General features: G+C 42.4%; 3 protein-coding genes across 4 annotated transcripts; 2 read left to right on the top strand and 1 right to left on the bottom strand.

Annotated features, from left to right (window-relative positions):
- Positions 1–7,777: 7,777 nt before the first annotated feature.
- XK (X-linked Kx blood group antigen, Kell and VPS13A binding protein) lies at positions 7,778–24,314 on the top strand (the record flags this gene model as incomplete). Its single annotated transcript, XM_082482629.1, has 3 exons — positions 7,778–8,022; positions 16,565–16,827; positions 23,488–24,314. 3 exons carry the CDS (start codon positions 7,778–7,780, stop codon positions 24,312–24,314), a joined length of 1,335 nt encoding a protein of 444 aa, XP_082338755.1.
- A 14,924-nt stretch (positions 24,315–39,238) lies between these two features.
- CYBB (cytochrome b-245 beta chain) lies at positions 39,239–61,131 on the top strand. Its single transcript, XM_082498203.1, has 13 exons — positions 39,239–39,381; positions 42,220–42,315; positions 43,752–43,862; positions 47,629–47,713; positions 48,989–49,134; positions 49,940–50,130; positions 53,381–53,510; positions 54,664–54,756; positions 56,208–56,461; positions 56,754–56,916; positions 57,757–57,903; positions 59,169–59,293; positions 60,005–61,131. Exons 1-13 carry the CDS (start codon positions 39,337–39,339, stop codon positions 60,129–60,131), a joined length of 1,713 nt encoding a protein of 570 aa, XP_082354329.1. The 5' UTR covers positions 39,239–39,336; the 3' UTR covers positions 60,132–61,131.
- Positions 61,132–75,229: 14,098 nt separating this feature from the next.
- DYNLT3 (dynein light chain Tctex-type 3) lies at positions 75,230–85,096 on the bottom strand. Of its 2 annotated transcripts, XR_014270092.1 has the most exons (6): positions 84,993–85,096; positions 83,637–83,678; positions 81,643–81,766; positions 78,539–78,616; positions 76,957–77,451; positions 75,230–75,369 (listed from the first exon to the last, which is right to left on the bottom strand). XR_014270092.1 is itself a non-coding variant. In XM_082496132.1 (5 exons), exons 1-5 carry the CDS (start codon positions 85,020–85,022, stop codon positions 77,375–77,377), a joined length of 351 nt encoding a protein of 116 aa, XP_082352258.1. In that variant the 5' UTR covers positions 85,023–85,096; the 3' UTR covers positions 75,230–77,374. The 2 variants fall into 2 exon arrangements, 1 of the variants encoding a protein (XP_082352258.1); XM_082496132.1 differs by having other exon boundaries at positions 75,230–77,451.
- Between the last annotated feature and the right edge of the window lie 35,542 nt (positions 85,097–120,638).

Raw genomic sequence — 120,638 nt, 5'->3', positions numbered from 1 at the left:
ATAGAGAAGACTTGGATCAAAAAGTTCTAGAGCAAAGATACGGCAGGCAGATGCTTTCTTCACGGTACAGCATTACTAGATAAGTATTGTTCAGTGTAACAAAAGCTTCCTTTAAAAATTAATTACTTATAGCAGCATTTCTGAACAACAACATAACATATTTCTGAGAATGGAAAATCCATTTCCTTGATGAATTGTTCACTACAAACCCTGCAAACTGAATGCAAACCTCAGATGGCATACTGATCTTAAAAAAAAACTGATAACAAAACTCAAAATTGCTTCTTTTCCGGGTTAACAAAATAATGTATATGCCCAAATGATTTGTAGCTATAGAAATAAATGGGTTGCTCAACACTAGTTGCACTAGCACTTAAGGTTGCTCTTTTATACGTATTATATATATGACATGGTACTTGAAAGCTAAAGAAAATGCTAACGTAGATTTGTACTTAAAAAACTATAAAATCAGTATCTGTATTTAAAATATATTTACTATTTATTTATTTTTATTTATATGTGAATAATGTAATGCAATTACCTTTAAAGACAGATTGGGAAGACCAGTATGTCAAAAATTGAAGTTAGGGTGAAAAAGCTGATGTACATTCACTGCCAAACAATGCAGTCTCTCTTCCTGCATTCTCAGCTGGAGGAGATTACAATTTCTTTATTTTTAAAGCCTAATGGATTGAAGTTCCCATTTAATTTCAGTGGGCCTTGATCAGGCTGTAAGTTGGAGCCAGGTCTTGCAATCCTTCCGCATTTTAATACAGTAATCCCATTCCTGCTCTTGCCACAGTTATTTTAATGAGATGGCTTGCATTATTATGAGCTGCAGATTAGGATTTCTGCTATTTTGTCTTGCACTGTGCAGCTCTAATTAATTACTTAATCATAGAAGCAACCATATTTCATTAGTGAGTAAAACAATGTAGTTCTGTATCAGTTTGTTAAGAATTTAGGGATTTTTTTGCTGAACGGAAATGTTAAAATTCAATATACAGTCGTTATGTGTTTATTATTTGTGGGACAAAAGGTTTTTTAAGAAAGCCATTAATGCCACTTATTTTGTTACTCTGAGCAGTGAGGTGTGTACACATAGCAGGACGTATTTCAGAGGGAGGCTAAATCAAAAAGTTAATGGAGATGTGCACGTGCTCTGCCCAGCCATGCTGAAATGCTCCTGTTAGATCAGAGCAAAGTCAATTGTCAGCAGTGAAGATCCTAAGCCCATGAGGGTTCGTATCTAGCTGCTTCCTGTAATGCAGGTGGCTCGTATATTTCATAACTGGAACCTTTTTAAACAAATGTTTAAGGAAGGTAAAACTTGGCCTATCCACTTTTTCCCTGTGGTCAATAGCTTTTCAGTCTTAGTTTTATTGTAGGGTAATATCACCCAGCTACAACATGTAAGTAACAACATGTGTGCCATAGCATTTAGATAGCCACTGTAACTGTATTCTATCTTACTGTAAGTCAGAGAGATAGGTTCTGCCATGATCTAGACTCAAGCTGTTGCAATCCTACGTTTATTGCCAATCCTTTTATTTAGAGAAGCAAACATAAAACAAAAATGCATAGTGTTTTGATACCCACACTGTCAAAAACCCCATACAACTCCAAACTTAAGCCTTAACAGAATCTACACATACCCGAGTAGTAATCATGACCTTTTAATTTTGTCCCCAGTGCCTACTTTTTAATTATCCATGGGCCACAACATTTAATTGTTTCCAGTTAGTTATTTCTCAGGAGTTGCTCGAAGAAGAAAATCTTTGCCAAAACCTCAATAAATCTAGAGCACAATAAATCACTACAGTGACTTAGAACCTGACCAAGTCATGAATGCTGATATTGTAACATATACCACGTATATGTTAAAATTTACCATAATAGCAGTAGATAAAATCACTCCAACAGTCATGTTTGCATTTCTCTTTTAATGTAATTCTTCATAAATGGCAGGAAGTATACATTAAGAACTTGGTGTCAGTTTTCTAGTGGTTTTCCCTCTGTGTCTCTTTGTAGAATTAACTCCTGATTTACAGTCAGAGGAGACTCTGATCTGCTCTGTGTTGTGTTCAACAGCACCTGCAAAACAAATCTGTCTCTGCAACCCTCCTCCATATATGAAGCCACGTGTTTGGTTTCATTTGATGCTAATCCTGCAAGAAATAAAATAGTTATTTGAGGAAGAGTTAGTCCATTCAACAATGAGAAAACCCATGCAACCGTGCAGTTTTCAGAATCTAGGTACCAAAAACCTCCCTGTAAGTTATGCGAGTTCGGCACCGACTTCAGCAAGTCTGTTTACTGATGCTTAAGATCAGTAATAGGAACTTAAACATCCAGTCTCATTGGATACATCTTGTAAAATCTTAAGAGCTTCCTGGCTTTTCTTACCTGACCTAGCTGGGTTAAGGTGGCTACTGGACGTGCTGTAGTCACAGCTTGCAAACACAGCGTAAATATACCCCGGGGCTCTTCTGAAAATGCCAGTCATTAAATGAGCAGGGTTTTTTCATCTTTTTCCTCACTCTTAATTGTCTGTCTGCTTTTTTTTCCCTTTGTACTATATATGCTGTTACATACATGCTGTTGCAACCTTTATTTATTGCTTTTAAGACATTGACAGGAAAGCAACCTGAGCAGAGCCGTCAGCACTTTCCACTGTAATAAAAAAATAAGGCCCTTTGTGTTCCCTCCTTACTGCTTCGAGAAATCGATCATGTAACCTTTGCTAGACATTGTCAGCGGGATGCTGTCTCCTCCTGCTCCCAAATTGGACCCAGAGAGACTGAAAAAGTATACTCCTGAACAGATTCTGCCATGGTGCTGGGACAAAAGACTGTTACCAGAACCTTGAGAAGCCTCTTTCAAAGTGTAAAACACAAGTTACTACGTCACGTTTGCACATTAGTTTGTTGACTGTGTTTAGTTTCTAAAGTGTAGGCAATAGGAATTTAAGTGATATAATAGTATTTCTGATTATGCTGTTAAAGCAAAGAAGATGCACTGTGTCGGTATTGGTGCTTATTTGTGATGTACTTGTGTTTGTGTGGTGCTGTTTGTGAGTAAAGCTGTAGATTACATACCAGTTTAAGGAGCTATATATACTATTCATGACTTTTGGTAGGTCATCCATAGATTACAGTCATGGAATAATTTTGAAGGAAACTAGATCTGTAATGTCCAGGTTTAGTGATTTCAGGATTCATAGAGCCAGATGCAATAAGTTTCATCAACAGTGCAGTTCTAACAAATACTTCTTATTTTTTTCCTGCTACTCAAAACTTCTCAGCATGTTAATGTATTTGTTTTGTGCCACTGCTTTTTTTTTTTCCCTGCCTATGAATAACTTCAGAAGGCTGAAGAACCCGGGTCTTTTGTTCTTGAAAATAAGATTGATTAATTTTGCTTAAGAGGGGTGTTCTGCTTATTTGCAATACATCACTTTATTCTCCCAGATGGTCTCTTCTTACTGGCTCTGCCATTTTCCAGCTGCTAAGGAAAAATCATTATACTGTATAACAACTGTCACTGATGTTTTACATCATTAAATAAAACAAAAGAGAGACTTTGTAGGGAGCATGTTAACTTCTCTAGTATCTCAATTCTAGTAAGACAATCAAAAACAAGTGAACTGGCTAAACATCCCAAAATACGCATTTAAATTGTTTTGGGAAATATGCACAAACAAATGCAAGTAAAGCGGTCACCCTTTTTGCTACTCTGTGAAATTAAGTAGTGCCACATTGATGTTCTAATAATAATTATATGGACATAGAGAATATGATAAGAATACGGATTATTTTTGAAAATACTGTGGAAAAAACAATAGGTATCAGATGTATTCAGAAACATACAGGTGCAATATGTGCAAATGGAAACTTTCATAAGCAATCAAATTTTTGTACTTACCATCATTATCTGCATATACAGTTACAGCATCTGCCAACATACTGCATGCTTTATGCAAACAGTGACCTATTTTAGTGTATGCATGCACTACGTGCATATCCTTGTTACTTGGACCTGTAAGATCCATGGACAGAGTATATCTCTGAGGTCTGCCAAGTAAATCTCAGGTGTGGTAATCTACATACCTTGAATATTCACTGGCATGAGTGCACATTCTAATCTGTAGGAAGATTGGTATATCAGGAATAAGAATTGCCCTGTAGATTTTAAAGAGTAATCTTCCTGTGAGGAACTACACCAATGAGCAATTGCTGGCTAACAACACAGTCTAGATTGCTCTGAGAAGACATTTCAGTTTCTATAAATATGTCCTGGACTAAGTAGTAAGCAGCAGAAAGCTAAACTGAAAAGAAATAAGAAAATGACCAAAAATCACATTACTGAGGGAACAACATACTTCAAAGCCATAAGCCAAAAATGCTCAGGGCCCACAAAACAATACAGCAATTTAGGGATGTGAATAGGCATTTTCCAAGAGAACAGCACAGTTTGCTTTATTACACAGATAGTGGCACAGTGTGCACTGTACAGGTTTTAGCTGCCTTGAACAGCACTTCATTGCCATTATAGCAAAGTCATCATATGCTGAAAAAAGCCTGCCTGGGAAGGAGTTGCCTGTAGCTGAACCTACTGCCTACTCCTATCATTTAATGGAATAGAAGTGGCGTACACTATAAATGCTTAGGCAGTTTAAAAAATAGATCCAAGAAGTCAACATGCACCAACTTCTCGACCTGCCTTTGAGTTATTAAACCTCCTGACTAATTTGTACTGTCACTGACGTCACTGTTAGTCCTGTACTCTGTATATTTAAAGTTTCACATCATGCTCTGAAAAAAGTAAATTTATAAATAGCAATCTGCTTGAAAATACATAAGGCCATATTTATTTTCAATACTTACAAGGGAGTCCCTTGACTTTGTTCATTGGATGACTCAAAGAGGACGTGGAGGTATTTAGGTCAAGTACAGCATACCGACTAGAATGGCAGAAAATTAATTAAAACCTCATTTTGCCTAGTCATATAATGATATTTGAATAAAAGATACTTTATACGGCAGTGATATTCAGCAACAACACTGCACGACTATATATGCATACTCCCCCGAAAATTTTATGTAGAAGTCCTGAAGTCAATTATATCCCATAGGGAATAGAAAACAGATCCCATTCAAATATTTATTTCTACTTCATATGGAAGGGAAAGGCTGTCTGACCAGAAATTGAAGTCTGCTGCTGTCTTCATTACCATGACCACACATGAGAGAAGAAAGATTTCCTCTAACAATGGTCTGATTTTGCCACTGATTTGGCCTCCTTCACTCATTTTAAGGGCTTGATATGCCACTTGCTGATGTCAGTGGTGAATCTCCACTTGATTTCAGGCATGCAAGGTTAGGCCCTTCCACACATGTGAAACGGGCAAAACTGCACCAATCCGGACCCCAAGCCTACACACTTTCCTTTACGTGTGAGTCCCATGGAATTAGTAAGGCTTGTTCATGTAGTAAGAGGAAAGCACAGGTGTTTGCATATGCAGGGCCCTATTTGATAGCAGTTTTATACCCATTTTCCCTCAATATGTCTGCAATATACATGAATGCCAGTACCAATAAAAAGTACAGGGAACTTAAATGGCATTATTTCATGTCTACTTTGTGTTGGTGACACTTGATTATTCAATATATTGCAACATCTGGTGTTCATTTCTTGAGTATATGCTGCACCCTAGATTGGTTTCTCAGTGTAATAGCCATTTGCAGCCATAATATGGTACAGGCCCTTAGAATCAAGATTGATTTGATTCTTTAGAAATGCACCTTATCGTTTAAAAGCAGGACCCCTGCTCTTATAATGTTTTAAACACTGTGATCTTTCAGAATGTGTTTATTGTATTAGTTTTGTATTGTAGATTATGATAGAAACTAGATTTTATAGCTTTTTAAAAGCATTGATAATACTAAGCTTCATAGTGGCAGAACAAACTGTGTATATCCATATTATGAATATTAAAGCTGTGATTATATTTTGCCTTAAATAAAAGCCCAACCTTGAACAGTACGATTTTGCTTTGGACTGCTTATTTCCATACTTATCTTTCATAGTGCCAGCAACTTTTCCTTCTGGAGTAGTTGTGACTCAGGGCTCCAAAAGCTTTTCGGTGGTACTGTGTTATCAAAGGTAAAATCATCCCAGCTGCACAGAGTGATTAGGTAAAACTACCTCATGGTAGTTTCCCACGAGGTAAGAGAAGACAGGCTGGTTTTGGCCTGTAGGTTAAATTTTCGCACTTAGGTGTTTATTTTCAGCCTGCTTAAATCCAAGTACACACAGCCTCATCTCTTTCCAGAAAGACCCTTCCGTTCCCAGCAAAGGGCACTACAGCATTAAATTCACCTAGGCCTGCCCGTAACAAGGTTTCCATCGTTGCCATCATGAGCTGAGCTGAACTAGAGGTGAGCAACAGGACTCCAGATTTGCCAGTGCAGCAGTTCAAGAAATGGCCCAAACAAAGCGATATTGGCATTTTTTATATAAATCTGGTGACAACCTAAGTTGCCTTAAAAAATAATAGCAGACATGCGGAAGGAGCCATTAGTGTAATCCCATTAATAGGTTAATAGCACCTCAAACACCGCATCTTGCCTTCCTCTTGTGCTCCTGGGAGGTCTCGGGTCTGTAGCTAACCTCCCTGTGCAGATCTGCAATTACCTGGGAACGGGTAAAGAGAAACAAGATCAATCAGGGCAGGCATCAGAGCCAGCTGAGCACAAACCAAGACCCTCCACCAAGAGAAGTGGCGGTGACTGGAGACTTCCCCCGTGCAGGATACAGGCACTGTCTGCCAACCTGCTCTGGTACCTCAGGAGCTTTGTTTCTTGCCAGGTGCTCAGATTTGGGATGTTGTGGAGAGAGACTTCAAAGGCTTCTCTTGCCCTCATGCTATGACCTTTTGTTGCTCATCCATGTGGGCATCAGTGATGCTGCCAGGGTGACCTTATGTGTATTCAGAATGACTCCAGAGCTCTGGTGGCGAGGGGGAAAGGCATGGGGTGGTCTTCTGGATCCTGCTGGTGAAGGGGAAGACCTGGGGATAGCAGGCGAATGCTGCTGGTGTCACCACAGGGCTTGGCGGTCCTCGGAACCTTTGAAGGCAAAGGCCTGAGAAGCATCAGGGTGAGATCCACCTGACAAAGCGGTAAAAGGCCACCTCCACCAGCAGGTTCATTAAGCAGGCGAGGAGCTCTTTGAACCAGGTGCATCAGGGGAGGCTCACCACAACCCATAGCTCCTTTTCTGCATTTTTTTTTTAATTTTATTTTTTAAATCAGCTGTCCCTCAGCCTTTATTGCTGCACAGGGTGATTTTTCTCCCAGGTTCTTTGCCCTCGCCTCCTCCTTTCAGGCTATTTCTCCAGCCTGCCGAGGTCCCCCTGAAGAGAACCTCTCCCCACACACACCTTCAAACACACACCTGGTTCAGTCCTGTACCTTACCGCCAAAGGAGACGTTCCCCCACCTACGGCCCAGCCCCGGCAGCTCCGAGCTCACCGGGACCGGGACCGGGACCGGGGCCGCTACCGCTACCGCCAGTGGGGCCCCGCCGACCGATACCCCCTCCCTCCCCGGCCCCTCCCGGGCGGAGGCGGCGGCGGCGGCACTGGCGGCTCCCCCTGGCGGCGGCCGCGCCTCAGCGGCGGTTGGGCGGGCCGGGCCGGGCCGGGCCGGGCCGGGCCGGGGCGTGGGGCGGCGGCGCGGCGAAAAGGCGCGCCCCCGCGGGTGGTTTAGCGGCGATGAAATTCCCGGGCTCCGTCCTGGTCTCGCTCGTCCTCTTCGTAGCCGAGACGGCGGCCGCGCTGTGCCTGAGCGGGGCGTACCGGGCGGCGGGGGACCGCATGTGGCAGTGGCTGACGCTGCTCTTCGCCCTCCTGCCCTGCGCGCTGGTGCAGCTCAGCCTGGTCTTCATCCACCGCGATGTCAGCCGCGACCGCCCGCTGGTGCTGCTGCTGCACCTCCTGCAGCTGGGGCCCCTCGTCAGGTCGGTGAGTCCCCTCCGTTGCCTCCCGCCCCGCCGCCCCTGCTCGCCTCCGGGGGCGAGCACCGATGGGGGGAAGGCACCCGGAGCAACCCCGGCCTTATCCTCTGTGCCGCTGCCGGGCGGCGGCCGGTGCCGCTCTGCGGCGGTGTTGGCCGCCCTCAGCTCCGTCCCGGTCTTGTGTGGAGGGAGGGCTGCCCCGGTGAGCGGCCCCGCAGCCCGGGGGGGCGCGGGCGTTCCTTGACCTTCACCGAGCGCTCGGCGGTGGAGGGAAATGGGGTGAAGGGCCTCCGGAGGGGCTGTGGTGGGCTCCGGCGGGGAGGCGCGGAGCCTGGCGGAGCATGTCGCCTCTCCCCGGCGGCGCTTTCTTGCGCCTCTCGTCTGCCCCTGTGGCTTTTTGCGGACGGCGGTGTCTGTCGGCGGCTGGTTTGTCCCCACCGCCTTCCCGGGAGGTCGCTTCCAAGGGAGAAAGGAAGGTTTGCTCGGGTGCTAGTCTGAAACAACGGTAGGAGCCGTCCCCACTGTGCACCCTGGAAATACTAGAGATGCTCTCCTCTGTCTCTTCCGAAAGTGAGCTTCTTGCCCCAAATTGCTTTGGAGAATTTTATTTTTATTTTTTTTCAACTTCTGGCTGAAAATGTCCTTAGGGGGGAAAAAAAAACCACCCCAACAGATAGACAAAAAGTTACAGAGGTGGTGCAACCCCATGATAAAATGTTTGCTGGGGGATTTAATTTTCAATTTACATTCGAATCTTTCCTTTGAAAAGAAAGGGAATTAAATACAGTATTTTTGTAGTAGAAGTATCCCCAACTTCTTGAAATGCCTGGACAGTGTGGAAAAGGAAGACTTGTTCATACTAATAAGGGTGAACAGTTTGGATGTTACAGAATGTCCTGCGCTTCAAAACCATTGAATTTCTCTATAACCATGGCTGGAATTTTTGTTTTGTTTTGTTACTATGTTAAAGAGATTGAAGTTATGGCTTAACAGTGAAGTTCTTGACAAGCTCTGATTTTCTAAAAGCTCAGAACAGCTCCCACATTCTTTGGAAAATCCAAGTGGAACCAAAGACAAAGCAACTACCAAAATAAAAAATATGTTCATGACTTTTTTTTCATTCTAAATCAATCTTTTGAGGTCATGTCAAGCTGCAAGATGTGAAGAAGCAAACAAAGGATGTAAGCAGCAACAACAACAAATTACAGGATTTTTCTTTCTAATTATGTGGAAGAGACATAGACTTCAACTCTGACCTTAACCACCAAGCATGATTTCACTTTCTCTTTCTTCCTCAACATCAAGTTTATCTGTTTACAACACAAGTCTCATCTTGTGCAGAACACACTTTCTGCTGTGTTGGCAAGCTCCCAGCCGCGGTCGCTGCCATAAAGCTAGTGGGTGTATGGATGTATGGATCTCCATGATGCTGCAGTGCAGGAGCATGTCACCAGCTCTGCACGTCTGCCTTTCTCAAAGATTTACGAATTTGGTGTTTACAGGAGGTTTGAAGATGTTCTGGAAGCGTTGCAGCGTGCCTGTGCCGCAGTCCCCATGGCATCGTTCAGGCAGTATGAAGTAATGCATGTTAACTTCTCTCTAGATGCAGGATAACTGGAATTATAATTACTAATAAAAAGAGGGTAGCACATTCATGCCATCTGAAAAACTTATTTCCTGCCAAAGGCTGGAAGGACTCCACTAATTAAGAGGAAAAGTTTAATAGAAAACAACCTCCCTTTAGATTCAAGGAAATGTGTCTATTTGTAGGATACAGTACAGAAGTGTGGGAAGGTAAAGTCTGAGACAGACATTAAAGGTCTTTTTCTCCCTTCCTTGCCTTTCTGTCCACTGCCACTAAGCATTGTTGTATCTGTTGGAAGAGGAAACCATTTTCTTCCCATCAGGTGTAGATCTACACTGTAAAAGTTGTGTTGTTTTCAGCACATGAAATACCTTACCTTTCCCTGCTTTGCGCAGGAGGCTTTTTGTCATGTGCCGACTGGAATACACACAAATCTGCATCCCATCCTGTTAGGCAAACCTCTGCTCCTTTGCACCAGAGAGTCCTGCTGCTGTTACCCATCTGCCTCCCCAGCATGAAGCCTCGCTCCGTCCCCTGTGTTTGGTCTCTCTTGCATCTCACTGGCACAAATTAGGTCAAGGAGGACATATAGAGAGTAGAGCTAAATGTTAAAGAGCCTTTAGGCTGTGTGAGCTGGCATGCTTCAACAGAGGGCACCCTGCTTCGGCTGGCTTCAAAAAAGCTAACACTAACTTTTTAACCATCTCTGTTGGGTTTGTGACACGATACAGGATAGTTGGCATTTCTTTGTTCAGACTCAAATACTATCAGTGCGCTATTTTACCGACAGCCCATGTATGTTGTGTGAATTTTCTTCATCATCTTAAAAGCTAGACGTTTTTTTTCCCCGTCCTTTTTCCTTTAAAAAGTTAAGTTTAAATTTTGGGGAGCGGTCTGGAAACATCTTGGCAAGGAAGGAGGGTATTTAGCTGTGCAAGCCAAATGGTCCGGCCTATTTTGAATCCTCTGTGTGACAGGGAAAAAAGTACATTCTCTTATAAAACCTTCTTGCATACCATCACCTTCCCCAGACACCCACACTCCACCTGTTCGGGAAGCACTCGCTGTCCTGCTGCTACCGCTGGAAGCACCAAAATTAGGAAGCATCCCTCTTCCTGGAGAGGAATTTTGCTGTACTGGAAGAGTAGTGTTAATGCACCCTTTTTTTTTTTGTTTGTTTGTTTGGTTTTTTTTGTTCCTTCTCCCACTCCCTAAGAGTTTCTCTGTACATTCGGAGCAATTTGTAGAGTAAAATTGCTACCTGCCTTGGTGGCCCGGCTCTGATTCCCAGTATGTAGGCATGCCAGAGACTGGTCAGAGAGTTGGCTGGAACAAAGTGACTGCAGGTTTCTGGGCACCACGGGGGATTCCTGCAGCATTTCAGGTTGGTGCCGCTCCTTGTGAGCGCACAAATTTGTGTGGAGGCTTCGAAAATATATTTGGATACTGTCTCCTTTTATGGGAAAAAAAAAAAAAAAAAAAAAAAAAGAAAAAGAGATTCTTTTACCACATAAAGTAAATTACTACACACAAAAAAATGATTTGAAATGATAGCCAGTGTCAATGAGAGATTTAATACGTTTTTTTTTTCTTTAGAAAAGACCATGATGAGCTTTTTGGCTCGTTATCGACTGCTCCTGAGCCAAGGACTGTCTCTTTGTTCCCTATTCATTTGGACAGCGCCTGTAGCACCAAAATTGCCTTGAGGTTTTAGGTGTTGCTACAATTCCGATAAATAATAACTGGATGTATTTTTGCTAGGGTGCTGCTCTGCACTTAAGGATGTGTTCAAAATGCAAATAGTTCTTCATGAAGGGTGCCAGAGAAACCCCTGTTAATTTGCTTGCCCTTTTCTATTCTGTAAGCCGTGAATAGGTCAGGAGCTGAAGTGAGGAGCGCAGATTTCCAACAAACTGACTTGAACAGTCAGGGCTTACAGTCACGAGCAGGGGGTGTTGGTGGTACTGTACTGTGTGTCTGCTGGATGCGATGGTTTCTTACTGTCTGATTTACTGAAGCGGCATATCGAGAAGGGACTGGTGTGAATTTGGCAGTGCTTCTGATACCAGCTACATGGAAAGGAAAGCCAAGTGACTGCTGGTGTCTTTGAAAGTAGCGTCCCTAGTGCTTTGTTAGCTGAATGTGGGCCTACAGGTTCTTCCTTACAAGGAGCATGCAATTAGTAGATGGCTCTGTCTGCAGGATGATGAACTTCCGTCATGGTTTTTCCAGTCGAAAGCCAGTATAAAAGGCCCCTATATAGAACACTAAAATCTGAGGAAAACAGCCATTAATGGGAAAAGGATAGAAACAATAGGTGACTTTTTTTTATCGGGATCGGGCTTTGTTTTTCAAGGCATAAGGATAAACAATTACATGTCTATGTATTGTGTATACAGCAGCAAAGCAGATGCAGTAGGAAGCTTGCATCAAACTGCCAGAGGAGCTACTGTTACAGCCAAAGTTAGAGTTTGCGAGCTGCAGGAAGTAAAAAAACAAACAAACAAAAACCCCACAGCCCCAAAAAAGCCACCAAACAACAACAACAAAAAACCAAAGTAAAACACCTATAGGCTGAAATTATCAGAGTCATTAATGTTTTGGCCACCTAATTCTGTAGTTTGAAATCTAATACACTACAATGGTGCAGAGCTTCAGCCACATTGTGTGGAAGCATTGTCTGTTGTGAGTGGTGTCTCTTCCCTAGTGACCTGCTATATAGTTCAGAATAGCATAGGTCTAAAAACCTCTCTTCCTTGTAGGGCTTCTGTTGGCAGACCTTACTGTAGGGGATTCTGCTAGGTCTAAACTTTACAACTGTCGATGCATCTCCCTCTTTTCCAGATGGGAAGAATATGCCTAGACACTCTTCAGGCTTTTCTTTTTCTTTTTATTTTTTTTCTTTATTCTTGAGCAGATGTGTTAGGTGTTCAAGATGCGATGAACAGAAAGTCAGTGCAGATGGAGGGTAGAACAATGAGTGAGGAACAAATCTTTGTCTGACACAGGTAAGTAAATATTCAGGACTGATAAGTCTTTTGCACACTTTTCTAAAGAAAAAGAATTGCTAAAAATTGAATCACTGGAGAAATCTGCTTGTACGTTTGCAGTGAGCATGTGTGGATAGGTCTCTCAAATAGACATTTGCTCTTGGAGTGCTTGTTGGTTGTGCGAAGTTCCCTGTTTTCATTGCCTGCTCCTTCCTCACACCACCATTATTTTGTCTGTATTTAAATCCCACACATCCATGATTAAAAGAGGGAATGAGGTCCTTGCTCTCAGCAGCCATATAAGGATTGGAATATTCCTCCTACTGACTGCGTAGAAGACAAATGTGTTGCTGCTGAATCACTCTGTAGGCACCATCAGGATCTTTGAAAAAGTATAGCTCTTCTCCCTGCCAAGATTTGGCAGCAGGGGAGAAAGCAACACCATCTTTTTCTTACCTTTTAACTTTTACTGTAGAGAGTAGATCTGACATTTCCTTCAAAATAATTTTAGTTCCTTCAGACCCTGCACTGCAACTCTCATTGCTATACGTGCAGTGAAACCAGCCAGCTGCATGCCTTCTGCTGTTGATGTGTGTGAGGATCGGTGGAAAGGGCCCTAAACATCACTACATTGCAGGAGATGGATTGTGCAGAAGTTGGGATCTCCCATTCCTGTTCCTCTGGAGCAGAGCAGCAATGAGCAGTGAGGAACTGGGGCTTCTGGGGAATTCCCTGTTTTGTAGTGGAGTTTGTAACTGTGGAAGAAAACTGGCTTGAAGCAATCACCTTCTTGTGCTGTCTTTTAATTGTGTTTCGTACTAAAAGAGAGCAAGTCAGTTCATTTAAAGACACCCTTTCCAAATGCACTTCATAGACAAAGTCGTAACATAGCACAGGTACGTGATCTGAATTGATTCATCATCACTGTTCTGCACCCTTCTTACCTGGTTGGTTCTTCAAGTGCCTATGACCCTCTTACACTTTATTACTTCAACATTTAGGTTGGTACTCTTTCTTTCTAGTGTATCTGCTGCCAGTCTACTCCTGTTTGAAGCTGTTGCTTGGGCAGTGGTATCAGCTAGAGTCTTGAGAACATTTGTTATGGCCCCAGAAGGCATGATCTCCAGAGACAGTCTTGCATGGGAGGGGCAGGGCTCAGAAGATGGGCATTATGACTGATGGTATGTGCAAACACTCAGATTACATTTTTATTACTCTGTTTCACTAGTAAAAGTCCCCTTTGGCCCTAAGGTTTGTTCATCAGACCATTCGCTTCACACTGTGTTTGCTTTTCTATACGGGCATAAAATTTCCCATCACAAACAATATACTGCTACTTAATACATGGCTAATAAATGCAAATCAAATGCTTGCTCCAGAATCCAACATCTTGTTGATTGTAATATTTGCTATAGTCAGTCATTTATGAATCTTGGAATCTCTTTTATGGGATTACCACGTACTTGTTAGATGGGTCCCTAGACTATATCTGCTTCTAATCACACACGGCAAGAGTTCAGAGGCTGATGCTGAGATCTCATTTTCCGTAATAGCTTCAGACTTGCCCTCAGCTCAGGATGAATAGATGGCTGTGAATGCTAAGCAAGACAAAAATGTTCTGGGATCTTTCTTTTGGAATAAAATCAATTTGTTGGTTTCAGAATCTCTGTTGACTTCATAAGCTGCTGTGCTTTATTAATTTTTCACACTTTATTTTTGGCTGTGTGGATTCTTTCACATAGAACAAGACTGGCAGGGGCTGAGAAGATTAACAAGGGGAAAATAGAAAGTCACCACTGTGAATGGAGCCTCCAGCACACCAGCCGTTTCAAATAGCTTTAGTGATAATAGTAGCCGAAGCTCAGTGAATCAAGAATGGTACTACATGATCCTAAAACTGTGCTCCATCTAGAGCAGGTGAAATTTGCTAGTGGTCCCGTTAGGGCGGAGGAAAATGAAATTGAGTTTATTAAAACAAAAATCAATATGCTTTAATTTGAATTTCCATCAGTGCTGCTTTGTAGTTTGATCTGTGAGCTTTCCCCTAAAAGGCTGTGTTAGACTCTGACTTGGCAATTGTTGAAAAAAATCAAGCTGAGAAGGAAATGGCAATTCAAAGTCTCAGACAAGCATGGTCCCGTGCTTTGTGATAGTGAGATAATTTTAAATGGATGATAAGCCTTATTTGTACATTACAAAAACTCACTGGCCAAATCTGACCTGTCAGAGACTTGGAGATGCTGCATTCCGGCAAGTATTACCTACAGGAGCAACCAGGTGGAGGAGATGAATCCCAGCAGGCACTATGGAAGGAAAGAAGACACCTCAGTCCTCATCCAGGGATGATGCCTACATGAGAAGATACCACACGTGTCAGGCCATGGGAGGAGATGTGAGCAGAGCTGGTGCCACAGGTCACCCTTGCAGGGGATGTTCCTCTCCCTCGAGCTTCCCTCTGGGCTGGACGCCAGCCCTCACCAGTCCTATTGCTCACACTACAGTTGTTTCTCTTCTTGAAGCCCATACCAGTGTTAGGCATAATGGAGAAAACAGGTTGTGTCTGCATTGGGTTTGGGCTTTTGGGGGTTTTATTTTTCAGTAGTCGATGCCATTTATCCTTTATGGTCCTGCTGTAAACGGACTCTTCCACAGCAGGCCCTGTATTTTTAGTACCCTATGCAATGTAACAGAAATAATGTTTCTTTCCTCTCCCTTCCCCCGCAGCTTGTGAATTCACCTGTACCTCAGTAGATCCTTGCGTGGTATTATTTCCAAGAAAAGGTTGACTGCTCCCTTTTGTGTTTTGGGTCGTGCTTGATGCCCAAGCCCACCCTTGACACCTTCATACCCAAGCAACTCTCTTAGAATAGTTTTTCTAAAGTTTTTGCCAAAAATAGCCATTGGAAGGAAGTTTCAGAAACTTTCCTTTCATAAATGTGTCTGAAGCTGTGTTATCTTCTGTAATACTCAAGGAGCCACCTTGTCCTCATTGCTGCCAGCCCCTTTAGCCCTTTTCCATGCCCTCCCAAGTGCACAGATTATTCTCTGTGCGTGGGTAGAGGCAGCATGTATTACAACAGTATGTAGTTTATGAATAGAAATGTATGTGCTGGCACCACTTTTTTCTTTGGAAGTTAGTCTGTGGTAAGTTAGACCTATGTAAACAAGAGGGTTTGGTTCCACCTGTGTTTAAAGTACAAAGAGCTGAAGCAACCAGAAACACTGCATCTTCTAATTTAGAATATTTTTTGCAATACTGTCTTTAATATTCTTTAAACAGTGCAATAAATGAAAGCAAACGTAAGGAGTGAAGCTCCCGTTTTTGTGTCTTTTTAAAAAATGTTAACATCCAGAGTTGTGAGGCTGTAAACTGCTTGTTCTTGTTATTGCTGCTATGGCTTGTTACTTGTTTTTGGGGACCATTGCTTGTTAAAGCAAGGACTAGAGTTCATCCATTAGAGGTGTGTGCACCTGCTCATACCCTGAGCTACTCTCCAGTGTCTTGAGATTGTTTGTTTAAGGCAAAAGTATGAGAAGTGGTTTTATTGCCACATCACAGGTGTACAGATCACACCAACAGAAAGACAAGAGAACCTGAAGAAATATTTCCAACTTGGGTTCTGAGTTGGCAGCCTATGAACATCGTAGTGGATGAGTAGTTTAAGGACTTCAGTAGGACAGCAGAGAGCAAGGGCAGCTCATAGGAAACAACTAAACTATCATCTCCTGTGTCTGAGTACTACAGGCAGCCCAAAGGGCACTGCCAGATTCTTGCCATCTAGTCACGTGTAGATCATGTATCAAAGGGTGAAATCTGTCATAGTCCAAATTTACCAAGAGGAGAAAACATACAGGCTTTGCTCTGCGAACAAACGAATTCGTATGTGATGGCTTAAAATACTAAGGATTGGGAAGAATTATGCTTTTCTTTCATTTTTTCCTGTTATTCTGTTTACTGATTTGCTTGTAGGTGTGTGGAAGTCTTTTATATTTACTTCCGTGCTGGTAGAGTTGAAGAGCCCTATGTCAGCATCACGAAGAAGAGGCAGATGCCCAAGGATGGGTACTCAGAAGAAATTGAGAAGGAAGTGGGTCAGGCTGAAGGCAAGCTGTGTACACACAGGTCTGCGTTCAGCAGGGCGTCTGTGATCCAGGCGTTCCTTGGCTCAGCACCCCAGCTCACGCTCCAGCTCTACATCTGTGTCCTGCAGCAGGAGATCACGGCTGCCAGAAGTAGGTAGAGCTGTTGTTATCACCTCCATATTTTGGTGGGAGGGAGAGGAGAAGGGTCAGCAGTCAGGTTTAGCTGCCCTGGGCAAGAACCAAACATATTGCAATTGGTTTCATCTCTCTGACAGCTTCTGATGGTGATGTTGCTTTCAAGTTTTATCTATACCACTATGTTTTAGATTGTGATGCTTCCTGTAGCATACTTGGGTTGCTATAAAAACATTAATTTGATAAGTGGCCACTATGGCATGTGAGGGAGGCAGCTGGAGGGACTAAGCTATCCTTGTGAAGATGAAAAAAAAAAAAAAATTACCTCTTCCATCCTGGGTTTTGAGCAAACTTTCTCAAGAATTCCTTGGGGTACAGTGCAAAGCATGTTTTGCCATGTTGCATTAAGGAAGGTGTACTTTTAGGAATGCAGTTTCAAATATGGACTGAGGATGTGAACTGTCTTCACTTGTGCCAGACTCTGAATTTGGAATCAAAAGGCAGGACTTAATAAGCTGGTATGCACATGTGGCCATCTCGTCTCTGGACCCAAGCTGTTAAGCCTTTGCCAGGCAGTGATGCACCACATTGACTTACCAGGACACATCTCTCTTACCATGGGACTCTGCATCTTGCTCTATGTTGTGCTCCAGCTCCTTAGAGAGAAAAAAAAAAAAAAAAAAAAAAAGTCTTGTCTTGATTTGCTGGCTGGCTGCTAAATGAAGAACCTACTCCAGCTGGTTGTAGGACAACCACCTGTTGGGTGTAAGAAAGGACTTTGGCACTTGTGTGAACTGGAGGTGTGTTTCCACTGAAATGCAAAATAGCTACTCTTGTACCTCCAAGGCCCTGAGAGGCCAGGGATCTTCACCAGCTTCACAGGTAGGGAGGCTGAGGCTAGGGTGACATTATGAATCTGAACACTTTCTTCAGTTCTGGTGCCTTGGTTGGCAGTGTACCAGGGTAAGGAATGAAGATTTTTTTGGAGGAGTCTTTATAATAATGTCAGGGTTCTCCCCTCAACTCAGGGAATGGAAAACTTTAGCATGCCAAAGGGCGAGTCAGCACATAAGGTTAAGGTCTTTATAGAGAAGTACTTGTTTAAGGTCATAGCAGTAGTTACTTGAAAGATGTTGCTCCTGACAGTTTCTGAGTACATCACATCTAAGGTGGGCTCTTCAAATAACGATGGCGTCTATGACACGGGATGCAAACAAAACAGCTGAATCCTTTGCTGAGCGGTGCAATTAGTAAAATTTCCAATTGCTTTGCTGCAGATGGCATTTGCTTGAGAAAGATCACCTTTTTATTGTATTTCTTCTATTACTGATGTTGACCTTACTGGTCATGATTGCCAAGGAGAAGCGCTGTGTTCCAGGTGATTAGCGAATTGCATATTTAATAACAACTTGTAACTCAGTATTGCTTCTGACTTTTATCAGTCACTGCTGAGATAAATTCTGAATCAGACTGATGAGTGACCTTCTGTCAGTGAAGTGAAGCTAAACAACCAGAGATAAGCTGGCTCACCAGGGAGTTCAGTGAGCCCACCAGCAAATGCAGTAGTCATCTCATGTCTCCCAGAAGCCATCTCCGTAGCAGGTGTAATTCTAAAAATAGATAAATCAAAAGGAAAAAAAAAGTGTGTGTTTGTTTGTTTGTTTTTCTTTAATCAGTGATTTAGGAACAACGAAAATGTCTATTAGAGCTCATTTATCAGAAAAACAAGAGTCCTAACCATATTCCTCTTGTGTGTGTTTATATTCTGAAATATTGAAACTTTCTGTAGTCCCTTTAGCCAGCTTATTTCTGCAGTAATACCTTTTGTCCACCAGTATTATTCAGCCTCCAGAGTAAATGGGAATGATGCAGAGCACAGTTTCAGCTTCCTTGTTATCTGTACATAGGGATTCTCATGTGTAGGGACAGGACTCCAACCTTTTGATTTTGCAGCAGCATCATCAAAGTAATTTAACAGCTAGTCCAGCTCTTCTTCACACTTCAGATGTCTTCAACTTGCCTGTTCTTTGACACTGGTCCTCCAAACTCCATGCTGTTTTCCATTTGTCTCTGTTACAATTATCACTCTCTTCTTGTATTTTGATTTCCACTATTTTTTCTTGTCTCATCAGTCGTATTTTTCTGGATTTCTACGCTACCCTGTCTGTTATTCTGTGTAAATTCTGCTTGGTCAGTGGTAATGAGGTCAGTATCACCTGTGAACATAAAGCTGTTTGCCATCATGCTACATAGCATGTTTTATCCCTTACAGATCTGTTTGAAACTCATTATTGCTTCCAGTATTGAATTGAACAGTTCTGAAAAAAGTGTGCATCCTTGCCTAGCCCTTTGTCGACCAGAGCCACACTGCATCTTTCTTGTGTATTTTATGGCATTCATTAATTTCTCTGGGTGTTTTCTTTTGGATGATCAGATTCTTGCCAGCATCTGGCATTCTCCAAAATTGTCATTTCACTGTATGCCAAGAACGTAAGATCAAAAGAGCTGAAGAGTTGCAAAAGCAGGACAAAACCTCTAGGTTAGTGATGAAAGACATAAAGCTTCAGTGACTGTTTAGCATTAAGTGCTAAATGAAATGTTGCTGGATTAAATGCAACATTGGAAACCCACATGTAATAGCCTAATCTGAGTCCCTAGTTCTAGACATTCAGCTCTCTTTTTGGTTACAGCCTAACTGGGCAGAAGTTCCGAACTTGTTACTGTATGAAATGCCCAGAACAGATACTGAGGTGTCTCTAGTGCATTTGGGCTTCAACCTGTACAAAACACTTCAGCATTCAGCCTGGAGAAGAGAAGGCCCCGGGGAGATCTTATTGCGGCCTTCCAGTACCTAAAGGGGGCCTACAGGAGAGCTGGGGAAGGACTTTTTACTAGGGCATGTAGCGATAGGAGGAGGGGGAATGGCTTTAAACTAGAAGAGGGCAGGTTCAGATTGAACATTAGGAAAAAGTTTTTCCCTTTGAGGGTGGTAAGGCACTGGAACAGGTTGCCCAGAGAGGTTGTTGAGGCCCCGTCCCTGGAGGTGTTCAAGGCCAGGCTGGACGTGGCCTTGGGTAACCTGGTCTAGTGAGAGGTGTCCCTGTCTATGGCAGGGAGTTTGGAACTCAATGATCTTCAAGGTCCTTTCCAACCTAAACCATTCTATGATCTATCAGTATCATGCATTGCCTTAGAGCTAGCTATAACCTTGCTTTGAAGAGGTGGCTGACATCAGGCTCTGGTCCCCTTACATGCTGGTGGGCAGCTATTCAGACCTCTTTGCCTAGGTGGTGCCACCTGGAGAAGCACAACACCAGGAGGTGCCAAAAAGACCTGAGTTAGCATTAATTGCAAAACCAGCTAGCTGGAGTTGGGGGTTGCATGGCTTGGCCCCTTACCTTTGAAAAAGGGCCTGTTCTCACTGTGCAGTATTGAACACAGGAGATCTGCTCCTGCCGAGAGTGATCTTTTTGCGAGTTTAAAGTTTTTGTGCTGTTAACAGCAGTTAAGTTATTTCTTTAAAGTGTTGCTTACAGTGATAAAATAATCTCAAAAGGCAGATTTCCTGCCATTTAAAAATAAAATTATTCTGCTGCAAAAGGTGGTTGTTTTGTTTTGGTTTTTTTTTAATTAAAATTTGTAGCAGGGACTGCCATCTTCTAGAATAGAAGCTTTGGTTTCATGATTTCTTTTCAACTTGCTGGTGTCACTTTCCTGATGTTCAGGAACTGCACTTTGTAGGCCGTCTTACCAAATATCTTAGGATGCTTCTGCAGTTGCTTCTCCTGAACTTATTAAGCTCTGACCACAGAATGCTTTTCTCATTATTTGAACAACATACTTGGAGTACTTCTTGAATATTAATAGTTGGTTTTAAGTGCTGAAATTATAACTTAAAGCAAAAAAAAAAAAAATTGAATCTAGGTGTCTTGTTCTAGGTAACAAAATAAGTGCTCTTATTTTTCAAGTGTTCTGATTATCAGTTCAGAAGTCTATAGTGTATGTACAATAGATAACTTATGATTCTTCAGCTGAATGTAAGATATCAGTAATAGGTATTTGTGATGTAACTCATCTGAGTTGCATCTCTCTAGAAATTGCTAAGGGAGTGAATTCTGTTCTATCTAAAGTGGGAAAGAGCAGGCCTTGAAAAGACTTAAGACAATAAAAATCCTAACGAAGTAAAACAGTGCCTCCCTGAATGGCTCTGTGAGCACGCACCTCTGATTTGTAAGGAAAGTTTAGCCTTCTGGGAGCAGGAATGAAGAAGACAAATGCCACCTTTATGACGACTGTTAGAGGATTTAGGACTGTTCCAGGGGAAGATACTTTGCCTTTTAAATTTTTACTTCTTTGCCTGCCCAGGGTAAGTAAAAGCAACAATAACGTCACCCTCCCACATTTCCCTTTGTGGTTGCTTCAAACCATCTTTCTCGCAAACCTAAAAGTGATGTTTCTGCTGAAGTTTTGGTGACAGTACTGAGCTTTTGTGAAAGGAGCAGGACTGGACTGCTGTATTAAACCAGAGTCAGTGTGACCTGGTTTCTGTCAATGGAGAAGTGCCTCTTTTGAAGGCTTGAGTTTTTAAGACAAGTTTGAGATTAATATAGAATCTCTGAAATGAAACTGGGTAATAAGATGAATGTCACAGCCTATCAAAGCAGAAAGTAAGCAGAGTTCCAGGACAGCAGCACCCTGTCCCCAGTGAGGAGGGTTTTTTGTTTCTTTAATTCTGAGAATGTTCTTTTGCTTCATTAGCTCATGGAAGTTATTTGTTCTCTCACAGCTCTAGACCCAGCTCAAAACTACAGGAAAGATTTTGAAAAGAGCTGCAGGATATCAAGCGGTATTCTTGACTGCACTCACTTGCTCTTCTGCTTTCAGCCAATATTTTTTGAGATACAGCACTGTACTCGATCTGAGACTTTTTAAACATTGTAAGAAAGATGTTAAAAACACACGTTAAAAATGTAAATGTTAAACAAGCAAATACATAACCATTTTCAGACAATATATGTACCACCAAACTGGTGTGTACAAAATTACCATATAAAATGGCAAATGTTTTTCAGCTTACTGAGTGCTATTTGAAATTTAGATATAAAGGATTAATTAATTCTTTTCTAAAGTAATTCAGAGGTGTTTGAGGATTGGGATGGGAGAGAGGTTAGCTAAAATGATAGAGAAAATCCTATTAGAAAGTTGTTAGAGATCCTAAAATATACTTGTTTCTTTCAAAATCATGCTCAGAAATTTGTAACTTTCAATAGAAAAAAAAAAAAAAACCACAAACCCCAACTTATAGTCATGGCTAAGTAGCTATAGCAAAGCAGGGAGTCCAGTTCATTTGTAGGATATTGACACATAAACTGACTGAAGCATGCAGAAAGCACTGGTTGCTAAGCATTGCAAAAGTAGTTGACATAGTCAAGAATTCCCAACTCTGGTTATTTTGTTTTATCTGATGCAATATAATGTTCTGTAGCATGACTAGTTGGCTTGGTTAGTTTCAATGAAACTCTAAAAGAAGCAACTAAATCATTTTTACTGTGCCTAACTCATGTGCATTTGAAGTGTTCCTTGCATGGACAAAATGCTAAGGTTGAAACTAAAAGTATTGATTGGGGGTGCCTAAAATTAGTCCTGTAAATCAGCTATTCGGCATGTTGGTAAAAATTGTGTAGAAAGTATGCAAATGCTAACAAAACCGTGGGCAGTTAGCACTTCTCCATGGTATGCTTCTACGGTATGCTCTAAGGTACTTCTCTATGAATGCTTATTCTATGCATCCAAGGTTCTTATACCTCTGTACCTACTTAATGTAGCAAGACAAAATTCCCACCTGCAGTGCCAGAAAGCTTTGCCCCTACTGTGTCTGGAGGGTAACAGGTAACAACTGGCCTCTGCCTTCACTTTCTGCAGAATTTAAATGCCATGAAACCTTCATTTGAGTGATTCTGTGTAGACTAGTGATACAGAAAGCTGATCTGAATTTAAAGACATTTTTTTAAAGGAGTGTTCTTAAATGCATGATAATAGATGCGTGTATAAGGACAGACGTGTAGGAAAATATGGTGTAGGCAGGTGAGCAAATCTCTGTCTGCACAGGCAGAAAAAGTGCAGATGCTTCTGGGTTTAAATTGCTTTGGCTTTCAATTTTGAGCTCTGTTGCAGAGCTCTTCTGTGAGCTTAGACAATTTGCTTCAACATAGAACTTTGCAAGCACTGAGGAATCAGCACACCTAAGTAACTCCAAAATTTCAGCTTCTGTTTCACAGCTCTTCATCTGTACAGAGGGGGAGTAGCACCCCTGTGCCATGTGGAGTACTGCGAGAGTCTGACAGCAACTTGGATACACTTATGACTGAGCTGTATAATTAAGCAAAGACAGTACATGTATGAACAGCCCTGGGTGGGGGAAGGAGGGAAAGACACCTGTGGCTGCTAAATGCCTTTTTTTTTTATTCTGGCTACTTGGAATAGTAACGAATGGAGAAAAATAGGAGGCAGGGGTAAAGTAAGAACCCAGGAGAGTATACAAGGAGTGGCTTTTCTTTGCATTACACTCTGCTGGGAATCCCCAGGAATGCCGTGAAGACAGCTACACCTGCACCACTGTGACACGTCTTTAACTTCTGCTAAGCGAAGGTCCTGATTTGTGTTTTCTCTTTGTAGGTATTTTTATGGTCCTTTCTCTCCTGTCAATTGTATATGGTGCCTTACGCTGCAACATCCTGGCTATTAAGATTAAGTATGATGATTATGATGTCAGCGTGAAACCAGCCGCCTACCTTTGCATATTCATGTGGAGAAGCTTTGAGATTGCTACGAGGGTTACAGTGTTGGTCCTTTTCAGTTCAGTCCTTCAAATCTGGACTCTCCCCGTTGTGCTCGTGAACTTCTTTGGTTTTTTCTTCTACCCATGGATTCTCTTCTGGCACAGCAAGTCCCCGTTTCCTGAGAACATAGAGAAGGCATTGAGCAGGGTCGGCACTACCATCGTCTTGTGCCTTCTCACCTTCTTGTATGCTGGCATTAACATGTTCTGCTGGTCGGCAGTGCAGGTGAAGCTCAATGATCCTGACTTAATTAACAAATCCCAAAATTGGTACCGACTAACGGTGTATTACATGCTGCGATTCATTGAGAATGCGTTCCTCCTGCTGATGTGGTACATCTATAAAACCGATATCTACCTGTATGTCTGCGCCCCTTTGTTGGTCTTGCAGCTCCTCATAGGTTACTGCATGGCTGTCCTCTTCATGCTGGTGTTCTACCAGTTCTGCCACCCATGCAAAAAGCTTTTCTCCTCCAGTATTTCCGAAGGTTTGCTGTCTTGTTTCAAGTTCCTCTGCTTTGTTTGCAAGCCTCCCAAATCCCCTATACTGACGGACAAGGCAGAGGTGAAATCACCTGAAAATGCTGATGAAGCACGGAGCAGTAGCAAGACAATAGATTCTCAAAAGGGCATTCCTCATCAAAGTGTTTCTTCCAATGCCTAGTACAACTGGAAGCAAGTAGGTGCCTTTGGAAGGTGGCAGATCACCTGCTGGGAACGTTGTGTATCTCGGACGTTGTGTCTTGTGGATGGGATTTCTTTCTTGCAGGTGCAGCACTGCATGATGACTGACAAGCATATCTTTGTGGAAAACTTAGCGTATGAGTATATGTATCTGTGTGTGTTTGTGTACAGAGAGCAATCACCGTTTGTAGACTTCTGTTTCAGAGTTTTTTGCACATAGGTTTATTATCACATGCTTATTTTGAAATCATTATAGAAGACATCCTTCAAACACTGGCCTGATGCTCATGTCACTCAGGAAATCTGAGGATTGGAGGAAACGTGTTTTATTTCAAATGGGATGTCATTATGGCATGCCACCCTAGCGTGGAAACAGAGCATAGACCTTGACTGTATATTGACTGTAGCTATGGTCTGCTTTGATCAAATTGCAGACTTTTTTTACACTCTAATCAGTGTAATAAGATAATACTTTTCTCTGTGGTCTAAGAATTGGACTTCTTCAATGCACTGTAGTCTAGGTTGCCGAGAAACAGCCAATTAGCTAATACTGAAATGTGCCTGTTACTGAAAACAGACAGAGTGCTATTGGCTTTGCACTGGTTTACCCTTCATATTTGCTGCTTGTTAGTAAGGGTATTAAGTTTAACACGTTAATTGTGATGTTCTGGAATAGCTCATTTTCCTGACATTATCATTTATCTAATACAGGGGATAGAAGACACTGAGTCCTTCTTTTTGAGGCTGTGATATGTGATGGTTAGTTTAATATCAGTAGTTCAAAACTCTCTGACTTCTTTACCTCAAAAGTACCACAGGCTTGAAAACTGAGAGAGGAAACGGAAGTCGTTGACTTTTTCTTCTATGCACTATATAATCACAAATAAAAGTGTTTCTGTATTTTCCAAGCTGCTGAGAAAGCTTTAGCAGATGAACACCCAAGAATTTAGTGGAAATACACAAAAACACTGTGTTTTCAAAAATTAAGTGAAAACTTTGTGCACTTTGTTTGCTTAGCACTTTGCATTTCTTTTGAGTATTGCACATTATGGCTGCTAGTGGAAACAAATAATTCATGACTCAAAGCATCTCCTAATGTCCTAAGGTTAGCCTCCATCCTCTCGTCATGGAGAATGTGAAATCATTCAGTAGGGATGACATATCAGCATCATTGTACTAGAAGTGTCTCAAGTTTGGGTCTGAGGTAACTTATCATGAAATATCTTGCAAGCAATGCTGCAAAGAGCTAAGCTGTTTTTTTTTTCTTTACTGCACTGTAAACAAATGTCTTCATACTTCAGTTTTATAATGGAGTGTTGTGGTTTGGGCAACAGAGTTATGGTTTTAATTTTGCTTAATATGTGTCTGTGTGTGGTATATGTATGTAGAGCCATTAAATTATTGGTGGGTGGTAACAGGAATTTTTGGCCTGAGCGTGCCATGGGAATGTACCTCATGTCTGGGGAAGACACCAAACATCTCCAGTTCTAATTTCTCTCTCTGAGGAGCGTAGAATAGTGAAGTGACTCCTTAAAGACACTACAGTATTTCTCAGTAGTTCTCTATGTAGAAGCACGGTGTAGTATTTCTCTGTACTTTTCTAGATGTAAAAGAGTATTTCAGATTTTTTTTTTTTTTTTCAGTAGTGAGTTTGAGCAAGTGAAAATGTAACCCTTGCTTCCACACATGCAGAGTTCAGCACACAGGGCAAAATTTTCGGGTGTTCTTAGCTAAAACTAAGTATCTGACTTTATAGTTAAATACCTATCAATAATCAGGGAATTATGGTTGTTGCCTATCTACAGATGTACCTAGGTCTGAGATGTTAGTCTTTGGGGGGGGGGGAAGGTGGCTTCTTACCTAGAAGTACTTTATATCTAAAGAGAGACCTATCAAGTCCTTAAAGCAGACTGTGGACACTGTAATTGATGGTGCAGTTGTGATTTTGCCATTTGGAAACAGTGGAAGCTTTACAAAGCTCAGCCACCGAAACGCTTGTGCTACAGTGAAGTCAGCAGTAGGAGAGTTACACAGCCGGGAGTCCAGTACGTGTACATAGCAAGTACCATTCAACTTCACATACCAATGATGAAGGCTACTGTATATGCATATTTTTAAAGTGTGCCATATTACTTCCTATTTTTATACCAATCTCCTAAAGTGCATGCGTAGGGAACTGAGTATTTAACTCACTGTTATGAGAGGGGAAAAAAAACAAAAAAGTAGAAAGATTTGTATGGGTTATATTACTGTCAGATGGTTTTGCCTTAGTTGTGCAGACTAACCAAATACAGCTTAACACTCCATCAACATGAGGGCCATTGATTTTGCTGTGCCTCATGTCACCACCGCAGGGAGTGCAGAATAACTAACAGTATTGCTGCTCTGCGTATGTTTTGATCTAGCTGTGCTGCCATTGCTGGTAGAAAGAACAAATGAGAGGGGGTCGTAGAGACAAAGGTACTCTCTTAAGACTGGTGTTTTAAAGGACAAGTTTCTTTTTCTAAAGCATGCTACAGTGCTAGGAGAGGCAGTTTTTATCAGGCTAATGAGTCAAGACAGTGTTGTTATCAGTACACCCAGTGGCTGCACTGAGAGGCTATTATTAGCCACAAAGGATGTGCGTGTATGAAGGACCGATCTCTTGCTGCAAGTTTACTGTAGTTTTACTCTCCTCTATGAATGTTAGAGACGTATGTGTTCAATGGAAGGGTATAGGGCTACTGTTAAAAGCTGTACTTACTAGAGTAGACCAGAGTCACGCAAAGGATGGCTCAGTAAGGATTATTCACGTGTATAAGAGTATGCAAGAACTGATACGTAAGTTTTCTTTTATACTTGTAAAACAACACAAATTAAAATGCTGAAACACTCCCTTAAGTTGTGTTGGTATTAGTTCTCAGTCCTCTGCTTTCAGAAATCCAAGGTAAAGGTTATACAGCATGCTGTCATCTGTTACCACACAGTAGAAGAAATGTTTTCAAGCAGACCTGACAAAAGAATAATCTGTGATTGATTTGGGAGTTCCTTACCTCCAACCAGTGGTGCTTCTAATGCTGTTTAGCTGGTTGGGGTCCCAGCAGAAAATTTTGTAGGAGGCTGGCAGTTTGAGACCAGTGTTATATGGAACGAGATCAGTATAGGTTATTTATTATCAGAATGAGAATATTTAGTTGGTTTACATTGGGAATCAGAAAGAAATCACTACCTTATAAAGGATCTTTTGACTTTTTTTTCTGCACCGTTGTTTCATGATTATCTGGATTTACCATGTGCTTGTCTCTGACCTTGGGAATAGCCAGCAAAATCTGTTGGGGAAGCACACGAATACATAAAAACTTTGTAACGCATTTAAATGTTTATAAATTTATAGACATATAAAATGTAGTTGCACTTTACAAATACAGGTGCAAATAGGTACACTGTAACAAGCTGTAATGTACACACATCACTTAAATGAGGAGCAGTGAGAAAGGAATTTGGAAGTCCTGGTGGTCATGGACAGGTCCTGGTGGTCATGGACACCACTATCTGCTAGCAAGAGCTGCGCTCCCTAAAAGAGAAAAAGTAATTAATCCTTTCTTACAGACTTTTTTTTTTTTTTTAGTTTCGAGAGGTGATTTTTAAATAAGTATCCAGCATCTGTTTTAATCAAATGAGGATTAAAACCTCAATGTAAAATTTCAGATTGAGGCATAATGTTGATAACTTCTGTTTTCAACCTGGTTTCTTAAAGAAAAGCGTATGTGACCACACTGTTTCTCTGGCAGCCCTGTTCTCCCCAATACACATCAAACTCATTGGACACACTAAAACTAAATTTTTCTGAGGGCAGCTATCTGAGGAAATAAAACAGGATTTTACAAGCTTTTTGAAGACTATCAATTCCAGGAGGAAAAGATGGGAATTGATAAAATGATCCTACTGATAAGAAAGGTTTTTGGCATGAGCTATCTACTTTGACCTTCTTGCTGGCCACTTAGCAAGCCAAGTAATCGGCACACTTCAGGTGTTACAAACCTGTGTATCACTCAGCGATCCACATACCTGCTACCTCTTGCCCTTAGTGTGAAAGAGGACTAGAAGTTGTGGGGGTGAAGAGATACAGAGGGAAAGAGGAGGAGGAGGAGGACATCATAAAGTGATGAGAGGTAACAGAAGTCACTTCAGGTTAAAGGATGCGGTATGGACTCTACAGGACATCATACTTTCTGTATCGTTCCACTGATTGCAGAATAACTTATTTAAAGTAAGTTTCTAACCAATCTGATAAAAGACAGGGTTTTGTTAGACATGAAAAATGCATGACAGCTAAAATGAACCCTTTTTAAAAAGATTGATTATTTGCAAGCAAATCCGGTGACATTTGCAGCCTGGCTCAGAATTGGCAAATACTTGGGGTTGGTAAACTGTGATCTAACTTCTAAAAAAATAAAAATCAGGGGATTTTTTTTTTTAATTCCCCAGTAGTTCCTATATGTTTTTCCTATAGCAGCTGATAATAACCTAGTCTACAAACAATAAACTGTTTTCTATTACTCCCTCCCTATTTGAAGGGCTTCTGTACCAAAGAAAATGGGATTTTTAATTGAGATTATTAGCAAGCCAGACATCATGGTGGATATATCTATAATCCTGTATTTCAAAATGCAGTTGAGGTGACTGCCTCTAGTCACTGAGGAATTGTCACAGAAACATGAATATATAGTAATTCAGCAGAGATGGTAAGTTTGATTCACTGGAGACAAAAAACTTGAAAAGTAAGAGGTGTTAAGGACTATGTAATTGTTACTGACCAAGGAAAATGTTTATAATAAAACTGTTAGGTCTCTTGGGTTCACCCCAAAATGAAAGGTAAGTGCTTCCAAAATGACAATGTGAAGTTTACTGAATCTATCCCTTGAATGAACAACGACTTCATATTCTGGAAAAGAAGAGCAGTTTTATCCTTTTCTGGATTTCTCAGTCGTAAGGAAAATCTCTTACCACTGAAATTAAGTTTTACAGAAATAAGTGTCTATATTCAGGTATGAAAATTTTGCCTTTCAGCTGTGGAATTCAGTTGTGAATGCTGCTGTGTGTAAAGGTTTAATCACAGACTAGAGTTAATGGGTAAACATATCTAAGCAAGGGACAGACGCTAATTAGTTGGATGTTGCTTACCAAGATTCCTCTGGAATAACATCATAGTTGTAACATTTTGGCCTTGAAGGTGAAAGCTGATTTAATGAACTAGAAACAGCCTCTTAAAAACACGTTCTGTGCCTTCACCTTTGTAATCATTTAAGTTCCTGTTTTGACAGAGCAAACAAAGTGACGGGGAATAAATGTTACAGATATTAACTTCTGAAAATTCTTTCATCGGGTATTCTTTTCATCTGATTAATGTGCCCTGTCAGTACAGAGCTTTAATCAGCCACAGATACTTAGAGGAAGATGATCAGAGGTGGATTCAGATGGAGAGCAATGCCAGAGGTAGTCAAGATGAAGATTAATTCATATCTGGCTTCTAGAGTGGGAGCTAAATACCAAACGAGCAGCACAGCACCTCAAACGCAAGGTACCGGTGTTGCATTTTATTATGTTTGTGTGGATTTGCAGTTCTTGTAAATCTGTGTTGTAGTGAGATGTGCGCTAAACACAGCAGCGAGCAGAAGAGAGAGGTGCTTGCCATTGCTTTAGTTTTGCTGTTGGTGGCCCTCGTAACACCAGTTATGTTCTTTAGAATACGTTTCCTAGCTACTCCTCCTTCCTCTCTGCTGCTTCATGGTGGTCGTATTAAACAGAAATGGAGAAACGAGGCACAGTAAAACACTCAGCTGCATTTTCCAGTAGGGCTGCTTGTTAGAGCCAAAGTTGCATGGCTGGGAGAAGGGCTGAACTCATGGAGTGTCAACTCTTCATTGCAACACTGCAAGAGGTTCCACTTAAATTTGAGAAGAAACTTCTTCTCAGTGAGGGTGACAGAGCACTGGAACAGGCTGCCCAGGGAGGTTGTGGAGTCTCCTTCTCTGGAGACATTCAAAACTCGCCTGGACGCCTTCCTGTGCAACCTCGTCTAGGTGTTCCTGCTCCGACAGGGGGATTGGACTAGATGATCTTTTGAGGTCCCTTCCAATCCCTAGCATACTGTGATACTGTGAAATTTTAATAATATTGGGCAGTTCAGTAACTCAAAAGCATGCAGGTGTCATTAAAAAAAACAAAAAACAAACAAACAGAACGCAAAGGAGATATTCAAAAAGGAGTAGCATCAACTTTGGACCTACAAGGAAAGCAAGGGAGCCTTACAACCACAGAGTAATTGCACGTTTTGTAAACTTTTTTTTCATTGTGTTTGTGGATTATGGTGGGTTTCCTCCTCCCCCTTCTTATTTTTTAAGCAACAAGGAGAAAAAAAGACCAAACACAAGAAAAAGAAATATTTTATGAAAATAATGTCTTTGCAAACTTACAGAAATATATGGGGCAACTCAGAAATGTGCACCTCAATTTATCCACTGGTGTTCTCTAAAGTGCGTGGTGCAAACCTGCCACAGCCAGGCAGCGCACCCAGCCTCGGAAACTGAGAGGGTCTCCCTGATCTAGACATAGCTTAATTTAAAAAAAAAAAAAATCTTTCTTTGTTGTTTGACATTTAATACCAGCATCATCTTAATTATATGCATTGTGCTGCAGTACATACATTAGTTTTGATTCTGCATCTCAGCACAAATTGGTAATTTCCATTCTAATGGTCAGAACACAAATATTTCCACTGACATAATGCCTGCAGTTTCCTTAGCCGATTCCACCTTTCTTATGTATGTAAAGAAAAACAATGACCTGTGCAATCTATCAGAGAGTTTGTAACACCATGTGGTAGCTGGCTGGTTCCTGCTTGGGTCATGTTTTCTTCGTGAGCTGACAAGATGTGGTTCCCTGAAAAATCAGGGTCTTTTCTTTACAGAAAGATAAAATAGAAGTGATTGGAGAAACTGAAGGCATTGCACGTGCTAAGTCTTACTCATGGTGATTTGGCTGCGTACATCAGAAATGAACAAAACTACTTTAGAGTAAGAGGAAAGTGAAAACATTGCAGGGAGACAGGTTATCAGGTGGGAACAGGCAAGGAATGTAGTAAGTTAAAAATTACCTCTGCCTCGCCGTGAAATAGGAACCTCAGTAATGATGTTGATGTTGTGCCGTAAAGATTGGTGGTGAGGCAAATTCAGGGAAGGCTAAAGAGAGCGGTACCATATCAAATGACTCAACTGCCAGTTACACCTGACTCTTCAGCATAATTCGCCATTGGTACAAAATGAAATGGAAACCCCCAAGGGCCCCAAGCAGGAATCCATTAGCAAACACCTATAAATCACTCATCCTATAGCAATCAAGGGCTTACATGTCTGAGCTGCTATCTTAATAAACCATACATCACTGTTCTTTCCAGGGTATAACAGCAAATGAGCAGTTGTCTCATCAAGCAAGAGAAAAAAAAAAAAAAAAGAAACTGGCAAGGGAAAGGGAAGATTTACTAATGGGAGATCTAAAATTAAAAAACACAAACTGTCTATGATTTTAAGCATATCACTCATTCACAATAAATTCCAGTGTACTAGAAAACTAAGTGTAATTTTAGCATGTGTAAGAGCACATTTCTCTGGAAAAAAATACTGGCAAAGGATTGGGGTATGATTTGGCAGACCCTCCCTGTCAGGTAGCAAAAGTCTCAGTGAGGTGGGGTTGTGTCGCAGAATACAAAAGAAAGTGTCATAGGTCACTGTAATTAGCAGTCAAAAGCTCTGATTTTGATCAAGATGGACACAGCTCCTTTAGCTTTGGCAGAAAACTGTGCGAGAGAATGATCTCTAAACCCAACTGAGAAAGCACCGGGGTATCTCCAGCCTATTGCTACTGCTATGAAAGCCTGAGCAATGGAAATAGCAGAATACCATTAAGCCGTCAAACCCTATATTAAAAGTTCATAAAAGCAAGAAAGAGAATGAATAAATAATATTGGGGAAATCGTATTCCTTAATCTAATCCACTCATTTTAATTTCATTTTTAATAGCGTTTTGTTCTGGAAGTGCTAAATGTATTACAGGAGGGAGGGATTAAGTGTATTAAGTGCTGTAAACAGTTTTGCAACAGGAGGCTTCAGTAGCTATTAATCCAATGGTAATTCAGCCTGGAAGAAAGTCATCCCAGTTCAAAATCCAGGTTGTGTGTTATTTGTGTCTTCATTAAGTCTTCCAAAGAGATGGATGGATGCCTCCGAGCTTCTCTGGAGTGTAACTTAGGGCAGGTGGGGCTTTGCAAACTGCTCTCCTAGAAGTGTCCAAGTTATCAGGGCAAATCCAGAAGCTTTATCATGACAAATGAGCAAAGGGAAACATACAAATCCAGCAATGGTGTGGCTGGAGCAGTGTAATTCTATAATAAGAGGCAGTTTAAGTATGATTTAGCAGCATATAGCTTCCTGCTGAGTCTTGGCACAAGGATGAACCGCATTTTAGTAATCTAGCTGAAGGATAATTTTCAAGCAGGCGTTAAGTGAAAGCCTGTTCTTTAGTGCCACAGTTCATTGTGTCACATTGTCTTACATAGACATGTGCATTAAACATGACATCATTCCTCAGTGTTCCCCCTACTGATATTACCGAAAACTAAAAATCCTCGGTACAAACGGGACTGAACCAGAGACTGTATCCATCAGGTGTCTGGCCCTGGACAGGCATCTCCTAACCGAACTGAGTCACCTTGTTACCACCATGATGAGGACTGGAAGAGAGAAAAATCAGCAAAAAGCTATCACAGCACTTATTTGGATTTTATGAGACAAACTGCAGCAACGTAAAGTAATATAGACCTGTGCAGTTAGGGTGTAGGCACTACAGCGTTCACACCTGGGTAGCTGTTCCTGTGCGTGAACGGGGACACTGGAATACTTCTGGGCTGGGTAGTTATATTGCCACGTCTTCCAGTGCTGCGTAACGCAGCCACTCAGTCAGCCAACAGATAAAGCTGTATCGGGGCACGGTGCAGGTTTAGCTTAGACCTGGGATTACAGACCCTTCCGTGAAGTGATGGCTTTTTTGTGTACGTGCATGCTGCCAGGCTGCCTCCCTGTATAATATCATAACACGCAGGCACTCAAGTCACGGATCCAACTCTAGCCACTGCAAATGCGGTAAAAAGACAGACTCGTTTTCAAAGATTGGTTTTTGAAGTCAAAGATGAGAGAGAGGTGACAGATGTAGAGCACTAGGGAAATCCTAGCTCCAGGCAGCTTGCCTCTTTTTAACACTGGGTGGCTTGTGATGAGTCAAGTCTGCTAGATTTTCAGATCCATCAGGCAGCACATAGCAGCAAAAGTCAGCAGTGGGCCATGTGAGTGGGAGCTGGGATCCTGAGGGAAACAGCAAGGAAGTGGCATCTTTAGTCAAAAGCGGGAAAAAAGCACTGTCTGGAGATTGTAGGCCATTGTGGCCAGTGAATCAACACTGCTGGTATTTTACCTGAATTTCACAACCAGTGACTTTCATTCTTCTTTCTGGCTTACTATCACCTAAAATATCTCCCTGTGGAAGTGCTGATCCCTGAATGGTAAATTAACATTTAATACAAAATGTAAACTTACATTTACTGACAGTGGACTTGTTCTCTTCCTCAGCTTTTACAGGTCTTTCAGAAAAATTTCACAGACTCGCCAGTATCTTTAGAAGTACTGTGTGTAGCCTAATGAACAAAAATATGCCCCAACAGACACCTAAGGAAAACCTGCCTTGTCCCTTACCACTGCCCACCACCCTGCATGCTACGCCAGCATCCCCTGGGGAGCAGAACAACACGGTCTCTCCCCAAAAGCATGGGAGATTCAGTGCCAGAATCAGTCCAGGGACCGCTGCGAAAGGCAGTACGTGCAGACCCACACAGATCTCACTCCCCAGTGCTTGGCCCAGTCCACTAACACTATCCGAGCAGATCTCTCCTCTCGTGCATTTTTACACGGTCTCTTCTTTGCACAGCACTCTCTTGGTCCTGAGGTACTAAAGCACAGCTCCAGCAGGCTGTGAGGCACCTCGCTTATTACTAATTGTGGAAGTGGTGATGTAAAACGTGTGTCAGGAGTGATACAGTTCTAGCGGATCCTATTTGGAAGCACAGAGGTGGGCTAATTGCTCTCTGGAGGTCCTTTCCCAGACTGTGATGGCGAGCCGCTCATTAAACGTGGGATTTGACATCCCAGCACCGAAAGAGAGATGACGGGCAGGGGGGGGAAAGTAGGAAAGAGATTTTGAACAGGGACCCGACAAAAAAGGGGACGCGAGGGCGGGTGCATACGCTGGGCAGGTCTGGGGCAGAATGGTCCCGTCTCCCCCTGCACCCTCAGCGGAGCGGTACCCCCCGAGCGGTGCCGGTGCCGGTGCCGGCGCCCGCCGCTCGCCCGGGGGCGGTGGGTGCCGCCGGCGGGTGGCACTGCCGAGCCGCGCTGCCGCAGCAGCGTCCGACCCTCCGGGCGGTCACGGGGCTGCCGAACCAGCGGCTCCCCGCTGGGCACAGCCCCTCCGGCGACATTTCGGTTAGTTAGGTGTGGGTTGAAAGGTTTCTAGGCGATGCGCGATCAGAGCATAGGAGAAAACTGCCCTCCCTCGCACATCTGTCGAGGTGTTTTCTTGAGTGGGGCATTGCGGGTCAACAGCGCTTTCTGGTGAAAGCGCCTCTCTCCAGGCGGAGACGAGTTACGCCGGGCTGTCCTGGGCATGTGGAAAGGTAGTGGATCTGAAGCCCTGGGGAGAGAAGCCTAGCTACAGGGGGAGAAGCAAAGAGATGACAGTTGTAAAGACATAGTCCCAGATAGTCCTGGGACTGGGATTGATAGTCCCAGAGCCAGGCTAGCAGATCGTAAAGCCTGGTACCTTGCTGAAAGGCTACCAGCTGGGCTCCTCTTCCTCAGTCCCACACAAAGCCAGGTTATTTTGGCCTCTTCATTTATGCATGGGAGTTTATGCTATCCTAACTTTACTCCAGCTCTACCTGGAAACTACCAGCTTAATATAATACAATTTCTATCTGTACTTAGGGCACATGGCTGCTGGTGGCTCTTCCTTCCAGTAACAGCAGTGCGTGGCCATTCTGGCCTGTTTTGTGCTAGTGCTGTTTGACTTCAAGCCAAGACTGATATGGCCAAAAGCATGTGGATCGTACATGGATATTGTTTTGCCGACAGCACGTGGGTCTCTCATGATCATTGCAAAAGGCAGCATGAGGAAGTACCGGAGCAGGGAGCTACACTGAGGGTCACAGTGTAAACCAAACACATGGGAGAATCTGCCAATCCTCACTGGAGTCTCACTGGCATTTTTTTTTCCCTGGCTCACATCTATACGCTTTTCTGCTCTCATTTCAGCATGGAATCATTTATCTATATATACAAATATATATATATATAAAACAGAAAGAGCAGGAGTGTCGTACTACTGCACTGCCTTGAGTGAAGGCAAGTGCATACAGTGGCAGCCTCAGGCTGCCCGTGAGGGCAGTCCCTTCAGCAAAGCCGGCTTGACAAGTCTCTTGTCCGCTTCTTCCTCTTTGGTGTAGAATCAGGGAAAGGTTGATAAACAAGGATTGCACAGCATTCAAAATAAAGATTTCAGCCTACAAAATAAAAGGGGCTAATCAAGGCATATCCTTGGTTTTCCTCCAGCTCCATAGGATGGAGCTCAACAACCTCAGCTGAGCAGCATCCTCAGCAATGCACCAGCTGGGTCTCTTTCGCTCTGTTCTTATCACTCTCTTTTGGGAGAGATGCGTATTTTGCATTACAGTATTTTACATTGTCCCTTTTAGGAGGCAGGTGTGAAACACCTGGGCCTATTGAAACTGTCTGGCATTAAATTTGTGCAGGAATACACAGAACGCTATTGCACAGAGCAGGAGAGGAATGAAATTAATTCCTAAGCAAGGGGGGTAAAATTACCACAAGGAAATGCAGAACCCTGACCTGCGTACTTTTGTAAAACTGTCATGCTGCAGAAGGATCACCGTTCACTGAACTTTTCAGTGCAAAGAAGGATGCAATATGCAGTGCGTAATCAACTAGCTTGAAAGAAATATTAGAAACAGAATGAGATAGTGTTTAATCTTTTCCTCCACACTCCTATATAATCAACACACAGCTGCCAACGTTGCCTTTTCTTTTACAAGACGCATTTTTAAAATTAGACCAAATTACAAAACTTGCAAGTTTTCGTAATATTATAGCAATGATGTTTCACTCATTCAGAAGGTGCAAGTACCAGAATTAAATCAGGGGTGACGTGTGGGTGGTTTCGGTACCAGTTCTACTCACACCTGTGACTTGCAGCAAACCAGGCAAAGTTTGCTGTACGTTTTCCCATCACTTCTGAAATTAATAGGAAAACTTGAGAACATCAGGGCGCACCAGAACTCACCAGCTGTGGAAGGGCCCAGCACCTCTACCTTTTCGAGTTCAGGCAGTGAGATCAGCTATGCGCATTTGACAGTTGCTAGGCTGGGAGCAGCTGAGATATATTCTGTTTCATGGCCTATATCAAGCTGTTAAGACAACGTCAGACTTTGCAACTGCTGTGACTGATCTAGGATCAGCCCCTCCTGGGTCCGTGGCCTGCCAGAAACCCCTTGAGCCAGTAAATCCATGTTTCAGTGGCTCTGGTGCCTGAAGAGCTTCCAGGCAAGGCAGGGCTGCCAAAGCTCGGAGCGTCCTGGATGCCCACGCTTGCTCAGCCCAGAGAAGCCCTAAGTAACTTATCCTGAACTAAGTGGAAAGAAAAGGCAGCGAGAGCACTGTCATTTCTGGGCAGGGAAAATGGGCTGTTTTTCACAGCAACAACAGACATCCACAAATCAGAACTGTCCCCCTCCTTTCCTTCCCCAACCACTCTAGCTGTTTAGCCCTCAAGTGCTACCTCCATAATCAAAACTATGGTGGACCAGGCCCTCTGCTGACATCCATTTGGGACGGCCAACAAGGCGACTGATACCACCTGAGAGCCTGGCCCATCACGGAGCCCGTCAGATGAAGTTGCCACAAACCCCATTTAACAGGTTCTGAAGATGTCATTTAGGTTTTCAGTTACTGAAGCTCGGGAGGCTTCTGTGGAGGAAGATGATTAAAACACAGCCAGTCCTTCGCATGTGAGGAGGTGAAGGACTCTTCTTTGTTCCTGAGCTATGTTTGAGACGTTACTTCTCTACGTTTCAAGAAGAAATAATAATGCAGAAGTGACCTGTATCATTCAGATAGCTGAGTTTGCCTATTTGTTTCAGAGAAACGTAGAAGTGTATGAGTTCATTTCTGCAATGGATCTTTGTTCAAGTCGCAGTTATGTCACCTTAGGGAGGCCATATTCCAGGAGAAATTTAATGAAGGCAGTCATATGTTGGAAGTTGAGGCAGGAAGAGAGCCGCTGGCCACAATGCAGGTATTTACCTGACTCCCCTCATCCTTATTATTTTTACATCATGACCAAATGCCTCATCACTGCCAGAACCAGGCCCTAAGAAAGCTTTTTTCTAAGTGAGCCTGGAGTAGGACAGACTGTGCTGAGTCTCTACGCTGACGGGCACGAGTCACACAGGTTTTATCCCACCTCTCCAGCTCTTGCCCTCATTCAACATCTTGCTTTCAGTTATGGATCAGATCAGCATTTACCCTGGAGAGCAAACTTCAGTCATAAAATCGCGGTAAGAAGCTTGCTCTTTACTCCAGTAGGTGCAGGATCAGGCCTGTGAAAAAGTCACTGTGCTCTAAAGCTCTTAGCACGGTGCAAGGCTACGCCGGGCTCCCTCAGGCTTGTCAGAGCCGTGAAATGCTGCAGGGTCCAACAGGGCGTCACAGCTCTCACAGAGAGACACCACCACTCAAACCTGCCCTTCTGCTACTTTCTGAAGCCTGAAAAGATCTTTAAAGAACACCATATGTACATAGACTTCACCTCTTTGGAAAGGAGACACACTTGTGTCGGTCACTTTGGGAGGAGATCTGCATTTCTGTGGAGCGGTGGGTGGAATACACAAGAGAACGAGCCAGTGGGAGGCACGTCTAGACACCTTGCTCCTCCCTAAAGCCTGGACCTTGCCGAAGGATGGTGCCTCTTCATCCCAAAGCTTCCTCCAAACTACCATTTTGCACTCTTTATTGCAGGTTTGGGAGTTGTGATACCACAGAGGGCAACATTCAGAAATCACTAAACTCCCTGAATTTTTTTTTTTTTTAACAAATACAGTTGGGATAAATATCCTCTGGTTTGTAAGCTCTAAAATACATTTGGACAATTGCCCATATTTTTTCTCTCTAATCACAAAATAAAAAGGCTTACTTTAATTTTTTTCTTATACAGTGAGATGGTTCCTGGGGCTGGGGACTCTACGAGAGTGCAAAATATGAAGAGTAGCCTATCTAGTGACACGTGTCCCCAGTTTTGGCCCAAGCAGAGAATAAGTAGCAAGGCTTGCATGTACCAGACAAGAGGAGTGTTAGATTACATTTGGAAGCTTCTGTGGACATTGAATTACTAGAGGAGAAAAAATTCTAGTGATTATTTATCAGAGGATCAGCAGGAACGGCAACTCAGACCTGAGGTGATAAAAAAAAGTCAAGGCTGGGAAGAGACAACTCTTCTGTGCATTCTGTATTACATTTCAGCATTGGATGTTATATAAAGAGGCAATACATTTTTTTAGCTGAAAACCTGACCAGTTATGTTATTTATTTTATCCTCTGTATGACAAGGAAAAAATAGTCCATTTCAACGGTTTATATAGATTTGAATTATGAAAAGTTATATGTAAAGATGGTAGAAGCATGTTTGAAATAGAATTATGGACATGATTCAATGGTTTACTTATTTCCTAAATGAATGAGAAAGGAAATAGGTTGCTGCAAGCTTCTGCTCTCACTTCCTTATGAGAGAAGACATAGACGCTGTCCCAGAAAGAACGGGGCCGTTGTGCACGCTCGTCTCAGGCAATCATGGGTAACTGGGTGGAGAATGAAGGACTGTCCATCTTCGTCGTTGTAAGTACAATTTTTATTGTGATTTCTGTCTAGTAAAAAGTTCTACAGAAAGTTGTACTAAGCAGATCTCACCGTGCCAGTGGAGGATGCATCGGGTTATTCAGGAACTAGGGCAGCAAGTGCAGTGAAATGTTTCAAGAGAATAATTTTTAAGGAGCTCTGCCTGTTATCTGGATTGCTGTAGGTTTCATTGTCAACTGAGAAATGATTGTATGTTAACTTTCATTTGCTTTGTTAGAAATATTTACGTCTCTGGGTTCTTTTGATGCAACATTGACTTAAAGAAAACAAATAACATTGTGTCTCACTTAACCATGTGTGCTTCAACAGAGAAAGCAATTACAAGTCTTGCTTGCACTTTGATAAAAAAAAAAAAAGTGGGTGTAACTGAAAGCAGAGTGTCTTGTTGGCATAAAATTTGTATTAGAGTCAGATTCCAGAATTTAGAGCAGAGATTCATGACTCCTTCATTAAGCCAACTAGTACTTGAACTGAGTTTGTAGACAACTTGCACAGAATAGCTGGGAAAGTGGGTTAAATTCATTCTGAGCAAGACTGAAAAGTACTGAAAATCCCAGTCACATTTAAAAGTGCTAAAGACTAAGGCAGGGCAGTCCTTCTTGGAGAAAACTTAGGCAGAAGTTAGTATTTCAGTGATTTCTTCTTTTTTTTGCATTTCACAGTGTGACACAAGACCTATAGGTATACAATTTTGTACAACTATATAAATAAAAACATGTACAACACCAAAATGTAATACCAGTTAAGGGATTGTTGCCAAGTGTACTTAGTATTATGTAGGTACTGAGAGGAAGAAAAAGCAGAGACAGAACTTCTGTATTTGCGGTGACTGAAATGTGAATATCTTTATTCAGAAAGGTATTCCTGCTGCTGTGAACAATCAGTAGTTACATACTACCTTTACATTGTAGATGTGTAGCTCTAGTTCAAGAACATAACCCTGGCACTTTAGTGCTTTGAAAAGGAGTAACTGCGTATGCTGTCACCTTCAGTGAATTGAGGAAGTTGAAACTGCCAAGAGGTGAATTCTGGCATATTTTTTCCACCAGTACTGAAATATTGAAAGAATTAAGTAAGAGACCAGCAAGAGGCCCCTATTTTGTTCAAATAAGGAATTTATTTTTTGAGTCTCAAAGCTATAACAAGGTCAGCTAATAGGGAAGGAAACTAAAGAAGTCACTGATAAAGAAACCAGCTAAAAGGACAGTTCAGTTCACTGGAAGCCTTACCAAAAATGTTCTGCATTGTCCTCTACAGCTTTACTGCCCGCTGACTAGGTACAGGGTTAGCCAGTGCTTGATAGAAACAGGACAGCGACAATTTCTATTGATTTACACCAACAAAATAGAAACTTGGCAGCCTTGACCCCAGCCTTCACTGCCTTCACTGGCCCTGGCTAAAGAGCAGGGATGGCTGCTAACTCTGCAACTCAATCCAAGTTGCCAGAGGGTGTCACAGTTTTTTTCAAAGGGTTCATGTTCCATATGGGTCAACACCAAGAAGAACTGTGAGACACCATCAAGAATCATGCCAAACTTCTTGGTCTCCTGGGCATGCTGTCAGGCTACCGTACACAGGAGTGGCACACTCTCACTTTAAATATGTATCATAAGCACTTAATTCTGAGATAAGCTTCATTTTTTAATGAGGTTTTGGGGATTTCCCATATGCTGCCTTACCCTAACAGAAATCTCTTCCTTCTATTGTATTTATGCCACAAGGGTAAGTTTTTTACAGTTCCAGCTGAGCCAAAGAACTAGCAAAACATACGGGTTAGGAGAGGTGAGGGACTGTAATGTCACGGATTCTGGCATCCTTAACTCATAACCAGAGACTGGGTTTTCACCCAGTTTTCAGGCTTTCCTCTGTTTTCATGCACCACCTGCTAAATCTACTTAGACTGAGAGTGCACTGATACAAATTGGTTTCACTATGGGATGTGAAATCAGCCAACCAGCTCCAGGAGGGCAAATGGCCAGATTCACTATGATCTCTGTGGCCAGACAGGCTTGTACCTGCCTTAGACAGCTTTGAGAAGGGCTAATAACTTCTCTTTCCCTAAAGAAACCTGCACAGTAGGATGTGCAAGCGTGAGAGAATACTGCAGTATAGCTACGAAGAAGCCCAGTTTTGGGTAGTCTAAACACTACCAAAGGGCCTGTTTTGAATATTTCCTGCTGACTGATTTCAGACCTTCAGAGCCGCCTACTCAATTGAAAAGATTAGGCCTTAGGTGTAATTTAGGCCATCTATATTCAGATGTCCAGCTTCTTTGTCCCTTAGCATGGCTCCGAAGTCTTCCTCTTACATAGGTTAATATGTCTGAAGAACCGCCATCTGGAAGAGGCCTTAACCTTTAATGGTGTTTGGAGATTCAACTAGACTCACAGACTTAGCTAAACGCCTGTAATATGATGCTCCTTATACAATCATAGAATCACAGAATCATTTAGGTTGGAAAAGGCCTTTCAGATCATGGAGTCCAACCATAAACCTAACACTGCCAAGTCCACCACTAAACCATGTCCCTAAGTGCCACATCTGTATGCCTAAACCCTTTGAGCGATGCAAAAGTTTCAGCTACCCACTGCTGTATTTTGGTTTACTGTCACTCCTGTACTCCTGTGTGCACACATTACAGCCCATTTCCACCGGAAAAATTTCGATTGCCCTTGCTGAACCCTTCATACCCTGCAGTATGTCTCTCTGTGCAAATAGGAGCGCAATGAGGTAATTGACCATGATCTGAACTGTGTAAATTCAGATGTATGATCTCTAACAACAAACTGTAAAGTTTCCTGTTCGTTTCTCTTTCAGCTTGTGTGGCTGGGTTTAAATGTCTTCCTCTTTTGGTGGTACTATCTTGTATATGATGTCCCACCAAAATTCTTCTACACCAGAGTACTCCTTGGCGTAAGTACAAAATATGTGTTACCTTGGCATAGACTGAGCACACGGCAGTTTTTCCCTAGTTTTATTTGACACAGGATCAAGTGGCTGGAGCAGCCGGCTCATGTCAGGGTTAGAAGTCACATGCAAAGAGATAACTGAATGCAGACAAATGGCCAGTGCTTCTGAAAAGAAAGCTTGTAAGAAAAATAGAGAGATGCCATTCTAAAGATGTTTTCAGGTAATTAATATGCTCCTGGTAATTAAAGTGAATGTCCATTGTGGCTTCTTTATTAAGCAAAAGATGAATAAAATATTGCCATTGAACTATTGTGCAATCATTTCCCCATGCAATTATTTTTCATAGCATGAATAGTTTACAAAGCTATTAGCTCTGAAAAGCAATCATCATTCGTATATTTATCAAGCATGTGAATAGTAGTCAAGTCGTGAAGTGATCCTGGGCCATCCAATACAACTCAACTAGTTAATGCAGCATTATGTGTCCTACCACAAACTTGCTTCCAAAGCTACCACAGGACATGACCGATGGACAGAGAAAATTCATTTGTTCACAAAATTTAAAAGCCTGATCACGACAGAAAAATCAGTCTAAGTTTCAAACTACAGAACACAGCACTTTGTAAAAGGTTTGCAAAGCCATAGTTTAATCCAACAAAGCATGAAATCCCATTCTGCATAGAGCTTCAGATCTATGGATCAAATTCTGTCCTTTGCAATCACGGTGCACTTGCTTTTGAAGTCAGAGAGACCTGTGCTTGGATAATTAGATCTCAGTGTAACCCTAAGTCAGTTACTGTGATTTGAAACCTGAAAGGGTTCCAAACAATGCAAGGAGAGCAAACATTATCTTTTCCTTCTCCTCAGTGTGTTTGGATTAATACGGTCATTATTCCCTCCATTCTTTGTCAAAACCTGAAATCACTCAGGAGGTGAAGAACAACGTTAAGGGAACATATTCCTAAAAGATGAGGCAACAAATTTCCCTAAATTGCCTTTACTGACAACAGAGATCATAAAACCACTTCCCTCATAAGCTGTTCTTCTGTCTACCATCACCCCCCAGCCAACTGAAACCACAGCAGTGAGACTTTCTTTATAGCCTTGGGAGAGAAAACTCTGCTAATGGCTTAGACTTGCATCTGTGCTTGGCCATTGATTGTCAGACACGACGGGGAGCTTTTCCTACAACCATATTATATCAAAACTGGAAATAGAAGGTGGCTATCTGGAGGAACGTGTTCTGTCTGGATACGTGCCTCTGACTTGGCCAGAGCATGACTATAAAATGCGAACATTGTTAATTCACTCTAGATTTCACACTCATGAGAAGCTGTGATATAATACACAAATGAAATCTGGGCCTATCGGTGTCCTGGGTAATGTCATGGGTAATGTCATAGGTAATTCGTTTAATAATGGCGTCTCTCAAATTACAGCGTGCTTTGGCTCTGGCAAGAGCCCCTGCAGCTTGCCTGAATTTCAACTGCATGCTGATTCTGCTGCCAGTATGTCGAAACTTGCTCTCCTTCCTCAGAGGATCAAGTGCGGTAAGATGAAGAAAGAATTTCAAAATTTCTGAAAGATAATAACCCAAGCAGCCTTGCAAATACACCCAGCAACTTTGTCCAAGTTCCCCAAATACACGGTACTTTGGGGATGTCCTCTTTTAAGTAGATAAGCCTGGAGTTTTGCTATGAGCAAGACTGAGGTCTATATGCCAATGGTGTATCTAGAGCTCTGTTGAGCGGTTTTGCCATGAATTACCCTCCTTTGAGTCTTCCCCTTTTTTCTTGCCTCCTGGGCATGGTGCTGCCCTGGATGCAAAGTCCCTCTTCTGTCTGGCAGCGGCCATAGGTGGTGCTTACACACTTTTGCCTTGCTTGTCACTGAGACAGCACCCATTTATAGCAGGAGATGTTAGCCCATGTCTTCTGTCTTTGCATGTTCAGTTCTTAAAGAAAACCTAGTCTTTCACAGGCTTTCAGAATGGGGCTTTTTTCAGCTGGTTCATAAACTGCATTCTTTCTTGTCCGAGTTGCATTTCTATCTCAGGGTGAAATATTCCGCAGGCCTTTTGACCGTTTCTAGCTCCCAAATGCAAATGTTACATACAGCCCCGAGGAACCACCACTTAGAAAAGGACAACTGATTCTAGGTGACAGCTGGAGAGGCTTCCTGTGATAGCACTGACTGCATCACACTGCTGAAATCTAGATCTCTGGCTGTTACAGCAGAAATAATGCAGGCAATGCGTGCCGTGGTACAGTGAAAAAGCAATATTCTCCTCAAGCTCATGAACTGTCCTTCCAAATATATAATGATTCCTCCTTTCTTTCTAGCCTCCTTAATATACACATAGTCAACAACACCAGTCCACAGAAGTTGTCATCTGTAAATCTAGTATAAATTCTTTCAGGCAAATGAGATGGCCTGTGGGGGCTGAAAGAGCAGAGCGAAAGAGGAAGCAATAAAATACATGCAGTGTTTCAAGAGTCCTTCATGGGGAAAGAGAGCAGGATACAAAGTAATAAGAAAATAATCAGAGCCAACCCAGCCTGTAAATCCATCCGGTACTAATATTCTGACAATTAGTGTGGCTGATTGTCACACGCAAATGAGATGTGTCTGCCACATTAAGCTCCTAAATTGCTTGTTTAAGGCATAAGCCTTAGAAATATAAAGTTGGAACTACACAGACCAGGCCTTCAGTCTTGTGCTGTACCCCTTCAGATTTTGGGATGCTACAAAAGCAGTCAGGGATACCCCCCATGTATGTAAGAGGGAAAAAAATAGTAAGTAAAACTGTAGGGTTCAAGTTGTTCTTCCCCTGCCCTGAGAAAGGTTAATTAGTATCTGCCAAAATTCAGAGCCAACTCGCCAGGCTGCAGAAGTCAATAACGTACATAAATTTTGTAAGAATTAATGTTGCTACTGGATGAATGCAACTGGCAAATATCAATGAGCTCTTGGTCATACAAGGCCTTCATGAGGTCTGAAATAGGTCCCACAGGGGTCAAGCTGAAAGCAGGTGGGGCAGAGGTATTCTGAGGTCAAAGCCATGAAGGAGCTGAAGACACTTTTGGAGACGTTACTGGAAGGCTAAAAACTGATTCCAAGGATTAAGGGTTGTACTCCGGCCGGGACTTCATGCTGCTTGTCTGAATTGTTCATCTCCCAACAACTAACCAGGACCCCAATGAAGCTGTCCTCTTATCTCAGTATCCAACCTACAGCCTAAGTCCTTCTGCCTTGGGCACTGTGGTAGTTACTGGGGCTACACCTGGTTTGCAAGTGAGAACCCCGCAGAGACCTACAGCTCCATTTCTGCTGCCTGCTCCAGACAGCGCTGGGCTGTGTGAGGAAGGAAAAGGCTCTGAGAACGAGCAAGGAGGGGACGGAGGGGCATCAAATAGATGTTAGATGGTTGGTGTTTAACTTCAGTTGCTTTTTGCACTAAAGCTATAGCTCAGGAAGGAGGTAATTCTATATCTTCAGCAAAAGACGCAGAGGCCAGTGTGCCAGCGGTAGTGTCAGGACTGTGGTGGCCCCAGTGCAGGCGTACTTATGCTTATGCTTGTTCTGCTGTTGTCTCTAATTAGCTATGCTCTGCAAGTAACACCTGTGAGGATCTCTCAAGAAAAATCAGGATTTTTTAAATGTCAAATAAGTTATTGGAAGGGTAGTGACCTTTCCAACAGCAATGTCGTTGGGGTTAAGGAGAGGAGAGAATTGTTAAAACCCACTGTTCAATGGGAATGTGCTGGAAACCCTTGCCCTTTACCCAGAAATCATACGCTACAGTGTTATTTGTTATTAACGGAAAGAAGGGCTGTGTTGTCTTTGCATGCCCTTTATTGCTATATTCTTCACTGTTGTTAACAAGCCTGACGACTGAACCTAGCTACAGCATTCTACCATTGCTTGGCCTCCTGCCCCTTAAACAGAAAGATCAAGTGGTTTTTGCAAGGCAGTCAAGCAGAGACGGCACTTCCTCACTATGCTACAGTTTATTCTACAGCCTTTTTAATTGTGTCTCAAGATAGATGATACAAAGAAGGCCAAATTTCTCCTGTCTGCTGAAGTCATTGCAATAGCTCCAGAGTGTTAGAGTTTGCCCTTTAATCGATGTCACAGCTGGAGAATAACCGAAGGAGAGAACTGTTCCCTGCTCATCTATTTATTTGTACAGTTAATACACATGGGATATTTAGAAATGGAGTGGTATGAAACAGTAAGGCCACGGCTGGTATATCTCCACTAAGTAAAGAACAAATGAGAAATTAAAATGTTCTGGTGTTTCATCATCCCTTCTTCTGTTTCACTCCTGGATGGTTGGTTTGATCAGCTCCACTCTATTAGCTGGGAAGATATAGCTACACCACTGCCATCTACAAAGATAATGTCCGGCAAACACTTGGGACAACATTTTGGTCTCTCTTAATTTGTTGTGTGAAAGATCTATATGGTTCTTGTGAGGAATTGTTTGTCTTAGTTTGTGTAGCGTTTTCTTCCCTTCGCCAGTCAGCAAAAGCAATATAAAGATACAATACAGGATAATCATGCTTTTTGCTGGGTGGAGACAACAAATGCTAGCTTTACAGGCACTTAAAGTTATAGAAAAACTCCCACTGACTACAGCACAATTTAGATGGGGTCTGTTAGGAACCTGTCATCCTTCTTAATGAAAATATCGTTCTGTTTTTCTAAGGAACCAACTTCTTCAGTTTGTATCAGCAGAGATTTTTTTCTTTCTGTTTCTCTTTGGGTAACTCCAGCAACAAGTTGTAAGTGAATGCCCGGCAAGCACACCCAAGTATTTTGGGGAAGGAATCACTTCCTATTACCAACCATAAGTGACTAGCAGCACGTTTGGGTTGGGAACTCCTCGAGAGTTATACCCAAATTTACAGTCCATTTCTACAGTGTGAACCACAACAGGATCCTGATGCTAGGTGGCAACTTGAGACTCTACCAAAGCAGTCACCCTGCCATGGCAGACTGTGATCCCCTCTTCTGCTCATAACCTCATAATTTAACACAGATAAGATATATACTTCTGTCATATTGGATGTTAAGTTTTTTCGCGGTATCAAACACTTTGTTTCAGTGGGACATGTTAAAACATAATCTGTTATTCCCATATTCTGAAGTATGGGGGGAAATAGTTTTGAAATATTTAGGAATTCTAGATTTTTACTAGCAATGCCACCCATTGTTGTGCTCAGGGCCTCTGTTTTTGTCCCTGCATTTAAATCAGTATGCATAGATTTCGCAAATAGCCTTCACATACTTTTTTTTTCTTCAAACCCAAAGTGCTGCTCGACCCGTGTCAGACGACAGCTGGACAGGAACCTCACCTTTCACAAAATGGTGGCATGGATGATCGCCCTTCATACTGGTTGGTGCTCAAATGTTTCTTTGTTTATTGCTTTCTCGTGCATTTTACTCAGCAGCCAGGTGTGATTCAAGTTCTTAAGGATATGGGCAGAGACATGATTTCATTAACGTAAAGGAGTCAGCATGTGCTAAGGCTTACATCAGTTTCCAAATATCATTCTGCAACTGGCAGAGAGCAACAGATAAATAAGAAAGAATAAATACTTTTCCCTTGAACCATCGGCACCATTTATGACACTGGTTAATAAAGGGTGTTTAGCAATGCCCTGAGAACCAGATACCCTGGCTTTAATTCTTGTTTAGACTTATTCCATAGCTGGAATGTCTGAAACAAGTAATAGAAATGATGAAAGAAAGGGGTATAAAAAGCTGGGACAGGTCACGGAAATATTTTCATATTTTATCTCTCATTTCCTAAACTAAGGCACCTCTATCTTTTCTTTTATTTTTCATCAAATTCGTCACTTCTCAATGCAAGTTGAGATCACTTACGAATCATATATCCTAGACCGGTCTTCGTGTCGGTAGATTACTTGAGCTGAGCAGGTTCCCTTTCGGAGCTGTGGCTGAAATCTCACTGCCACTTCACAGAAAAGGAGCAGAGCGATGCAGTTAACAGAAGGCCACAGAGGAGGTCTGCAGCAGAGATGCAGGTGTTTAGGGGTGTTAGATCTGTACCCCTCAGGCCCTGTTTTGAAGGTGAATAAGTATCTGGTGATACAAAGGGTGAAAATTTTGGAAAGCGTTGTATGGCTTACCCTGGCAATAACGTGTAGTGGAAGTCGCATGAACCACCTCAGGTGTACTAGGTTTATGGACACGTTCAGCTCACGAAGAACATCATTAGTGATTATTAGCAATACAGCAGCACAAAGCAGCACTAGCAAATGTGACATAAAAGAGACCCAGATTCACTTCTTGGCTCTTCTACAGAAATCCTGGATGATCCTGACGTATAATTTAAGCCATTCCATGCTTCAGTTTCCCGGGTACTAGGGTACTACCACCTGAATTATCGAAAGCCTTTGCTGAACAAAGACGTGATGGAAACTTCCCTTTACTTCTTTCCTTCCCCCACCCAAGAAGATGTAAACTTCAGGTGGTAAAGCTTTAACAGTAAAACATGTCAGTGATCTGAAATTGTGATGAAGAGCGTGAGAGAGGCAAAGGTCTTAAACTGTAGTTGACAAATGTTGCAAACTTTCAAATGTTACTCAAAACCACTGAGTACTTGTCTTGTGCTTAACCCTGAATATTTCTTTCCCATCACTCCTAGCAATTCACACCATCGCACACTTATTCAACGTAGAGTGGAGCGTGCAAGCTCGTGTTGAAGAGAAACAAACTCTTGCAGCTGTGCTTTCTAAGCTTGGTGATGAACCAGATCAAACCTATATCAACTTTTACAGGAAAACTATTGAGGTAAGTGGCATCAGGCTGTGAAGAGTCATTATTACATTTTTTTAGATGATCTTATAAGATTATTTGAGCAGAGTGCCTATTTCTGGTGTCCACAATCTGGGTTTGGGCCATCTTGCAGCAAAACTTTGTATAATTTAGTCTTCTATATTTGTCAGTAATATTGTTGCTGAATTTTGGTAGGCCTTTGAACTTTTTCACCTGAGGACTTCAAAGTAGTTTTAAAACATCATGTAAAAAAAAAATAGCCTGTAAAGCAGTCTTCTGACTAAGGTAGACATGGCACACAGAAAGGTACACAGAAATCAAGGCTGCTTAAGCTCGGGTTAAAAAAAAAACAAAAAAACCAAAACACAAAATAAGGAACTTCCCCATTCCTCAGAAGTACTGAGCATCTAATCTCTGTTTGAATTCCGAGACCCACAGCTGCACAACAGCACTGAAAAAGAGCGCTTTCCTTTAGCTCCCTCAATATGGATGTAGGATTCCAGCTCTTAACACCGGAGCTGTGCAAATGTGTTCACCTTCCCCAAGCTCTACTGCTGAGCAGTGGCAGAGTAAGAAACAATGTTTAGTGTGTGAATCAGTGGAAAACCCCTTCTCTCTATTTCCACTTACTTTAGTAAAGGTAAATCTGCAGTGCAACAAAAATGGAGTGGGATTTCGGCACTGTTGGCATACAAATTCACAGACGATGACTTAAAGACTTACAACAAGGCAAAGGATTTGGCGCATGAGACAGACTGATGGTTCCGCTGGCTCTGCTTTGATGCAACCCCTTAGACCAATGCGTGCAATTATTTTTCAGAATCCTGTGGGGGGCCTTTATGTGGCTTTCACGTACTTGGCTGGTCTCACCGGTGTTATCATCACGCTGGCCCTCATACTAATCATCACATCATCCACCAAAACCATCCGAAGGTCGTATTTTGAAGTATTTTGGTACACCCACCATCTCTTTGTCATCTTCTTTATTGGCCTTGTCATCCATGGTGCTGGGTGAGTATTTGCACTTATCACACAATACGTGATAACTCCTGTATCTTCACGTAAAGCCCTCTATACACATAAGTCCAGTGACTAAGTCACTAAGCAGCAGTTATTTTTGATGGTAATGATGAGGCAATACAGGCTCTGAGAGCCAGGAAGCTCTCGCTGATACACGCAACAAGCTATTCACATGCACGAGGCTTTATGAGACTCTGGCATACTTCAGCTCACTAATACTCAACTTCTTCTGATATTTTAATTGGAAAGCTCTTTTCCAAGGTTCCTGTTTCTAATCGTTACTTTATCTTTCTCTCCTAAAAGGAATTGCATCACACAAATGCACGTAAGGAGACCTCAGTGTAAAAATGATATCGAGTCTAGGATTTTGTTGTGTAAATGCAAACTGCAGTAACGCAGATCCATCTTTCAGACTTTGATAAACTTTTAATATCAGCAGCATTTCAGAACAGATGTTTAGCTGTTGCATCTCAAATATAGGCAACTGTAAGTTTTTGTAAGTTCCAAACATCAAACATCTTGCACTGTTGGTTGATTCCATACCTTCTTCTGAAATAGCTGAAAAGCCTCGTGAAACAAGTTTAGCACTATGCAATCACAATTTAGCCCTTAGAAAAATGAGCATTAGTTCCATTTTATAAAACCACAGAACTGACGCATAAAGAAAAAAAAAACACTAAAGTATCCAAGCCACATTTCATAGTTCATAATTATACTATATTGTCTGCTTTAAAGGAAATTCTAGGTGCACTAGAAAGTGTGCTTTAAAAATGTCCAGCAAAAATGACTATTCAAAAACACTTCCTCTCACTCCAGTAGTGCCAGAAAAAAGACAGAAATGAGAGTACAACAGGAAGAACAAAAATAGAAGGCAGATGAGAATCGTCACCAGCATATTTGTCCATCCATCTTTCAAAACAAGAAGGTTTGAGCAAAAGCTGTTAAAGGAAAAGATCAAGTGGTCATGTTTGCTGCAGCAAATATTATATAGTTACTGACAAAATGTCCAAACTTTCCAGTAGTTACTACACAATGCTATCAGAAAGCAAGCAAGCATCGCCCTTTCTAGAGGTCACTGGGGAGAATATATTCCATACAAGTTGACTTTTTATTTACTTGGTTGTTCAGTATACTTCCACCATTTCAATTGCACTGTACTAAGAAGACAAGAGTTTGGGCAGCAGTGGGATGGAACATGGTTGTCAGAGAAGTTCAGCTATCCTTTGGAAGGAGATAAACACAGGAATATTATTATCTGTAAAGGGAAGGATGCTTTCTGGCTGTCAACTCGGTGGCCTCATTTATTTGGCCTTAAAGGCAAGAATGACATTTTGAGTTTAGAGAAAATACTAATACACTAAAAAAAAATATCAGATGGGCTTTTCACACTCAAGGAAGGCATCTTTGGTGTACAAAGATGGATGTTATGGAATAAGTATGATCTGACAGTCTCATAGTAACGTGTTAGAGAGACATACATGTCAGTTTATCGCAGGAGACTGCTGTGTGTCATACAGATGTATATATACATACATATATATATGTATATAAAGAAAACTGATCCAAAGATAATTAATAGAATCAAAGGGGCAGATTCTTGTCCGTTACAAGCTGTTACAGCACTTTTGTAGCACCGACATTTTTTTGTGCATGAGCTATCTGTCACAGACATATGTCCCAAACTTCCCATCGTAGTAGGTGTAAAGAGGAGAGAGCACAGAGATTCACATCACCCTGCCTTGGAAGCTAAAGTAAAACTTTCAGCTGAAAAAGACGTAATTAGAAGGCTATACTACTGAAAGCTTCATTACAGTACTGGAAGAGCATCTGCACTGAGGAATAAGGGAAAATAGGCCTTTTCTTTCTCTTGTACAGGGTACTGGCATTGCCAAACCTTGAATGGCGCATAGTGCAAGGCAAAAACCCTCAGGCCCACTTTCCCTTGAGCAATGGGGTGAGGAGTGGCAGGAAATGGGCTTCTCCTGTTCCCGTAACTCCATCCCAGAGGGCGGCTCAGCTGGGGAAGTAAACTGCAACTGGCGATGTTCCTGCAAACTGCAACTCGTGATGCTCCTGGGACGGTGTCATTCCTTCCCTTTATTTTTCAGGCAGGGTGTTAATCAAACCTTTAATGAGGAAGAGGTTAATTAGTAATATTTATGAGTAGTGCAATCTTTTAACTTTCAAGACTGTGCACAGGCTTTCTAATAATCCTCTGATAAATCTGTCACTTAAAGCCAGGCATACATACGACTTAGACACCATGTTTTTTTGAAACATCAGACACACAGTCTAGTTCATGGGAACTGAGCTAGAAAAGTGGGACGAGAAGTCATGGGAAGAAGATACCAACAGAATCATATTGACATAAAACCAAACATCCTGATCAGAATCAGACCGTTTCTAGGGAAAATCAGCAGGTCTTAACCTGAATTTCTCTACCATGACCCTCATCCTACTAATTATCATCATTTTTGAGACTCTCACACACCCCCGAGGTTGGCAGAACCCCAGTCAGAGGCAGGAAGTAGTGCACAAGATCCGAATTTATTTTTCCCCCTCAGAACTGAAACTGCCTTTCAGCACTAGCTCTGCCACTGGAAAGATGGCTGAACTGGAGCAGCCAGGCTTCTCTATAATAGAACAAACAACAACAACAAAATACCCCAACCAAGCAAGAATATGGAGGCCAGACCATCAACCGACACAAGGTGGTATAGCCGGCATAGCTGCTTTGTGTCAGAGGCATCTGTGTTGATTCACACCGACTGAAGAGCTACTCCACAGCTTTAAAGGGAGAGGAAAGGTCAAAGGAAGAACGTATGCTGGGAAGAGTTCTCCAAATTTCTACGATAAACAACACAAATAACTTCTGGACTGGTCACTAGAAAATTTAGTACCTTGCCCGCTCCAGGTTTTGTTTTTATTGAAGAAAAAAATAGGATAACTCTGAAAAGAATGAAGCTTTGCCATTGTGACCACTTTCTGGAAATGGTAATGGACATATCTCTCAGTTTCTCAACTGGTCTTGTTGTCACTATTTTCCTCTACCAACTTTCTTCAGCATTTTATCATCTTAACAGCAATTTTGTGTGTTTATTACAGCAGTAAAGCTGTATCAAAACTGTAGCACTGCAGAAGTCCACAACTCCACATAAACAGAATAGTGTATAAATAGAATAACACTAAGGGACAGATACCTTCATTTTCATTTCATTGCCTTAATGATTTTTTTTTCCAGGCGTATTGTACGAGGGCAGACAGCTGAGAGCCTGGCTGAACATAATCCAGAGATTTGCTTCAAGAACTTCACTCACTGGGGGAGGAAGGGGGCTTGCCCAATCCCCCAGTTTTCAGGGAATCCTCCTATGGTAAGAACAGTTGTCTTGAGTGTAAATCCAATATAAAATGTTTACAGTTTACTCTGTTAAATAATATATCCACTTGCTGTAGAAAAGCTGCTATGTAACCCCAAGCGCTCTTCAGTGGCAGTTTTCTTCACATAATGCAATAGATTTCGACACAATGGATTATAAGCAGAAATGGACTACAGACAGACAACCCACTTCCAGTGTGCCGTAAAATGAGCACAACTAACAGGCAAAGCAAAAGAGCAAATGGTATCTGAGAACTGTTTACCCAAAATGTATTTTGTGGCTTGTGGGGATTTCTAGAAAGTGCTATAATCCACATAAATAGTTTCACAGCATGAATGGACTAATGATCACTAGCAGAAAACTAATCACAGAATCACAGACTGGTAGGGGTTGGAAGGGACCTTCAGAGATCATCTGGTCCAACCCCCCTGCCACAGCAGGTTCACCCAGAGCAGGTTGGACAGGAAGACATGGAGGCAGGTTTTGATTACCTCCAGAGAAGGAGACTCCACAACCTCTCTGGGCAGCCTGTGCCAGTGCTCTGTCACCCTCAAAGTAAGGAAGTTTTTCCTCATGTTGAAATGGAGTTTCCTGTGTTCCAGCTTGTGCCCGTTGTCCCTTGTCCTGTCACCAGGCACCACTGAAAAGAGTCTGGCCCCATCCTTTCGACACCCGTCCTTTAGATACTTATAAGCGTAAATAATGCCTCTGGAAATGTGACATTGAAACTTCAGCTTTTATTGACTAAGCAGGCTGGTTGTTCAGTCACTTTTCAGACTGATCTGTTAACAGAAACCACATCTTTTCCTGCAGTAATACAGACCCGAGTCAGTAATACATTCCGCGCTTTACTCCACATTTCATTTTGTTTTACCTTCATTTTCAGACAGAGACAAAATCACTCAAGGAAAATACCTTGCTGTAACTCTAGTAGCAACTAAAAAGTTAGCTGCAGCTATCAACAGAGAAATTCTCTCACCAACCAGAAGCAATTTTGAAGGTGTCCTATCTCTTAAGGGTTCCCTGCTCTGGGTGATAAAGAACCTAGATTACTTGAATTTCACATCTGCTCACAGTATTTCCAGAACTCGATTTAATCTAAGTTGCCATCTTTATCATCTGACTTCTCATATTATTCTGCTTACAGACGTGGAAGTGGGTAGTGGGTCCCATGTTTTTGTACCTGTGCGAGAGGTTGGTGAGGTTTTGGAGGTCACAGCAGAAGGTTGTTATCACAAAGGTATGTACTGATGCTCAACACCAGGCAAAACACAACCAATTTTTCCAAATGGTGCAGCAAAGCCAATGGCTCCTACACGACAGACAAAGTTATCAGTGAAAGGCCTCTCAGGAATGTTCTGGCTGCTATCACGCAAAAACAATGCCAGCCCCTAACATCTAAATGTGGCCTGTCTCTAGAAGGGAGCAAGAGGAGGAAGTTCGCTAAGGCACAGAACTGAATCTTAGGAAAAGAGAAATTAATCTTCTTTGTGAAAAATTCCTCAATGTAGAAATTCCACAGCCTTAAGAGTATTTAAGATACCAAACCTTTGTTTTCAAAACTACCCAGATATTTAGGAATTCAGATTTTTCATCAGAAGAAATGACACCTGAAAAGGAGAGTTAGGGGGTGACTACTCTGTGCAGCCAAAGCTAACATTGAGCTTCCATTCTCCATGATGTGTCTCAGAAATATTAATGCTGGTTCTGAAAGTCTAACAGCCAAACTAGCATGGCACTAAGCTCCAACGTATAAAAACTACCCTGGCCTTTCCCAATCTAATTTCCTCACATGGCACTGTGCCTCATCTTGTGGACATACCCTGTTCAAGTCGTAGCAGGGTTTGGGGGATGACATTGGATGTCTCTACTGTGCCCTGGCACGACACTGACATGTTGGAAGGCTCCTATACACAAGTGTGCTTTTTGGTAATTTTACCAAAATATCGATGAGCCATTTCTACACCATATGTCTATGGTGTCTGCTTACTTCCCTGCTGGCAGGAATTTTCTTCCACAATCCTAAGCACTATTAATAATACCTACATTAATAGACAGAGACACTTGATTCTCCCTCTTGCAAATCTCTTCTGAAAATTGAAAATATCCTTGGCAGCCAACTTTAGGATTAAAAAAATCAGTGATGGAAATGCCAGCCTTGCTTCTAGAATATTGCTTCTATTTATTCTTGGCTAAAGACAGGTGGAATGCAAATGCCCGTATTATAGGTCCTACACAATATAATATGAAAATATCAGTTTCCAGTGGTACTATCTATGCCAATTCCCTATCTGTATGATAGCCCTATGGTTTTGCCCCTATATATATGGTCAAATTCATTAACACTGTGCTCTGTGCCACTGTATAAGGTCCATCTGGAATTAACAATGTGCATACACAGATCTGGTGATGTGCTACAAGATGCGCCAGCCTGATCTGTCCCTTTTGGGGTGACTGCAAGCATGGTGTGAAAAGACACTTCAGCCAAAAATTTTGCATCTTCTGCAGTCTTTCATCTGGCTGTCAGGCACTATTCCTCACTCCCAGTTCTGCTGGGAACAAAGTTTTACCCACTTTCCTTGCTTTTATAGCAGAGGATGATGTTAGTGCTGAAGGATGTAAACACATTCAGTGAACAGCGAAGACAGCCTTTTTCTTTTCCCTTTTTTCCCCTTGTCCCTCTTACTGTAGGTGGTCATTCATCCCTTCAAGACTATTGAGCTCCAGATGATGAAGAAGGGCTTCAAGATGGAGGTCGGGCAGTACATTTTTGTCAAATGCCCAGCAGTGTCTAAACTGGAATGGCATCCATTTACATTAACCTCTGCTCCAGAAGAGGATTACTTCAGCATTCACGTCCGTATTGTAGGGGACTGGACAGAGGGCTTGTTCAATGCCTGCGGATGTGATAAGCAAGAATTCCAGGAGGCATGGAAGTTGCCCAAGTATGTATAGAGTCTCCACGGTAAAGTCAACCAACACCGATGACAGTTTAAATTTTGCTCAACCAGTTTGGTGGTATCTGTGATACAATCTTTAACTATGTCCATTGTAGATGTGGGCCTTAGATGGCTCTTTCCAGTTTTCTCCTATCAACTCCACCTCTTCTTCTGCTGACTAGTATTCAGACCAAACGTACATTGTAGCAGACAAATGCCTTGCCTTTTTATTGCCTTTTTTTAAAATGGTGCTAATAAAAATTCACTACTGATTCATTAAGTATACTTTCAATTTCAGGATAGCTGTGGATGGCCCCTTTGGAACAGCGAGTGAGGATGTATTCAGTTATGAAACTGTTATGCTTGTTGGAGCTGGAATAGGGGTCACCCCTTTTGCATCTGTACTCAAGTCTGTCTGGTACAAATACTGCCACGATGCAACCAACCTAAAACTCAAGAAGGTGCGTGTCATCTTTCCTAGAACCCATGTAATTGTTCAAGGGCTGACAGCCCAAATCAAAACAGGCCCAGCAAAGGTGGTCTGGCTCCAGAGATGCAAAAGTCCTAAGAGAAGAGCCAGCTATCTCACAAGACTAGCAGACAGGGAAACAGGAGGGTCAAAAGCAAAAACATCCTGAAAGGAAAAGTAGCCTACAAGTAAAATCACACATGAGAATCCTGACTGTGGCCCTGGGGATTTCCACTTGCAGTGGAGATGCTGTTCAAACCGGATGAGAAACACAAAGTCCAAGGTACTAATACAGCCCGTGCAAATATTGCATTCCTTCCTAAGCACAGAGAGACCAGCCTGACATCAGGGGAAGAGCACCGCTACCATCCTCCTCTCACCTCCTGCCCCTGGAAACTCCCTGAGCAGAGGTGTGGGGTCACATTCTGCAGTTATGGTCATATTCAGGGAATAGAACTGATTTTGTTACCTGCTTTAATTTATCTTGCCTGCCAGCAGACAGGGAGATGCAGTCTACCTCTAAATCTTTAATTTATGTCCTGACAAACTGTTTTACAAGGATGTAAGTGACGAAACATCATGAACTAAAAAAAGTAAGCTGCTGGTGAAAGAGAAATAGAAAAATGTTTCCTTGTTCTTGAAGTCAGTCATTCTGCTTCACAACCTTCCCAGCATTAAAACTCCTGAATAGCTTCGATACCAGCCTACTCATCTACTGAAGTGGCCAGGGCAATTTCTACAAGAACCGTACAACCCTCATTCTGTCAGCAGATGTAAAACCAGAAACCATAAGGGCCTATGTTCCCTGACAGCTCACTTTTGTCTCTTCCAGATCTATTTTTACTGGCTTTGCAGGGACACTCATGCCTTTGAATGGTTTGCCGACCTCTTGCAGTCTCTGGAGGCTCAAATGCAGGAGAGGAACAACGCAGAGTTTCTCAGCTATAACATCTACCTTACAGGCTGGGATGAATCTCAGGTAACAACATGGTGGAAAATGTCACTTCCATATGCACTGAGATTGATGTCAGCAAGTCTGTTATGTTTTGATAAATGTTCAAATGGTCTTTACCCTGGGCCTCCATCTGGCTTTCAGAGGTTTTAAATGCAGATAGGTATTATCCATCAGAAGTTACATGGGATCAGTTGCTAATGTGCACTCTGACATCCTTTCTGCTTTACTCTGGCTGTCCACTCTGGGAAGCAGCCTTTCCTCACAGCAGCAACCTCAGCTGACCATGCAAGTATCTCTAAGACAGCTAATACCGCTTAAAGCATTAGTCAATAGCATTTGGAACCGGAGAAGCTAATGCCCGAGGTTTGAGCAATGGCAGCATATTTGTTTCACAACTCTCATAGGTTCTCTAACTGGTCCCATGCATGTAGGTCGCTGTGGGGCTACAAAAGAGCGGCTCTTCCATGAGCCACTTGAGAATGTGTGATTGAGTCGGGAAAGGTGCTCACTCTATTTCTTCTAGTGATGTTTTATTTTACTTGTACCTCACCGTTGCAAAATTCACCATAAGCCTAAAGTCCTGTAGCTCAGCCAGACGGACAGGGAGGGGTAAGAGCAAGGAAGTTAGCACACAGGCAGTGGAAAAACAGGAGGGAAAGAAAAGTCACACAATTCTTGCTTGGGGAGAAAGCTACCTGTAACTTTTTTGGCATATAAAAGTGCTTCAGAACTCCGCAAGGCCTAAACTTATGCCCTTAGCAACACCTTCTCTTCCTGGCTTTACTTAGCTTAGCTGGTCTGGGTGAAAGTTACACAGGGAGGGGGCACAACACCTCTTCATAGGGATCAAACCTTCCAGAGATCAAACAGGCAGGACTTCAGTAAGGGCAAATGAGTTGTATTATTTCTACCTGAAGGGAAAGTTTTGGTTTGATTTACAGCTTTGTTTTACAGTTCTTAGACTAAACTAGTTTATTGCAAAAGAAATGTAATTAATTGCTGTATTCAACACTTCATAGCTCTAACTCTTGAGATCGCCCAATCTGGGAAAAAGGAGGAGGTAGGCACTGATAGTCAGGACTTTACCAATGTTATCTTTCCTTGCTAAGCACCATGAATTTCACATTCTTAGTCTGGAAATAATTCAGTGTGTATTGACATCATCATCATCATCATCATCATCATCATCATCATCATCATCATCATCATCATCATCATCATCATTATTACATAATGCTGCCGTATCTAATGCTGTCTTTACACTGTCCTTTGTGTTTCATTTTCCACAGGCCACTCATTTCGTAGTGCATCATGAAGAAGAGAAAGATGTGATTACAGGCCTTAAACAGAAAACGCTGTATGGAAGACCTAACTGGGAAAACGAGTTCAAAACTATTGCGGGGAAGCATCCTGGGTAAACCTGTACAAATTGATAGTGTCTATGGACTTCCTCTATCTAAATGCCATAATAGCACAATCTTGTTCCTTTGAAAGTTTGAGGAACATTTTTTTTCTAACAATCTCCAGCTATTTTCTATTCTTGTTCTAGCCATGGACATGATCTATAGACTTGAGCTAATTGTTTTAACCTACAATTTTTTTAAAAAATCATCCTTTTTTGGTGAGGTACTTCATGGCGTGTTTAATTACTAGCAGAAGTTTTAGAAAAAAACACACTCCATCATTCCAGCTGAAGTAGATAGGAATATCAGGTGATGTCTAAATACCTCCAAAAATACTTTCTACCTGAAAAACTAAAACCTGAATATGGATGACCTTTAGCTGAACCCCCCAATTTAGAAGGGAAAAACCAGAACAGTTCCTTTCAAGAATTTGTGCCATAAGCTCTTAGAAGCTCTATTTCCTTGATTCCACTGAGGTTAATAAACCTGTCTTCACTGACTTATGCTGAGCTGAGACTTAGCCCACCTTTTGTTTTAGAAGCAGCAGTAAATCCTTTGCAAGTTTTAAGGGGTTTTAAGTTTTAAGGGGTAGACATCCAGTCTACTTCAGTTCCTGTAACTGAGAAAAAAACTCACACTTACAGAACATAAGATTGATTTACATCAAGAATATTCGGCTGCTTCACACCTAGTTCGTGACCATATTTTCCTTTTCTTAACAGCTCCAGAATAGGTGTTTTTCTCTGTGGACCTGAGGGCCTTGCTGACACACTCAACAAGCAGAGCATCAGCAATTCAGAAGCTGACCCACGAGGAGTACACTTCATTTTTAACAAGGAAAATTTCTAACTCCCAAAGAGGTGGGAGGCATTCAATACAAAGTCTAAAGACTGGATCTCTTTTTCTATTTGGAGTCTGGGAAGGACAGCCCAGCTTCTAATCTCAGCTACACTAATGCAAATCCCTTTGCTTCTTGGGAATTATTTTGGCACTGTGGTAGAGTAAAAGAGTCAAGTTTTACCTTAGGGAAGTTTGCACTGTCCTCCGCGTGCTGGCAATTTAGCAGAAATCTATGTTCTTTGTCTGTGTGAGGGGATTTCCCCTCAATTAACTGCTTTTATCCTCCTGTTATTCATAATGACTGCTGAAGGGTCTAAGCAGCCATATGCGTTTGGAAGCCAATTCACACTGATAAAGCTTAATGCTATTAATCAATAAAGTGTTCTAGCATAATGCTTGCTATTAAGAGACAGCTTATCCTGGCTACAGCCAGTAACTGGAACAAGGAGGGGTTAGGGAAGGGTGACTGGGAAAGTTCGTTCCTTACAAGAGGAATTCTCCTTTGCACACCAGCATCTTTCAGGCTTACGAATACAAGGCAAAACATCTTGTCCAAGAAATAGCGCAGGCAGATGAAAAGCAGCCATTCCTCGTTAGGAAAACAGAGAACTGGAAAGAAAGCACCTGGATTTCTGAGCGCCACCCCCAGCCCAGCTGGGGATGGGGGGATGATGAGGATGGAGTCAAACCAAGTCCCGTACCCAGCATGTGAGCCATCGCTTGGCTGCTTCGAACACTCTCAGTTTCACATCTTCAAATTCACAGTGCAGGGATCCAAACAAGAAGAGGTTTTGTGTTTTCAATACTGCCACTTCTGATATTCAAGGCTGAAAAAACTTGTTGCTAAAGGATTTAATGGGTATTTTTGGAAGCATTCTTAAATGCATACAGTGCTTTTGGGCCTATTGTTCAGCTGTTCCTCTTTGATGGTGAGACAGTTTTGAGAAAGCAAATATCATGTGGGCAGTATCTGGAATAGCTATGAATAAAGTTTCTGATGTGTACAAGACACCCATACACAGCACAGTACTTCTGTATGCACACTGCAGGTAACGGGTTCTTTAAAAAAAAAAGGAACCAAACCTTTTAATACCAGCAGCAGAGGCAAAAAAAAAAAAAAAAAAAAAAAAGTATTTAAACCAGTAGCATAGGAAAAAAAGAAAAGAAAAAACAAGTGCAAAAAGCTTTAAAAAAATCACAGTTCCACAGTTTAGTATACCGTGTCTCTTTAGTATACCAGGTGTCCTCTTTAGCCCTGTCACCTGCTTAGAGACTTTTAAAGTCCACAGCGAAGCTCTGTGATAGCTCCTACACAGCATGAGACCTTGCTGACAGGTCCTTACAGTCACAGAAGGAAGTGGTGGTCTCCTTCAGACAATTTTGTGTAGCCATCTGGTTGCATGTACCACCTCAACTTGCCAGACAGGATGTGTTCTCCCTTAACACCATTTTTAAATGTTATCCAAGCACTCCATGCTACTTCAGAAGGACAGCTTACCAGTTCCTATTTATTAGTATCAGTTTCTGGCAAATGCTGGCAAAGATCAACTCTTGCTGGGGAATTTTTCAGTTCTTTCCCTCAGAAGGGCTGTATTTAAATCCACATAATTCTGTTTGAAACACACTTATTTAATCAGAATAAAATATAAGCAGAATTAAAAAAACTTCTTCTGTGGAACAAAAAATATTGCTACTGAAACATAATAAGGCTCTCATCCTGTGCAGAGAGCACTGAAACATTTGCCTTCAATTTTAATGGAAATGTGATTAGGCTTTTATACTGTTGGAAAGTGGGCAAAGAGGAATTGCAAAGGATCTAATGGAGACAGTATATTTATCACGTGAAGAGTCTTGGAGGGGTGTATTTTAATTCACCCATTAATTTTCTAAACATTGATATGTTTGTTCTTAAAACTCCAGCGATCTTTCCTTACTCAGCCAGTTGTAATGACACTCCCTTACCTGCTGCATGCTTGTACCAGGGGTTGTTTGTCACCTTGAACTCAGAAAAAGGAATCCTGTGCTTATTACTAAACCACTGTCTTCCTAAAACATATAAAAGAATAAGCAGGTGAGAGCTTCTCAGTTTCTTTCAAAGGTTTTGTGTATTAAATCCTGCTAAAATGCCAAATGGCAAATTGCCAAAATACAAGCCATGCATTACCAGCCATGAAGTTTTTTTAAAATCTAGGATACATGAGTTAAATGGAGCACCGAAATACAAACATAAGAAACAAAGGGATGTCAGTGGTACTGTTTTAAGTCAATGCTGCTGTCTTCTTGGGTTGTAAAGGAGTAAAGTCCTTCCTCCAAATGCTTGAGTCGTCTCTAGAAGTTCCTCAAAACAATGGTTTAACTGGTGAGCCACCTTAGGCACAGACCTTTTCTTAATAAAACATCTTTTACAACACTTACATTAGATATAAAGCCCATGCCTGTGTTAAATTCTTAGACAACAGGGGCTGCAACATCACCACAGCTTCCCAGGCAGGACATACAGCGCTCCTCATTCAGCCGGAGGAGAAGGCTAGAGCAGCAGGCTACAGGTGAGCTTAAAGGACAGTCCTGTTTTGTGGCCAAATGCCACTGCTTGCAATCTGACCATTGCTATCGGCTGGGCCTCTCGCTGAAAATTTCCTCCTTTTGTGTGTTTGGGGATTTTTTCTCTTGGGGGTGAGGGAAGGGGTGACTTTCACAACAAACCGAATCTTTGGCTGTCAATTTGCTGGCTCCAAAACGCCTGCCCTGGAAACAAAGGGTGGCTTCTCACCTTTGTTTGAGAAACTGCACCTGGTACTTGGCAGTTTAGGCAATGCTAAGTGGCACCATGACCCTGCTGCAGTAGCACCAGCAAGGTTTTCTGAAAGGCAGGGACATCTCAAGGTTGCTTCTGTAGCCGGCCAGCGGGGGGGAAGCAAGCATGAGGGGGATGGCAGGGAATGGTTGAAGACAGGACTTGAGGGAGCTCCATGTTTCACTTGCCAGGGTCTCCGGGCACCCTCCACAATTGTCCCCACTTCCAGTGGATCTGAACACTGCAAGCAGCTCCCCCATTAAGGCTGTCCTTTAACAGTAAACTTTGGTCCTAGCTCTGCCTCATCTGCAGAAATGACTCTAAAAGAGGTAAGGACCTCTTAGCACTCCTGACAGCACCAGTAGAGATGAGAGCGCAGTCTGTGTGACATGAACTATTGAACTCATGCTGTATCTGAGTTTACAAAGTGGACTGATGTCTGATCTGTCCTGCCATCCAGTTCCACAAATTCCCTACGCAAAATGAAAAATGCTCTGCTGATGGCAAGAAAAGGCAGTTGGTGGTGGTTTACTAAAATAACTGCTTCAACTAATGGAAGCAACTAGGGGTTCAATTCAAAGTGACTGAAAAGTTGGTCTCGCTTACAGCCTCTGCTCAGCACGTTTTCCTTCCCCTCTTACATCATATTTTCTCTGGTCTTCCCATATGTAGTCTTCTGAATTAAGCAGTTAATTAATTAATCAATAGACTTGATTTCCAGTCCACTGTACTTAATCTTACAGTTAAGGACCCTGATCCTCCGGGGTGCTGGGCAGCTCTGGTTTCCATTGGCCTAATCTTGATTTTGGAAACTGGAAGGGGACTCTGGGGTGGGGCATGGCACCTGGTCATATCCAGATAATATATTCAAGTGAGACCTCTCTATATATTGGGTCTCATCTAGTTCTCCTTCTTTCCCTGATACATACTTGTAAAGTGTGCACATGGGCAAATGAAACCCAAGTTTTCATAAGTTTTAACCTACAATAAAAATGCTACTCTGCCTGTTCACCATCATGTATGTCCCAGGGGAAACCACCCTGGTTGCAAAACAGGTCTTCCTCTTTCAGTCTTTTAAGACTTTCTCTGCTGGGTGGGGACTTTCTGCCTTTCAGTCCTCAAATGGTGGGTTGAACCAAACTAGAAACAGAAAAACAAACGAAAAGCTGCCTGTGAAACACAAGGTACTGCTGAACAAACAAGAACTAATGTTAGGGCCTCGCTATGACACTTTTTCCTCAAGATCCTGCTCTATTTTGGAGTGCTCTAAGCAAATTAATGTTGACTTTTTTCTTTTTTTCATTTTTCAGTAAGTTTTTTGCAGAATTCATAGCCAGGTGTAAGCCCTGACACCTCAAACAGATAGGCGTATATGCTCAAATAAAGTCAGCAGCATACATTAAAGATGCTAATGGTTATAAGCGTTGGCAGGCTCAAGATCCTCATGTCTGACTCTGTACAACAGTGTCAGTTCCACAGACACAAGCCAGCACAGGTATTTGTCATGAACCACGCATTCATTTTTGCATTTCATACAGACCCTAGCAACCCGCTGCTCTCATTTACATTCACAACACACAAACCAGAGCAAACTAGCAGCAAAATTAATTACAGTAGAGTGGAAAAGTGTTGAGAGACTTGCTGAAAGCTTACAAATGCTTTCTACCGACCCCATTCTCTCCCTTTCCCCTGGTACTCTTCTGCCTGGCTGACTCGTGTATCTCTGCCCACTCAGCTACCACCAGTTCCTCTCTGTTCATCCACTTCTACCAACTGCTGCTGTTGCCCCTTCACTCACCCACTCCTTCCTGCTCCCCAGCTCTGCAAGTTTCCTCAAAATCTCCAGCTCCCACAATCTTTTTGCCAATTTTGCCAGTGCTTGTGCCCGCTGCAAGTGCAGGGAGAGGCACGAGGGCTTTGCTCTGAGCTCCAACCAGTGCAGCATGTGTCTCGTACAACATGATTCAGCCACAACCTTCCCTGTCACTACAAATAGACCAGGGCTGTAGCCACCTCTGCATTGCCCAAACAGACTATTTTGGTCCCCTCCTGTAATATTCCCCTCTCCTGCTTAATGATTTTTATTTTAAATTCTAGGGTGAAGGAAATTTATGAGCTACTCTGTTCTAGTATTTCAGCATATGTGGGTCAAATTATGTACTTTTAGCCTGTAAAACATACCTGCATTTGACCCTACATTTCATTTGCATTGTTCAGAAATGAGGGAAATTACCAAAAAACTCAATCCCCCCCCAAACACCCACCCACCCTGCTGAGCATTATTGTAGAGGGAGGGAGGAAGGGAAAGAGGGAGGAAAGGAGGAAGGAAGGGAAAGGCCAACAAAGGGAGTGTCGGATCATCTCTCTCCCTTGGAACTGATGCTTTATAATTCTGGCAACAGTTTACAAAGCAAAGTGCCCTGCAACTAAGTCTTTGGTTGATTTTGTTTTGTACTTGTAGATCAATCGGTATAAGACCAAAAAATATGCAAATACCATTCATTCACCATGAGTTTTATGGCCTTCAGAACAAATGGATTACAGAGACATCTTTGGCCAAGTCAACTTTGAAGTAAAGTGTAGATCCTTCTTATGTTGGTTTTGCCTTTTTACACTCCTGCAAATTAGACTGGACCATGCAAAAGTCCAGGGTCTGCACCGCAGCTCTGTAAGGTTTCTCTTTGACTGATGGAGAGCCCTGAGAAAATTCAGGTGGTATTTTCCTAGGTGCAGAAATGGCCTAGGGAAGAACTGGGACAGGGCAATTGCCATCATCTCTTTGCAGTTAACAGGCCAAAATGTAGTTGTCAACACTGATGTTAATAGCAGGGCACTTTGGCACAGCAAATGTCCAGTTTCATATCACAGACTCTCCACCCTTATAGACCAAAGAAATTCCTACCCTGCAATCCCATGCAGCCAGGGCATAAGTGAATATCCCTGCAGGACAGGGACTGAGCAAGTTCCAATGAACAGTTGATGACGATAGCTGCTGCTGTGGTTTTATCACCCTCGCTACCTTTTTCTCATACTTCCCTTTCATCTGTGACAACTGATGCTAGCTCAAGCCCATTTTCAGGTGGCAAATTCACACATGCCCTCTGAGACCTTAACCTTTCTTAGAGAGCATGCCCTGGTTTCAGGTGAAACAGGACCATCTCATCTGCCTCATGCTCAGTATAAAAGCTGAGGGATCAAAGGGTCAGCTCTCTTTCTTCAAGGGCTGGCATCCGAGGAGGTCTCTGTCTGTTCATCTGCCTTTGATCCCAACCCTGAATCCAGGTCCGGAATCCAGTTCCTGTCCATCACTGAGCCCAATCTGGGACTTCCCCAGTGCCAGTCAGTGACATGACTGCCATCCTGGGACCTTGATACAGTTTTGTATATAATTCATTATTTTATTTTTATTTTATTAGTAGTATTTCATTAAAGTAGTTTAGTTCCTTCTAAACTCATAAGTTTCTTTTTCCCTCTGCCTCTCTCTTTGAAGAGAGGTGGGGGTGAGCATCTATCGGTCCCATCTGGGGTGCCTCACATCCCCAGTGGCCAGTTCAGCCTAAACCATGACAGAGCAGCAAGGAAATAATCAGCAAAGGCTGACAAACCAAATGTGAGAAACACTTTCTAGAGCCAGTCGCTCTGAGGAGACAAAGAGCCCTGTAGACCGTCAGCAGCTGCTTTCTGCCCCAAAATTATGAAAGTTCCTCTCATCTGTTAACAATTTATGAAATACTCTCACTGCACTAGGGCTGCAAATGGTTAAGTCAATATGTGGATCATTCTCCATCACTGTTGTCAGTCTCGTGTGCATAAACTAAATGTGCTCAACAGCAAAGACCTAACGCTATGAGCCAAAACAAATAATGATAAAAGCAGTATGTAAAGGATAGCAACATGAGTTGCAATGAAATACCGCTTACAGAGGACTAACTGACACTCAAGTTGCCCAATATCACTTTGCATTCACTTTACAGGAAACCTCTAAAGATTATAGTCTCTGCCACAGTTATTGCTGCAGCTGGAAGCGAGCCCTTTCCCTACCATTTCACACCCTCTGAGGCAGGCACCAAAGCCCATGTTGCAAACACAGCCAGGGAATCTTGCCTCAAGTTAAGTCATTGTTGTTGGTAATTTAATGAATGCCCCAATGCCTTTATTTACATTAATCTGTCAGACGTTCAGCTGGTACCACTATAAAAGCCATCATAATGAATGAAGTGACCATTTGGGGACTGCAGGTTTGTATGCTGTGTGCCCTCACATCACTGCCTGGAGCATACCAGCAGCTTCTCCCCACAACAGCTCTCCTCCAGGATAGCTGTAGCGATACGAGTGTTGGCCTGAGCATTGCATTAAAGGGCCAGTGCATTAGTATATTTAGAGCATTTGCCAGCAATTCTTGTCTTGCCTGTAAGAAGACAATATCCTATTTAAGCCCTTTATGCACTGATTCCCTCTGCAAGTACCTCTATGCCCTAAATCCTTCCAGGGTGGTCGGGTGGTTAACTGTAAGTTAGCAGGATACAGGCATCAGTGACAGATTAGAGATAAGATCTCTGTAGCAACATTTGGGGAAGGGATCTTGAGGCTGGCGGAAAGGGAGCAGTAGTAATCAGGGACAGAGATGATGAGAGCCACTATATGAGTCTTGGCTTGTGAGGCTGGATAGGAAAACCAGCACCCCCCAACTGTTACTCTGAAAAAAAAAAAATCTGCATTTCTCAGACTTGGTTGGGGGTGATAGATATAGGCAACTTACTATCAGGAAAATTTAACAGCTACACTTGCATTTATGTAAGCAACAGAAACTAGCCGCAAAACCAAGAAATTTATGAAGGTCCTCATGTTACTTTCAAGTCATTTGCAAAGGCTAAGCTGTAACCCATTAAGATGGCCACTTCCCCTTCAGAAGTAACAGATGTTCCTCCTTATTTAGCTAATATCCACAGCCATTTAATTTGCTTAAAGATACTGGGCCTTCCCTTCTCCACCTACCAATGAACGAAAACTGTTCGTCACCAACTAATGGGGACAGCAGAAGGAAGCTGTATTAGCAGAGGGACAAGCCAGGGTGAGTTGGCAAACTGCCGCCCTGCGTGCGAGCAGGTATTTACTCCTGCTGATGAAAGTGTCAGTGGGAAAGGTTGCCCAGGACTGGCCTTTGCATAGCTTGTAAATGCCACACAAGCTGCAAAGGGAACTTCTCACCTCGTTTGTCTTGCTCTTCACTCAACTCAAGAATACTCTCATCTTTTAAAAAAATAATCAAAACAATTTCTTGCTAATATAACTACCAGCCCTTCTCTTCCATCTATAACTGAAAAAGTATTTTATGTGATTGCTGATGCTCCCACTTTCATCTTAAACCTTCTCCTGTCTGACTTCTAACTCAGTGTGACTCTCAAAATGCTGTGACTAAAGTTTCTAAGTAGGCAGATCCCTAGCCCTGTGTTGTTGTTGCCCTTGACATAGCAGTCAGCACCAACAAGCTCAGCCATGACATTCCTCAGAGATCTTCACCTCTGTCCTCATCTTGAGACAACTGTTGGACTCAAAATTCCTCTCTGGGACCACTGGTTTTGGGGTGGCTAATATTGCTTCTTCATGTTCCTAGGACTGCCTGTGTCCATCCATGGCAGTTTTCTCTTCGCAGTCAAACTGAACAGCTTTCCGACAGTAGCTGGGCTTTTCTTTCATGTTTGAATAACATCCAGCATAGCAGGGCATTGTTCCCAACTTAGTGTTTCTAGGTGATGCAGTAATAATAACATCGTCATAATAACCACACTACTACTACTACTGTTATGGAGAACCAGGATTGCACATTCCAGCGGCTACTGTTTTAGCAATTCTTAAGCTAGGTTTCCATGCCAGGTTTATTTGTTTGATCTGTTTCTGTAAAGAAATGAGATAGGAGCTGAGCGAACGAATGGATTACTGAAAAGGGGAGAGATGGAGACCAGGTGTTGTAAATTAAGCTACATTTCAGGGTTGGTCCTACAAGTTGGAGTTTGCCTCTCATTTAAATCACCTACCTATGTGGAAAATAAAAAATAAACCTGGAGCTCTGTATTCTTTCTTAAGTTTCTGTTTCAGCTGTTGGTGCTTTCCCTGCTGCTTCACAACTGCCTATCTTCTTTGCTTTTCTCCATTTCAAGTTTGGCTTACACAAGAGAAAACATCATGCAAATTTTTACAAAATTGTACAGCCCCTTCACCAGCTCTGGTGGGTGAATGAACAAGGTTGGCAATATATAACATCAATTCTATTTTTAATTCCCCAACATCTGTTCAGTATCAATAGATATCACTGTTGTTGTGGTCTAATACATGAATGGCAGTCCTGTATCTCTTCTTAAGAGAAAGTATTTTTAATAGTAGCAACACTGAAATTAAAAGTATGTCATATATATAGTTAAGCACGCATACAAAAAGCTTACTTTGATGAGGCTCAACAGCTAATACAAAAATAGCCAAAGACAGAAGATGGGCGGGTGATTGTCACATACACAGCCCACAGCTGCTGCTGCTGCCGTAACTCCTGAATTCCCAGTAGGGAAGTAAGAAGAGTGTCCGTAGGGTATCTGTCGGCTAGCAATGACAGTTTGCAGTTTCATGTTTCCTGGAGGCTATGACAATTTCACAGAAAACATGTTTCAAGAGGAATGGCATAACCATAACTGCCCCATGCTGTTTTGTAAGAAAGTTACTGTTACAGAATCATAGAATAGTTTGGGTTGGAAGGGACTTTTAAAGGTCATCTAGTCCAACCCCCCTGAAATGAGCAGGAACATCTTCAACTAGATCAGGTTGCTCAGAGCCCCCTCCAACCTGACCTTGAACATTTCCACAGATGGCACATCTACCATCTCTCTGGGCAACCTGTTCCAGTGTTTCACCACCCTCATTGTAAAAAATTTCTTCCTTATATCTAGTTTAAATGTACCCTCTTTTAGTTTAAATTCATTACCCCTTGTCTTATCACCCTGCTAAAAAGTTTATCCCCATCTTTCTTGTAGGCCCCCTTTAGGCACTGGAAGGCTGCTATAACGTCTCCCTGGAGCCTTCTTTCTCCAGGCTGAACAACCCCAACTCTCTCAGCCTGCCCTCGTAGGAGAGAGGTATCCCATCGCTCTGATCATCTTCATGGCCCTCCTCTGGACTCGCTCCAACAGGTCCATGTCCTTCTTACGTTGGGGGCTCCAGAGCTAGACACAGTACTCCAGGTGGGGTCTCACAAGGGTGAAGTATAGGGGCAGAATCACCTCCCTCGACCTGCTGGCAACACTTCTTCTGATGCAGCCCAGGGTGCAGTTGGCTTCCTGGGCTGCGAGCGCACATTGCTGGCTCATGGCCAGCTTTTCATCCACCAGTACCCCCAAGTTCTTCTCAGCAGAGCTGCTCTCAATCCCTTCATCCCCCAGCCTCTATTCAAACCAGGGGTTGCCCCAACCCCAGTGCAGTACCCTGCACTTGACCCTGTTGAACCTCACGAGGTTCACATGGATGCACTTCTCGAGCTTGTCCAGGTCCCTCTCGATGGCATCTTCTCCCTCAGGAGTGTCAACCACACCACTCAGCTTGGTGTTACTACTACCACTTTTAAGACTACAGTTGGGGTATTTCCACCTTGGCTACTTCCCATGCCAGTGGCTGTGTGTGACTGCTCTCCCCCCACCTCTCCTTTTCACAGTTCCTCACCGCCCGGAATGGCGCCGAGCCCGGCCCCAGGCTTTCCCTCAGGCCAGCCCCCTTGGCATCAGCTGCCAACCCGCCCCCGGCAGGGAACCACCGGGCTTTTGTAACGGGCGCTGTGCAAGGCCGGCGAGCGGGGGGACAGCGCTCCTCCCGGGAGCGGCGTCTGCCCCCTGCGACGGGCCCGTTCCCACCCGCAGCCGGGCCCGGCCAGGCCGCGCTCTCCTTCCTCCGCGGCGGCGGCGGCTCCCGGCCGGTGACCGCCCGGCCGCAGATGCCAGCAGAGCCTCGGGCCCGGCGGCTGCGCCTTTCCACAGGAGGGACAGCCCGTCCCCTTACGGGAGCCAGAGCGGGGCGGGGGCGCTGCGGGGAGCTCGTCCGCGCCACCTGCCGCCGGCTTCGGCCCTCGGCCCCGGCACCGGAGCCGGAGGCGGGGAGGCGGCGAGCGCGCCTCCCCGGCTGCCTTGCAGCCAGCTCAGTTATTTACTGCCATGGAGCTGCTCGAACAGGGAGAGCCGTGTGGGGTGGCAGCGCCCGGGGTACAGGGCTGGCGCGTCCCGTCCCGGCTGAAGGCCGCCTTGCCGGGGCGGAGGTGCCCGGAGGAGGCCGGTGGAAGGCGGTAGGGGCGCTGCCTGTGTCACCCCCAACGGACCGCAGGGCTGCCTGTGCCCAGGGGTTTGTGGTCACTGCGGGTGGAGCGACTCACGGGGTCCAAACTGGATGGAAAGTACGTATGTGCCACTGGCTGTGCCAATGAAGCCAAAATTTTGCACCAAAAAAAAAAAAAAAAAAGAAAAAAAAAAAGAAAAGCCCAAACCCGGAGGCAACTGCATAAGTTTACCTGAGAGGTCAAATCAATGGTAGGAGGAGATGAGCTTGGAAGATCTCAGCACTGACCCCTAAACTTCAGTTGATCCAGATCTAAACCTTTAATTAAAACTGCTCAATTTCTTGCCTTCCAAAGCAAAGTTGTTCCCCACCAACGGTCATTCAGGGGACCTATAATGAGTGTCATGAAATGGGCAACTATAATTTGTTCACAGCGTTAGCAGACCATCAAGCTACAACTGTGGTTACAGTTTGTTTAATCTCCTAAAATGTTCAACTCGGGCATGAACGCTATATAGCTATTATAGCAATGATCTGTGAGATCCTTACACGTTTTTGAAGACATTTCAAACTAACAAATTACATCACTTGAAACCTTGCAGCAGATTTTCATGTGATTTGGTCAGACCAGTTTTCAATAGCCCGTACAGAAAATGAGCCCCCAAAGCTGCCCGGCAGAAAAGGACCTGGGGGTGTTGGTCGACGGCTGGCTGAATATGAGCCAGCAGTGTGCCCAGGTGGCCAAGAAGGCCAACAGCATCCTGGCCTGCATCAGGACTATTGTGGCCAGCAGGACTAGCGAAGTGATCATCCCCCTGTACTCGGCACTGGTGAGGCTGCATCTCGAATACTGTGTTCAGTTTTGGGCCCCTCACTACAAGAAAGACATTGAGGTGCTGAAGCGTGTCCAGAGAAGGTCAATGAAGCTGGTGAGGGGTCTGGAGCACAAGTCTTATGAGGAGCAGCTGAGGGAACTGGGGTTGTTTAGCCTGGAGAAAAGGAGGCTGACAGGAGACCTCTACAGCTGAAAGGAGGTTGTAGCGAGGTGAGGGTTGGTCTCTTCTCCCAAGTAACAAGAGATAGGACAAGAGGAAATGGCTTCAAGTTGCACCAGGGGAGGTTTAGGATGGATATTAGGAAAAATTTCTTCACTGAAAGGGTTATGAAGCACTGGAACAGGCTGCCCAGGGAAGTGGTGGAGTCACCATCCCTGGAGGTATTTAAAAGACAGGTAGATGTGGTGCTTAGGGACATGGTTTAGTGGTGGTTTCGGCAGTGTTAGGTTGATGGTTGGACTCAATGATCTTAAAGTTCTCTTCCAACCTAGGTGATTCTATGATTCTATGATTCCAAAGTTATTGCCCGAGATTAGACAAAGTCGTGACTGCCTCAAGCTTTGTTGTGAGTACCAATAAAGGCAGTTGTAGCCTTGCTGTTACCTAGCCCGCTGCCTTCTGCTGGCTAATATCTAAATGCTAATTTGTATTATCTCTGGCCAGGATATTTGTACAAATGCTGATGGAGCCCTTGCTTTGATACCTAGACATTGCTAAAGGGGAAATAAGCAACAAGAGATAAAATTCTAAATGAACAAAATTATCTATGTATGACAAAATTGTTAGGGAAATGGATAAATAAAAGGGATGAAGATATTTATAAATATATATATATGGGTGTGTGACAAGTTACATATGGAAAGATCACCCTTCTTTTTGTCAAACAAGGACTCCATTTCATTCATCTCCCTTTCCCCCAACATCTAATTCTACACAGGTGGTGATGAACAAGCACTAAATAAAGGCTGGCTCAAAAACTTCAGTAAACTCTATGAAAACAGATAGCAGAGAATGTTTATTTTCTTCCTGAGGTGTTTTTGCATATATGATGATGTTGCTGATTTAGGAGGTACTGTTCAGAAATTATTCTAATTATAGCCAATATTGGTCTATTAGGGGGAGAACCTTCTAACTACAAAGAAGTTTGTGTTTCTTGCAGCTGAGCCAGCTAGTCCATCTTCCCACCTTCCTCTGTGGATGGGGGATTTTAATGCCTTTGATTCTTAACTCTGTGTGGTCTCTATGCTGTGAAGCTACATAAGCATGGACTACAAACTCTGTAATTAACTGACAGATGCAGTAAAACCATTTATTTAAAATCCTAGTGTCACTACAAAACTTGCCTTTTTTCTCTTTTCCTTCATGCGCTTGTGCTATGTGGCCCCGGTAGCTTCTTTGCATGAGAGGGTAACTGTATGCACCTGACACAAACCGTAATGACCAGTGACAGTTTCTGTAACCCTGATTCTCCTTTTAGGTCAGACAGCGGGATGGCAGTTACAGGGGTGTTTGTAGCTGTCACTCTAGCACTACTCTCTGTTCCTTTTTAGAAAACTTTTCTGTAACAAATAAAGCTGCTGTCACAGTATGTTTCCTGTGTTTGGAAACAGATGCTTGATGGAACATGTGAGCTAAAGCCTCAGAGTAGGAAAATCTTCCTCAGTGGCCACACTGTGTTTGGCTGAAGCCTTACTTCCATTGTAGGGGGAAAAGATAAACCATTCCACCTACAAACCAATGTCCACAGACCCCTTACCAGGCAAAGACCGAACAGGCTAGAGCAGCTCACATGCAACAACACAACGTAAACATGACTGCATAGCTTTGAAGCCGCTTTGCAACTGAATTTATTGCCGCATTTACGGACCGCATCTGAGCTCAGATACTCCCCGAGAGACAAATCAGTGCTGGGTTCCAGTTGGGAATGTCCTGCAGACACACATGCAGCATTTTGATGGGGGCTGCGTTCAGGCTCCGTGCTTGTGTCACACCATGACTGTGCTAAAAAATCCCTCTCAGAATTAAATAGGAACAAAATGATCTGGTCAGATTGTACAGGAGGCAGCAAGGCATATCCCAATAATCAGAGAAGAACTGTTCATTACAGGATCTGCTGCACTCCTCTTTGAAGGGTCTGCTGTCTGTTTTAGATCAAAGCCCTATTTTCTCTATATGACAGCTACTGTACTAATGCATATAGGCTACCAGTAGTTAATGTTCTCTCTTTTATGGTGTATTTAAAATATCAGTGCTCTGGCATTCATGTCCAACTCTTAATAGGCTAGCAACAAGCTGGGATCTCAGTGGCTTCCGGCAAGTACTTTAGATTGCACGACTCTAAATGGAACATACCAGGATTTGTACTTGTTTCACAGATCAAGCTGAGTGTAACGGGAAGACAATCATCAGAAAGGTAACATGTTACTGACAGACATCTGGCAGGCAATGAAAAGGAAAGTAACGAATTTGCTCCCTTACTTTCCCTTTCACACTTTTCTGTTTAGATTAACAAAATTTGCATGGGAAGAATAACAGGTGTCTTTTATCATGAAATCATACGTAAGAACACGTAGCTCCATATGTATGGGCTATACCTTAATGCAAATTCTACTGTCCCATTAATAATACTCCCATTGTTAACAATAACTCATCCTCCTGACTGCAACAAGAAAACATTATATTGATAGAAAATACTATTGAAATGTTGTGGGTTTTCATGTTCTGCAATTCATAGTTTTATCCTTGAAAGTAAACTACTTGGAAAAGCAACTAAAGGTGTTGAGCACTTGTTTGGAGAGCTATATTAAATACAAGGAGCTGTTTGTACCCACAGAGGATGGGGAAAAGAAAGATGGGAAAGAAGTTAAATTCACTAGAATATGATGTGGGATGAAAATACTTTCCCCAGAGTTTCATAATAATCTTTCTGGACTAACAAAACTTTAACTTGCATCTTCAAGACAAGCAGTAAGAGGAAGAGGACTGAGTAGACAAGAGGTGTAAGAAATTATGCCAAGTCTGGGAACTAGCCTTTCATGATGTCTTCTCTCTAAAATGCACACACAACTTCAGTAAATTTCCCAAGTTCTCACTATTGTATACAAGTGAAGGAAAGCAAGAGCAATATTTTTTTTCAGTTCCCATTTATATTGATCAAGAACACGAGGCAAAAATACAACTAAGGCAAAACTTTATTTCTTTTTGGTAGAAAGAAAAATGAAGCAGTCTTATAATTAAGCAGTATTTTCTAGGTTTCTTCTGCAGCAGAACCTCCACCAAGCCTCATTAAACTGATAGTCTTGCTCAGTGCATCCTGTTTTCAAGTAAAGCAAAAATACCAAATGAGATTACAAGTGGCTATTTGGAGTATTTCTTCTGACCATGGCACCTGAGTGCCCATTAAAAGGGGATAACAGCCACCACTGTTTTTACTCAACCACTTTTTAAACTGTATTAATCATACCAAACCTTTTTCCAGTTGCTACATCCCACTTATTTTTTCACTTTGCACAATCCCAAATATCAGTGAAACTACTGCATTTTTGTCAGTTCCACAACTCGGCTCTTGGATGCTGGCACCTAGTTCAGAAATTGCTGTCCTAACCCAAATAATGTTAAATTTGAATATATTTGAAGGTCAGTACAACATACACATACATCTTCACGCTACACTTGCCTGTTAGGCAAATGCAATATTACAGTATTAATTTTATCTGCACCTAGGTAAAAGCAGAACTCTATTTGTCTGCAAAGCACGAGATTTTGAACAGTATTGTGAATTACATATACACGCTTTCCTTCAGTAGTCTCATACTAGCTATATGTATACACAATTTAGGCAATGAAATGTTTTTTAGCTTGTTCTTTGTATAGGACACTTGCTACATGCCCTAATAGTCAGTTATCTGAAAATAAAAACCCAAACAAAACTGTGTAATAGCGCTTTAATATTCATTTGTTAAAATCCAAAACAGCATTATGGTAGCTGTTAGGTAGTTACCAGTCTCTTCCAAAGACATGCAGTAATAAAGAAAAAATTATATCCTTAAGCAGCATCTGAGAAAACAACTTAATGTAGCTGCCACTTAGTGGCAGCAATCATTTAGGCATTTTTGGTATTGATACATCTCTTTATCATATAATTTGTGCATTAATCAACAAAAATGTAGGCCCCAATCCAGCAAGTTACTTGCGTGTGTGCAAATGCTTTCCTTCCACATGGAATAGTTCAAGTTAAGACTCATCAGATGAGTAAAGTTAAGAACTCACATAAATCTTTACAGGAGGGCAATTCTTAGTGCTTAAAACTTAACTGTATTATTTCATAGGACTAAGATCCAATTCTAGACTTACGGAACGTAAGAAACACTCCTATAAAGAACAGATATGTGGCTTTAAGTTAAATGCTTTCAAAGCTAACAAGAGCCTCTAGAAATGCACGTGCCTTCTCTCTGAACACTTTAATCCTACTTGGAGTAATGTGGATCCAGGCTTACTGCCCTAGCTCCTGGCTACTGCATGAGTAATCAATAAAGTGCTTATCACAAATTCTGCAGTCATGGAATAAAATCAAATTTAAGTACCTTCAGAATGTTTTCAGATTTATAAACTATGAATGAAGGGCTCATGTCTGATCCCCAGTGCATTTCCCTGAATCAATAACAAATATTATGTTCTTCATTCTGAAGATAAATTAGAATTCTGCTAGTACCAGGTATATTTCACCTTTGTCCCAGTGAAGTCCTCCTCTGCCTTCAGAGGAAAAGCTTAACTGGATTTAATTTCAATGTAAATGTTCATGCTTGATCGAAATCTGATGCTCGTGCAATTTCACAAGCACCAGCATTCAATGTGACAGTTAGCTTTGTTTAATCAAACATGAAGCACCAGTATTGTTTACCGTATATCCACTCTGAATTGTGTTCGTAATTTATTCTCAAATGCATCATAATCCTGAGAGGTCTTGCTTGCCCTTTGACCTTTCCTTTGATTTGATGTGTTTTGATCCTCTTGCATCAAGTATCTTTGATATTAGCTTTGATATAAATTGTATTGATCTTTGTGGCATCTTCTCCTTAACATACTTCGGAATATTTAAATTACTAAAACTTCAGATGGATACATATATATCTTTTAATTTTTTTTGCTAGCTTTCAGATAATTAATCTATGAGAACTGGCTTAGACTGTATGCTCTCTGTAGAGAACTGTATGCTTCTCATACAAAAACAAATAATGGTTTGAAATATTTAGCCACGTGTTTGGGTGATTTTTTGTTTTTAAAGGCTTCGGTGTTGCTTGTTTTTATCTTCCAGTCAGCTACAGGATAATAGCAACAGCAAACACATTGACAATGCAGTTCATTGTTCGGTTTTCCCATCTCACTGTGCAGGTTCCTAGAAGAGATTATTACAAAATAATAGAATTCCAGTGTCTTTACTACATTCATTTTATCGCAGTGTAAATTATATCAAAACAGCTGTGATTTAAAGTAAGTACTATTATGTCATCTTGGCTATAGGCTACACTCCTCAAAACATTCTCAGTAACTTGTACATTGTTTACTACCGAACATGAGCCTTGTATGCTTAAGACAGTTTCCAGGAAAACACAATTTCAGTATTTCTCTTTAAAAGCTGGGCTTGCAAAAATCCTTGAAAATCTCGTACTGAAATTGGCAAGATAATCAGATGAGAAATCAGTAAAGACAACTGGATCAAATACATTCTAGTGTATTTACTTTCTGTAATTTTTCCTCTTCTGTTGTATCAATGCCTTACAAGCCAAGGAAATACGAAGATTAAACTGTACTTTTAACTTAACTTCATTTTATGATTTATTCTTCTTTAACCTTGGTTGACTTTCTAATGCCATCTCTATTTTAAAGCTAAATCTTGGTGCTCTCTTCTAAACAGACCTTTCTGAGTCTGTGACAGACATAAGATTAAAATAACCTGTTTCCCCACGATACTCTGAACCTGGGAAAAAATGCATTGAGAAATAATTTAGAAGGAATAAAATGCACCCAAAGCCTGGCTCATAGCTAAGCAATTGAACACAGAACACATACTGTTAGTCAAACTATTTCTATTTTTTAGCAAGTTCTGTTCTCCTCCAAAGAAGCGCCATCACCCTAGACTGGACAGGCAGATATGTTTAGGACTACCCAACTGCATTTACTGCAAGCAACATTTTACTGCCTCTTCAACTGATCTATGATTACTGATGAGGATTAAATGTTTTGACTCTTGTTTCAGAATGAAAACATTTCTACTCCTGCTTCTCATAATTTACAAAGCAATCGCTTTTAATGCGGGCACTGACTGTTAACAAAATATTTCTGCTGGAACTGTAAACAAGCACCTAATCCTGAAAGCTACTGCTTCTCAATCACTCTCGAAAATTTTCAGCCTAACTATCACAACTGAGCAGTAAGTAACATTTCTTTTACTACAAATTAAAAATTTGAGTGAGGAAACTTACCATCAGTTGTGGTATCCCAGAAGCACGAGCTTGCTGTGTGAAGACCAGCTCCACTCCTCTGCATCACCGCACAGGTTACTGCAAGAGACAGTCATAAACCCAAGGAATTAATTATTAAAGCAGAAGAGGTGAATCATTCGTATTTCTGAACTCAAGCCTGCATTACGTTTTCAAATGGTTGGCAGGTCATGTTCAGCTAAGTCAAAACCTTTTTTGACAATCCCCTAACCCCCAGTATTTTCCTCAAGAACTTCGTATTCATTTCATGATTATTTTTACTCACATAAAGACAACAGCTTTAACAAAATGCTTGCTAATAGGATTATGGGGTTTATATTTTAAACTACTTAGATATGGCTTGTGTCACATCCACCTCAGAATGGGATTGCAGGTGCTGTCCTCACCGGTACAGCAGAAGTCATACTTGATGAGAGCTGTTTCCCAAAAGTACTGATTGACTGCTGTCTGAAACAACACTCCAGTGACACGCAGCATTTCTAGACTGACGTGCAATGGTCATAAAACCACTGACAAGCTGAATGCAAGACTTTCAAAACAGAACAGAGTGCAAACACTTGCTACATCAACACTCCACAAAAGGACCAAAGTGGGTTAAACTTCCACTTATCTCCATTTCCCTTCCGCAGATATGCATATAAATATAATGGGACACAACTTAGCATATAGGACTAAAGTCTTTCAAATTTCTGTGTTTGTAGGAAGCTTAATCCTACTGAAAAATTTATTTAAGATATGCAATTATTTCCTGAACTGATACCAAAAAGTTGATATAATTGTTTTGGATCTGCTTAACAGTCAGGAAAGACTGTATAACATGCCATCTCCTATGCTAAGTGTTGTGAGCATGCTTATTAGCCCAGGTGAAACTGCCATGGTTTTACCACAGGTATTACTAAAAATCTATATAATGGAAGAGTTCACAGTATCACAGTATCACAGTATGCTAGGGATTGGAAGGGACCTCAAAAGATCATCTTGTCCAATCCCCCTGTCGGAGCAGGAACACCTAGATGAGGTTGCACAGGAAGGTGTCCAGGCGAGTTTTGAATGTCTCCAGAGAAGGAGACTCCACAACCTCCCTGGGCAGCCTGTTCCAGTGCTCTGTCACCCTCACTGAGAAGAAGTTTCTTCTCAAATTTAAGTGGAACCTCTTGTGTTCCAGCTTGAATCCATTACCCCTTGTCCTATCACTGGTCGCCACTGAGAAGAGCCTGGCTCCATCCTCATGACATTCCCCCTTTATATATTTATAAACGCTAATAAGATCACCCCTCAGTCTCCTCTTCTCCAAACTAAAGAGACCCAGCTCCCTCAGTCTTTCCTCATAAGGGAGATGCTCCACTCCCTTAATCATCTTAGTTGCCCTACGCTGGACTCTCTCCAGCAGCTCTCTGTCCTTCTTGAACTGAGGGGCCCAGAACTGGACACAATATTCCAGATGCGGTCTCACCAGGGCAGAGTAGAGGGGAAGGAGGACCTCTCTCGATCTGCTAACCACCCCCCTTCTAATACAGCCCAGGATGCCATTGGCCTTCTTGGCCACAAGGGCACAGTGCTGGCTCATGGTCATCCTGCTGTCCACCAGGACCCCCAGGTCCCTTTCCTCTACACTGCTCTCTAACAGGTAGCTCCCCATCCTATACTGGAACCTGGGGTTGTTTCTGCCCAGATGTAGGACCCTACACTTTCCCTTGTTGTATTTCATTAAGTTATTCCCTGCCCAAATCTCCAGCCTGTCCAAGTCTCTCTGGATGGCAGCACAGCCCTCTGGCGTGTCAGCCACTCCTCCTAGCTTAGTGTCATCAGCAAACTTGCTGATAGTACACTCAATTCCCTCATCTAAATCATTAATGAATATATTGAATAATATGGGCCCCAGTACCGACCCTTGAGGCACTCCGCTGGTTACCGGCCTCCAACTGGACTCTGCCCCATTGACTACGACTCTCTGGCTTCTCTCCTTCAGCCAGTTCGCAGTCCACCTAATTATCCGGTCATCCAGTCCACACTTCCTCAGTTTAGCCATGAGGATGCTGTGGGAGACCGTGTCAAATGCTTTACTGAAGTCAAGGTAGACCACATCCACCGCTCTGCCATCATCCATCCACCTCGTTATTTCCTCATAAAAGGCTATGAGGTTGGTCAAGCATGACTTCCCCTTGGAAAAGCCATGCTGACTGCCCCTAATAACCCTCTTATCCTTGATATGCCTTGAGAGGGCACCAAGGATAAGCTGCTCCATCAGTTTCCCAGGGATGGAGGTGAGGCTGACCGGTCTATAGTTACCCGGGTCCTCCTTCTTGCCCTTTTTGAAGACTGGAGTGACATTTGCTTTCCTCCAGTCCTCAGGCACCTCGCCCGTTTCCCAAGACTTGGTAAAGATGGTGGAGAGTGGTCCAGCAATGACTTCAGACAGCTCCTTCAGCACCCGCGGGTGCATCCCATCCGGACCCATGGATTTATGGATGTCCAGGTTGCTTAACTGGTCTCTGACCCAGTCCTCATCAACTAAGGCAAACCCATCCATTGACTTGACTTCATCTTCATCTGGGGTCTCAGCAGAACAGGACTCCTCAGGACAGCCCCCGACAGAGTAGACAGAGACAAAGAAGGCATTCAATAGTTCTGCCTTCTCTGTATCTTCTGTCACCAGGGCACCCACCCCATTCAGTAGTGGGCCTACATTGCCTCTGGTGTTAGTTTTATCTGCCATGTATTTGAAAAAGCTCTTCCTGTTGTCTTTGACCCCTCTTGCCAGGTTTAACTCTAAGGAGGCCTTAGCTTTCCTAGTTGCCTCTCTACATCCCCTGACAGCAGCCCTGTACTCCTCCCAAGTGGTCAGCCCCTCCTTCCATGATCTATAAACTCTCTTCTTCCACTTGAGCTTGCCAAGCAGTTCCCTGTTTAGCCACACAGGTCTCCTGGCTCCCTTCCTTGACTTCCTACGAGTTCAGGTATCTGCTCTGCTTTGTTTACAGTTTAAAACTTTCTATTCAATATAGCACTGCATTCAAATAAACCTTTTGGCAGTTATTTATTGTGATAGTATGTGGTGTGGTAAAAGTATGAGTGCTTGTACTTACCAATGTACTTATATGTTTTTCCAAGTTTGACCAGATGTGTCAGTGACTGTTCTACTATAGCAGCAGTCCACTGGTTGACTTTGTTGTGATTATAATCTGCCTTGCCTAAAACACTTTCTATGCACTAAAATAGAGAGAAAAAAAAAAGTTACAATAAACATACTTCAAAATGTAGAGGTTTAAAATGTCTCGCATAATCTGAGGAATTTTATCTGGCAGTTGGTTTACTTTAAATCCCTTGAGCTCATCAGGTATCAGTTGCTGAATGGGAAGTAAAATCAGCCTTCTTGGAAACTTATTTTTTGTACATATTTACCACATTACTACATGAAGAAAAATGAGGCTCTGCCTGAACATTTCTTGCAGGAAAGACCTTAGCCATATGCTTTAAGTACCAAGTTAGCCATATGCTTTAAGTACCAAGTTAAGTGAATGGATCTATTTACCAGTGAAGATACTAACAAATCCCACTGTTCCTAATGACTGCCTACTCCAGTTTGGCTTTCAGCGGCTACTGTAATGAAAATGGTAGTACTCAAATCAATAATGTCAGCTTGGGCAAGCCTTTTGGAGCCTTTCAGCAATATACCAAAATCTTCAGAGCTAGAGTGACAATAGTGAAATGCATACCCCAGCTTAAACGATGAGGAAGGTATGAGAGTGAGAAATACTCAAGGGTCTCGCAGCACAAGAAATATCTGAATTGCTTGAAAATTGCATGTTCATCCACAACTACAGATTGGCCAACCCTTGCTTAAACTTAAAATGATTGAACAGAAAGCCTTCTATCCTTAACTCTTAAACTGCATTCTCTACTCCTAAGAAACTCAGAATTTATGTGCTGATAGATACTTCCTAAAATTGAGAAATTTAGTTAAGAAATGCACTCCTGGAAAAGGTATGTAAAATAAAACTATGTTCTCCTCTGATTCAGTGAGATGAATCCTGCACACTAACCACCCACTAACAGGCTGTGTAACGGACTTGTGCTCCAGATCTTAAGAAGCCCAATTAGCTCTGATCACAGTGTATAAAGCTGGACAAAGGACTCAGTGGAAACAAATATTCACAAAACAGAAGACCGAAGACAAACAAGATCCCTCAGGGATTTTGATCCTTCCAGAAATGTACCCAATGCTAGAGCTCCTCAGCTCTGGTTAAGCTTTCAATCAGAGGCAGAAACACTTGGCTTTACTCCCAGCGACAGAAGACTGTGTCATACTGTATTTGGCCTTTCAAGGCAGGGACAGTTACATAAAGGTTTGAATTGTCATTTATCTGACATCCAAGAGCTTGCTGTTGTGTACTGCAGCAGTTCAGGTAGGAAAGGACCTGTAGAGTCCCTCTAGGAACTCCTTTCTCAAAATGGTATTTCCCTGCAAAATCTGTCAGCATCTGTATGCCACAGGCTCTTCAATAATCCCTTTCCAGTTACTAGGTACTTAATTCAGACCATCAGGTTACTCACTTTCAGCCTGCTCTCTTTAGGTAAAAATTGTTTTTCAAAAGCATTGCTAGAATAATGACCTCATGTAGTGCAACCTCCTGCTCAATCAAGGCTAACTTCTAGTTTGAGCACGTTGCTCAAGGCCTTGTCCAGTCAAGTTTCAAAAATCTCTAAGGATGGAGACTCCACAAGCTCTCCCTGCAACCTTTCTACTGATTAACTACCCTCTAGCTGGATAAAGGGAAAAAAAAATAAAATCAGAGTGAATTTCCCTTGCAACTTGAGACTGCTGCCCCTCGTCTTTCCACTGTAATGCGAATTCCGGCTCTCTCGTCTCTCTTCTACCTTCTCCTCTTTACGTTGTTACAGACAGCAATTAGATGACACTTAAAGCAGCTCCAAATGAAACTCTGTCTTTACTTGATATAAATCAATCTCACATGAAAGCATTATTTATCTGGGATGGTGGATGAAAGTAACTGCTTTCACTATAGTGCAAGGTAAGGTAAAGAATTTCTTTGAAATACAGTTGTTAGCTAAAACCTACCTCCTTAACTATGTTGTGGGCCTCATCAGCATTGAAGATCATCTGTAACAAAAATTAATGATTATTATTTCTGATAGAAAAGTAAACAAATGATGCAATTTTACTGTAAGTAACACGTAATGATCAGGCCCTGTGTCTGGTTATTTGCATTGTGTAGTCTGTTAGTATAATTCTAAAATCTTACTTTTTTCCCCAGCACCATACATATGTTATTTAGTATTGCTTTGCTAGTTGCATTTGAGCGGGTCAAAAAGCTCCGGCCTCAGTGAGCCTCGAAACGGGTTCAATTTACACTTTCTGTAAAGATTAAATTCCCCCACTGTCTATGCATGTCATGGGAATATTCTCCAAGACAAGAAGTTAAATGGCAAACCTTTTCCTCTGGGTCTTAATCCTGATTTTTGTTGGAGTCACGTACTTACTAACCCATGGGTTACATTTTTCTGCCAAATGGTTAACACAAGGTTCCACGACCCTAGTATCAAAACCGCTGGTTTCCACAGCCATTAGCTTGCCCAAGTACCTTTCTCCAGTGCAGAAAAAGCTTGCCAGTTTCAACAGCTATCTTCTGCTCATTCCCACCCGCCAGCGTTCAGCTTGGCTTCCAAAGGCAACACAGCACAAGCCATTGTGCCATCTGCCTCTTCACACCCATCACTTTCAAACACATGGACGAGGACAGGCACCTCAAGGGCAACAATGCTTCTACGAGTTGACTTGCTTTATTTTTTAATGAAAACTAGTGTCTAGAGACCCAAAGCGAGGCCTCCCAGGGAGGGAAAGGCTCCTCCGTGCCGGCCGGCCGGCACCAGCCTGCGGCGCAGCCGGCACTTGTTGGGTTTCTGCCAGGGGTGAGCTAAGAAAAATGGCCGCGGACTGACAGCACTACAGCGGGCGGCAGCACCCCCCACCCCAACGCCGCTCCCCCTGCCCCTTGCCGGAGCTTTTCGCTTCCTGAACCGAAGCAGGCCGGTAACGCCCGCAGCCCTGGGCAGGCCGAGGGCAGCCCCCAGCTCTCAGCCCGCACCGGGACTCCCCGCTCCGCCCCGGGCCGGGCCGCCCGCTGTCGCTGGGCCCCCGGGGCTGCCCGAAGGAGGGGGAACTGAGGGGTGCCGACGCACAGCCCACCTCTACAACTACACTCTTCCACCTGCCCGGCCCGGCCCGGCCCAGCCCAGCCAGGGCAGGGTCAGCGGCCCCGGCAGCGCCGCTCGCCCGCCCACCCCCGGGTTCTCGGCCGGCTCCCCCCGTGCGCGGCGGAAGCGGCGCGGGGCTGACCGGCGGAGAGCCCCGCGCCCCGCCCAGGCACAGCCCACAGCCCCCCGCCCTGTCCCACCGCAGGGCGGCGGCCCCTACTTCGTCGTTATGGGGGTGAAACTCCTCCATGGTCCCCGGCGCGGGCTGCGGCTGTTCCGGCGGCGGCGGCTGCGAGTCCTGCGCGGCTCCGCCTCCGCCGGGACGGGCCGGGGCGGGCGGGGCCTCCTGCGGCAGCCGTCGGCAGGCGGCGTGGGGAGCAGAGGAATCGGTATCGTCCCGGGCCGGCGGGTACCTGGAACCGGCGGTGCCGAGCCGGAAAGGAACGGAGCGAGTGCCGGCCCTCAGAGCCCAGCCGGGCCGGCAGTGACCAACCTGCGGGCGCTCGGGCCGGGCCGGGCCGGGGCGGCCCCCGGTGGGTGCCGGTGGGTCTCGGCCCTGCGTTCCCCTCAGCTTTCGGCAATGCCGAGGAAGCCCTGCACCGAGGTACCGCGGCCTGGCGTTTGCAGCCCCGCGTGAAAACGGTGCAGTGTTTATTTGTAACTGTATTGCCCGGTGTCTGCCTTTTGCTGGGCGTACGGAGATCATACAGCAGCGGCTCCTCCACAGGAGCAGTGATACCCCTGCACCCTTCCCCCCCCCCCCCCCCTTTTATTTTCCCCCTCTGTTTCTGAATGAATCTGTCAATTATTTGACACAAAGTTGCCATTAGATTTTAAAAATTGCAATTGCAGGCTATTTTAATTCTGCTTTATCATAGAATCATAGAGTGGTTTGGGTTGGAAGGGACCTTAAAGACCATCTAGTTTCCCCCCCCTCCCCATGGGCAGGGACACCTCCCACTAGACCAGGTTGCTCGAAGCCCCATCCAGCCTGGCCTTGAATGCCTCCCGGGATGGAACATCCCCAACTTCTCTGGGCAACCTGAGTGTTCCAGTGCCTCACCACACTCAGAGTAAAAAATTTCTTCCTAATATCTATTCTAAATCTACCTTCTTCCAGTTTGAAGCCATTCCCCTTCATCCTTATTATAAAGATTTGATCCTCAGTTTTATTTGACTCAATACAAACATATAAATACATCGTATCTTTCTCTCTCTCTCTGAAGTTGCCTGGGAAACAGGAAAAATACCTAGTACAAAACAATGCAGAATTTTCAAATGTTGGGTGTTTTATTATGAATACTTTGCGGGAAGGTCTCGTGTAGACTTACCCTATTTCTAAACCAGACTGAACATGAGAGAGAGGACCAAGGCTGCCCTCAGTTCTAGTTCCAGTTTTGGTGGCGTATGTTTGGACAGATACACGCTTACCTTATGTCGTGGTTTAGACAAAAGGGTCTCTTGCTTGGTGTTAGTTAATTGCACGCTTGTTGGAAGAAATCTGTTTGAAAAACATGACAGTACAGGGGGAAGGGAAGGTAAATATTTGTATATTGCCTAGCTCTGCAACTAGCTTTCATGTTTAATATTTGCTCATGACTATAGTAGGAGGAGAAGCCTGAACATGAAGACTAGATCTCTTTAAGAGCAGGTCTTTATGAGCAAGTGCAGATGGATGTAGTCGTTGCAAAACTCATGAAACAAAATCTTCAGTAGAAGGTTTTTTGTGTCGTGAGCTCTGCAGTATTTTTGTGGGCTAAGCTAGGCATAAAATTGCACGTTTATTTTTAAAGAAATAAAAGCTAGTGGAAGCATGTGTTGTATATGCATTGGCATCCTGTAGACAAAGCTAACAGTGCTAAAATAATTTACCCCTGGATCCTGTGCATTTTTTATTCTCTGTATTGTCAAAGATCATTCATCTTTACATCTGTATCTTTGGATGTGGTATACTATCAAATGAAAATAGTTTCTAGACTATTTTTCAGTTCTGTTTAGAAATATTCAAAGAAATATATTCTTTGAAGTATTAGCAACAATTATCTCAGGGAATTCCATGGAAAATAGAGAGGGTTCCTGAAAGACCAATGAGAATGTGTGTGTGGAGGTCCTAATGCAAAAAAATTACCTATCCTTCCTCCCCCACTGCCCTTTACAGCAGGAAATCTCAGGAAATTCTCAGTCCATCAGGCTCAGCTCAACATCCAGAGAGCCATTAGAATAATAACAAAACAATTAATTAATATTCAGGGAGTGCTTACAAATAAACATCCAGCATCACCCATGAACAGCCAGCACAGATTTGTCAAGAATATATGTCAAAGAATCTGATTTTATTCTTTGGTGGGACAGCTGGTTTAACGGATGAGGAGGAAATAAATAGTAGGTGTGTTATTTTGTAGTAAATTTGTCTTTTAATTCTCTCCCACATAAGGATATATCATCTAGGGAAAAAGTAACCATTCATTCCTAATAAAGGGTTATCAAAGTAGGAGGAATAAACACAAGAAGATGGCTGTTTTTTTGCCCCAAGTGCTAATCAGTATTAGTCGCAATAACTGGAATCCTGGGATAAAAATGGTGCTTATAAAAGCTTTATAATGACAGCATATTAAAAGAAGTTACAAGCACATTGAATGACGCGACCAAAATTAAAAATATTGAACAGGTTGGAGAAAGAACAAGAAGAAATTTCATAAAAAATGCAAAGTACTATCTGTAAAACCATCAAACGCACAAATACAAAATGAGGACTAATTGCCAAGGCAGTAGTGCTGCAGAAAACCATATGGAATTACAAGAAATAGGAACCCAAGTATGATGTTATAAATAACTAAATACATTGAAGAATACCATGAAGGCCACGCAAGGCAATTATGTTGTTCTGCTTGGTGTTGATCAGGCATTGAATGTAATTCTCAGCCCAGTATGATGGCAGGACAGAGACAGAAAAGTAATTCTTCCTGAAAGCAGGAAGACCAAAAGGAAGCTTAGAAAATGTGATTTGTGGAGGAACTGCATTCGTTTTATATCCCTTGCCCAGTCTTCCTTGTAGATGTCTCTGCATAGTGATTTACTAAAAAAGGTGATTAACGAGACAATGTATGATGAAAGGTAGGACAAGAAATAATGGCTTTAATTTGAACTCAGGGAGATTTATGTTAAATATTAGGAAAAAAAAATCCAAGTATAAGAGTAATACAGCACTGACACAGACCTGGTTTTGGAATCACCTTCGCTGGATCAATAACACATTAAATAATATCTGCCAGGCGTCTAGCTAACCTTTAGACAGGAGAAGGTATTAAATCATCTTTTGAGACAGTTTTAGACGTAGATTTACTCAACTTCCACAACTATTGAGTGGTTATTTTCCTTCCTTTCCTAACAGACTTGCTTTTTATCTAATTTCAATAACCAAAATCACCAATATTTTTCCTATTTTTTCCTGGAGAATGACTAATGCTATTACTGATTTCACAAGAGCAATGCTAAATTGTAACAAGGAGCCAGTGCACTTCTTTTCAAGGGAAGTTACCTGATAACATTGCTTAGTTCTTTATTACACTACTGCAAATTGTAAACTGCAAAATGCAAATGGGTTGGCAGTATAATTAGTTCTGCAAACTGTAATAGGAAATGAGAAAATTGCTGAAAGAGGTGGCTCAGAAATACAAGCCTAAATTTGAAAGAGCTGTAGGCTTTCATCTTTCAAATGCAGATCAGGAGCTCTTAAAAAGACAGAGAATAAACAGAGCAGCTCAAATCATTTGTTGATTAAAAAGCAAGTATTTGAAGAGGATTTGGTGTATTGGAGAGGTGGCAGTCTGTGCAGATCCTCCGCTGCTTGAGCATAGACAGTAAAAAATGTGAATACTAATGCAGCTTAAATAGTATGCTTCCTGTCTCAAATTTTCCTTTAAATTGTTGTAAACATTTTAAACCTTCACATCTACCTTGAACTGTTGAATACAAAATCAGTAGAATTCTGGTGTTTAATTTGTCTGACTTAGTTCCTAAGCTACATGTGATAGGATGCTGGAGGAAGGATCGGCTTGTGCTGCTCTTGTTCTTGCTCTCTTCCTACGCACCCACTGCTCAGTGCCACAGGGAATGGAGCGGTGGATTAGATGGACTCTTGGGCTAATCAACATGGCAGTTTTTGCGTTGGCCACATCAGGGGCGCTTGGCCTTAGCAGAGGTTTTCATTATTTGCTTTTCTGATTTTTTTTTTTTTCTGAGAGGTGTTTTAATGTTAGTGGCAGTGACTTGCCAGAACTCTGTTGAAGAGCTGAATGCCCACTCAACAATTGTTTAATAAATTCTTAGTGAATTGTCAGAGGCATCGCTATATCCATAGCTACAAATGGTCTGTCAAAGTGGATTCTGTATTTTTGGAATCGTCATGGTACTGGAAAATCACATTGCGATCCTGAGTGAGAACAGGAGTACAGCACCCAGCCTGTGCAAGCGGCTTAGCCCGGTCCTGTGGCACAAACCATGGAGCTGGAATTGCTGCTACCGCATCCACACGATGCTGCCTTTGGTCCCTTGGGCTGCAGAGAGCCGGGCGTTTGCTCAGTCCCCAACGGGGGTGGCTGTACTGCGAGTCCATGTGGGCTTCCTTGGAGGCTGGTTTGATTTATCAGATGAGCATTGTGATACGACAGTGTACACAGTCGATTTTAGGGTTAACCTTGACCAGCTGCCACTGTTAAATGCCCTAAATATTTATTATCTGTAGGCAGTGTTTAAGACGTACCTCAAGGTAGAATAATTTTCCAATACTAGTAAGTTTGCATAGCACCCACTGTAGTGGCTTACCTGCTTAAATGATCCAAAACATTAAGATTAGTGTTATGACTTCTGATAAATGAATAAATAGGAAGTTTTAATTCTGTTTAATGATTAACGTTACTTGGATTTTTCTAAATGTTATTTTCTGTAAGTGTAGCTTACACAATGTTTTTGAAATGAGAATGAAGCAACAATATTTTACTCAAGTTAGATATCTCATCTAACTGTATAGAATTTTCTGATGCTACACATTTTTAAAACCTGCAATAAAACCGTAATTGGTAAAAACAAATGATCTAATGAAATCTCTTCAAAGGAACAAACTAAAAGCATATGCTTACTTACGCTATCCATTTAGTGGTGCTTTCATTTATGTGCTCTTTGTCCTTGAATATGTGGTACTATGAGCTTTAGAAGGAATAAGAATTAATTCCTTTCTTAATGTGCTGATATGCAAAATGTTCTATTTTTTATATATCATTTGGTAGTACTGCTGCTAGTTGTTTAGGAGTTTCCATCGCAAGGCTTCATTTAATTGAGAATGTTTGCAAAGTTCAGCTATTTGGTCAAAAACTGTCTATGTAATTTGCTACTTTGTGTTGAATATTTTTGGAAGATTAGTGCAAAACTGGCTAGAATACTTCCTAAAATGAAGCTAGGGAAAAAATATTTTCTTTTCATCACAGTAAAAAGACAAACAATTTTCACAGCATTTTATTTTTAGAAAGTCTAGCACCTTTATACTCTAGAAGAAAAAAAATACTTACTGGGCAAGGAGATCATCCAAAGAGGAAATGATAGAAGAGTTTTATGAAAATTCACCCAAACAGGTCCAATTATAAATCTCTGGAAAACTGCACATTTGCACAGTAGTAAAGGTTTTAAACTGAAAGGGGGTAGGTTTAGATTAGATATTAGGAAGAAATTCTTTACCCTGAGGGTGGTGAGACACTGGAACTTGTTGCCCAGAGAAGCTGTGGATGCCCCGTCCCTGGAAGTGTCCAAGGCCAGACTGGATGGGGCTTTGAGTAACCTGGTCTAGTGGAAGGTGTCCCTGCCTATGGCAGGGGGTTGGAACTAGGTAATCCTTAAGGTCTCTTCCAACCTAAACCATTCTGTGATTTTTAGAGTAAGTTTGTTAGAGGTCACCATCATTATTTAATTAAAAATTATATTTCTACTGAATATACTGCCAATCTATGCCCTACCCATTAGCTACGTGAACAGGGCTTTGCATTCAGCTGATGCTTTTGCAGGCCATTGGGGCTATGTCTGTTATGGGAATGCTTTCTGCTTCCCAGGTATTGATGTGTAGTTGAGTGGCATCCTGATTTCATCTCGGGAGTGAAGTGTGTTAAATAAATGCCTTCCCTTTCCCATGCTCAGATCCCCTGCGTCCCAGTGCCCTGGTCACCCTGCCCAGGCAAAACTGGGGCATTGATAAACTGGGCAGTAGTCTGCACGGTTGGTGGACTAGGGCCCCTGTAATGGGCTGCAACATATCAACAAGTAGCTGCAGATGAATCTGTGGCACTTAGTACTAAAAAAAAGCTCTTGGAGCTCATCTTTTCTCAAGCATTCCCAAAAACTCTTGTGTGTTCAGGCAACCAGAGAGCAACCAGTGGGGAGTAACCTCACTGGCTTAAAAAGAAAAGCCACCATCAGAGAAATGGAACTGAGGGACAGTGTTACATCTGAAGATGGTATGGACAGAATAGGCTGAGATAGACGGACAGAGAAGAAGGGAGCAAAAGCATGGGGAGGGGACTCGGGGAGTAAGAAGTTGAGAGCCAGCGTGGAGCATTTTGAAACACAAAGCCCAGTGTGCCGAAATTTCAAAATGCCTCTGCTGGTCAACAAATAGCTGTGAATCCCCCTGGCAAAATGAAAGATACTCTAGCATAGAAAAAAGTCACACCCCTTCTTGCAACCCTAGGATTAAATTTCTTATAAAGCCTTATCACAAACTAATGCTGGAGCTGTTCTACTACAGGAAATCAGAAGCATTATTCCTACGCAACGTGACTATTCAAACAGAAACCACTGAGCTGGAAGGGGAGCAGAGCGCTTGCCTCCTTCGCTTCCTAAGCTTTGAAACTTATTCTAGCATGAAGCAGACAGAGCAGTGTCATGTCCTTGTGCCCAGGTAACTGTACAAACTGTATTTCATGTGGGATAAAAGCTGGTCAGCAATTTGAATTTCTATTTCATGGGAAATGCTGATATTTCAGACCTTACAGTTTTGGCAGAAAGTCAAATTTCAAAATGAAATGCAATTTGTGGGAACTGGTCACCTGCTCACTGAAGGCAATATATTTGTTGTGGCTTTCATGACAGGACAAAACAATGCATAATGAAAACAACTTGCACTGGTCTATACTGCACGCAGACGCCGGAGCTAGCAGCCAACTACTACCAACAGGCATATCTGGCAGTAAAGAGGAAAAGGTATTTGATGAAGACAGGATGAGGCACTAACAAAAACGTAGAATGAGACTGTCTGAAGAACTGAATGCTGCTGTGCGTGGCAGTAATTCATCAGTGCAATGAAGTACCTCAGGAGTCGCTGTTACCTGCCCTTAAGGATGTTTGGAGGATTTTCATGTTCATAAAAACTGCTGCCCTCTCCAAAATTGAAGCTGAGGAGAAAAAAAAAGGGGGGGGGAGGACATGAAGAAGAGCTCTCCTGGAACAAGCTCTTCAATACTTTCCTTGGCACCAAATGTAAGAAAAGTTAGTGACATATCTAATTAATCTCTCTAGTTTTAAAATATAAATGTTAGCCTCAAAGGAAGGGATAAGGGGTTTTAGGCTTGTTGATGATATCAATCAGTGGTCATTGAGAACAATTCTGTCTTTGCCACTTTTAGGAAAAAAGCAAACCCTTACCTAGAGAGAGAACACCACGCTTTTGGCTTAACACAGGGATCTGACTTCCCATTTTATTTCCTTCGGTGCTGGCATAGACATCCCAAATAATGGCACAGACCTTCTGTACTGGGTTTACACGGTAAGGTGCTGGTAGTGGTTGGGGGCTGCAGAGGTGGCCTCTGTGAGAAGACACCAGGAGCTGCCCCCATGTCAGACACAGCTGGTTCCAGCTTGCTTGAAAACAGATCTGCCACTGCCCAAAGCTGGGCCCATCAGCCAAGCTGGTGGTGCCTCTGTGATAACATGTTTAAGAAAGGGTGAAAAACACCGTGCAGCAGCTGTGAAAGAGAGAAGTGAGAAAAAATGTGAGAGAAACAGCCCTGCGGACACCAAGGCTGGTGAAGAAGGAGGGGGAGGAGGTGTTCCAGCTGCTGGAGCTGAGATTCCCCTGCAGCCTGTGGAGGAGACCATGGTGACACAGGTTGTCCCCCTGCATCCCATGGAGGACCATGCCAGAGCAGATATCCACACTGCAGCCCATGGAGGACTCCATGCTGGAGGAGGTGGACACCTCCTGAAGGAAACTGCAGCCCGTGGAGAGCTCATGCAGGAGCAGGCTCCTGGCAGGAGCTGTGGCCTGTGGAGAGGAGCCTATGTGGGAGCAGTCTGTTCACAAAGGACTGTACCCCCTGGTAAAGGAGCCATGCTGGAGCAGTTCCTGAAGAACTGTGGCCTGTGGGAAGGACCCATGTTGGAGAGGTTCGTGAAGGACTTGTATCCCGTGGGAGGGACCTCACGCTGGAGCAGGGGAAAAGAGTGAGGAGGAAGGAGTGGCAGAGAGGAGCTGGTATGGACTGACCGCAGCCCCTGTTCTTCATCTGCCTGCAATGCTTGTCAGGGAGGAGGTCAAAGAGTTGGGAACGAAGGAGTGAAGTTGATCCTGGGAAGAGGAGAGAGTTGGAGGGAAGGTGATTCTAGTTTCATCATTGTTTCTCACCATCCAACTCTATGTTTAACTGGCAATAGATTGATTTTCGCCAAGTCGTCTGCTTTGCCGGTGACAGTAGTTAGTGATCGCCCTGTCCTTATCTTGACCTGTGAGCTCTTCCATCTTATTTTCTCGCCCAGCCCCAAGGAGGGGAGTGGTGGAGCGGTTTGGTGGGGGTCTGGCAGCCAGGCAGGGTCAGGGTCAGCCCAGCACACCTACCACTTGCAGCGTGCTGCGGCCTGGGCTCCCCCTCTGCTTCTGATGGCGACAGGTTTCTCCAAAACCAGTAGCTGTACTCTGTAAGTGTTACAGAATAACTGTCAGCATGGCTTTATTCAGTAATAGTCGGCAATTAGAGACACAAGAAAGGCAGGAGGGGGGATGGTATTATGTGAAGGTCTTTGACTATCAACTTTCTCAGAGCATGAGAGGAAGATGAGTGTGCTGTTTATCATTTGTTCCACTTCAGTCATTTTTCTTGTGATTTGACAAATACAAAACAGGAACATCAGGAACAGGTAAAGAGCAGAACGATGAAGCAAAAACCTAGCGCAGATGATATGACTAGGCATTCTCCATCCTATGCCTTGTTTTTCTTGTTCTGAAAGTGATGCTTTTGTTCCAGTAAGATAACGAAATGAGAATATATCTAACGAGTCAAAGGCCAGGGATGCTGTATTTAGGATGTATTACTAATTTGTTACATCTATGATAAAGCATTATTCTGTATTGACAACTTTTGGACCAACTGTAGCCATAACTCTGGATTTAGGAATTGAGTATATAATTGTGTGCGTGATTGGAAAAGACTTGGTTTCACAAGTAGATCAAATGACCATTATAGAATACGTTTTACTGTTGGAGATGAAGTGGCATGGACTCCGATATGCAGGATCAAAATCAGCTTTATTAAGCAAGCATGCTCTTTATATACTTTTCTACCAAGGGCAGTAATTTTCTACTTTACTTGTTTACGCCATCGCATACTCTGAAAGATCACGTTCCCACCGCAAAGGGAATCTCTCTTCCCTGTGAGCAGCACCTCCTTATCTAGGGAGTAGCTTCACACAACTTCATTGTCTGCCAGAACAGTGCTGCAGCTGCTTATTCCTCCTTAGTTCTGCCACACTTAACCCTTCTTTTGCCTCAGTCCCCATTTTACTTTTCCAAAAATGTTAGCAAAATAATGTGCAAGGCAATTTAGTAGGAATTACTTGTGATCAAAATTTAAAGCTAAATACCTTAAAACAAATAAATTGCAAGAGTTTATTAACTTTTTTTGGTTTAAAACAGAAATTGGCTGGATTCAGTTTAGAATGGTTCTAGATCTATTTGTTCAAATTTATTGAATTACTTCCTCCTACAAATCAAAATTCGCCACAGATGGTTCATGAACAATGTGTGATCCCTACATTGAAATTCTCAATTGCTATTTGGTTTACTTAGATGCATGGGTAACCTTCACAGTCAGAGAACCAGAAATAAACAAAGTTTTAGTGAGGCTATTTGTATGACTGTGAAGGCTCATAAATTTGAATTATTTCTGATACAACTCTTTAATTTGTCGAGATTTCTGAAAATGGTAATGTGTGGTAAAGAAAATGGCCTTTGGTAAGCTTATTGTGTAAACATCAGTCTGCCAAGACTGCCTGTTCACATGTTTCTAACTCTTCCTTTGCGCCTGTTAAATGATATTAAATAATATCTTAAAATGCATGGAATATGGTGTTGTTTTAAATGTTATTCAAGCAGTCATCATAACACTGCTGTAAAATTATAAATTATGGGAGCTTGTGTCCAAAACCTCCTACAACATGCATCTTTGAAGACGACAGGTTTTAAGATGTATAAACATTTAAGTAAAAATAAGAACTGTTTTAAACAGTATTTGTTTAAAAACATCCAGTCTATGAATTTTTGTTGCTGTGTATTACGCATAGAAACCTCTTAATGTCAGTCTTTTATAATTTAGAAATGCTGCAGCTTCAGCTGCTAAAAGCAGGCACGCTGCTATGCTTTTCTTGAATGCAAGACCTTAATTGCATGAAAGTTAAATAAAACATGTGGTTCTTTACCATGACTGGAGCACTTATCTTTTAAGCTATTATTTGCTTTACTGAGATGAAAATAACCATTATAGGACCGGGATGCATTCCTGACATTGTGCTTAATACAGCTGATGTAAAATGCCATGCCACTAGATGTTGAGTTAGAAACTAGCAAGAATGTCACATGGATGCATTTACATTTTGGTGCTCTTTTTTTTTTTTTTTCTTGTTGTTTGGAAAAAAACCCAAACACACATTGCTTTTTAAGGTGGAGCAAACACCACAAGGGAGCTGAGCAGATGTGAAGGCTCAGTGCCAGCATACGGAGTTGGTCCAGCCCCTCTCCCCGCACTTTCCTCCCTCAGCAGCACAACTCTGCCTTCCCTGGCAGAGGCTCCGGTCCTCCGCTGACTCCTCACCCTGGGGATGTGGCTCACTAAATCAGCAGCAACAAAAACTGAGTAACTTTCTGCTAGTTTTCTGCGCTGACTTGCTAAGAGGTCAGACAAGACAGCAGAGCAAGGGAGAGCATCGTTGAAGAACAGAGAAAAAGGTAGTAAATAGTGGGTTTCACCTTTCGGTGGCTGCAAACTGTTAGACAAACAGCCTCTTAACCAAACGTGAGCTCATTTTCCCCAGGTATCAAAAGAATTTTTTAAAATAATCTTTTTCTATAGTAATTGGTTATCTATACCTGGACTAGGAGCTTCTGTTAGGCAGCAAGAAATCTAAATGATTCTTGCCTGTCACAGTCCTGCTTTAAGGCAATGAACGTATTCCAGCTAAAAGGAAAGAGACATTGAACATCGTTTTTCATCATTCCAGCTGAAACAATAAAAAACATTGTCCAGAGTACTGTCCAACATACCACAGAAAAGCACGAAAATAAACTAATTTTTTGGACTAATGGGTGTCTCTGAACTGGAAATATGGGGACTAGAAGTTTTCTTCGTGTGTGAAGGGAGGGACAACCAGCAAAGAGATGCGATTGTGCCCTAAGGACTCTAAGAAGCAGAGCTTACTTTGGAAAACGTGCTTTCTACAAAGGGAAAAGTGGATGTCTGCATAGAAAAGCGCCTATAGAAAGTGTTATGTTTTTATAGCGTTCAAGGCAACACACTTAGGCTGTGTTTGTAAGTCACTTAAACACATTGAAGAAACACTTCATTCAAGATGACAGCTTTTCTCTTAGCAAAAATTACCTCATAAGGCTACAACTGTGAGCAGGTGCTTTGAGCAAAACATAATGCAAGTGAAAGACAAATGTGTGACTCTTGCCGTGCCACTGAGTTTTCCAAAGGGAGAAGATTTCTTTTACAAATAAATTGAAGTATTTTTTGCTATAAAGATATGTTTGCCACCTTAGTTATTTTTCCAAACCCTGTTTCTAATGCAGAATGCAGCTTCTCACTTCCTAAGCAGTGTGTCTTGTCAAGGACAAGTTGAACCAATTTGTTTGAGATAAAATGTCCTTTCAGTTGCTGACCAGAATGGAAAGCATTGGTGTATGAAGCGTGCTTTAAATCTTTGGTGTTGGCATTAACAAATATCTTTGCTTGCAGCAGAATAGTTCCATAGATGAAAGACCAATTTGAGGATCAGTTGGTACACGATGTTAATCCAGTGCATGAACCCTGTAGTTTTATAGACTCATTTTCTGGTTGGCATGTGTTTGTACAGTAAATCAAGATGATGCAAAGACATTGGTGAAACATCTTGACCCGAAAGTAGTTCAGTGACAGCAAACAGGGGAGAAAGAAGAGTTTTGCCCAAAACCCTAGAAATTTTTGCAAGCCAGGTATTATTGACAGGCTCTAATTTATTGCAAAGAGTTTTAATGGCCTGTACAAAATACAGAAACAGTTCACGCAACCAGAAATTCTTTGCTGTATGTATTCCTTTTCAGCCAAACTAACTATCGTCATCACGTAGTGTTTTAGGGAGGTTTTGTTAGAAGAAATGGTATAACTCTCCACAGCTCCAGCAAAAAATGTTGAGGTTAAGTGCGAGAAAAAAATAATTAATGAGCTAATAGAAGACTGTTTCTGCTTATTCTCTGTTGTGGGGGATTTTGGGGGTGTTTTTATTGTTTTTATCTGCATCTTCTAAAGTCTTAAATCTTGTCAATTGACAATTAGTTAGATGATCACTAACGTTTAGGTGACTTGAGCTACCTTCTTGATGAACCTCAGAAATTTTATATGTAGGAAATAACTGCTCTCATGAAATGTTTCTGTATTTTGTACAGGCCATTAAAATTCTTTTCAATAAAACATTTGTGGAAAGTAGAGATATTTTACTGACATATTTGCTAATTGACAGAACTGTAGCTAGCTAAACAGTAATTTTAAAAAGTACCTCAGTACCTTTAGGATGAAATTATATGTTGTGCTCTGAGTTTATGCTTTGCAGGTGCATCATACATGTTCCGGTTCTTTCAATGATTTCTTCAGTGTTGCTTGGGGGAACACTTCTCGATGTCCTACTGTGGAACACAGGGCTTCTGGATATTAACTGAACATTTCTTTATGCAACATTCCATTCTACAGCTCTTGCTTACTTTGCACAGTTCTTGTTTGTGCAAAGAACGCCATAGCTGACACCAAAACAATTCTCTAAGTAAATGGCACCCACAGTAATGGGGGCTGTAAGAGCATTCTTTTAGCTTGCATGAGTTCATTCTAGGCAGTGATTCAAATATTGGCTTAACTTCGCACAGTGAGACGCCAATAAGTGCATTCTCTTATTCTTTTTCTTTTAAATGTACTAAAGAAAAGCAGGAGCAAGAAAATAGATTCCTCATTTTATGATGTGAGAAAGAGAAGTATGAATGTGTTGCTGCATTTGATATATCTCTAAGTCCGCTTTTAACTTCCTGTTTAAAAAGAACAGGAGACACTGTAATTACCCTGAAAAGCTTTTTGTAAATACCTGCTTTTCTAAATCTTTTCACTGGCTGAGACAGAAATGGCCTTGTCTCAGCTAATGACATCAGTTCCCTGTTTCATTTCTAAGCCTGTGACATATAATTTTCCTGTTTGTGTAGTAACTAATATTAAATAAATTATAATATATTATATAATAAATTAAATAATTGCCTTTTCAAAATGTTGCCCTCTTGTACAAAAGAAGGCTTCATTCTTCTTGTATAATATTTTCTGCATCCTCATCCTGCCTGTGACATCACTTGTTCTGTATGGAGAAGAAGAGAAGGCTAAGACAACAGTGAATAACTGGAATGAAGCTTGAAAAATATTACTTACTTTTCTCTCAGAGGTAAGTTTCTTGGCTTTGTGATAAGAAAGCCTCTTCATGTCACATAAGTAAAAATGGTGGGGCAAGTAAGCTCAGCGACAAGAACGTCTGACTTGCGATTGACCCAATACTGTTGTTAGAAACACAAACCCCAAATCCTAAGAGAAGCAGGTGGATCTGGATCCCGTGGCTACTTGGTTGCACTGGTCTCACGAACATTCATGATGCACGCCAAAAAAACCCACAGTTGACAGGGTTATGTCGAATTCCAACAAACCCCTTATGTCACACACTCATCAAGCAGGAATTGTGAAGGAACAGTCTCAAATGAAATTAAATATGTTGTAATAAAATTAAAACAGCAGGCATAATACATTGAATAAATCTATCCTCTTTCAAGAAGGAATGCTGAACGAGCTGATGAATGGTTTAAAGAAACATAGTGGTACTATTGCTTCTGTAGCAGTTTCTGTTTTTCTTGAAATATTATTTTGCTTTATTATTCATTAGTGCATCATAGCAGGCATTTTTTCAAAACATAAATTTGACTTTTTTCCCCTTTTAACTGGCAGTGGAGAGAAGCACATCAGTATCACAAGCCCCATTAAAATTTGAAGAGGGAGCCTTTTTACAGAAATGCCAAAAAGTTCTTCATTTAAAATGCAGAACATACAAGATCTCACTGAAAAAAAATACGCAGCAATAGGACACTTCGATTGAAGTAGCTTCGATAATGTTCTGACTGATGGAAGGCATTGTTGAAATCGCTGTTTTTTTTTATGAAGACCTCCACCAAGTGACAGCTCAAAACCTTGACCACTGAGAGCCGGTAAAAGGCACACTCCTCTCTCTTCGTTATGGCTGCAATTATACTTTTGGAAAACGGCCCAAGGAATGCTCAGCTGGACGATGAGTACTCGCATATCTCAGCTTCCTTGACAAAACTTTCCTTTAAAATTTTGTCTCTCAAATTCCGCTCCTAGCACCTGTGTTATTTAGGAGTGAAATGTAAATAGTTATCCCACAGCAGCTCTCTCTGGGTTCTTTTGAAAAAATATCTTTTCTAATTCATGCCACGGAATTTCTCACTCAAAACCTTCTGGTTTAGTAAATTGCACCAATAGCCTAGTTTTCTGATATTTATGGATAGATTAGATTAAGGTGAGGATAAATAAGAGCTTGCAGAGCACTTTGTAATGCTACCTGAAATGAAAGCAAACTAGGTTTTGTTAATTAAAGTTATTGAGCTGAACTCTGTGTAATATGTGCAAGTTCTTCACATTTGGAAGGTGTCGTGGCTGTGTGAACCAGGATATCAATAAATGTGTAAGTTCCTTGATTTCTGGTGTGTGGAGTTAGCAGTTCCATATCCAGAGAAGAAAACCGACCAGAAAACCTCCATCCCAGAGGACAAGGGAGTTGCCATAGCACTCTGGAAATGCGCCACGAGTACTACGAGTCATTCCTAATAAAGCTGCAGCCTGGGACCATAGTGGGGTAATCCTTTACAATGATGCAAGTGTTGCTGATGGAGATTGAAGTCACCGATGAAATAGTAGCAAGAATACTTTACCTTTCTTCTAAACACACCACAGTAATCCCGATTTATTAAATCCTTAGTTTGTGTGGTCTGTTATGGATCGCAAAGCGTGCTTAATAAATACGGATTGGCGTGGGGCAGTGCTACCAAAATAATATGGTTCTCCAGTCCTTAAGAACAGCTGCTTTATATCCCAACAGAAACACAGAAAATCTGTGGTGTTTCTCAGAAATTCTCCTCGTACTTGGGTATCCTGGGTGGTAACGCTGTATCTGAGCTCTCAGGCTGCTGTGCAAAAGGATATTAACCCTTCCTTTCACCAGCTCCTCCCTCAACAACATTTATAATATGAAAAATCACATGAATCTGAAGCTGTTGATTTAATACTTAAAATTAAATCGCGCCTTACAGAATACATTCACCTGTGTATCTTTTTTCATAACTATTCACACTATTACAGAGACCGATGTGTTAGTCTGGTAACTACAGACAAATGACATACCTGAGCATTTACTTTAGAGCAGATCCCTTCAATAGCTTTTCCTGAACATGTCAAAGAAGGATGTTGTGAGGATAACATGTAGCAAACTCAAATTAGCCGTCAGAGAGATTGTATTTATGTACTAACCAAGTAAACATTGCACCTAAGTATGAACTTCCCAACACAGGCATCGTCTGGAATAATACAAGCGCTGTATTTTTTTAAAAAATACAACACTAGGAATTTGAAGATAACAAGTAACATTACATTGCTATTGTGCATAAATTGCAATTTTTATGCTAAAAATTTATGTGCAAAAGCTGAGCAGGAGATTTTGGTTGCATGCACTGGCATTTTTTGAAAGTGATAAAATTAGATCGGTTTTAAAGTCAGTTACAGCTGTGGAAAAGAAAAGCTCTTAAGTATTTTCACGTGGCCTAGCTCTGTTTACTGCACCAGTTTCAAAACCATATTTTAACATGTTAGGAAATACACGTAAGTGCTAAATTAGTTTCATTATCTTTCTTAGATGCCTGCCATGTGAGCTCTTCAGGTGCCCGAGGATGCCCATGAGGGTGAATGAATCATTCAGTTCATCTGGATGAATCAAGATGCTGTTTTGTTTGCTTACTTTTGAAATTTGGAATATTTTGTAATAGTTCTAGTTGTTTGATAAATCTAGCTCACTTGTACCATTACAAGTAATGGTCATAAAGCTTGAGAGCTATTGTAAATAGCTGTAGGGAGCACAGCTGGGACAAGTGCTTTTCATTACATACTTACACACTATTTTACCCTTTGGATGCGTCCCTCACCCAGTGCACAGAACAGATACAGCTACTATGGTTGAAGAATTGTAAAACTGTAAAGTAAATACCCCCTTTTTCCCCCTTTCCAAGCCATTTCTGAGAAAACACTGACTGGCCTCCTGACCTGCTAGCTCCACACAACTAAAACACCACTGAAAATGAGTAGATGATACTAAGGGTTTAGAGCACCTCTCCAATGAAGACAGGTCAAGAGAGTTGGGGTTGTTCAGCCTGCAGAAGAGAAGACTCTGGGGAGACTGGAGCTATAAGCAGCTTTCCAGTATCTAAAGGGGGCCTACAAGAAGGCTGGAGAGGGATTTTTTACAAGGGCACATAGTGATAGGATGAGGGGCAATGGCTTCAAGCTGGAAGAGGGTAGATATAGATGAGATATTAGGAAGAAATTTTTCACTATGAGGGTGGTGAGACACTGGAACAGGTTGCCCAGAGAGGTTGTTGAGGCCCCATCCCTGGAGGTGTTTAAGGCCAGGCTGGACGTGGCTTTGGGCAACCTGGTCTAGTGGGAGGTGTCCCTGCCCATGGCAGGGGGGGGTTGGAACTAGATGATCTTCAAGGTCCCTTTCACCCTAAACCATTCCATGATTCTATGAAGCGCAACCACCGCAGCCAGAAGCGCTGCACTCCTGCCCGCGGGATGCACACCCTTCCCCGGCCCCGTCGGACCGGCGCTGGCCGGCAGGGGGAGCGGGACCCCACGACGGGGACCCCCGGGGCGGACAGGGGGAAGCGGGAGGAGAAGGGAGAGGGGCCGTTTTGGAGACGTCCCCGCCCCGCTCCCGCTAAGCGCGGGACTGCGACGGCGGTGGCTCCGGCTCCCGTCCCGCATCCCCGGTCCGGCCGCTTCCCGCCGGCGTGGGGCGCTGCGGGGCGGGCACGGCACGGCACGGCACGGCGCTGCCGGGGGGCGGCCGCTGGCGAGCGGCGGCGGGGCTGGTCCAGCAGCAGCAGCAGCAGCAGCGGCCGCCGCCGGAGAGGTACGGGGGACCGGCCGGGCGGTAAGGCAGCCCCGGGCGGCGAGGCAACCCCGGGCGGCGGCAGCCCTCCCTCCCCGGGGCTGCGGGAGGAGAGCAGAGCTGCGGGCGGGGACGGGGTTGCAACCTGCGGGCGTCAGTGCGAGTCTCCCCGTACCCCGTGTGTGTGTGTGTGTGTCTGTCTGTGCGGGCTCGGTGCGGTGTGTGCGCTCCGTGCCGGGGCCAGGAGCGGAGCCCCGCGGCGGCGGGAGCGGGACTTCACCTCCCGGCTCCGCTGAGCTGCCGAGTTGGCATCCGCAGCCCTCGGCTGCCGCCGCGGCGGCGGGGGGGAGATGCTGCTGCTGCCTGCGGGTATTCTCCTCCTGCCCAGGTTCATGGTAAGTCCCTCTTTCTTAATAGCAACTCTTCTGGGTATTTTTTCTTTTTTTTTTTTTTTTTTTTTTTTTCCCCGGGAGAAAGACTCGAGGGAGAGGAGGAGGAGGAGGACGCGGAGGCAATCTGCGGCGCGGTCCCGGCGGAGAGCGAGTGCCGCGGGCGGGTGGCCGCGCTGGGCTTGCCCGGTGGCGGGGCTGCGCCTCCCGCCGGAGCCCTCCCCGCAGCGGAGGCTGCGCTGGCCCCGTTGTCCCCCTCCTTCTCCTTCTCCTCCTCCTGCCGCGGAGAGCCGGTGCTTCCCGCAGAGCGGGTTAATAATCTGACGAGAGGTGCTTGCACGTCTGGTCGGGTTTTACTTTTTAATGCTTTCTGCCATCCGTTACCATGAACATTGGAAGGTGGGGGATCTTGCCCGGCAGCGATGCCGTTTGGGGTTATTGTTCAGTGGTAGGGATGGTAAGGAACGGGCGCTTAATTGTCCTCCTCATCACCGCGCAGGTTAGTGGCTCTGTGGCGCTCAGGTGAAGATCAGCGCTCGGTTGTGCGCTACCTGAAGTTTTCTTCCAGGTTTTTGCTTTGAAAAATATAGTCTACTTATTATACTTACATTTTATTATATGACTATACAAAGAAAGGAGTAAATGATGAAGACTGGGAACCACTTACATAAAGTAGTTTGGGTTACTTGGTAGTTGCTGAGTGCAACTAGCCAAAATGCATGTCAGCATACCCAACCTGGAGTTGTGCCACAAGGAACAGTGAGTTAAAGGCTTCTGTGCCCCAGAGCTAATGATTTTTGGAAAGGCTCGGGAGGGCTGATGGGCAGTCAGCCAGGGAGTAGCCCTTTCTGTGAATGCGAGAAGACAGAGGAGCAGGTGGGAAAATGACCTGAGAGGTGCACAAGTGTTACTGTTTTCCTGTAAGCACTTCAGGTGGGAGATTTGTGTGCAAGGTGCAGCCCACTGCAGTATATAAAACATTTAAAAGCCCCTGGCTGCACGGCCTCTCAGAGCATATGTTGTCTTGAGTGGATCCAAAAGAATGAAAGAAGTGATTGGATCGTTGCCTAGAAATGCTAAGGTGAGGCATACCGGGCTCTGAACTCAAGCCGGAAAAGGTCCAAAAAACATCCAGTGTTGGAAATTTGAAGTTGGACATCCTGAGACTAAAGTGGGACTGCAGGTTTTTAAAGTAACAGCACCCATTAGACTAATAAATTCTTAAAGTTTTTCGTCATTAAAAAACTTTAAACCAAGGATTTTTTTCTAAAGACAGATCTATTTTTAACAGGACTCAGTATGGGAAAAATCTTATGGGGTCCACGTAGGGGAGGCTGGAACAGGTGATCATAATGAACCCTTATTGCCTCTATTAGGCATATAATCAGGAAAGCTGTGTCATCTCTGAGAGTATGCTCTCCATATACTCTGTCCGTCCTTCCTTCCTTTTGCTTCCCCAAGGTTTCTTGATGTGAAAGGACTTGATAATATTGATGGTTAGCCTTTGGTTATATGCTTTTCTGTGTGTCTCTAATATAAATTATTCCCCAAATGCAATTAGATCCAGGGGACTCTGTGCTTCTGTTTTGCATCTCAGTGATTATAGTGAAGCTCTGGAAGGTGAGAATTGCGATGAGAGTTGCTGTTCATGGATCTGAGTAAGGTTTGAGAAATGTGGCTTATAAGGCTGGAGGTGTGGAGATTTCCAGACAATGTTGGTGTGTTTAAACATTTGAAGTAATTTAACACATTAACATTTCTAAGCTGCCTTCAGCACTGCCTTTACCCTTAAGAAATGCTTATCGGCACGTTTTGACTTTCACAGACTTCATGGTTGTTGAAATCTGAAGTTCTTTTGGGATGGAGAAATGCTCATTTAGCCAGAATTCCATGTGAATTTTGGGTTGTAGCTGTATTTTTTTTAAAGTGGAAAAACAGTAAGTATGTAGGATTTTGTTAAACAATTTTCAGTGTGATGTTGCAGTCATCTAGTTGTTTGCCTGTCTACGAAACATGTTGTTATTACATAATGTTCTCGCCTCTGAATCTCCTTATCAAGAGAGACGAATTTCATATCTGGTGATTAACTGCTGTCTATTAGTAAGACATTTGGTCTTGCAGGGTGGGGAGGGAGGACGGGAACCCATTTGATAGAGCGCTGGCTGAAGACAGCTGCAGTGCAGGATTGCTCTGTGACTGAGTGCTTTGTTTCTCAGCTCTTTATTGCTGTTGCCTTGCCTACATTTACTCTGCCTTCTAATCAAACTTCCTTTGTACCAGGGATGAGCGCGCTGATGTGTTGTCCCAGAGTCTGGAAACTTAGGAAAGCAGAATAGGTAAGAATGGCTGGAAGAGCAGACCTTGAAGAACAGCATGGGGTTGAGTCCAAGGGAGGTAGGTAGGTGGTATATTTGTGGTAGGCACAGGAAGCTCACGTGCAGATTTCTTTTTGGATGTTTAGCGTACTTTGTCTCACCTATTTATATAGAAGGACCGTATAAGCATATACATACAGTGTATACCGATGAACATAACATATACATACAATATATGCCAATGAAGCCTTCTGCCTTCCTCCTGTTCCAAACAGTCTGGCTCTGCTTTAAAAAAAAAAAAAAAAAGGTTCTTTCTAAGCTTGTATCTTAGTCCGTCCTGCGTGTGACTGAGTGGCCCCATTCTGTGTGGCTTTCCATATGCTGAGGCACAGCTTCAGAGCAGAACCAATTGCTCAGGAGCTGAATTTGGCTGGCTTTACCTCAGCCTGCACTGAAATCTCTTCATAATTCAATTACTCTAATCTGTACCTTTTTATTTTCACTGTAACTTTTCCCTGGGTATGTTTTTTTTTTTGTAGTGCTTAGAAATGTAAATGGATATTGGAAATGAAACAGAATTCCATTGTGGTTTGTACCAGATTCCAGAAATGAGTATCTCCTTAAATGAGCATTTTCTTTCTTTCTTTATTTTTAAGAGAGTTGCTCTGCCTTTTCACTTCGGTGCATCTCTGGAATATTTAAATTATCTGGGGCATCCCTCATTGTTGACATACAAGTTCTCTTTTCAGCTGCTCTGGCTTGGTTCCAGATAAAGTTGTCATAGCCTTTTTTTTTTTTTTTTTTTTTTTGGTGAGGAATTAACTTTCACGACAGCTGTTTCATGTGAGGAAGGCTGCTTTGAGGAGTGATTGCGTTACACGTTGGGCTAACTTGTGATCTGACTGCAGCTCAGGGCATTGTCTCTCCGCTGGGACTCCGGCAGCTTCTGGGTGAGACTGATCCCTTTGGCCTGCGCAGCCTCGCAGGCTGCGGCGGTACCATTGTATCAGCAGATCGGAGGAAAAACGCCTTCGCAGCAGGAACATCTCCAGGTTTTTATATAATGTATTACAGGGATGGGGACAATAAAGGAATTGTGTACAGCACCTAATGCGTTTCCGGGGGGTTGAACAGGAGAGTGGAGCTCGGAGGAAATGGTTTTTTATATGTACGGTACAGAACTTGCAGGGTATTATCTGGATACCATGGAACTAGATGTCCATGACCATGGGAATATTGTTTCCAAGGATTCTGCTATTAGACAGATTTCTGGGAGAAAGGACTGTTTGAAAGCAAGGCATTTGTCATTTGGAGATTGTATTTTTCATTTGCAGTTACTACATGGCACAGTTGATGGCTTTTTGAGCAATTGTATATTAGTTGAATCTGAGCTTGTCTCTTTACTTCTGGGGGCATCGCAGAATTGTGGAAAAGGTCAGACTTAAGAAGAGATGTACCAAATATGGCTTCTAAAATCTCATTCTTTTTCCTGAATTTTTGCACAAAATCCCTAGTGCCTGACGGGTTGGGGAAGGGAAAAGTGGAGGAAATAAGGAACTGAATTTCCATTCTCACAATATTAAACTTGCTTAAGATAATAAACAAGCTAATGATGCCAAGGATGTCAGGTGCTTATACGCATGTGTGAGTTCAGAAGGCTAAGAGAAGCATAAGTCACACATTCAATTAAATAAAGATCTGGAGGAGGAATTACCCTCCATTCGCTGTAGGCATTAGTGCAGCAATAGTACTAACTGCATTATGGACTGTGTTAACATGGACAAGCAAGAACATGAGATCTTGCGTAAAGAACATCCTCATCTTGTGTAAAGCCCTCCAGAAGACTGGAATATGACGAAAGTGAGTATTCTTGAAACCCATATGTTCAAAACATATTTGGGTTTTACATTGGAGATTAATAGCAAAAAATTGCAATACGGCTGCCTGCAGTGATTATGTTGCATTGCAGAAGGCACTTTAACAGCTTTGTCTACACTAGCGGTTGTTTCTGTAACACTTTTCACAGTTGCCAACTATAGAACAGCTTCTTTTGACTTTTGTCACGCTCTGGAGTTAAAGCACGAGTATATGCTTCTCTCCAGGCATATTTCTATCCCTTTGGCTTATAGACGTATTTTAAGGAGACTAAGATGATATATTAGTGAAAATACCTGTTAACTGTTGGCATCTATATTGAAATTAGAGCCCTCTCCATTGTTATTACCAGTGTTAATTTTTAGGGGGGAAAAAATCATGAAGCCATAGCAAAGTTTTTAATGGGACCGTTGTTTTAACCCTGCCTAGTTTTGTCAGAACAATATGGACAAGTAGGATGCAGTCAGGAGAAGAAAAATCATGAACGCACTGGAGAATAATGAGTTATTAGGTCAGACAGAAAACTGGTAAGGGAGAAGGCTGTACCTCCTTGGTATCTTCTGTTTCTGCTGTGAAATGTTTATGGCAGCAAAGAAAGGTGGAGAAGTATGAGTAACCTGTGCAAACACGTGTCATCTGGCTGGCGCTGGGGTGAGTCAGGAGTGCCCTGAAAGCCCAGGGTGTGAGGGATTTTGCGTGCCACGGTGCTGCTGGTATATTTGTAAACCCTGTGCTTTTATTAGTATAGGTTTGTCTGGCTTTGGCTTTTCTAAGGGCAGAACCTGGATGGAGGTAATTTAGGTGAATTTCTGCGCATTCTCCCAGTGTTTGGGCTGTCAGCATTTCACACTAGAAATAATATTCCTTCAGATTTCCTGTTTTTCCTGAATGTCTTAGGCAGGGGGTTATTTTGGTTATGACTGAGAATCTTTAAGGGAATTGTTTAAACAGTATCATCCATGATATGGTACAAGTCTCCTGTGATCAAACCTTTTTCGTAAGATATTTTTTTTTAATGAGACAGTTTCTGATTTGGCAGGAATTTGCAGTTTGCCCTGAGATAATTTTGAATCATGACCTTCCCGATGACATTTCAGTTCTCCTGTGGAAGGGAGCAGAAATGTCCAAATGATTTGTGGGACATGAGTTTTGAAAGCACACATTCTCAATTACGTGTTTAAATAATTAATGTAATATTGTTTATATCTGAATTGAAATAATGAGCTCACTTCTGATTAACTTTGTGCAAATGTTTTAATACTAGTTTGCTGCACCATGTTTCCAAATATGAAAAGACTGTGTTTGGAAGTAAAAGCAATTAAGCATTCAGCTTTAGGCTTGATGGAAGACATGAACCACGGATACTTACAAAAGCCTTCTCACATTTTAGTAAGGATAACGCTGACAATTGCTACAGGTGTTTCTAATGTTGTCATTTTTCAGAATAAAGTTGGGTTTTGAGGAAAAAGGGGAAAAAATGTTCTAAGGGATTTGTGGTCGTTGTCCACATCCTTCAGCTTCCAGTGAGATTATAGATGGTTTTAATTGACCACCTACAATGGCCTGGAAAATGCCTGACCGTTATCCAGGCACAAGCCTGGACAGAGTCCTGCTTCTGCTTTGGACGGTGCTCTGGTGGCAGTGTCTCTCTTGTGCGAGGAAAGGAAACTCAGTTAGAATCTACCTCCCTGCGTGAATCGGGGATGCACAGCATCAAGCAGTAAAACTCGTTAATCAGTCACAAGGTACTGGGTTTAAGTTCATAGCTTTTCAGAACAGAGTTAAGCCTCGGGGATATTTAGAAGTACTCTACGTATTTGATGCTTTTACAATTAAGAGTTAAGATCTCCGGTTCAAAGATAGTGGTGTGGAAATCTTTTGCAAACAGTTTGCCACCTTCTGAAGGTTGCTCTTTCTCTCCCGGACTCAAGATTGAAGGACTTGGGCCTGGGTAAAAGCAAAAGAAGAGCTGTGGGTTTTCTTTCGTCTTGCTTTAAAAGTCTTTGCCTTCTAATGCTTTACTGAAATGGCCCAGCTGAAAGCCCTCTTTCTGAACAAGTGCAGTCTTTCTCCTGGCGCGTTTCTGTGCCCGCTCCCATGGTGAAGGTTCTGGCTTTCAGTCAGTGAACATCTGCGCTCATTCACGTGTTGGCTTCTGATGAGATTGAACTAAGGCAGTGCTGTTACCAGAGAGAGATTAATTTCGTTAATTTTAAACATACTGCAGATCAATTCAGAGACTTGCTACGTCTGTAGCGTGCCCCCTTAAAATGCATAGCAGTATCACAAACGCTGGTTTATTAGCCTGACCTTTCTCCCTTTAATTGAAAAAATAAATGTTAGGAAAAATAACTGTTAATTAACCTTAAATCTGGACAACATCGTATTTAATTTGGTTCTGAAAACATAGCCATCAGACAGTATAGCGTGGATTGCAAGTTTGTTCATGGGGTGTGTGTTAATTTGTATCGCTAGCCCGCAGGCAGCTGATCTCAAATTTGAAACCCCCATGAATTAATAAAAAAAGAGAGAACTTTAATTGCACAAGCTGTTTATGGTGGAATAGCTTATTGTAAGTACTGTGTGTAGTATGTGCTTTTTGATTGCTCTGTGCTCAAGAGCCAGAAGTCATCAGTCTCATTTGATACTCGTGTCTTTTGACTTGATACAATCCTTCTGATTCTGCTTGGAAGCAGACCACACCTGATGTATAAACTTGCATTTTTTTGAAACTGTCTTTATTTTTGACATTCTCCAAAATGCCCCTTTTGACCTTCTTGTTCTTGTTAACAGTGAGGGAATAAGACCAGGTTGAAGTTTTTCATTGTGACATTTGAGGAACAGAGGAATGGCAAGAGGGACAGAATAACGTATCACCATGTGGCAGCCTCACAGAGCCAGGCATGTGGCTTGCTTTTTGTCATTCAAATGACAAAATAATCAGTAACAAGACAGGCAGTGCTAAATGGAGTGGAGCTGCTTGTTTTCCTGTTGTCACTGGTTTTACCGTGGAGATACTTTTCACTTACCTAGGTGCAAGCTGACGCCAGAAAAAATGAGTGATTTTTCCCTCTTGGCTTCAGAGTGCTCTGTCCCTCCTGTCCTCTCGCTGCATCAGGTGAAGATCATAGAATCATAGAATGGTTTAGGTTGGAAAGGACCTTGAAGATCATCGAGTTCCAACCCCCCTGCCATAGGCAGGGACACCTCCCACTAGACCAGGTTGCCCAAGGCCACGTCCAGCCTGGCCTTGAACACCTCCAGGCATGGGGCCTCAACAACCTCTCTGGGCAACCTGTTCCAGTGCCTCACCACCCTCAAAGGGAAAAACTTCTTCCTAATGTTCAATCTGAACCTGCCCTCTTCCAGTTTGAAGCCATTCCCCCTCGTCCTATCGCTACATGCCCCAGTAAAAAGTCCTTCCCCAGCTCTCCTGTAGGCCCCCTTTAGGTACTGGAAGGCCGCAATAAGATCTCCCCGGGGCCTTCTCTTCTCCAGGCTGAACAGCCCCAACTCTTTCAGCCTTTCAGCAATGGTGGGCAGAGAACCCGCTGGTGTCTATTGCATACCCCCAGGTGGCTGAATCGTGTCACTTTGACTTCCGAAGAAGGAGAGTGCAAGCATGAAATGGGTCAAGACAATAAAAGACACTCAGAAGTTCAACGTTAGAATTTCACTGTAGTCTGTATAGTATGAAAACTGCAGCTTTATTGAAGATAATTCTCTCAAGTTAATTCACAAACACATTTTTTTTAGATAACTATGCAAATGTCTTCAGACAGTTATGCTTGAGGACAGCAACGGAGTGATGCTCAGTAATTAGTGCATAAATTATGTGAGAGAAAGGTGAAAGCTTTCTGTCCATTACTGCAGATATTCTTGAGCCTCACTGTCAGTGTAAGGTCCCCCGCTGTTATCTTCCCGCTTAATTTTTTTTTTGTTTTGGGGAGGAAAATCAAAAGACCTGTAAATCATAAAGGATAAAATATATAGCAAGATATTTTTCATTCAGTATTGTAAGCAGATATTTGAACAACATTTTGGGAAGGAAAGCACTAAAAATACATATATGAGGTCTTAAAAGTGTGTTATGTTTGTGTTCCTGGGGATAAATAATTGTGGCATCCTTTTATGGGATCATAAGGTGTTTTCCTGTACTGTAATACTAACATGCATACCAAAATAGAAAAAGAGTAGCAGCAGAAGGATTATGCAATATCATGTCTCAAGGGGGAGGAAGGACTAAACAGGAGGCCAGTGACAATTAACAGTCTGAAAGAGTTTTTGCCTCCCTGTGGGTTTCTCTGTTTAGTTTTGAAGGACCAAGTATACCTAAGCAGCTTGTTGTTCGTTTTAAAAGCTACATAACGTAGAGGGAAACTTACTCTTTTGAAAGAATATCTCAAAATATCAGTTGAAAATACCTCTAATATTAAAGCGTACTCCCTGTGGCATGATATTCTTTGTTTACTGGTGAATATGGATAGTGCAAAAAGAAAACGGGCTGAATGCATGGCTCCCTAAAAGTGAGGAGAACCTTTCAATTGGTCAGAGTCGGCATTCAAGCAAATGTTTCTGAATTAGCCAGATGCCAATTACTTTTGTATTATAAAAATTCTTCATCCTTAAATTAAGAGACCGTGACCATATTCTTTGCATTGACTACTAATACAACTTTTCTGTCGTTATTTAAGGAATCCCACAGTGTTGATCCACCTGACTTATTACTGCTGCACCCCCAGGTAATACCTTCTGGAGTTTGAGGATGTTGATTTATAAATACACAGCATAGTACAGCATAATTTTGGCTTTCTGCCTGTGGGTTTTGTTGCACTGCAGTAGAATGATCTTCAGCAGCAGAGGCTGACTTTTCCAACTATTTTGAAACTCTATCATATGAAGAAACGTAAATGGAAGATCAGCATGAGACAATGTATAGAAACAGTTTAGCAGTAATGATCATGACAGTCTTGAAATGAAATGCTGTGCGGTACCTGAGATGTCCAGGATTCAAAATTTTTACCAATTATGCTTTTTGGTGGATTTTGGCTGAAAAGGTGTCAAGTGATTCTAGCAGAGGAAGAGTATGCTTTAGTGTGCTCAGGAACTGTGCTGGTCTCTTGCAACTCCCTGGCTACCTGAGACCTTTTTTTTTTTTCTTCTAACCGTTGCAATAAAACATTGTATTGAAGTGTTGCGTTTGAGGGAAACTAAGAATGGAGTTGAACCGTACTGAACACAACCGAAAATATAATGACAATTCTTTTTCTTTCACCAAAGCCATATCCGTTTATATTATGGATCCCTGTATTTAAAGCAGTTTAAACTGTGCTCTTTGTTCTCATGAAGAGTTCTGTCTGGAACAGTAGTTCACCATAAATCTGCTGGAGGCTGGTAGTTCTCAATCTTACATGAAAACTCAGAGCAGGTGAAATTGAGATATACGCATGTTCGTGGGAGCAGATTTTAATGACAAGCTGTAAAATAAAAATAGGCTCTCCAAGGTTTGTCGTAGCTCTGGATTGGAACAAAATCTATACTGACTGGGTCTGAGTAGGTTTTATTCTGGATTGCCTCAAGCTCTAATAAAATCCAATACTGTTTCGCAGCTCTAATTATTTCACCCTTAGAGTCCCTTTTCCAACCCCTGGTACTATAGTACTTCACTCTTTTATTCCAGTAGAGCGCTAAGGACAGAGTGATTGCTTTACCAAAATAGTGCTACACCTTCCCCACACTAGAAGACTGCAAGTATATATGTGTCTGGAGACCTCATGGGGGAAGGGGGCAAGCTGTGATTGGAAAAAAGAAAAAAAAAAAAAACAACAAACCAAACAACAACAAAAAAACCCCAAGAGGTTGCTTGCTTGCTGAAAGAGAGCAGTCAGCAAAGCTGAAAAGAGCAGAATACTATACTATTAAACACTTACAATCATTAACTGTGATATTTTGCAATGAGGTCTCATAACACGTGCTAGTGCAGTTTTTTATGTTCTCAGCAAATACCAAATAATACCTTCATTTTCCTCCCCACAACTCTGCATATAACTCTGTAACTAAACGGAACCAGTGCCCCTATGCTTCCTCAGTTGGACTATTGCAACTAATTGACCTGCCAGAAGACTGAAAATGAAAGCAAGCTTCCTAAATTTTGTGAAACTTCCTGAATGGAGTTGTTTCTATATTGATACCGTAAGGCATTAGTCTTAGATTTCAGTGCATTGGTCTCTCAATCTACCCATTTAATTAACCTTTAAGCAATTTATAGTATTGACTTAGACAAGAAAGTCATCAAATGAATTATTTGCTTTGGTGTGTAGTGTTCCTTCTTTTTGTGAAGCAAATAGTTTCACCTGTTCCAGAAACTTGAATTTCATTGCTTAAGGGATGACACAGATGTTTATAGACAAGTCTTGAAAGACCCTCCCTTCTGGTAAGGGTAAAAGCACATGCAATTAGTTGATTGGGATGTATTAAAGTGGCATAACCAGCACTTCTTATAGATCAGTTTACCCAGTATGTATATACATATATGGATGTACATAGGGTGTTTTTCATTTTATATTTATTTTATTTTGTGGTTTGTTTGGGTTTTTTTCCTTCCCATTCCTCCAAATGAGCCCAAATTTGACACTTGGGAAATTTCTGTCTTCATCTATTTGGTAACTCTAGCAAGCCTTCATCAAACTTGTACGAGCTATGCCTTCCTTCACAAGCTTGAAATGTGGTTTTAACCAGATAAATTTTAACAGTGTCTGCAAAAAGACATTCCCTGTTAGAAAATGCTCCCTATCCTGTTTGTTAAGTTTGAAGTCCATGTCCTAAAACTTGTATGTGAATTTGTGAAAATGGAAATTTTTACGCCTATGACAAAGTAAGGGCAAGTTTTTTTCCCTTCCTCTTTTCAGAAACTTTAGCTAAAATATGTCCCGAAACATCAGTGTAGGTATCATAGAAAACTTAATCTCTGATAGGTAACTTGGCAAAGTTGTTAGGAAAACGATCTTTTCTAATGGAAAAAAATATTGCTTAGTTTTTAATGAGGCTTCCTGGCCCACCTGATGTTATATGCAAACCAAGAAAGGAGGGACCCTATTTTCCACAGAAAATAAATGGAAGACTTTAGCAATTTGACAGAATGTGTGCGTTTTAGTGAAATGTCTGGTATAGCCATAATACCAGTGAGCCTCATGATACTTGATGTATTTTTCCTTGAGATAACCTCTTAAGGCAAGAGAAAGGGTTCTCCCTGTGTAGGGTGGGAGCTGAAGCAGAGAGAAGCGACGAGATTTGCTGTGGTTTACATGCGGTGGAAACAGTTTCTTCCTAGTAGCAGTCTGCTGTTCCTCTCGGAGGATTATCGCTTTTCATATTTTTACACGGTGATAGAGATTCCAGTGAGCAGTGGTGAACTGATGATTTATGTGACAATGTATCACAGAACAAAAGCGTTTAAGAAACTTCCCAAGAATTTGGGGATTTTTTTAATAATTTAGATGGAAATTACCTGTAGGGCGGAACTTTTATTTTAGAAGTTTCTATAATAAATTACTGAGGAGACACAATCTGATTGAAGAGTTAGAGAGTGCCAAATAATATTAAACCTGTCTTATCTGTGAATGCCTTTAAACGAATTGTAGTAAGCGTTGCCTGCTACTACAGGAGAAGAGAACATTTGAAAACTGGATGAGAATTTCAGAAAGCTCAATACAAGCAAGGTGTCAGAGCACGTAAATTGATAGATGGATTTTGAGAATAGTTTCATGTGGTGTTATAGATGTAAACACATATAAGATGAGTATTATGTATTCCTCAGCATTTTGGTGAATTTGGCAGTCTGAGTCCTACTTACCCAATTATGCAGCAGCATGGAAAATGACTAATCCCAGTAATCTGTGTCTAGCAATGTAGTGGTCCCTTAATCCTGACTTCTTATCTGCTTCTCCAGGCTGGAGGGTACGTTCCAGTGTCTGAAAGCATTCAGATACTTCTGTTCCCTTTGTCTCCACAAATAGGTCGTGAGTAATCTTCTTGTCAGATGGTTTGTAACAGCAATAAGGCCTGCACTTACTACTTATCCACTAGGATCAGTGGATTCATTTATTAAACCAATTTTAGTCCACACCTAGAGACCTGGAAATCTAACTGTGCCTCTTCTTTTGCCTTCAGGGGTAGGACTTCCCTGTTTCCAAACATTTGGACTGTATATAAACAATTAAGCTTTTTTATTATTATTTAAACAGAATATTTTTCGGTATCCTGGCTTACTCCCTTCACAAACAATAAGAAGAACATCCTACAGGTGAGTTCATCTCCCATCCAGCTCCTCAGTGATTAGCTAGAGACAACCTCTCCTTGATCTGCCCGCAATCCCAGGGAGATGCTAGGCTGGCCCGGTGAAATGAGTCAAATTTTGCTCACGTGTGGGCAAGGTGTCCTTGGCCCAGGCCATCTCCAAACCTCTGCTTGCTCTTCTTCTGATGCGTAGCCTTGTGTCTGTTGTTGTGTCACAGGAACGCGTACCTCTGCCTTGAGCCATGAGACGGACGCTTCATGTGCACGTTGGGTCATTTGGGAGGACTGGATCTCCCCAAGGAAACTGCACCTGGGGACTGGGCTTCCTAGTGGGTTACAGCCAGGAGAGGTGCTAAGCTGTGGTGCAGCACAATAGATTTTATCCTCCCCTATTACTTCATCTGCTAGGTGTGTGATGAGCTGACCAGTTCATGCAAGTTCACAAACTGGGGGAAAGCACTCGTGTTGCTGTGAAGGAGACATAACAATAAAGGAGCCTAAGATGGGAGCTGAATGAATCTTACAGATGAGGTTTGACAGGTCTGCATCCCCCATGGTAAGATTCCCCTCAAAAAAAGGTTGCTGCTTTTGACCTCGGAGAAAAGAGGTCATTGGTATAAAAAAATAACTTAATTCCTTTTTGTGGGAATTCATGTTGCATCTGTATTCAAGCTATATGCAGAAAATGTGATTTTTCAGGTGACACTGGAAGAATTGTGAGTAAGCCTTGCATAAGAGGCTTAACCGTGGTTTCGATTTTCATGAACATAATGGAGTGCATCTTGGGATAACGTTTTGTACCGATGCATGTGAAACTAAAAAATTCATTCCCTAAGGTTTTCTGTAGTGTCCGTAGCCCACTGCAGCAGTGGGACATTCAAATCCTATTGTACCATGAAAAAAATGTTTACTTTTAGAGTCATTGCCACTCTGCGTGTGCACCAGTCCTGCAAGTTTTTTTTTAATTTATTTTTGCAGCTGGTTGAACTTCGGTATCTTCATGCACTCAGTCTATTGGTGTACCACTAGCAACATTGAGCTGTGTAGTAGAGCAAGATCATCCACTCATTTTCCCCAGATTAACGATCATTACTGTAGTATAATTAAACTTTAAGTGTATCTGTTTATTAGTTTACAAGATCTACCGGGTAACGTAGCCAAAATATATCAAAGTTAGTTGTCTTGGTCATAAAATTCAATGATCTAAAGACTTATCCTTTTCATAGGAAAGCATGTTTCAGCCTGCACCCCTTTTCTCTTCCCCCTGCTACGTGCCAAAGAAAGCGCCCAAGCTCTACTTTAATTCAAGGAAAGCTTAGGCTGTTGTTGTTGACGGAGTGGTGTTCCCTGCTTGGACGCCACATGTTTCCTTACGGCAGGAAACCTCCCTGACTATGTTATATGCAAACAGCTCTGCATCCTGTGGTCTCTCTGCGAATGTTTGAATTCACACTGTGTTTGACCTATGGGCTGACGTAACCGCACTGCAGAGCTGCGCGATCAAAGGGGCCCCTAAACAATACTGAAGTCAATTAGAAACTTCTTCCATCTGCCATTCGGTATTGTTTTGAAATGTGCCGTGCTTCCATTTTTAAGAGATTATTCAGTATTGCTGCAGGTAGTTTATTTATAGATTTAAGAGGTGAAGGAGCGGAGGGAGGAAGGCTGTGAATCTAAATATATGTGCTAAAAAGTAAGAGTTTCTAGGACTCATCACTTAAAAGGGGAAGGAACTGCCCGTTCTAAGGGTTGTCTAATCTACTATTTCAGCAAAACCTTGTAGTCTTCTTTGTAATGGATTAAAGCGGTAAAGACAATGTTGTCTTTGGATATTGTTTTTAACTAGTATTTAATGCTGAATTGCCCCTACAGAGAAAGTGCAGGTCTACAAAAGGATCAGGCTAGCCTCTGTTGTTCTTGGGGTGGTCTGTAGTTTTTCGGGTTAAGTTTGAAGCAGTTGAGAAGTCAAAGGTTCGCTAATCTGTTACTAAATACAATCCCCTCAGAGGGGAGGTGAATTTTTATCCTTTTGATATGCTTTTAATAGCCTGAGGTGTGTTCTTTACGAGGCTATGCTTTGCGTTCGGTAGATCATGTGTGGCAAAGACAAAGCGATGTTATTTCTGGTGTTACCTTCTGGTTATATTTTCTGCTTTCAAACAGAGGTTTGAAACTGTAATGTATGTTACTAGCTGGATTTTACCGCTTCATCTTGTGCATTGTACAACCCTAATAATATTCACTCCACCTTTGCTTTGATTTTTTGTTTTGGTTTGGTTTTGCATCTTCTTTTTTTTTAAAGCTTATATGCAAAGAGCTTATAGAAATACGTATTCCTTAATGTCTTCCAAGAAGATGTCATCTCACAGCTGGAAAGGCCATTTAGCTTCTGGGAATGACTTTCTTAGTGTCTCTTGCTATCCTTTTGTTGGAAATGATTAGTTTTACAATAGTCCTGCTGCTTTAAAACAAATGTTGCAGAGAACGGTTTCAGATTTCCAGTTGATTTTAGATGCTCTGTTAAATTTGAACGTTGAAACATAATCATGCTGCTTATAACTGGTTTTCCAGTTTACCAGTTTACCTGTGTCACTATCACTTTATATTAAATTAAATCATCTCTCTACAGTTCTGCAATGGTGTGTGTGCACATATATATATAACAAAAAATGTAATGGATAAACGTTAATTTTTTTTCCCCCATAAAAAAAGATGTTTTGTGGCTTTTTGGAGGGTATAGGGAAGCCTTTGCAAGGAAAGAAGAGGATGAGTGAAGGGTTCTTGTTCTCTATAACAAGGGGAAGTATTTTATGCTTCAGGGCCTGATGCTCAAAGGTGCTGTGAGTCCCTAAGTTTCTTTAAAATCATATGGGATTACGGATGCTCAATATATTTGAAAAATCAGTCTGTGTAACTGGAGTGTCCAGCCATCAAGATACATTAAATTAGCAAAAAGTTTCCCTTCCTGTCCTGTCATTAACTTAAAGGACTTTGCTTTTCTATCTAAAACTTAAGATAATACATCAGAAATACTACATAGATCAGCATTTGTAAGGTATTTGGATACATGTGTACAAGTATGATAGAAAAAAATCATTAAATTAATTCTGTATTCAGGCGTGAGAAAATGTGCCACAAAGGAGGCATGGGCTCTATGCTAAACGGTGAAACGGAAGAAATTTGGGGCAGCTGCCTTACTGTTATCTTTCCTGTGTTTTGAGTGGAACAGGAGTCCTGTGGAAAATAACATTTATGGTTGTACATTTTTTTTAAACTTTCTTATATTGCCGAGTAAGCAGAACTGACACATTTTTAAGGTGTTGAACACTTGAAAGTCTGATGTAGTAGTGAAGGCTGTGCCTAGGACTTCGTGGCTTAGGGGTTTTTGTTTTGCTTCTTGAAGAACTCCAGGAATAGCATTCACAATATAGTAACGATTGCCTAGGGCTTTTGTGCATGCATACAAGCTTAATTGCTGAGGGTTGGAATAGTACTGATATTCACAAGTGGTAAAGGCAGGAGTTATTATAGAATATTAACTTTGGATGATCAGAAAGTGTTTTAGTCAAGACCTCTTTTTCGTTTGCATTTATTTACTCTGGTTTCTGGAAACATTACTGCAGGGGCTTTAAAGAACAGAGGAAAAGATGTGTGTTTGAGCATGCTGATTTGCAATGATCGTAAAGGAAAGAATAAAGATGCAAACAGAATCAAAACCACGCACTCTTCTAAAATTGAAGAAGCTTGTTCTTCTCTCGTTAAATAACAAACTCTCAGTCATGACAGGTTCTTCCTCTGCAGTCTCTGAGGGGACCCAAACGGTTACAATCAGCACCCAATAGTCTACACGTGGAAACGTGGGGCAGTATTTGCTGGTGAGCGGTGTTTCAGTACCAATGGAATGGGAAGATTATTTGATCTCATCTTGGAAAAATTTATGTCTTTTTCTCTTCCTCGGCTATCCGGGTTTGTCATGTAGGGAGACATTTCTTTTTTCCAGATTTTCTTGAAAGGTAAGCTAGTCTGCCTTAGGCAAGGTGCATGCATGAGTCCTTTTGAGAGCGTCTGCTAGGCTGAAGAGCGTAAGCTGTGTGCAACAAGCTGATATACTGATAAACGTGAGGAAAATAACAAAACCTACCCCAAATCACTGCGTGAGTCAGTGATTAAATGGATAAATCTCATTAACCTTTCAATAGTCCCAAGCTTCTTTAGACACTTCCCAAGTGTCTTTATCACTGCTATATACTCCCTGAGGGCTTCTACTAAACTATAGTTGCTGCACATGATATGCAAGGAGAAATGCTCGACTGTGGAATGTGGGTATCCAGCATTCGATCACTGGAAAAAATGTAGCTCTCTTCACACTGATGAATTATTAACCAGGCTTCCATAAACGTATCCTTAACTTCTAAAACCTGTATTGGGCTTTACAGGTTGGGTTGTGATGGGCTGATTGCTGTAGATTAGCAAGAGGCAGTAGCAGGAGTGAGAGATATTACCATTAGTACCCTCTGACGATGTCCCCATCATCTTGGAGGGCATGTGCTCTCCAGGTGAGGACATGGACTCACCATCCCTTCCACGCTGGCAAACTCGGACTGCCTACTCTGTGTACACTGCACCATCTTGGAGATTACTTGTCCCTCTCTGAAAGATGTTTCATAGATATCCTACTGCAAGTGTGCATCAACTATGCTTTCCACCTCAAACCCGGACGCGCGAGTAGTTTGGTCCTCACATAATGGTACATTTTGGTATTTTTTTTCCGCTGTCAGGACGGCCAGACTTCCCTCCCATGTCCCCAGTGGCTCACCTACTACAGGTGTTGTCTTAAATATGATCCGGATCCGTCAACAGCTCTGCCTGCTGTCTTCAGGTTCACTGGGCTCCGTCCCCATGACTATTTCCAGTCGTCTTCTTCCTTAGCATCACATCGGGGTCACCATTTGTGGCAATTGAAATACATGGACTCCGATATGCAGGATCAAAATCGAAATCCAAATCCGCTTTATTAAGCAAGCGTGCTCTTTATATACTTTTCTACCAAGGGCAGTAATTTTCTACTTTACTTGTTTACACCATCACGTACTATGAAAGATCACGTTCCCACAGCAAAGGGAATCTCTCTTCCCTGTGAGCAGCACCTCCTTATCTAGGGAGTAGCTTCACACAACTTCATCGTCTGCCAGAACAGTGCTGCAGCTGCTTATTCCTCCCTATTAGTTG

Source organism: Vanellus vanellus (assembly GCF_965231255.1).
Source record: "Vanellus vanellus genome assembly, chromosome: 1".
Classification (NCBI taxonomy): domain Eukaryota; kingdom Metazoa; phylum Chordata; class Aves; order Charadriiformes; family Charadriidae; genus Vanellus; species Vanellus vanellus.
This window is presented reverse-complemented; position numbering and strand designations above follow the sequence as displayed.

Excerpts from the sequence above, each read along its gene's own strand:
- CYBB (XM_082498203.1), top strand. The coding sequence starts at position 39,337 with ATGGGTAACTGGGTGGAGAATGAAGGACTGTCCATCTTCGTCGTT. Across the intron at positions 43,863-47,628 it reads TCCTCAGAGGATCAAGTGCG|TGCTGCTCGACCCGTGTCAG; the intron begins GTAAGATGAAGA and ends TCAAACCCAAAG. Across the intron at positions 57,904-59,168 it reads CAGGCTGGGATGAATCTCAG|GCCACTCATTTCGTAGTGCA; the intron begins GTAACAACATGG and ends CATTTTCCACAG.
- DYNLT3 (XM_082496132.1), bottom strand. The coding sequence starts at position 85,022 with ATGGAGGAGTTTCACCCCCATAACGACGAA. Across the intron at positions 81,767-83,636 it reads CCCACAACATAGTTAAGGAG|TGCATAGAAAGTGTTTTAGG; the intron begins GTAGGTTTTAGC and ends TCTCTATTTTAG. Across the intron at positions 78,617-81,642 it reads AAAAACATATAAGTACATTG|TAACCTGTGCGGTGATGCAG; the intron begins GTAAGTACAAGC and ends TGTCTCTTGCAG.